Raw genomic sequence first — 138,567 nt, 5'->3', positions numbered from 1 at the left:
TTATAGCCAAGAGCTGCGCTGGCTCCAGACCCCATCTAACGTCTATGCTCTCGGACAAGTGGCCTCGGCTTTCTCAGATAGAAGGGGAAACTAGTACAACTCCACCACAGGTCATGAAGAGCAGTCATTGGTGATTAATCCTTGCTGAAGGGGTGGGAGGGGGCGTGCATGCGCAAAGCACTCACTGAAAGAGAACAAGGCTCAGAGGAGGAGCCTCCTCGGCTCTCTTTACACCCTGAGGCCCCGCTGACCCTGCTCCTTGCCAACACCCCCATCCACCCACTCACACACACAAGGATGACTTGGGGACGCAGACAAGTTGCAACCTGGTGAACTTATGGAGTTCAAATACTAATCCCCAGGGCACCTGATCTGTTATCAATAGAATCTACACAGCCGAGTTTTGTGATTATGAGGCCATGGTCCCTGGTGCCATGTAACTTGGGTATGTATGATCAGGGGTTCTCGGACTGTAAATGGGGACGGCAGCTCCTGAGTGGTAGGGGCTCTGCGGCTGCTAAGTGAGTTAATGTAGGTGAGATATTCCCATACCAGTGTCCTCCATGTAAGTGCTGTAAGGTGTTCTTACGCTCTACCGTTCCGTTCCTTAGCTATAAAAAGAGATTGAGCCGGGCAATGGTGGTGCACGCCTTTAATCCCAGCACTTGGGAGGCAGAGGCAGGCAGATTTCTGAGTTCAAGGCCAGCCTGGTTTACAGAGTGAGTTCCAGGATAGCCAGGTTACACCCTGTCTGGAAAAAACAAACAAAACAAACAAGCAAAAGAAATTTTAAAAAGTGTTTTGTTTTTTTTAAGACAGAGTCTTGTATGTCTAGGCCGGCCTCAGTTTGACAACAACCTTGACCTTCTGCTCCTCCCGCCTTTGCCTTCCTCGTGCTGGGATTACAGGTAGCCACACCACACCTGCTTTAATGCAGTGCCGGGGATCGAACCCGGGGCTTCATGCACCCAGACAGGCACTGTGCTAACTGCATTCCCAGCTCCACACTGTGGGTTTCAGACAGTGCCATCTCAGCCTGACACATAATCAGCACCCTAGCTGCATTGGCAACTGTCACTTTGAAGGAGCCCCAAAGAGAGAAGGCAGGACCAGGACGGTGGAGGGGAACATGCTACTCGATTCACAATAGTCATGTGGACCCAAGCCCCTTAGACTCTATCCCTGAGGATTAAGTGAGAATAGTTTCCATAGTTTCACACTATATGTGAATGCATAGTCCCCAGCAGGTAGAGCTGTCTGGGAAGGATTAGGAGGTGTGGCCTCATTGGAGAAAGTATGTCATTGGGGGCCAGCTTTGAGTTTTCAAAAGCCATTCCCAATCCTACACACACACACACACACATACCTATGCATCAAAATATGAGCCCTCAGCTGCTCCACCACCAATGCCTTTGCTCCACCTTCATGGTCTCTACCCCTCTGAAACCGTAAGTCCACAAAAGAAGAGTCTCTCAAGTGTGTGTGTGTGTGTGTGTGCATCTGCTCTCTGCCAGCATCCCTACCTCCCATCCCATGCTGGGTGCTATCACAGAACTGAGTACCAGTCACCTCTGCCATGCAATCCCCATCTTTTATGTCTGCTTTTATTTTCCCTGGACTGTTCCTTGTATCTTTGTTTACTGGACAAACTTGCATTTAGCCAATCACGTTCAGGCATAGAAAGATGCAGGGGTCCATTCACCGCGCCCCTACACCTTCCTTGGATCTGAGGAGCCTCCTTGTGCGTACTTGGCAGGGACTGCATTTTCCCAGAGCTTAACCAGGGCGTTGGCTGAGCGTTACCGTCCATAGACCAAAAACAAAACAGAAACCTAGACAAGCTACTTTGCAAAGGATTGCACAACTGAGTCATGGTGGAGCTAGAGCCCATTCCTGGTGATGGCCTGAGGTTTGGGTCCCATACCACAGCACGAGGAACTGAACCACTGGGGCTGGAGGTGGGGAGGGGAGAACAGAATCACCTCCAGAGCAGGTTCAAGAGAAACGCCATTATTCTAACCTCCAAACTCCAGCTCCTCCTGTCCACCCCCACCCCGCTCCATTCCCAGGTTGTCTGTAACCTTGTGGGACGGAGAGATGTTGCTTCCTGGACGCCCCTTGTCCCCAGAGTTTCCATTGGCTGTCCTGAAATAAGGCCAACAGCTAAAGGTGCCCCACTTCTGGAGGGATAGATTAAAGGGCAGTTATCATCTTGAGTCAGGACTAGAACGACAGAGGTAGGATGAATGGGGTGCAGGACTGGCATCGTCCTTTGGGGAAAGCCAAATAAAGAGTGCAGAATTGCTGGGTGCTGATGCTGCGGTGGTATGGGAGAGAAAGGGTCCCCGGGACAGGACAAAACTTAACTGTGAGAATGAGAGTCTGGGACAAAGCAGTGTTTATTTCACAGGCAATACTGTAGATCTGCGGCGCAGAACTTGGAGTCCCTCTGCCTTCCCAATACTCTAAATAAACATCCATGCATTCCGGGGCATCAGAGGACTCCTAGACCTGCTCCTGATTTCTTGTGGGGACTGGCATAATTGAAGAGGGAAAACATTCATGGGCCATCTCTGTGACCTTGGACCACCCCTCACCCTCTGGACTGCAGCTTCCGTATGCATAATGTCTGGGTGGCTATGGCGGTTGCCAGATGGTCTCTAAGAAAATTGCCAAGCCCGTTTCAGCCCAGGTCCTGCCTGGGACAGTAGGAAGGTTGCAGGGCCCCACTCCCTGTCTCCCAAGCCACTAGCAACATTGCATGCATGCCTGCAGACTCACCTCATGCCCGAAACGCCTATTCTGCAGTCTTTGCACAGAGCCAGATGCCTCAGCCTGAGCGGCTCGGTGTTAGCCAGTGGACTCAATCGCAGCTGCTGTCCCCAGAGACACTGCCATCTGTGGCCACTGTGGGAGCTAGAGGCAGAGAGCGACAGGCCACTGCTCCCACGGGAGATGGAGCTTGTCTGGTCTGGAGGCCTCTGAGTGGGCCAAGAGGTAGCAGTCTTGGGTTGGCTTGGCACCCTGGTACCTCTCCTTACTATCAAAGACCCTTCTCTCTGCGGCCCCCCACATTCAGGATAGCAGGAGGTGGGACCTGTCTCAGCCAATCAGCAAACAGACAGAACAAGGGCTTTATCCTCTGTTGCCCTGGCAACCAGCTTTCTTTTCTGGATCCCTCTACTGTACACGTGGTACGATGGATGACAGGGAGGGCAAAATTCAGGCAGGAGGACAGTCACCTAGCAGGGACTAGGTCCCAAGGATGGTAGGCAGAGGGGAGGAGACCCAGGGCTGAGTAGGGTGTCTGGCAGGTGCACAGGGATGTACCAACAGTAACAGACAGTGCTAATGAAGGTTCCATGTTATAAAGTGATGAGCCAGAACTGAGAACTGAGAGCCAGGATGCGCTGGCTCCGTGGATCTCTTGCTCTTGGTCAGACACTGTTTTCAGTCCTTCATTTCAATGAACCCACCGCCAAGGCAGGCAAGCTAGCCTGCTTCCGGGGATGCCTCTGACAGCTGCCCTCCTTCTGCCTTTATTTCTACAGATCCCCAGGCACAAGCATTACCACCTAGCCTTCCTACAGAGTGGATGTTGACCTACTTGACCACGAGTCAGCCCAGATCCAGGGAAGTGAAGCTGCTGAATTCAAAGTCAAGGGCAAGACTGGGCAGATGAGACTCAAGCTGTAACCAGGATTCTCCCCACATCCTGCCCCCTAGGGGCTGTAGATAGGCTTAGCTGGTAAGATGCCTCCTTCAGCTCGGATTCCATGGACACCGATGGCTTTCATCTCAAAAGGATAATACAGCCCTCAGGACCCAGGGGTGCAGAAGAGGCATTGAGGACCGGGTTCCCCAGGGTCTATTCCCAGGAACCCAAGGAGAGAAAAGGAGGCTCTGGGTGAGGTGGCTCTGGGACCCTCAGTCCCCTAAACATGCCACCATGCTACCTGCTCTGCAGGTGTAGTGGGTCCTTCCCGACCTATGTGGTTAAGGAGGAGTTGAGGATCCCTGGGATTTTTAACCTTCAAGTACACCAGGGACAAGAAGCCCATTACGCCTATAGGTCTTTTTGCAATTATTGCATTGTATGTTATCCCTCTATTATATCTGTGTACCATGCTGTGGAGGTCAGAGATCAACTTGCATGAATCGGTTCTCTCCACCATGTGGGTTCCAGGAAATGAACTGAGGTTATTAGGTTTCAGACAGCAGTACCCTGACCAGCTCATTGGACCAATTGATGCTAGGGACGGAACCCACCACCTCACACTCACTAAGTGTGGGCTCTGCATCACCACACCTGGCTTATGTAGCAGCTTCCTTTCAGTGATGCGATTTTGAAAACTTCACTATGTAGCTCTGCCCATCCCAGAACTCACTATGTAGCCCATACTGGCCTTGATCTACCTGCCTCTCTCTGTCTCTCAAGAGCTGGGTGATTGGTTTTTTTTTTCTCCGCCGGTGAACTGAGCCAATTCAAGCCAGATTAGAATATATTAAAGGCATGTTTGTTGGGAAGCTGCTCTCAGGCAAGTTCACTGGCCCCAAAGACTGAGGCCAGGGAAGTCACCATGGGGAAAGCAGAGGGGCAGTGGGGAGGGAGAGAGAGGAGGAGTGCCAGAAATTCCAACGTACCCAGATTACATAGGAAAGAGCCTCTGCTGGTGGGAGGGTGGGGGGGAAGCAGCCCAGCTGCTAAGCTGGAAAGTTCAGGATTGGGGGCAAGGTATGCCAGATGGGGACTGAGGGATGCTGGGAGAATCTGGAGGCCAGGTCTGCTTTGATATGTAAAATATGCACCCAGTCCCTTGTCCTTGCAGAGCCAAATGCTGACATTAAAGGCTTGCCCAGTGTGTATAGTAGCTTCATGTGTGTCAATGGTGTCTCAAAAAATCTGTAACATGTATGATAAATAGTCTGTAGGTATCATTTTAGCTGCTAATTCTTTTAGTCATAGGAAAACTTCATGGAGACCTCAATGTGTAACGATAGTTAAAGCCAGAGGGGGCTTCTATTAAGAGGTGAGATCTCTGGACCACAACACTCAAATTCCCCATCTTTCATAGACAGCCCACCAAAGCCTCATAGAAGCCAATCTTTTTTGTGTTTTGGTTTTTGTTTGTTTGTTTTTCGAGACAGGGTTTCTCTGTGTAGCCCTGGCTGTCCTGGAACTCACTCTGTAGACCAAGCTGACCTCGAACTCAGAAATCCGCCTGCCTCTTCCTCCCAGGTTCTGGGATTAAAGGCATGCGCCACCACTGCCCAACCATAGAAGCCAAAAATGGTAGCTGGGTAGTGGTGACGCACACATTTAATCCCAATGCATGGGAGGCAGAGGCAAGCGGGTCTCTGTGAGTTCGAGGCTAGCCTGGTCTACAGAGCTAGTTACAAGGCAGCCAAGGCTACCTACATAAAGAAACCCTGTCTCAAAAAAAAAAAAAAAAAAAAAAAAAAAAGGAAGAAAAAAAGTTGACTCAGAAGTCTTTTGAAAGTATTCATAAGATGAACCTTGAGGCCTCAAGGTTTGGCTCTGCAAGGACAAGGGACTGGGTGCATATTTTACATATCAAAGCAGACCTGGCCTCCAGATTCTCCCAGCATCCCTCAGTCCCCATCTGGCATACCTTGCCCCCAATCCTGAACTTTCCAGCTTAGCAGCTGGGCTGCTTCCCCCCCACCCTCCCACCAGCAGAGGCTCTTTCCTATGTAATCTGGGTACGTTGGAATTTCTGGCACTCCTCCTCTCTCTCCCTCCCCACTGCCCCTCTGCTTTCCCCATGGTGACTTCCCTGGCCTCAGTCTTTGGGGCCAGTGAACTTGCCTGAGAGCAGCTTCCCAACAAACATGCCTTTAATATATTCTAGCCTAGCCTCTTGCAGTCCGGATCCTGCCTCACAGTATAGCACCTATACATCCTCTATACCGCTGGCACCAATGACAAGCACCAACTGTCCTGCATGTGGGGTCCCAGGGGACATTGAATGCATGTTTATCTGTCACCCTCCCCTGTGGCTCCCTGGCTGCTTCCCTCATGACTCTCCACCTCAGCTGCTGTTTTGCTGATGATTGCATGAAGTTGATGATACCCCTGAGACCTGAGCCCCCCCATGCCCCCACTAGGCCTGCTTGCCAAGGCATCTGTTGATCCACTGGGTCTCAGTCTAGAACCTGCTAGAAAGCCCAGACCAAAGTCCAAAGTCTTTTCATGGCCTATGACTCTAAAAGAACCAAGGCATCTGTTGATCCACTGGGTCTCAGTCTAGAACCTGCTAGAAAGCCCAGACCAAAGTCCAAAGTCTTTTCATGGCCTATGACTCTAAAAGAACATCACTTGGCCCCCTCATCTCTTCCCCTCTCCCTCCCTCCACGTGCTCCAGACTCAGCAGTGCTCACTCTCAAAGGTGCTCACCACCGGGGCTCTCTGCATCTGTCATCCATCACTGCGGGGAGGGAGGGTGTGTCTCTGCATCTCAAGTCTCTCTGTGAAGCTTTTATCGTCCATTGGTTCCTCCCTCGGAGAGGCAGAAATGGGTCCCAGTATCTTCCCAGAGAAGCCTCCCTTGGCTCAAAGCAGCTTCTCTCCATCCATCACTCCCTCACCTACTCTATTTCTATCTTCACAGTACCTACATAATGTCTGATCTTCAGGGAACCTCTTGAGACACCGTGCATTAGACTCAAAGTGTGGGGACAGCAGCTCCGGAAAGCTATTTAGTTCCTTCTCTCTCTACGTGGGACAAGCTTAGTATACAGTGACGTTTGGACTGGTTAAGGGGTGTGACCTTGGCTCTCTCAGATACCACGATAAGCACAATGACATCACCCTTGTCTCCTCCCATTGCAGGCCTGACATAATGTCTGGTGTTTCTATCTGTATTCCCAAGCTCAGGCATTCAATCTGATATTTATGAATGATTGACTAGTGAGAATGAATGGATGGATGGATGTAAAGTAGTTCTTTCATTCAACAAGTATTTATTAGCAACTGCAATGCGCCACTTTTAGAGTGAGTGACAAAGTCCCTGAGCTCCTGTGTCTTTGTTGGACAGACAGACAATGGACAAGTAATTAAATTGTTAAGGAAACAATCTAGAGCTAGGGATGGAGGTGCATATCCTTAATCCCTGTACTTGGGAGGCAGAGGCAAGCAGATCTCTGTGAGTTCAAGTCCAGCCTGGTCTACATAGAGAGTTCTAGAACAACTGGGGATACATAGTGATACCCTGTATTGAAAAGCCAAAACCCAAACAAAACAAAAAGCAATATAGGGGGTGGAGAGACGGCTCAGTGGTTAAGAGCTCTTGCTTATTTTGCAAAGGACCCAGTTTCCATCCCCAGCACCTACAACACCACATACAACCAGCTATATCTCCAGTTCCATGGGAGTCTGGTTCCCTCTTCTGGCCAGCATAGGTATTGCATACATGCGGTACACTTAAAGGAAAACATTTTTTAAAACAAAATAAATTTTAAAAAAGATAAAAACATGAGAGAGAGAGAGAGAGAGAGAGAGAGAGAGAGAGAGAGCGAGCAACCTGTTATATACCCTGAACATTTCAGGATGTCTCTTGCTGGGTAGACCAAGAAAGCAAGATCCCAACAGCTCTGTACCCAGGCGTTTGCTCAGAGTTGCTTCTGCAGAAAAGGGATAAGGTCACATCGACTCCTGCGCAAAGGACAGACGTTGTTTACCAGCTGAGATAAAGCTGCCTATACTAGGAGGCCAGATAGTGGTGGCGCACGCTTTTAATTCCAAGACTCTGGAGGCAGAGGCAGGCAGATCTCCAAGCTTGAGGCCAGCCTGGTCTACAAACTGAGTTCTAGGATAGCTAGGGCTACACAGAGAAACCCTGTCTGAGGAGAGAACACAAAACAAAATAAAAACAAACAAAAACTATCCACTAGCCGCATGTGATGGTTTATATATGCTTGGTCCAGGGAGTGGCATTATTTGGAGGTGTGGCCTTGTTGGAGTGGGTGTGGCCTTGTTGGAGTGGGTGTGGCCTTGTTGGAGTGGGTGTGGCCTTGTTGGAATAGGCATGTCACTGTGGGAGTGGGCTTTAGTACCCTCCTTCTAGCAGCCTGGAGGTCAGTCTTCCACTAGCCGACTTCAGATGAAGACGTAGAACTCTCAGCTCTGTGCGAACCAGGCCTGCCTGGGACACTGCCATGCTCCCGCCTTGATAATGGGCTGAACCTCTGAACCTGTAAGCCAGACCCAATTAAATGTTTTCCTTATATGTTGCTTTGGCCATGGTGTCTGTTCACAGCAGTAAAACCCCAACTAAGCCACTGCACAACATTCACAATGAGCCATTGTGGAGTTCCCCAGACATGGGAGCGTATCACTAGCTACTACTTTTAATTTGATTTTATTTTAGAGACAAGGTCTCATTGTCCCAGGCTGTCCTCAAACTCACTATGTAGCTGAGGATTACATTGACCCTCTGACCCTCCTGCCTCTACTGTCCCACTGCTGGGATCATAGGTGTGTGGCCCACACTCTGTTTTTGTCATTCTGGGGACCAGACCCAGAGCTTTGCATGTCTGAGGCAAGCACCCTGCCAACTGAGTCACATCGCCAGCTCAGACCGTTTCCGTAAAGTAAATAAAACTGTGTGTCCTTTACCTCTTCCTGGAAGCTCTCGTCTTCTGGCAGCACCCAGCAGACAGGAATGAGCTAGATTATCGGTCTGTAAGTAGAACAGACTCTCAGATAATGAAGTTTGTGATGATGGCGTCAAGATTAGTGTCCTAGAGAAAGCAAAACAGAAAGAGGAAAGGAGCCTGGGAGGTGGAGGCTGGAAAAGGTGTTGTTTTAGGTAGGGCCATTAACAAAGATCCCACTAGGCTCTCAGAGACTGAATCACCAACCAAAGAGCATATATGGACTGGACCTAGCCGTCACCACACACACACACACACACACACACAATTGTAGCAGATGTGCAGCTTGTTCTTCATGCAAGTACCCCAACAACTGGAGTGGGGGGCTGCCCTTGGCTTTGTTGACTGCCCATGGATCCACTGACTGAGCCACCTTGTGTGGTCTCAGTGGGAGACGATGCGCCTGGTCCTGCAGCGATGACGTGCTAGGGTGGGTTGGTACCCAGAAGGGACCTCCCACTTCTCAGAGAAGAAGGAAAGGGTAGAGGGGAGGGGCTTTTTGAGGGGTGGACTGGGGGGGGGGGGGCACTGTGATCAGGATGTAAAGTGAATAAGCAAATTAATGAGAAAAAGAAAGAATGAAAGAAAAAAGAAAGGCCCTTCTGGGAACTACTTATGAGGAAGGAGGTTGCTAGGAATGGGAGGGGCCAAAATACTTATATACATTTATAAAAATGTCACGATGAAACCCATTATTACATGTAACTAATATATACTAAAAACAACAACAACAAAACATGTAAGCCGGGCAGTGGTGGCACACACCTTTAATCCCAGCACTCAGGAGACAGAGGCAGGGATTTCTGAGTTCGAGGCCAGCCTGGTCTACAGAGGAGTGAGTTCCAGGACAGCCAGGGCTACAAAGAGAAACCCTGTCTCATAAAAAACAAACAAACAAACAAAAAAAATCTAAAAAAAAAAAAAATGGGTCAGTGAGATAGCCTCATGGTTAAAGGTACTTACAGCCAGCCTTTGACAATCTGAGTTTAATACATGGGACCTACAGGGTGGAGGGGAAGAACCAACCTACCAATGGTTGTCCTCCGATCTCCACTCATGCACCATGGCATGCACATGCCCATATATACACCCAAGGTGAATAAGCAACGTGCAAAATAATTATAAAAGAAAGCCCTCTACCAGGGCATGGCAGCCCCTGCCTATAATCCCAGCATTTGAAAAGGCTGATTGCCCAGAGTTGGAGGCCAGCTGAACACTCAGTAAACCCATTATTACATGTAACTAATATATACTAAAAACAACAACAACAACAAAACATCTAAGCTGGGCAGTGGTGGCACACACCTTTAATCCCAGCACTCAGGAGGCAGAGGCAGGCGGATTTCTGAGTTCGAGGCCAGCCTGGTCTACAGAGGAGTGAGTTCCAGGACAGCCAGGGCTACAAAGAGAAAAACAAAAAACAAAAAAACAAAAAACAAAAATAAAAACCACACGAAGGAGAAAGGCCTCGTGCTAAGTTGGAATTGGAGCAGACATATGAGTGATCGGATGAATGGAGGAAACAAGTTCTAATTGGAATACTTCACTCCAAGGGAACAGGAGGGACCAACATCCTGGCCAAGGACAACCTAGTGGCCATTGTGCTGGAGGTGCTTTCAGAGGGAGTTTGTCAAGAGCCAGGACACATGGGGGCCATAACAAGTATTTGCAGCACAAGGAGTTGCCGCTCATAGGTTGGTTTGATCAAGGATGTCCTGTGTTCTGATGTCTGTCGCAAAAGGATCCTGACACTCTAAGGAGAATGGCTGGCTGCCCTAGGAAGTTTGATGAGAACAGGGAGCTGGTGAGACAGTTCAGATGACAGATGACAGCAGCAGTCCTAGTTAAGACTGACATAGTGGAATGTATCTTTAAAAAGAACACATGGGCTTGCTAACCCACTAGATGTGAATCCTAAAGCAGACTCAAGAGTGATCAAAGACCTGGGCTTGGTGTAGCACAGTCATAATTCCAGCATTCGAGAAGCAGAGGCAAGCCTGGGCTACATAATGAATTAAGGCCATCGGAGGTACACAGTGACATTTTTTTTCTTTTCTTTCTTTCTTTCTCTCTCTCTCTCTCTCTCTCTCTCTCTTCTTTCTTTCTTTCTTTTTTTTTAAGTCATGTTAAGTTTTATTCTGAACAACCTTAGGGATAGAGCTAGCTTTTGGGCAGGAATACCATGAATGAAGCAGTTAGCCTAAAGGCCTGTCTAGTTCTTTGTGTGTCTGGTGCCAAAGCCAAAATATCTCCTTAGAAAAGGGGTGGAGGCTGGAAAAATGACTTAGTAGGTAAGAGCATTTGCAGTGCAAGCGTGAAGACCTGTGTTCAAATCCCCAGCACCCAGGAAAAGTCCTATGCTTGCACCTGTGATCCCAGGTGCAAGGTCTAGTGCCCTATCGTATCATAGAACTATTTCAGCTAATGAATTTACCTGTTCATAGATGTAGGTCTATTTGGTTTGAACAGGTACCTTTCCTGGTATGCCAATAGGCATTATAGGTAGCCATTTTGTCCCCTATACCAGGTAATTTCCTTTTGACCTAATAATCCAGCCTTTAAAAAAAAAGATTTATTTTATGTATGTGAGTACACTGTAGTTTCAGACACACCAGAAGAGGACATCAGATCCCATTACAGATGGTTGTGAGCAACCTCTCCCGTTCCCCAATCCAGCCTTTTGTACAGGATAAGGGGCTATGTGCTTTCTTCCGTAACTACTTCTAACTGAAATTATGCAGGACAAGGATGTTACTGTGTGGCTTCAAGAAAAATCCTTGTTTCTGTGAAAACCATTAGAGAAAATTGTCAAGGATTAGATCTACTGACAGTAGGGAAAGAAGGGTGTTCTTCAAGTAGGAATGTTGCTTCTCTGTCAGCCAAGCATGCATAATAAAAGACAAAATCCAACAATGCAAGGACTCCAGACTGATCTCCAACAATGCAAGGAAATTGCGGATCCTTGACAGCCCAGTATGGAACAGGAGACAGTCCTCCTTCCTTTTCTGTTTCTGTTGTTTGTTTTCCAAGACAGGGTTTCTCTTTGGAGCCCTGGCTGTCCTGGAACTTGCTCTGTAGACCAGGCTGGCCTTGAACCCAGAGAATATTGGGTAAAAGGGCCCGGGAAAGAACACCCTGTCCCTGACTTGACCTGAAACTGCTCCAAGTCTTGGAAGTCCCCACCCCTGTGACTCAGCCTTCATGGCGAAACAATGTTTCCTACCCAGTGATACTTTCCCACAAAGTTCACCTTGCAACTTCAAAAGCCATGTAAGAAGCCTTCTGCTCTGTCTAGCCCACAGCTGTCTCTGTTTCCAGTCAGAGGCATCCTGTTTCTCTCCAGTAAATCTCTCACCTGAGGTTTATTGCTTGGTGTGACTGCGGAATTCCCAATTGCCAAGATACTTTGCATCAGAAAATCCTTGCAGTACCCAGCTGTCTCCCTCCTTTTCCTTCTTTTTTTTTTTTTTTTTTTTGGTTTTTCGAGCCTGGGTTTCTCTGTAGCCCTGGCTGTCCTGGAACTCACTTTATAGACCAGGCTGGCCTTGAACTCAGAAATCCACCTGCCTCTGCCTCCAAGTGCTGGGATTAAAGGCGTGCACCACCACTCCCAGCTCTTTTCCTTCATTAAAATGAAAATTTTACTTATTTTGATGTGCTCGGACACCCAAGAAGACACTGGGTATCTTGTTCCTTTATTGCCCTCTGCCTTATTCCTTTGAGGGAAAGTCTCTCACTGAGCTGAAATTAGGACCTCATTGTCATGGCCCAGGAAGGTTGGAATTCTCCTCAAAGACTTGGAGGAAGTTCAGGCAATGGAGCACTCATCAGAAGCCGCTGGTTCACTGACCCAGCTGAGGAGACAGGGAGCAATCACATTGGCTGGACTGGTTCACGTTAGCTTTCAGTAAGTGCAGGGCTCCCTGCCCTTTGTAATATGTCAGCTGAGTAGAAATCTTCTGAGACAGATATGGACTAGGGACAGAAGTTAAAGTTTAAGAATGTAAATGATATGAAAAGACTAGGCTGACTCCATGACAGGCTTCAAACTGACAGTTTAGGAGACTAGGCCTAAGAACTGGGCAAGTCCAGGCAAGCCCAGACAGGCTGGTTAATAGAAAAAACAAACAAACATAAAAAACAGGCTTTAGGCCGCTAGTTAGAAGCTCCCCCGCCAACCGGGTATGGTGGCGCACACCTTTAATCTCAGCACTCAGGCAGAGGCAGGCGGATTTCTGAGTTCGAGGCCAGCCTGGTCTACAGAGTGAGTTCCAGGACAGCCTGGAACTATAGGCTGGAACAGAGCTATACAGAGAAACCCTGTCTCAAAAAACAAAAAAACAAAACAAAACAAAAAACAAAAACAAAATAAATAAATAAATAAATAGAAGCTGCCCAGCCATCAGGAGCTGCCTAGCCACCTGGCCAGAGGCCAGGACAATGGATCAGCAACAGTTTCCAGATTTCCTCAGCTACTTCCTCAGCCACAGTTTCTAGACCTCACTTTCCAGCCCCATTCCCTGGTAATGGAATGACCGTGGAGATGGACCAAGATATAGGTTACCTACCTATATCTTGTGCTTTAAATCTCAGGCCTTCAAACTTACTTGGTTGTCTCTCTATTCTGGTAATGGGAGACCCCAGCATGCTAGACTTCTGCAGAATAAAACACTCTGTGTTTACATACTATTGAATCCCGGGTACCATTCTTCAGTGAATCCCGGACTCATACATTTGTACCTTTCAGGCCCCTAATCCTGGTACTTGCGGGAGGGGAGGAGTCCCAAGACCAAGGGAGAAAGAGATCACAGCCTTGGGAATAGACATGTGGGGAAACAGGCTGTACTTATCTGAACAACCAACCATTAAGAGTACTGGCTGCTCTTGGACCCAGGTTGGATTCAGAGTATCCACATGGCAGCTCACAACAGTCTGTAACTTGTTTCAAGGTTAACTGACAACCTCTTGGGGGGAGGGGGGGGGGCATTGTGCACATGGTGCACATGCAGGCAAGAACACCCGTACCCATAAAAGAAAAAAATTTTAAATTAAATTGAAAATCTTTTTTTTTAAATGCAATAAATCTTTTTGTAGAACGAAGATAGTAGAGGCTGACTGGAGAGATGGCTCAGCAATTAACATGGCACCTGAATTTGCTTCCAATGGGAACCAAATACCCATCATGTCAAGTGGTTCAGAACTGCCTCTAAATGCAGTTCCAGAGACTCTGACTCCCTCTTCTGAATTCTACAGCCGCCTCCACTCACATGAGTCCGCGTGCGCGCACACACACACATTTGCACGTAATTAAAAATAAATCTTGGGGGGCTGGCGAGATGGCGCAGAGGTTAAGAGCATTGACTGCTCTTCTGAAGGTCCTGAGTTCAAATCCCAGCAACCACATGGTGGCTCACAACCATCCGTAATGAGATCTGATACCCACTTCTGGTGTGTCTGAAGACAGCTACAGTGTACTTATATGTAATAAATAAATCTTTAAAAAAATAAATCTTGGGAGTGGGGAGTAGGGGCAGAGACAGAACAGGCTCTTTTAAGAGTGGCGGTTCCTGCCAGGCGTGGTGGCGCACGCCTTTAATCCCAGCAGGACAGCCAGAGCTATACAGAGAAATCATGTCTCGAAGGAAAAACAAACAAACAAACAAACAAAAAAGAGTGGCGGTTGCTTTTAAAAGTGGCGGCTCAGAAAGCCCCGCCCGGACATGCGTACCGCGCCCCGCCCACTAGAGAGGCGGGCCTTGCGACGGTTTGAAAGCGCCATGCGCTGAGCCGAGTGGCGCTGCTGCCGCTGAGATGTCGGTGCTGAGGTCGATGGACAAGCTGCCCGACCTGAACAGGGCTACCGTCTTGGTAGGTGCGGGCAGCGCCCCTGGACCGGCTTCCCCGCAGCCAAAGCCGGTGCCCTTCCTCAGCCTCAGCGCGCTCCGACAGCGGGGGGCGGGCGGACGGGCGCGTTACTCTGGACCAATCGGAGCGGCGGCTCGCGAGGCTGAGGGACGCCTCCACCAATAGGCGCGCGGCTGATTTTACCACCGGCTGAGTGGGCGTTCCAGTTCGAACGTGGCTTTCCCGCGTTTCGAGGAGGAGGCCGGGCGGTCCCCCTCCGTGGATGGCTCCTTAGGGCTCCTCTTCTGAGGAAATGGCTCCCTCCGAGCCGCCTCTAGCTGAGTGTGTACCCCCAGGAGGGATTCGGAGTGCGGGGCCCTCCAAAGGAGCCGCCCTGCTCGGATCTCCATCTGCCTGGTTCTCTCCCTTCGCAGCTGGTGAGCACCGAGGATGCGCTTCTGCAGCAGCTGGCGGAGTCGATGCTCAAAGATGACTGTGCGTCCGAGCTGAGGGTGTAAGTTGCTGAGATTGTAGCCTGAACTCTGGGCTAACATGAGGGACGGGAGCCTGCAGGAGAGAGGGTCCCGCTCCTAGCTGTCATCAGTCCTCCGTGATCCTGCCTATGGTTGCCGAGTTGGCTCCTTTACTGGTCTCTGCAAATGTTCATAGCTCATAACGCACGCCAAAAACACACTCACGGGTTGCGTATTTTCTCATTGACAAGGCTCAGAGTTTAGACGTCAGCATGTAAAAACAACGGGGGAGGTGTGTTTTGGTTTCCTTTCTTTCTCCTCTTGCTGTGATAAAATACCCCGACAAAAGCAGCTTCAGGGAGAAAGGACATGTTTGGCTCGCTCCTTGCTGCAGAAGTCATTGCTGCTGGAATTTGAAGCACTTGGTCACTGTATATCCACAGTCAAGAGGAAGCAACGAACAAGCACATGCTTGCAAGTTTTTATCTGGCTTTCTCCACACTGAAGACAACTCAGAATCCTTCCCTAGGGGATTGTGCCACTTGTAGTGGGCCTTCCTACCTCAGTCCAATTAAGAAATTACAAACGAAGGCTGGAGAGATGGTCAGCGGTTAAGAGCACTGTCTACTCTCACAGAAGTCCTGAGTTCAATTCCAGCAACTACATGGTGGCTCACAACCATCTGTAATGGGGTCCGTTGCCCTCTACAGGTGCATGCAGATAGAGTACTCACACATAAAATAAATATTTAAAAACATTACAAGGCATCTAGAAAGTTGAGACTCCCCAAGATGACTGACTCTAGGTTGTGTCCAATTGACAATTAAAAGTAACTATAACAAGGTGACCAGAACCCCAGGGGAGTAGAAAATAAACACCGTTTATCTCCAGGCCAACACAAGGACACATTTGTAACCACAGCTTTATAAGGCGAAGGCAGGAGGCTCCAGGCCATTCTCTGTTACATACCGAGTTCCAGGCCAGCCTGGGCTGCATAAGACAAACCAACACAATAAAAGAAGGCCTCTGATCCCCACCCCCAAACCACACACAATCGGCTTCTAAGGACAGAGATTTTGACTCTGGTTCACTGGTGAATCCTCGAGGCCTTAAGCAGTAACTAGCACAGAGGAGATGCTCTGTTAGTAACACTTGGGTTTAATCTGCTTAATTCATGATCCGAGAGATGCTGAAGATGTCTCAGGCTGGTACGAGTGTAAGGCAAGGATGTCTGAGGAAGGCTTAGTGAGCTAGCCCAGGGAAGTGACATAGAAAGTGGCAAGGCTCCGAAAGGTTCGCTGGTGGCAGGAGGGTCTGGCATGGGATACCTGCAGCAACATTCTGAGAATTCTTTTTTTTTTTTAAGATTTATTTATTTATTATTATATGTAAGTACACTGTAGCTGTCTTCAGACACACTAGAAGAGGGCATCAGATCTCATTACGGGTGGTTGTGAGCCACCATGTGGTTGCTGGGATTTGAACTTCGAACCTTCGGAAGAGCAGTCGGGTGCTCTTACCCACTGAGCCGTCTCACCAGCCCCCTGAGAATTCTTTAGTGCCCCCAAATGTGGAAGAACAGTAGTTGCTGTGTATTTTTCTAACCTCATCAAGCTTTTAGGCTTGAAAATATGGGATTCATTAACCCCAGCCCAATCTCATAACTCAGAAGTAGAACAGGATTTTTGAAAATTCATTTTTTTTCTTTTCTTTTCTTTTTTTTTTTTTTTTTTTCAGAGACAGGGTTTCTCTGTATAGCCCTGGCTGCCCTGGAACTCACTCTGTAGACCAGGCTGGCCTCGAACTCAGAAATCTGCCTGCCTCTGCCTCCCAAGTGCTGGGATTAAAGGCGTGCGCCACCACCGCCCGGCTTCATTTTTTTCTTGAACAGTGTGCTTGTAATTCTAGCTACCAAAGAAGCCAGAAGAGGGCAATGTATATTTTATGTAATTTTTTTTTTGTAGGCATGGTAGCACAAGCCTGTAATTCCAGCACAGGAGGTAGAGGCAAAAGGATCAGGGGTTCAAAGATTAACTTCAACTAAGAAAATAGAGGCCACACCAGGGCTGCATAATCCGTTTGGTATGAGGCACATATGGGCTCATGTCTAAAATATGTATCTTTGAAAAAGTATGACTTTTTAAAAAATGAATGTTATACTTTTGGTTGGTACTCCTTGAAATATAATCTAAGAGGGTGTTTTGGGTTTGGGGCAGGGGGAGGGCTGAGGGGGTTCTGTATTGCCCTGGCTGTCCTGGAACTCACTCTGTAGACCAGGCTGGCCTCAAACGCAGAAATCCACCTGCCTCTGCTTCTCAAGTGCTGGGATTAAAGACCTGCACTAGCACGGCCAGCAATAAATGTTTTTTTAAAAAGAAAAGAAATCAAAGGAGAATGCCATATATACAAAGAATGGGCAGCAGAATTCAAGAAAAGCCTTCAGGTGGGTGTTTGGTAACTAGAGAACAAGTCCAAATAAAATAAAGGCTTAGCTGAGGTCACACAGCCGGCTAATGAAAACAGGTGGGTGGAACCCATTTCTGCCTCAGCCAGCAGGGTTTGAGTCCTCTTAGCACAGTGGTCCCTAACAGCCCCTTCTGGCAGAAGGAATCAGTCCAGAGAGGTTTGGGCAGAACTGGCTCCATCCTGCTGGGCTCCATTCTGAGGCAGCTTCTTTCGCTATAAAGGACTATGTGTGGCCGGTCACTGTGAGCTGGGTCTGTGTGTCTAATCCTGCCATGTCTTGGTTTTCAGCCACTTGGCCAACTCCCTCCCTCTGCCCTCCAATGTGAACCGGCCCCGAATTGACCTGATTGTGTTTGTGATTAACCTGCACAGCAAATACAGGTGAGAGGCAGCACAAGGCTCTAGCTGGGGCGACCGCTAGAACAGTAACCTGGTGATGGGAAAGCAGGAGGCAGTGGGAGGCTGCCCAGGGCAAGGAGGGAGGACTTCGGAGTTTGAAAGACAAATCATGACAACATCACCCGTTCGTCTAGTTAATGTTCGCTGAGATGTACTGTATACACCTAACAACAGAGTAGAAAACACCTCTGCCCTTGGGGTCCTCCTAGCCCATGTATACCTGGGTACCACATGCAACCCTAGTTCCTGAGGGAGCTAAAAGAAAGCATCCTACCGGCTACAGCTGCAGTTACAGACAGTCGCCGTGAGCTGCCATGCGGGTTCTGGGACGCAAACTCAGGTCCTAGGAAGAGCAGCCAATGCTCTTAACCTTTGAGCCAGCCCAGATTCCTTCTCTCGTTTTAATTATTTTGGGTGTAGCACTGGTGATAGAACACAGGTCCTTGCGTCCTGCAGGCAAGTGCTCTCCTGAGGTTTTCATGGACACTGGGGATTAAATTTCATCACGTGACCTTGTAGATACACTAAACCATATCAAAACTACAACAGTCAGGAGTTGGACAGCATTTGAAAAAAAAATACTACTATTTTTAAACACACCACTGTATTTGCACATAAAAGAAAAGTCCACTAAGAATTACACCCCAGATTGACAACTGTTTTTTTCTGGAGAATTGGCAGCAGAGGGTGGTGCCGAGAGAAGGGTTCTTTTTTTTTTTTTTTTTTTTTATCTTTTTATCTTATGTGTGTGGGCATTTTGCCAGCGTGTAAGTCTGTGTACAGTATATGTGCAGGGCCCACTGAGGCCAGAAGTGGGCATTGGGTCTCCTGGAACTGGAGTTAGAGACAGTTGTGAGCTGCCATCATGGGCGTTGGGGATTAATCCTGGGTCCCCTGGAGGAATGGCAAGTGTTCTTAACCACTGAGCCACATCTCCAGCCCAAGAGAAGGGTTCTTATTACTTATATGTGTGTGTGTGTTCATATTTGCTGCTTGGTTATTTTATAAACATTCATGAACTTCTAAGTAAAGGTAAATTTTAAAATGGTATATGGAGCTGGACAAGTGGCTCCGTGGTTATGAAGTTTTGGTTCCCAGCATCCACAAGAGGTTCACAGCCTTCTGTAAGTCCAGCTCCAGGAGACCCAGTGCCTCTGGCCTCCAAGGGCACCTGTGTTGGTGTACCTAAATTCATGAACGCTCCTGCCTATGCGTACTGTAAAATAATAAAATAAAATGATAATAATACCTTTTGAAAAATAAAAGCGCAGGGAATCCTGGCATTTAGGATATAGAGACTGCGTCTTTCTGTCTTATGGTTGTTTTCTTGCCTGGCTTCTCCTGTCCCAGTCTCCAGAAAGTGGAGGAGTTTCTGCAGCACGTGGACAGCAGCTTCTTCCTGGGGAAAGTGTGCTTCCTTGTCACAGGGGGTAAGTTTGGCCCCTTCTTGTTACACCCCACCTAGCTAGAGTGGTCGTACTTATGGACCCTTGAGGAGGTAGCCTGCAGAGAGGTTCTCCTTACCTGACTACTGACTTTTTAAAAATTTAGTTTTGTTGGTTTTTTGGAGTGTTTTGTTTTGTTTTGTTTTTTGTAATTTTATGTACATGGGTTTTTTTGTTTTTTTGTTTGTTTTTTTTTGGTCTGAGGACACCAGAAAATGGTATGGGGTCCTCTAGAACTGTAGTTATAGACAGTTGCAGGTGGTTCTGAGCCACCATGGGTGCTGGGACTCAAACTCGGGTCCTCTGGAAGAACAGTAAGTGCTATTAACTGCTGAGCCATGTCTCCAGCCCCAGTTAAGAATGTACTTTTGAAGGTGGCCAGTGATGGTGCACACCCTTAATCGCAGCCCTTGGGAGACAGCTGCAGGTCGATCTCGGGCGGGTATAGCCTCAAGTGTGTGTGCCTGGCTTCTTTGCAGCGGGACAGGAAAGCCACTGCAGCGTCCACCAGAACACAGTTATAAAACTGGCCCACACCTACCGAAGCCCGCTGCTCCTCTGTGATTTACAGGTGAGAACCCTGCTCATTGAGGCCATGCTATAGTTCAGTACAAAGAAAGGGCGGTGAACAGACAGTGAGCATATCAGGACTGCTTCCTGAACGGTCCCCAAGTCTCCAATTGAGATGACACCTGATATGGAAGGAGCCATGTAATTGTGATTTGAGGCTTAGCTCAAGTCTTGTGGTGTGCTTGGAAGTCCCTGTTAATATCCCACTCTCCTGCTGGAAGGTAAGTTCTTAGGAGATACGGTGTTGTGTCTGTCTCATTAACCAGCGTATCCCGGTGTCTTCCCTGCAGTCAGAGTGCCTGACCTTGTCTATAGTGTCAGGTAGTGTCACAGGACAGGTCACACAGCAAGTAATAGGGGCGTTTGTTAGATGGGCAGTTATGTCGCTGGGTGTATTGCTTCCATTCTAATCCATTAAGCTTCTGTAAGTGTGCTCACCAGTGAGCCCTGGCTGGCCATAGAAGGCTGGTATGCGTTTTCTCTATATTGTCTTTTTCTACTCACTTTTTATCCCGCTCACTACCCCTCCTCCCAGTCACCCCCTCTCCCATTCTCTTTAATTTTTATTTTGTGTATGTGTTGTGAACACAGTGTAATGGATCATGTACCTGCTCATACCCAGAAGCCAGAGAAGGATATCGGGTGGCCTTTATCTCCATCTGCCTGGTTCCCTTGAGCAGGGTCGTCACTGAACATGGAGCTAGACTGATTGCGAGCAAGCCCCAGCAATCCTCCTGCCTGCCTCTGCTGCTCCCTTCCCTCCACAGCAGTAGAGTTACTGGCACGCACAGCCACACCCAGCATTTGACATGTGTGCTAGGGTCTGGATACATGCTTATACAGCAAGCACACTTACCCACGGAGCCCCAGAAGTGCACACTCCGCTGACACGTGTTGTTATCCTACAGGAGTTAATGTACACTCCCTGGGAGGATTACTGAAGGTTCTCTGGGCCTGAGCTGTCCTACCCACGGACCTGACTTCCTCAGTTGCTCCAAGGGATCTTTTTGTTGGTTTCAAGGTTTGAACAGTTAGATCCTGGATCTGGCACCTTTCCCCAAGGATAGAACTCCACACATTCTGTGCTCTGGAGTTTCCTGTTATGGGGTCTCTGGTCTGTGCCAGTGATGGCAGACTTCAGGTGATCCATAAACTTAGATGGGAAGTAGAACTTAGCCCCTCCCTGAAGCCAGTCTTAGCTACTTTGTGAGTTCTTTTCCTACCCTTTATTCTCCCATCAGTACATAGAAAGAAGGCTAGAGGGGAGAAAGGGGTATAGAGATCTCTGAATCCAATTTCTTTAACCAATCTCCCTTAACAACCGACACCACCCACCCCTGCTCCTCAGGCCTCTAGCATTTACATACCTTCTGAAAAGTTCCCAGAATTCCAAACGTCACACAATCTCAGAAACTGTCTGCAGCTGGCAAAACCACGCCTCTGGTAGAGCACAGGGAAATCACAGTCAGCTGCTGTGGACGCCCGCAGCAGTGCCACACCACTACACCTGGGATCAAGACAAAAACACATTCTTATAGTTCTATCCTTTCTTTCTTTCTCTTTCTTTCTTTCTTTCTTTCTTTCTTTCTTTCTTTCTTTCTTTCTTTCTTTCTTCCTTCCTTCCTTCCTTCCTTCCTTCCTTCCTTCCTTCCTTCCTTTCTTTCTTTCTTTCTTTTTTAAGAAACCCAAAACTCCAGAATTATCTCACACACACAGAGAACCATACTAACGTGTGACCTAAGTTGAGCTGAATTAGCCAAGGGAGTCGTAGGAAGAGCTAAGTCAGCAGTCACCAGCAGACAGTGCTGCTTGGGCGGGATGGTAGCTTACTGGTGGGGAGCGTTTGCTGTTCTTACAGAGGACCTGAGTTTGGTTTTCAGCATCACGTAACAGCTCACCATTGTCTACAACTCTAGATCTGATACGCTTTGCTTTTCTATCCTTCTCTGGAACCAGGCGCGCGCATGGTGCATGGATATACATGCAGGCAGAGCACCCGTACACATAAGGTACTGATGCCTTGGCTTGCAGTTAGGGCCAGCCTCATCACTACTGTGTTCTGGTTGCTACACTGCCCCCTACATCACCCTGATACCAAAGCACTGATCAAGGTTTATATTCCATTCATCTGTCTTACTCACAGTTGGTTTTAGAATCCCTGACTAGCTCCAAGCTCTGCTTTCAAAGGTGGCACCCAGTGATCCCAGCACACCGGAAGTGTCTCCCTTGCCAGGTTTTCCTCATAACAAAGCTCTGAGGAAACGCTCCAGGAAGACTCAGCTTGTTCAGTCACACCGCTGTAAGTTAGGCCAGCCCGTTAGTCTGCAGCCGTTTTCCCATTGTGGCCTGCTTTCTGTGAGCCACCTGGCACCCACTCCTCAGTAGTTTTATTTTTTTCTGAAGAGTCATCTTTGCTCCATAACCAAGGTGGTGGCTATGGCGTGCCTGCTAACCTGGATGACAGGTGCTGCTGCAGTTTCCCATATGGCCACAAGGTGGCAGGCCACACCAGCTTTTGAGTTTTCATGGGGCTCGAGGACTGGAATAGGGCAGAGATGTGGCTCAGCAGCTAAGGGCACTGCTCACAGCCTGAGTTCTGTCCCTGGGACCTGTATGAAGGAAGGAGAGAGTGGAGTCTTTGCAAGTTGTCCTTTGACCTTCGTGCGTGGGTGGGTTTCTCTGTATAGCTTTGGCTGTCCTGGAACTCACTCTGTAGACCAGGCTGTCTTCCAATTCAGAGGTCCTCCTGTCTCTGCTGGGGTTAAAGGTCACCACTGGCCAGCCTTTTCCCTCCCCTCCCTATTTAATGTAATTTTTAAAAGAAAGAAAGGAAATTCCTGGGCCGGGTGTGTAGAGGGGAGAAGAGACTCCTGTGTGTTTCTAGTTGGCAGCAGGGCTTCCGATCCCTGCGCAGAGGCAGGCCTCCATCCCTCAGATGAAGAGCCCATCTTTAGACCAGCGGTCCCTGCAGGCCTCTGAGGAGCCTTCTCAGGGCATACACTTTGTCTTACCAAGTTGGAACCTCTACATATTTGGAGGCCTTTGTGTAGCAAGAGTTGCTAGTTGTCTTTTGTAGGAGGGAAATACTCTAGGGCAGTGGTTCTCCACCTGTGTCTCCTGCCTACCTGATATTTATATTCTCATGTAGACAGTAGCAAAATTACAGTTATGAAGTAGCAGTGAAGTCAGTTTATGGTTGGGGGGGGGGGGTGGCAGCATTAGGATGGCTGGGACCCACTGCTCTAAAGAGGTGTGTGATTTCCCCAGTGTCAGTTGTCTACCAACAGGCCCTGTGCTACTGCTTGGCACACAAGTCCAGCAAACACTGGCCCAGTCTTGTCAGAATCTAGCCCGGCAGAGTATGTCTTCCCATATGACATGGGCAGTCCTGGCTGTTGTGGTCAGAATGGGCGGGGCATGTCTGCACGGGGCTTGAGTGACAGGAGGCAGCCGTGGCACTCAGGCTAAAGCAGCCGGAGGTTGAGGAGTCAGACGTTTGAAGAGGGTGACTGAAAATACCTCACCTGCACAGTGTGCCTCAGTACCCGCTGTAGGCATTAGAGGCACCGCACAGAACAAAACGGTATATACATATATACATCCTGACTGTGCTCTCGGCAGGAACACAAACAGGCCACTTGTGCTTGTTTGTTTGTAAAGTAAGAGAGAGTGACTCAGATGGGAGCTAAGGCTGTGGCTTCGTGGGCAGAATGGATACCAAGGCAGGAAAGAGCTCGTGTCTCGGCAGTGGACATGGTGCAGTCTGCAGAAGAGTGCTGTCAGGAGCAGAAAGTGCAGAGACCTAGAGCTTGCTGGTGTGTCTAGGGGCCTTTTGAGAGGCCGGGCAGGAGTAGCTGAGTTCTGGAGTGGGTTGTGGGGAGGGGGAGCAATGGAAAATGTTAGCAGTGATGGCCAGGTCCTGGAGTCGGTAAAGACTCTGGCTCTTACTTGGAATGAAACTGGAACTGCTGAAGTTTGGAGCCTAGGAGACATGTGGCTTTGCTCTGGCTGTGAGAGAGATGAAGAGAGAGAGAAGGGCAGAAACGACGACAAGGTTTAGAGATTTTTTTCTGGAAGGGTTGAGTGGCCTGGAGTCATTGGTGTCCAGGGGAGAGTGACACGGAGTGGCCCATAGTCCTTGCTGTTTCCTGGACATTGAACAGAAAGTGCTGGCGGACAGATGTGAGGTGACAGGAAGACGAGTAAGGGACAACTGAGGTTTCCGGCATGACAGCTGGTAGCTGGTAGCATGGCGCTGCCTGTAGAGATGAAGCAGGGTTGCAGGGAGTCAGTGACAGGCTGACAGTGCCCTGGGGCCGCTAATGGAGCGCCGTTTGCTTTTCCGAAAATGTCTGCAAGTGTCTCTTACTTGCCCAGAACTCACTGGTTCAGGGCCCGGACAGCTTCACCCCCAGCTACCCTGGGCCCTCCACCCCAATAAAGGGGTTACCTGTAGGTGACACATCCTGTCCATCCTCTTCTGTCCCTGTGGCTTCCTGCAGTGGCTGGAACTAGCAGTGGTTGAGGTCCAACCTGGGCAGTGACTTCTCTGTGACCCTGTGCTTGACAGTGTCCTTGGCCTTAGCAGTCTTGCTCGTCAAGTCCCCCATTTCCTCTTGATTGGGGCTCAGTGTCTCTGGGTTTGAAGAGTGAGGTAGGAAGCTGCCCGATGTGACCTTAAGGTACCCCTGCTTCTCGTCCTCCAGCTCCACCTGAGAAGCTTCTCAGAGTGTGTCCACCGGGCCAGCCACCCCCTCACTGCTGTTCTTTGCTCTTCCCTGAAGGTGGAAAGCTTTCGTGCAGCCATGGCGCGGCGTCTGGTGCGCATTCTGCAGATCTGCGCTGGCCATGTGCCAGGCGTCTCCGCGCTGAACCTGATGTCCTTGCTGCGGAGCCCCGAGAACCCCCCATCCAAGGAGCTGTGAGCATTACTGCCCTCCACACGTTTGCTGCCAGTTCCAAAAGCAGCCACTGTTGGTGAAGACCAGTCAGGGCCTGACAGGCCCAGAGGCAGCCTGCTCACTGCAGGACTGAGCTCCACCAGGGAGGTCTGCTGGGCAGGAGTCGGGAGAGAGCCCAGCGAGACCCCAGCAGCCTCCCGTTTCTCGTCTCACCCCACAGAGGTCCCATCTGCACCTGTCTAACATCATAATCCACCTAAGATTTTGGAACAAAGAGCCATGGCTTTAAAAAAAAAAAAAGAAAGGAAGGAAGGAAATGTGTTGTAGATGCAGAAACTGACTCAGTACAATTGCGGGGGCAAAGTGTGGCTTCCAGGAGCCCAGGGAAAATGTCAGGTCCAGGCCCTGCGTTTCTTACAGCCCGGCTGTTGTATTCTGGTGCCTGTTTTTCCTCGTGTAAGTGGAGCTGGTTCTACTCACATTGAGAGGGCTGAAGGAAATGGCAGGTGGCTTGCTGCCCAAGACCACATTGCTCCCTACAACTTGTTGGTCTCTCTTGTAGATCACACACAGTGTCATGCCTCACACTGTAACAGCAAGCTACCAATCACATTAAAAAAAAAAAAAAAAAAGCAATCCAGGCAGTGGTGGCGCACGCCTTTAATCCCAGCACTCGGGAGGCAGAGGCAGGCGGATTTCTGAGTTCGAGGCCAGCCTGGTCTACAGAGAGTTCCAGGACAGCCAGGGCTACACAGAGAGACCTTGTCTCGAAAAAAACAAAAACAAAACAAAACAGACTGAGCTATTGGGTTTCTCTGTGTAGCCCTGGCTGTCCTGGAACTCAGGCTGTAGACTAAGCTGGCCTCGAACTCAGAGATCCACCGACCATTGCCTCTCGAGTGCTGGGATCACAGGCATGTGCCACCCCTGCCCCGCAGTGACTGAGCTGATTTGTAAAGCCACTCTCACATCAGGAATGACAGCTGCAAGGTCGGAGTGTGAGAAGTGACAAGCTGACTGTGGCATTGCACACTGGATCCAAAGAGAAGGTTGTAAAAGAGCTGGGTTGGTCCTGTCAGCCCCGTCAAAGTCCCCAATTCTTCAGAAGGTGGCTTAACACACGGGACCTGGGGGTGCTGTTGAGGGAGCAGGGGAGCCAAGTCCTGAGCTCACCGCACTCGGATGACGCAAAGACCATAGCTCCTTCCAGAACATCCCAAGGCCCTGCCCTACTGTGAAGTTAGGGTCAGTCTTACCTCTCTGGGTTTGGGTTTGGTTTTGGTTTTTTCTTCAAGACAGGATTTCTCCATGTAGCCCTGACTCTCCTGGACCAGGCTGTCCTTGAACTCAAGAGATCCACCTGCCTCTACCTCTTGAGTGCTAGGACTAAAGGCATGCGCTACCACACCTAGCCTGAAGTACCTTTCTGTCTTGAAGGTAGCCCCCCCTGCATCCCAGTTTTGTAGGTTCCCTTGAGGCCACACACGTCACCTGACACTTGCAGAGTGCTTCACGCTTCACAGGGCTGTGCTCTCGCAGTGGCAGCTCCTGTCACCCTCCCAGCAGGCCTACAGGCTTCATGAGAGCCAAAGGTGTGCCCTTTGGGGCACAGCCTGCATTGCCCTGAGCTCTGTGTGGTCCAAGAGATGGAAACACAGGGGTTTATGCCTGAGGAAGCAGCAGTCCTGTGAGCTGAAAAACCTCCCTCACTGCAGACTGCCAAGGTGCTCTGTCAGTACCACAGGTCTGACTCAGGCGACCCTGACAAGACATTCAGTCATTGGGGAGTGGGAGGGGGGACAGCACAGGTGGATCCAGAAATAGGGGGAAGGCTGCAAGCAAATGAGAACATGTGCACTGTCCCTAGAGATGGACTGGAAGGCCAGCCTTCTCTTAGGGACTAACATTGTTCCCAGACCACAGTACCCTGGGTCCTAAAGTGGGGTCGGGAGAGGCGGTGCTGCTGGAGCAACATCTGAGCTAAAGAAAGCATGGGGACACTGTTATGTCACCTGCTGACAACAGGAAGCTGCTCTCCTCTTAACCCGCTCTGCTAGTGTGATGTGCACATCTCCGCCTCAGGTCCCTGTGCCACATTTTCTTTGCCACCTGGTGCCATTTAACAAGAGAAATGGCATCACATTCTCCAGCGAGGGCCTGGGAGCCTTCCAGGCGCTGGGGAGCTTCAGGCTGTCGCTGCTGCCAGCTCCCTGCCAAGCTTGGCAGGGACCGTGGAACTAGAGGCACCTCTCTGGGGTTTGGGCTGGCCTGCTGCTGATGCACAGCAGAGCTGAGTGACACTTAAATGGCAGGCAGGTGCCCTCAGACCTTACCAAAGACATCGGGGAGCAGTTGCTCCTGGCAGTATGTCTGACTAAGGACTTGACACTAGTGTACCCAGGACTGGGGCCTGCTGCTGAAGTGGAGTTGTTGGGTGACTCCGACCCAACTGACCCTAGAAGCTACCAGGTGCCTGCTACCTGTGTTAGGACTAAGATTCTCCCGAGAGAGCTTGATTTACATCACAGGTTCCCCGGGCTAGGCTACCTGCTATGAGCAGTTCTTAGACCCCTACAGGAAGCCCAGCTCTCTGCAGGAGGATGCAGAGACCCAAGAGTTCTGGCAGCTGTCCAGTGGGACTTCTTGTCCCTGCCTTAGTGATGGCTAGCCATTCCTATAGAGACAAGGGATCTGCAGGATGGCATATCCAGTAAGCTCCACCTGGCTGGGTGCGGTAGCCAGCAGATGTGAGAGGGACTAGTTTTTCAGGCCAGCCTGGGCTACAGCATAGAACCAGTTCATAAGACGGGGAAGGCTGATGGGACGGTTTGTAGGCTAGAAGCATTTGCTGTGTGAGTCTGTCTTCCACATAAAGGTAGGAAATAATGCATTGAAACTTGTCCTCTAGCCTCACATCATTCAATATGAATACATTTTGCAAGGGGTGGGGCCGTAGCTCAGTTGGTAAATGCCTGCCGTGTGTGTGTGTGTGTGTGTGTGTGTGTGTGTGTGTGTGTGTGTGTGTGTGTGTGTGTGTGTGTGAGTGAGAGAGAGGTTCAGGGTCATCGACAATGTAGTTCATTTGAGGCCAGTCAGGGCTGCATGAGACCCTATCTGATGTGTGTGTGTGTGTGTGTGTGTGTGTGAGAGAGAGAGAGAGAGAGAGAGAGAGGTTCAGGGTCATTGACGATGTAGTTCATTTGAGGCCAGTCAGGGCTGTATGAGACCCTATCTGATACAAACCAGGGCTGTCAAGGCAGGATGGCTCAGCTGGTAAGAGTGTTTGCTGCCAGGCCTGACGCCCTGAATTTCATTTCCAGAACTCACTCCTGCAAATTGTCCTTTGACCTCCCTGTGCGTGCACATGCCCACCACCCCACCAATGCCATTTATAAAAATACAATTCAGAGCAAAACACTTAACAGCCCGCATACACACACTTCAGCAGAGGCCGGAGCTGCGTAGTGAAGAGAGAGAGGACCGGGTCTGAGGGGCTGGCTCACCAGCAGGCTCCCGCGTGCTTGTGAGTACGGAGGTCAGCTTCAGTGTCTTCCTCTGCTGCCTTATTTTTGAGTCAGCCTCTCTCACAGAACTCGAAGTAATTATCCGAGATAGCATCACACCCCTGTCTTCTTCTTGTCCCTGCCTTAGTGATGGTGGTCACACCCCTTGTACCCTCCTTGAGTTTTCCTCCACAGCCCTTCTTACCCTCCACCTACTAGAATGGTTCCTTGCTGGAATTTGGCGCTATGGGCTGCCTGATGCTGCTTGCTGCTCCAGGACTTACTGGGTGTCTGGTGCATAGTTGGTACTTTCCAGATGGTGAAGTAGCCATCCATGGGGTCTCCAGAAGGCCCAGGGCCCAACCCCAGGTCATTCTGCAAGCTGGGGAAGCTCCCACTCCTCCTCCACAGCCTCACTGCGGGTACACAGCTGCCTATTGGGGCCCCTGGGTGGGACTTGACGCTGCAGCCAAGAGGCTGAAGGTCTGTGGTCTCTTGTCTAGTACTGAAGGCCCTGTGTCCCCACACCAAGGCCAGGCTTACAGAATGACAGAACTGGAACCCAGTGCACAGTGGGTGTGTAGGGAGAGGGGGCTGGGCGTGAGTAGGCCAGGCTGTGGAGAGTGAATGGGACATTGCTTCCTGGAAGGGCATGGCCTGCCATTGACTGGCCTGGGCTCAAAAGAGAAGAGACAGGGGCCTCCCTGACCACTGTTGTGCCCGGGGCTCCTGCTGCAGACTCTGTCCCGATCCCCCACCATTCCCATCCCTCTTCAGTGAACGGAAAGCCTGACATTGTCCTTCCCTCTGTCTCCACTGACGGGGACTTTCCAACATCATCCCCATTTCTCAGAACTAGATACAAGACGGGGAGGGCAAGGGAGCGTCTACTCTGAGAACTGGACACTGATAAACAGGGTGGGGCTGGAAGGATGCACGTGAAGATCCTGGGCACTGGGAAGGCCCCAGGGCAGTCCGTGTTATGACTCATGTCTCAAATGAACAAAAAGCCATCGAGTGTGTCCCCGGGGCTGTGCAGGGAGCACGGGCACTGGGGGACTGCCACCACTTCAAATCCAGAAACTCTGGTGTTGATGGGCTCTTAATGAGCGGCAGGTATTAAAGCTAAAACCGGCCTTGCCGCTTGAGAACACCCCAGGCAGGTCTCAGCAGTTTCATATGCGGATCTGGGAGGCTGGGCCTCTCTGTCCCCAGGGACTGCCTCCCCCACCCCCACCACACTGGGCTTGTCCCACAGACACAGAGTAGCCTTACTTCCCTGACCCTGTCTCTGAAGCATGAAGGACATGTAACAGGCTCTGCAGTCAGGTGGGTGCAGACCCCCATCAAGGCCTTTGTTCCTGCTGGTGCATCCTGTAAGAGCTCTCTGCCCCTGAAAGCCTGTGTCTTCCTCAGAAACTGGGTAGGTTTTCAGGGCAAGAATTCCAAACCCTACCCCCACCCCGAAATGAATTACCCTTGGGGAAGGAAAAGCCTGGTGTCAGGGACTTTAATCCCAACACTGAGACACGGGAGAGGCAGGTGGATCTCTGAGAGGCCTCGAATCTGGGCCTAGAATGCCCTTAGCTCTAGCACTTGGTGGAAAGGTCGGGAGTTCAAGAAGATCACCCTTGGCTAAATTGTGAGTTCAAAGCCAGCGCTTAGCAAATGAAAAGGTGGAGACCAGCAAGACAAAAATTTGATTAGGAAGCGGTTTCAGCGACAAAGTCCCTTTTTTTTTTTTTTTCTTTAATTTTTCAAGACAGGGTTTCTCTGTATAGCCCTGGCTGTCCTGGAACTCACTTTGTAAACCAGGCTGGCCTCGAACTCAGAAATCCACCTGCCTCTGCCTCCCGAGTGCTGGGATTAAGAGGTGTGCACCACCATGCCCGGCGTTTTTTTAAATTTTTATTTTTGGTTTGTCAAGATGGCTTCTCTGTAGCCCTGACTTTGGTGGAGCTCACTCTGTAGACCAGGCTGGCCCCCTAAGTGCTGGGATGGGAGGTGTGTGCCAGCACCACCAGGCTTAAAAATCCGTCATTTTATATTCAAGAATATGACATGAACAGGCTGTTAAGAGGTGCTCACTTCACGAGCCAGCCACCTGAGCGTGCCTCCGACAATTCTCGAGAGCTGCCCTCTGACATGGTATGCACCGGGACACACGTGTGCTTCGCTCACACATGTCATACACACAAATAATAATAAAATAAAATTTTGGTGTTTTGTGTAACCCAACCTGGCCTTGGACTCCTGATCCTCCTGCCCCACCCCCCCCCACCCCCCAAGGGCTGGCTCTCTGGATACCATCCTTAGCAGCATGGGAAGGAAAGAGAAGAATACGCTGAAGTTCTATCAAAAGTTTGAAGTAAAAATTGCACTTTTTGGTTTTTCTTAATGGGTGAAAGTTGGGCTGGTGGGATGTCCCTGTAGGCCCAGCTACAAAAGAGGTAGAGGTAGGAAGCTTGCTTGAGCCCTGAAGTCTGAGGCCAGCCTCGGCACCAAGGCAAGATCCTGTCCTAAACAGATATATAAATAACATTAAAAAAAAAAAAGCCAGGGGCTGGAGAGATGGCTCAGTGGTTAAGAGCACTGACTGTTCTTCCAGAGGTCCTGGGTTCAATTCCCAGCAACCACATGGTGGCTCACAACCATCTGTAATGGGATGCAATGCCCTCTTCTGGTGTGTCTGAAGACAGCCACAGTGTACTCACATACATTAAATAAATAAATAAATCTTTTTTTTTTTTTTTTTTTTTTTGGCTTTTTTCAAGACAGGGTTTCTCTGTATAGCCCTGGCTGTCCTGGAACTCACTTTGTAGACCAGGCTGGCCTTGAGCTCAGAAATCCGCCTGCCTCTGCCTCCCGAGTGCTGGGATTAAAGGCCTCTGCTACCATGCCCAGCAAATAAATAAATCTTTAAAAAAGAAAAAAAAGAAAAGAAAAGAAAAAAGAGCAAGACAAAATCCTGTTAAAAGGAAAATGTGTAAGCCCTACAGCGAATTTGAAACTAATTTCTTGAGGCTGGTGAGATGGCTTAGAGGGCAAGAGCACTGACTGCACTTCCGAAGGTACTGAGTTCAAATCCCAGCAACCACATGGTGGCTCACAACCATCTGTAATGAGATCTGATGCATCTGAAGACAGCTACAGTGTACTTATGTATAATAATAAATAAATCATTGGGCTGGAGCGAGCAGAGGTTCTAAATTCAATTCCCAACAACCACATGAAGGCTCACAACCATATCTGTACAGCTACCGTGTGTTCACATACATAAAACAAGAAAGAAACTAATTTCCTGATTATCTCATACTCAAAAGTGGCACAGAAGGGCTTCTGGCTTGAGAAGGTGGCTAGAGGGGACACAGAAGCCACGCCACCCCCAGACTAAGCCCTGTGCTGTTGTCTGTCACTTGTCTGAGTCAACTCCTTTTCAAGAAGCTGGTAGTAAATCCATGTGATGCAGAGGATGAGTTTAAAAGTGACTGAGCCTGCTGGGCGTGGTGGCGCACGCCTTTGATCCCAGCACTCGGGAGGCAGAGGCAGAGGCAGAGGCAGAGGCAGGCGGATTTCTGAGTTCAAGGCCAGCCTGGTCTACAGAGTGAGTTCCAGGACAGCCAGGGCTACACAGAGAAACTCTGTTTCGAGAAAAAAAAGAAAAAAGGAAAAGAAGAAAGAAAGAAAGAAAGAAAGAAAGAAAGAAAGAAAGAAAGAAAGAAAGAAAGGAAGAAAGAAAGGAAGAAAGAAAATACATTGAAGGTTTAGCCTAACATTTCCTGCATCCGTGAGCTCTTTCTCCCCATCCCCTTCTCTTCCCCTCCTGGTCTTGTTCTCTCTTGATCTCTGGGTCTTATGTAGGTCAGGATGGACTCCTCAAGCCCCTTATGCCGCCAAAGGATAGCCTTGAACTTCTGCCCCCCCCCCCCACCTCCCTAGGTTCCTAGCGCATGCAGTGCTGGGGCCAGAACCCAGAGCTTTGTGCATGCTAGACAAATGTTCTACCAACTGATAGCATTAGTCCCCAAATCTCTCTTCTTCCTTTGGGGGGGGGTTTCAAGACAGGGTTTAACCCAGGCTGGCCTCGCAAATCTCTCTTCTTAACCATGAGAGGAAACCATCCAAGCAGAGATTCAAGGACCACCACAACCTCTGCCCCACCCCCACTGCAGACAGAGGTTCAAGTGAAAATACCTAGCTGAGGTCAGGCACCTGGACACACCACAGACATGAATCCCACAGGCCTTTTGCTGTCCTGTCCCCACACACACACACACACACACACACACACACACACACGCACACACCCCACCCCACCCCCACCCCCGGCTTAGTCTGGCACCTGTCTCAATGGGACCCCTAGGAAATGCCTGACAGACAAATATTTGTGTCAAGTGACTAATTTTGCTTCTGTCCTTCCAGATGTCAAAACTCCCTCTCTGGCTGAGGTGAAGGGCTTTGTAATTGTGACTGGGAGTTCCAGCCCTCTTGCTTGATGCCCCGAGATGAGCCCTGTCTGCTGCAGGAGCTGGAGCAGCCAATGATCTTCATCCTGTAGGAAAGTAAGTCCTGCTTGCAGGCTGGCTTCTTTGGTGTGGTCCATGTGCATTATCCTAGCCCTGAATTCCTGTAAGCCTCAGTCTGCTCAGCTCCAGTGTCGGACACCAAAGCTAGGATGCCTGGCACATAAGCAAGGCTCCATGGCCCTAACAGTGATAAGTAACAGCGGCCCAGTAGTGATAGAGGTGGGTGAGGGCAGAAGGTTGCTGCAAAGTGTCTGGTCTTTACCTTCATGCCTCTGTCCTATGAGAAGGGCTGTCCCTGCCCTGGCTCCTCTCCATACCCTTTCCCTCCCCCCACATCCCCATACACCCACACTCACACCCACACCCACCCTCCCAGACCCACTTCTCCTTTGCAGCTACGCTGACGCCTACACCTTCCTGCTGTGGAGTTGCTGGTCCATAGGCAAGGGGGTGGACAGGCAATGGGCCAGAACCCCTAGAAGCCCATTTCTGTGGTGGTCCTCACTCAGCGTCTCCATCTCCTCTTAACAACTTTGATCCCCTCACTCCGTGGTCAGTCCTGCATCATCCCCAGAACTGGACTAAAGCACCAGCCTCCTTGCCTCTCCATCCAGTCTCCATCTGACATCCCACTAAAGCACAAGGCAGAGAGAGACACACACTCAAAACACAAGAGGTCTCCTCACCACCAGGCCTCCACTCCAGCTGGACCCCATCCATCTATCCCTAGCAACGCCGCTCTCACCTTTCTCTCAGCACTCCTCAAGCAGTGGCCACGTTGGTTGGTTTCCAGTATGTGTGGCCTGGAGGGCATGTTTCCCTGCCCCTTGCAGCTGCTAAAGATATCTCTAAGCCCCTAGCCCTGAGGGCTCAGAGGTCTATATGGCCCACCTTGAGGCCCACCAGGGAACTCCAGGCCCCAGCTCCTAGCTGGCAGCTCCCTCTGGCATTTCCCAGGCCATGACCCCTGGGGAGGGGGCTGCACATATCCCAAGACCCCCAGAGAGCTTGTTTGTGTGACTGTGACTGGGGCTGGGTCTGAGAGACGCTGATGAGAGAGACAAGTGGGAGAGAACATGGAGGTTTGGGGGGGGGGGGGCAGAGCCTGATACAACAGGCACAGATGTGAACAAGCTTATGATCTAAGAAAGGACCTGCAGGGACAGGGAGGTCCCTTGCTAATCCTCAGGTCTTCCCAGGGCTCTGCTTGCTGAAAGCTAGTGTGGCTCTCCAGCACCCTGCGACCAGAGTCCAAGTTTTCTGCTGGTCCAGCCTGCCCCACAGGTCTGAGCACAACTTAGCCTCCCCATTTAAGGCACCGGGCTTTTGCTCACGTTCTACCCTACACTGGCCACTAGTCTTTACCTCTCTACCAACACCATGTCATTTTCTCAATCGAACCTTCCTGTTATGGTTGGTGCTGACTGGCACTGGTGGACCTCAGGCCAGACCCCGTGCCTACCCACTCCCGTGGAGTCCAGGATGACTGGCAATCTGTCCCCATTACTCTCAAAGGGGACTCTGCCCAGGAGGTAGGGCAGGGCAGAGGGCATGGATATGGAAGATTAGAGAGGGCAGTGAGATTAGGAAGTCTTTTATTTATCGGTGTCCCTCCAGCACCCCTGTGGGCATTCCCATGGGCCACTCAAGATGATCTGATGTCTCAACCCTGGGAAGGGCAGAGCAGGAAGCAGGAGGGACTTGGAGGCAGATGGTTAGTGGAAACAATTGGTCTTGGTGAGGCACAGCAGCAGGGGGCTGGAAAAGGTAGGCGGCTACAGGGTCCCTCTGCTGTCCAAGAGCAGGCTCCAGTGTGACCCCCAGCGCAGATGATGCTCAGCTGTCTGTCGTCTGCGGTGACAGTTGAGTGGTTTAATGCAGGAACCACAGGTGAAAGAGGTCTGGGGTTCCAGGCGAGGTCGCAGCTCCACCCCAGTGGTCCCACCCCAGCAGGCAAGGGCGGGGCGGAGGATGCTGCGTCGCGGTTTCATTCTAGACTACAGGGCACACAGCCCAGACTCGGAACTGTCCCAGCTGCATGAGGCGGCGACATGGGCGCCAGGAGACTCCGGGTCCGAAGCCAGAGGAGCCGGGACAGCTCGGTGCCCACCCAGTGCAATCAGACCGAGTGCTTCGACCCTCTGGTGAGAAACTGCGTGTCCTGTGAGCTCTTCCACACGCCGGACACTGGACATAGTAAGCAAAGGCATGGGGATAGGCGCGACCTGCCTGAGGTATCCAGCCTACCAGCGCCGCATGCTCCTCTGCTGACCCTGGAGCCAATGGTCTCCCACATCCCTCACTGTTAGTCTCTCCCTCCCCCCTCCCCATCTCTCTTTCCCTCCTCCTCCCCCTCCCCCTCCCCCGTCCCTCTCCGTCTCCCCCTCCCCCATCCCTTTATCCCCCTCATCCCCACATCCCCTTATCCGCTCTGCCAACAGCAAGCAGCCTGGAGCCTGGGACAGCTCTGCAGCCTCAGGAGGGCTCCGCGCTGAGACCCGACGTGGCGCTGCTCGTCGGTGCCCCCGCACTCCTGGGACTGATACTGGCGCTGACCCTGGTGGGTCTAGTGAGTCTGGTGAGCTGGAGGTGGCGTCAACAGCTCAGGACGGCCTCCCCAGACACTTCAGAAGGAGTCCAGCAAGGTGAGAACTGCCGGGGCTAGGGGAGGTTGGGGGGGGGGTTGGGGGGGTTGGGGGGGGGACGACACAGGACTGAGGGAGACCTGGAGTTGACTCTGATGCTGTCATAAAGCAGGGAGGACAGTACAGCCCAAGCCTTAATCCAAGCAAGAAGACCCAGAGGCCAAAAAGAGATGTTTGGGACGGAGGTGTCTGCCCTGACATTTGGGAGCCCAAGGGCCTGATGCTAGGTTATGCCCTGTGGGCTGACCAGACACCCCTCTCCCTCACCTCATCTTATCAAGTCTCTGAACTCAGCACTTCCTGTGTTGAAGACCTGTCACGTGCTGTTCCCCGTCCTCCTCCTAGGGCCGTCCCAGAGGAGGCTTCTAGAACGGGCGTGGGGGGGGGGGGCTGTGATTCCGTCCTTCCTGCCTTATCTTACCTGCTCCCTCTCCCACCCCAGAGTCCCTGGAAAATGTCTTTGTACCCTCCTCAGAAACCCCTCATGCCTCAGCTCCTACCTGGCCTCCGCTCAAAGAAGATGCAGACAGCGCCCTGCCACGCCACAGCGTCCCGGTGCCCGCCACAGAACTGGGCTCCACCGAGCTGGTGACCACCAAGACAGCTGGCCCAGAGCAATAGCAGCAGTGGAGGCTGGAACCCAGGGATCTCTACTGGGCTTGTGGACTTCACCCAACAGCTTGGGAAAGAACTTGGCCCTTCAGTGACGGAGTCCTTTGCCTGGGGGGCGAACCCGGCAGAACCAGACACTACAGGCCACATGAGATTGCTTTTGTGTTAGCTCTTGACTTGAGAACGTTCCATTTCTGAGATGGTTTTTAAGCCTGTGTGCCTTCAGATGGTTGGATAGACTTGAGGGTTGCATATTTAATCTCTGTAGTGAGTCGGAGACTGGAAACTTAATCTCGTTCTAAAAATTTTGGATTACTGGGCTGGAGGTATGGCTCAGCAGTTCGGTTTGTGTGCTGTTCTAGCCGAGGACTCCAGTTGTTCAGCTTCCCGGAACTCAGATCTGGCAGCTTAAGACCACCTGTCACTCCAGCCCCTGGAACATCCTTGCCTCCAAAGGCACCAGCACTCATTTGCTCTAGAGCACACACACACACACACACACACACACACACACACACACACACATATGCATGCATGCACACTTAAAAATGTCAAAATTAGCGGCTGGAGAAATTCATGGTCAACAGCGCTTACTGTGATTCCAGAGGATGAGAGTTTGATTCCCAGAATGCACTGCGGGTGGCTCATTACTGAGCATAACTTTTGCTTCAGGGGACCTGATGCCTCTGGACTTCATGGGCATCTGTATTCACGTGCACATCCTACACACACACACACACACACACACAGACATACACACACACACACTCTTTTACAAATGATAAAATATAAGATGGGCATGGTGGTACACACCTTTAATCCCAACATTGGGGAAGCAAAGGCAGGCAGGTAACTGAGTTGGAGGCCATCCTGGTCTACATAGCAAGTTCCAGGCTAACCAGAGCTAAATGGTGAGACCAAGTCTCAAAATAATACTCCCCCCCCCAAAAAAAAAACTTTTAAATTTTGATTTTTTTCTTTTATTATTATTTTTTATATTAATTTCATGGTGTTTAGAAGTGGTATACTTAGATGGTGACTAAGAGGAGGTAAAGCCATCAGGACTGAGCCCCTAACATACAAGGAGAAAGCAGAGACAATGAACACGCCCCTCTCCTGCTGTGTGCCAGCTCTGGACCACCAGCCAGAGGGCAATCATCAGATGTGGGCCCTAGAACCTTCAGAGCCGAAAGCTAAATCAATCTCATTTCTTTGTAAAGCTATTTAGCCTTAGGTGTTTTGTTACGGTGATATAAAATGGACTAACACAGGCACTATGAGTAAGAAGCTTTTCTTTGAGCTGGGAAAGGTACTGTTAAACCAAAATTAATCTGAATAAAAAAAGGCTAAGGGGAAGACACTTACTCTGTGCCTGGGTGCTGTGTTTCTTTAACTCCTGCTGGGGGCGCTGTTCTGCTTTGAAGATGACTCAAGTGGCAGCAACAGCTGATGGTCTGGCTGTGGTATCTGGTACAAGCTTCTCTGTAATTTTATATTTCACCATATTGGGGACCGGACCCGCACTAAACGGCACTCTACAGTGAGCGTTGCCCTAACTGTAAGATCAGTTTTTAGAATAAGCAGGGACTAGGGGAGAGGCCTCGGTAGGGTAGTGATGAGTCTCGGTTGTCTGTAACCCAGGAAGAACCATGGATTTCTTTGACCCAGTCTGCTAGGACGTAAGATGCCATCTTCACCGTGATGGCTGTTTCTAGAGACCTGTGATTCATAGGCAGACGTCTGTAGTCTCAGGTTGGAGTCTAAATTTAAGCAGATGGAACATCCTGGTGGTAATCTCCCTCCGAGACCCGCTGGAGGCCGCACTCAGCAGTGTGGTGTGCTGAGCAGTGACCTGTACAGCACTCCTTCACAGAGAGGCCAAGGCAGGCCTGTGGCTCTGCAGCAAGCCGAGCTAAGATGGTCCTTTGTGTTCCCTCTGTGGACTGCTCTCCCCTTGAGCTGGGCTTTCTCAGCCAAGCTGGCCCCAGGCTCAACACCACCCTTGTGGAAGCTGTCCCCTGACAGTGGGGCTCTTTGTTCTGAAGCCACTGATCCTCTCTACCCAGTACCTGGGGTACATTGCACACTCAGAGGGAGCCATCATGTCTCCTGCCTGCCCTCCTGCTCCCGGGGAAGCTGCACTCTAGCATGTATGGGAAGGAGCACTGACCTGCGAGTCAGAGGTGGAGTCCTTCTGCAGAGTCTTGTCTGAGTTCTGACCCTGCCTTCCAGTCTCTTTGAACCCACAGCTGCCTGGCAGCACTTGGCTCTCCTGTGCAGTCCCTTCCTAGTTTAGAAAATGGTACCCAGTGGCAGTTTAGAGCGTCCAGAACCTGGACATTTATTTCCAAGATGTTCTTCTCTCCAGGGGTTGTGTGAGTAGGGTGAGATCCGATGACAACAGCAGGTGACAGGCATCAGCCAGGCCATTGCTGTCCACTAGTGCTAGCCTGGGGCTGGAGGAGTCTGAACTGACCCTGGCTACCTGTATTAGCTATAGCCAGGGTCTAGGCTCTGACGGCGAAAAAAAGCTAGTGAAACCCCCATGGGGTCATGGCATACAAACCTTTGGCACCCCTCCATCCCAGCTAAGCGGCTGGCTGGTACACAGTTTCCCTCAGTCTCAGTTTCTTTTGAGAAATGGGGGATGGGTACAAAGTTCTTTTTCGGGTCTCCCGGCTGAAAGGGACCTGAGAGAAGTCTCACACGCGTCCCCGTCTCACAGTGAGGAAACCGAAGCCTAGGCAGCCAGAGAACCTGGCATTATCATTTTTGTGAAGAAGAAGGGAGCAGGGCAGTGGTGGCGCACGCCTTTAATCTTAGCACTTGGGAAGCAGAGGCAGGTGGATTTCTGAGTTTGAGGCCAGCCTGCTGGTCTATTGAGTGAGTTCCAGGACAGCCAGGACTATACAGAGAAACCCTGTCTCAAAAAGTCTGGCTTGGAAAAAAAAAAAAAAAAAAAAAAAAAAAAAACCCCCGAAACAAAACTGAAAGAGAAGAAAAGGGAGCTCTTTGGGAAAGGCAGGAAAAGCAAGTGGAGGGGGGACAAGGAGCAGGAACACTACACTCCCCCCCCCCCACACACACACACAAGGGCTGCACCACCAGGCAGGCAGTGAAGTCGGCACCCCCTCCCTGTTTGTCATAGATGTTAGTTTCTGAGGATCTTTGTCCACCTTTCTTCACTTCATCTCCATGACAATGGCTGGAAGGTGGGGAGGGGGGGACTCATGTTTGGTTAAAACAATTATTAAATCTAAATCAAGACAGTCATTTTGCATATGAATGGGAAGGTGCATTGTGGCAGTCCTTACTGGAGGCTGAGGAGAGCTGACCATGGCCCAGAGGACCAGCCTCTGCGTGTGTAGTGTGTGCTGTCATCTATAATGTCAGCTATAACCGTCACATACTCAAAAGCCCTGTCTCCAGTCAAAGATGGCTCATGGACGGAGGAAAGGTGCTTGCTGCTGAGCCTGGAAACCCAAATGTGATCCTAGACCCTATGTGGTGGAAGGGGAGGACTGAATCCCGTAAGGTGACCCTTGACCTCCACTAGTGTGCCCTGTCCCCCACCCCCAACTTTTTCCTTTAAGTCCTATCTTGAACGTCACATACAGTAGGTTTCTGTCTTGAAACACTCCCAATTGGGCTTTTCGATGCTTGTCAAGTTTTCCATCTGAGCATCTGGTCCCTTGCAGGCTCTGCTGGTGTCACAGGCATAGAGCAAGCGCCTCCTTTCTGCAAAAAACCTGTGTGGTCTCTCTTGCCAGAAGGACCAAAGTGACAACGGCCTTGACCTTTCTAACGACCTCTGAGAGTCCGGATGGTCTCACATCTATCTGTAAGAGTGGATCAGAGACACAAATCACAATGAGTGATGGGCGGAGCTTAATGGAGGTTTCTGCCCCTACCTGGTATGCCTACCCAACCCAACGGGGTCGGGGTGGCGGGGAGGTCACCTATGCAAGCTGTGTCCTTTCCTTTGGATGGTCTGGTTTCCCCAAGGTCCCCAGGGACTAACAGGTGGGGGCAGAGGGCTGAAGTCTCAGTTCCTTTTGGTGCTTCCTGCAGGCCGTTTTCACTTCCTGCCTGGCAGCTCCAAGACTGGGGGCGCAAGGAGGAGGTGGGGGGCCCACTAGAGAAGCCAGAGGGGAAGCCCTGCTGACTCCCCCCACACGCATACACGCCCGCACGCACGCACGCACGCACGCACACGCACCAGACGGTACTGTCCTTAGAAGCTGATAGCATGTCTCAAGGCCTGCCTCTATATCAAGAGCTAGGGCTCGTGGCTGGGGATGTGGCTCGGTTGGTGGAGTCCTTGCTTAGATGCTTGAGGTTCTTAGTTCTGCCTCCAGCACAGTATAAAACTGGCACAGTGGCTCACACCTGTAATCCCAGCATTTGGAAGATGGATGCAGGAAGACGAGGACTTCAAGACCATACTCAGCTAAGTATCCAGTTCAGAGATCGTGTCTTACAAAAAAACAAAACCAAAAACAGCTCCTAAAGCCTACCCAGCTGGGCTGGAGAGATGGCTCAGTGGTTAAGAGCACTGACTGCTCTCCCAGAGGACCTGAGTTCAATTCCCAGCAACCACATGGTGGCTCACAGCCATCTGTAATCGGATCTGATGCCCTCTTCTGGTGTGTCTGAAGACAGCTACAGTGTTCTCATATAAATAAAATAAATAAATCTTTGTGTGCCCTCTGTGGACTGTTCTCCCCTTGAGCTGGGCTTTCTCAGCCAAGCTCGTTTTTGGCCCCAGGACTCTGCTGCAGGGGCGGGACAGGATGGATCCCTCAGTTTTAGAGAACCTGGGGAAAGCTCCAGATTCAGGTCCGCCAAGCATCTCTGCAGCGGGAGAAAGTCTGTCTGTGCAGGGCAGGAGGTCAGAGCCCGACTACTAGCTGTTAGGTCGGAAAGATGGGGCGGGGTGGGCTTGGGGCAGAGGCATGGAGAGGCGGGGCTGAGGGCTGGCCAGGTTGCCAAAGGGAGAGAGTGGCCAGAGGTCCAAGGATGCAGACTTACAAAAGGCTGGTCCGGTAGGAGAAATCTGTTCTTTGTTGTTGTTGTTTTGGTTTGAGTTTTGTTGTTGTTGTTGTTTTTGTTGTTGGTGGTTTTTTGTTTGTTTGTTTGTTTGTTTTTTTGAGACACGATCTCATGTAGTCCAGGCTAGGCTCGAACTCTCTGTGTAGCCCAAAATGACCTGAACTCCTGATCTGGTCTTCCCCTTACAAGTGATGGTGTTCGCTGCCACACCAGACTTTTTCTTTTCTTTTCTTTTCTTTTCTTTTCTTTTCTTTTCTTTCTTTCTTTCTTTCTTTCTTTCTTTCTTTCTTTCTTTCTTTCTTTCTTTTTTTTTTTTTTCCGAGACAGGGTTTCTCTGTATAGCCCTGGCTGTCCTGGAACTCAGACTTTTTCTTTTCGTGGTGTTGAGGATAGAATCCCTTGTGCACACTAGGCGAGCTCTCTACTGTTGAAGCTACAAACACCAGCTCCTCCTCGAGCTCTTTTCGCAGTCTTCCAGTGCCTTCAGGTAACTGCAGCTGGAGCAAGAGGGGCCTGGATGTGTGAAATCACACACTTCAGCATGTTGTACAAAAGAGAAGGGTCAGGCCACCCCAACAGCCCACGTTCTGAGCTGACTGGGAGTTACCCCCCAGACATGAGCTGATAAAACTTCCCTGACCTCCTGGCTGCCCTGTCTAACCTCCACCAGCCCTGCTGTCCCAGCTCTGGCCTCTGGGGGAATCCTGAAGGGGGACTAACACGGTGGGTGCAAACTAGGAGGGGAGTTACCTGAACGGGAAGGGCGAAGGCCAGGATACAGAATGACTGGGGCTAGCAGGTTGAGTCGCAGCGCCCAGCCCCCCAATCCTGCTGCTCCCTTGAGACCTCAGGAGCCTGGTCGCCCCCTCCCTCCCACAGGCAGCTGGAGCCTGAGTCACGAGCTGCCTCTCAGGAGACAAAGGCAGCCTAGGGCCCTCCCTCCAGACCCCCTCCTGGTGCCAGCATCTGCACTAGCAGGGAGTCTAACATCCCCCCAATCTCTGGAGGAAATGGAAGACAGTGAGTTTAGGAGTCACCTTCTCCCTTGAGTGGCACCCAATGTCACTATCTTCTCCCAGGTGGTTGCCTATACTGGCTGTTTCCAGTCGGGCCTTTCAGCTTCTCTTTGTAGCTCTGTGAAAGAACTGCTAGTCGTCCATCTTGCTGATGAGAAAATAAGGTCTAGAAAGATGAATCGGCCCTCATAGAGTAGGGATTGTAACAGGTCTACAGTGACACAGGGCATCATCGAGAGGGCAGGAAACAGGAGAAAGGAGAAGCAACAGTGGCTGAAGGGAGGCCTTCTGCACAGGCTGCCTGTGTGCAGGTCATGGGGGAAGAAGCACCTCCCTGGGATCCTGGGGGCTTCTAGCGCTGCAAAGGCGGGCTCAGGGCTCATAGCGTGGCTCCAGGCCAGACCCTGGTCCTGTCTGGCTGTGTGCCAGCCTTAACAAGCCACTTTCTTAGGTTTCTGTCTAGTAAATTCCAAACCTTCCTGTCCACAACCGTACAGAATGACAGACTGGTCACCTAACATTGAAGACACAGATGCGGAGACCCAGCACCTGCTTTTGCTAATGTCCATAGAGTTTCGGGGGGGCCCCCAGGCTCCCACAGCCAGAGTTAGGCAGGGAAATGCCCATGCAAACCCCGTAGTGCAGTGATGGCCCCTGAGAGCGTCACCCTTGCCCCCCCACATGCACTCCCTCACTCACAACCAGGAGCACACTCCGACACCGCCTGCACACTTGCACGCGCACACACACTCGGCTGCCAGCCCTGGGAGCTGGGGGCGGGGCGGGTGCCCTTCAGGCAGACACTCGGCTCCTCTTGCCCGCCCCGTGGGGCTCATTGCAGATGCCAGGGGTTATTTTAAGCCTGGATCAATGGACGATTTTTTGGTGACACAGGCTTGGGAGGGAAAGAGACAGGGGGCGGATGCCCTAGAGCTTTGCTGCGCTCAGAGGCCCTGGAGTCCAGGATAATGGGGTCTCACCTTCACTGGGCTGCATTATCTCTAGATGCCCCTAGCCCAGCTCATGGCCATGTACCCGAAGTGGGAGTATCAGCTGCGTGGAGAGTCAGACCCCAGAACAAAGACAAGCAGTGTCTTTTAAGTTACTCTTCCTCTGCTGCCCATCACCCCAAGACCATGTGTCCACACAGACAGGCATCTAGAGTTTGGCACAGACCCTATAGTTTTTGGCACCTGTGGTAGTTGGCTCACCGTAGAACCCACAGAATCAGGCTAAGCTGGGGAGAGACCTGGGGATGGGGTGAGGTTTGGAATCAGTCCCTGGACCAATGGAAACACCACATAGATTTGCAGGTCAACAAGAGGTCACCCGTGGAGCAAATGCCAAGACAATAGGGGGAAGAGAAGACCCCAGAAGAGACGCAGCCACGGGAGACTCTGTACATTGGGAGATGACACAGTTCCAAAGTACGGCTCAGAGATGGGGGTGGAGGGAGGCCACCCTCAGAATCTCCCCCCCCCCCTCAACAAACACCAACGTAGCTTGGCAGAGCGACAGGAACCTACTGCACACACAGCACAGTGGTAGCAGTTGTCCCATCCTCAGGAAAGCCAGGGAAGGAAGCAGAGAAGGATGCGTCAGAAAGCACAGCTATGAAGTTCTGATTGGAGCAACAACACCCCAACTGAAAACAAGTCATGACATAGTCTGTAATGTGATGCCCTGCAATGCGTTGTCCTGGTGGGTGATGGGATTAAAGCGCTTCCTTCGTGTCTCTGTCCATCTTGTCCATCACCTCCCTTTCTGAATGACAATGTAGAAAGTCTTTTTATGGGGATAGGGTCTCCAGGACTGGATTGGGAATCACATGGGTGTGTGTGCGTGTGTCCAGGGAGGGGAAGAGGTCCTCTTTCGCCAGGGTGAACGGAGACAGCCTGGGTGGGGGTAGTTACCCTCCTCCCAGCCTTAACACACTAATACCTGACATTCCTGTCAGCTCCTCATCTCACACAACAGGACTTGATCCTCCTTAAGATGCAGATCCTTTCTCTCCCTCTCTCATACCCTCCCCGTTCCTAAGCTGATTCCAGGCTCCAGAGGAGGAGAGGTGGGAAGGAGAAGAAAGGGCCCTAGAACAGCTAAATTCCCCATCAAACAGGAGTTAGAAGTATCATTTCACGGTTCCATTCAGCAGGTATTGACAGGCACCTGAGCTGAGCTGGGGACAGAGGGCTCGACTGGAACCCTAGCCCTTGCCCTCCTGGTGTCCCCATCTGGATAGTGAGAGGTAATCTCTACCTCCTGGAAGGAATGGATTATGAATCTGTCCTTCAGAGAAAGGTCTTGATTTATTTCACTGGTTTTTGGGGGGTGGGTTGTCTTTGTTTTGTTTTTTGAGAGAACATCTCATGTGGTTCGAGCTGGTCTTGAACTCCTAATCCTCAAGTCTACAGGTATGCACGACCAGAACCAAATTGCCAGCTTTCCTTCCCTTCTTCTTCTTCCTTCCCTTCCCTTCCCTTCCCTTCCCTTCCCTTCCCTTCCCTTCCCTTCCCTTCCCTTCCCTTCCCTTCCCTTCCCTTCCCTTCATTCCTTTCTTTTTCTTTTTTTCTTTTTCTTTTTCTTCTTTTTTTGTTTTTTGTTTTTTTTTCCAAGACAGGGTTTCTCTGTGTAGCCCTGGCTGTCCTGGAACTCACACTGTAGACCAGGCTGGCCTCGAACTCAGAAATCTGCCTGCCTCTGCCTCCCAAGTGCTGGGATTAAAGGTGTTCTTTCTTTTCTTGAAACAGAATTTTCCAATAAAGACTGGGCTAGCCTGGAACTCACCGTGTAGACCTGTGGTTCTCAACCTAGGGGTTGGGTGTCGAATATCCTACATATCAGATATTTACACTACGATTCATGACAGTAGCAAGATTACAGTTATAAAGGAGCAATTAAACAATTTTATGGTGGGGGTCACCATGAGGAACTATGTCACAGGGTTGCAGCATCAGGAAGGTTGAGGACCTCTGATTTAGATTAATTTTGCCTCAAGGAATCCCCCTGCTTTGTCCTTAGTGTGTGAAAGGACACTATTTTGTTCTGTTTGCTTTTTGAGACAGGGTCTCAGCACATTGCCCTGGCTGGTCAAAGTTGTGAGCCCAAGTGGTCCTCCTTCTTCAACCTCTCCGCAAGCCTTCAGTACTGCTATGCCATTGCTGGCACCAAGAAGACCTTTTTGTTGTTGTTGGTTTTTTTTTTTTTTTTGTTTTTTTGTTTTTTTTTTTTTTCTCGAGACAGGGTTTCTCTGTATAGCCTTGGCTGTCCTGGAACTCACTTTGTAGACCAGGCTGGCCTCGAACTCAGAAATCCATCTGCCTCTGCCTCCCAAGTGCTGGGATTAAAGGTGAGTGCCACCACTGCCTGGCTCCAAGAAGACCTTTTGACCTTAACCATAGCAACTGAGGCAGGGAGAGGCAATGACTGGCATCAGGGTCATATTCTCCTTAGCAGCTCAGCGGGGGAGTGGTGGAATGGGGCATTGAGCCATGCCTCCTCATTCTTTCCCTAAGCTTGTGAAAGGACCTGGGAGTCCCAGGGAGTGAGAGTTGAGGACAGACAGGGGAGTACAACTGGCCTGGTCCCCAGGACCTGCTCAGCCTTCTATAGCAGAGGCCGCGGAGGGGAGCCGACCACTTGAGGGCTCTGGCCAGACTGTTTCCAGAACTGGGACATCCTAGGACCCCAGCCAAATGTCCAGGTTTTAGAATCAGGGCACATGCTCTGGGGCAGACCAGAGAGGGGTTGATCAAAGCTTGATTCTGCCATTTTTGTGTTGGGGGTCCTTATTGTGCCTTCCTCATTCATGTCAGGACCAGACACAGGAATGGAACATTGGGGCGTGTGTGTGTGTGTGTGTGTGTGTGTGTGTGTGTGTGTGTGTGTGTGTTTGTGAGTCCCTTCCCAGTGAATTCCAGGCTGCTTTGATCTCTATGCCTCTGTCCCCTTACTTAAAAAAGCAGGGAATCGCTCATCCAAGGTTGCCAAGATCCGAATCCCCAGATCTTAAGCTGAGCCCCCTCGAGGGCCCAATTCCGACAACAGTTTGAGGGAGGTCTTGGAGAGGGTCCCTGGTCGGGCGCGCTTGCTGCACTGACCTTACAGAACCCCTCCCTCCCGGCGCAGCGGCCGCGCTCCTCCCCCGGTTCTGCCTCCCTCCCGCCCTCCTCCCCTCGCTCCCTCCCGCCCGCCCGAGCCCGCGCCGAGCCCGCGCCGGAGCCGGAGCCGGAGCCAGAGCGCGGGCACCGCGGAGCGGGCGGCGGGAAGACAGAGGTGTCCGGCGACCCGCCGCCCGGCGCAGTCTCCAAAAGACCCAGGCCCCGCACGCCCTCCCGGGTCAGAGGGAGCTGGGGACTGTGCAGGCGAGCACTCGCCGCCCGCCTCCACCGTGCGCAGTCCGAGGTGAGCCCCGGAGGAAAACGCGCCCACCGGAGATCCAGCCCCGCGTACTCTACACCGAGCTCACTTGTGTCTGGAACCGCAGACGCACCAGGAGGCGTCGGCGGGGAGACTGCGCGGGCAGCTGGGCGACCGAGCGACCGGTCCCGGAGGGCTGGGGGAGCCTGGCAGAGCGGCCACGCGCCGAGCCATGCGCCGGGCGCAATAGCAGAAGGAGCGGGCTGCATGGAGCGCGCTGGGGCGCGGGGACAGCGCTGTGGCCGGCGCTCGCATGGGCTCCCGCTCGCACTCCGACTGGCGCTGCTGCTGGCAGGGTCGCCGTCGGGCCGCGCGGGGGCTCCCGAGGAGCAGGAGATCGCAGGGTCCGGTACCGTGGCACCGGCGGGAGGCGACCGCTGCCGCGGCTATTACGACGTGATGGGCCAGTGGGACCCGCCCTTCAACTGCAGCTCGGGCGTCTACAGCTTCTGCTGCGGCACGTGCGGCTACCGCTTCTGTTGCCACGACGGCCCGCGCCGCCTGGACCAGAGCCGCTGCTCCAACTACGACACACCGGCCTGGGTGCAGACTGGCCGGCCGCCCGCCCGCGCCCGTGACACCGCCGCCCCGCGCGACCCGGCCCGGGAGCGCAGCCACACTGCGGTCTACGCGGTGTGCGGTGTCGCCGCTCTACTCGTGCTGGTCGGCATCGGGGCGCGCCTGGGCCTGGAGAGAGCGCACAGCCCCCGCGCTCGGCGCACGGTGACCAGGTGAGTGCGCCCGCTTGCCTGCCCGCCCGTCCTGTCTTCACTGTCCCTAGCTGGCTCCAAATTTCACTGCAACTGCATCCTTCTGGACCCTCTAAATCTTTGGCCTCTCCGCAGTCCCTTTCTCTTTTTGTTTTGTTTTGTTCTTTTGGACCTCTCTCCCCCGTCTCTGCTTCACAGAGGGAGATAGATACCTGATAGCTCTCTCTCCCCTTGACCTTCCCTGCCTGTACTGGGCTCTGGATCCTCCTTGTGGCTCTAACCTCCTCTGCGGAAGACAAAAAGTCGCTGTCCAAGGAATGAGGCACGGACGATGGTCAGGAAAGCCACTGGACTGGGGCAGTTTTAAGGTGGTCGTGGGCTTAGCGAAGGGAGAGGATGCTTGCCGGGTTCCCTTGCTGCATCTCCCTCTCCCGCCCTCCTCCCACCTCCATCCATTTCCCCAACCCAGTGTGACTCAAACCTGACCTTCATTCCTTGGAATTTCAGAAGCATCCCCTCCCCAGTAAAACCCCGCCCCCCCGCAAAGGTTCCCCCCCCCCCCGCAAAGGTCTGGCTTTCCAGCTGCTCAGAATGGGAGTGTGGAGGGATGTAGACCTGTGTTTTAGAGACCTGCCAGATGCTGGCTAAGTTTTGAGTTTATTTTGACTTGTCAGCCGAATGGGAACGCTGGGAGCTGAAATTCTGTCCTGACCATGGCTGGATCTCTTCCACTTAGGCCCCCCAGCAAATCCCCTGCCCTGTTTGTGCTCTCCCTTCCTTTCCACCCAGGTCCCAGCCCCACTGGGCATGTAGACTGTTGGCACCACATGCAACAGGCAGCAAGTGGGAGTTATAATAAAGAGCTGCCCCTTCTCCCCCTCCCCCACCATACACATGTGGTGGACCAGATGTGCACAGGGGCAGATCATGAGAGTAGTTGCCCCCAGACCACTTAGCCCATCCCTTCCAGACACCTGGAGGGCAGAGAGGGTGATGAGCTGTCCCCATAGACAACCCAGCCGTCAGCCCAGCTGCCTGCAGTACCCAGGACCCATGATTTTCTCCCACTTGGCCTGACCCTCCTGGTGGGGCTGAGTTATGGCTGATTAACGAAGAGGCACACTGAAAGACACCTGAGGTGGCCAAGGATCAGCTGCAAGGCGTCTGCAGGTTGCCTAAGATGACCTCGCCTTTCCCACTCCTCAGCCGCTTGTGCCAATTATCCCACCACCTATCCCACCACCAGGCACTTTGTGTTTCTTTGAAGCCACTGGATTGCAGCGGGAATTAGCAGGGGCTTCTGAATGCTGCAGGGGCAGAAACTCAGCCTCTGAATGTGGGAATCTCTCTTCCAGGACAAAGGTGGACAGTGGGGAGGCCAGAGAGATAGTGGGAGCCAGAGACCCACTGTAGTATAGGGGTGGCTGGGCCAGTCTATAGCTGACTTGTTCATCTGCAAAGCTCCACCTGCAAGCCCAGGTTTGGTTGTGTGCTCACAACCATGTGCTTTGACTCTCTTCTCTGGGCTCCTGGGCAGTGTGTTCTGAATCCCCTGCCCACGTTTCTCTCTCATTCAGCCATGCTGATTCTGACAGCTAGGGAAGGATGGCTAGAGGGGTTGGAGCGGACTGGAGTCGGGCCTTGGAGAATCCGTGCAAAGGCCCAGAGGCTCGAGGCTCCTTCCTTTCCTACACAGAACTGACTTATCAGTGCTAGCCCAGTGGTGGGATAATTGGCACGAGCGGCTGAGGAGTGGGAAAGGCGAGGTCATCTTAGGCAGCCTGCAGACACCTTGCAGCTGATCCTTGGCCACCTCAGGTGTCTTTCAGTGTGCCTCTTCGTTAATCAGCCGTAACTCAGCCCCAGAAGGAGGGTCAGGCCGAGTGGGAGAAAATCATGGGTTCTGGGTTCTGCAGGCAGCTGGGCTGAAGGCTGGGTTATCTACGGGGATGGCTCAGTCAGACACTGTCACAGCTGGTGGGGGCTGGGTATTCTGGATACCCAGGGAGGCAGCTGCCCAAGGTCATACAGCCTTTGGGTGTTGGGCTGCCACAGAGGGATCTCCATGGCTCCCCTCTTTTCCTTGTTGTCTGCCTTCTTTGTCCGTATGCCAGCGAGGCCCCAGGCCTGGCAGAAGCCCACACAGCGGGAGTATAGGTAAGGGAGATCTTGGAGGAGGGACTCCAGCAGCATTTGAAGAATAAGAAGATGGGATAAGGAAGAGGAGGAAAAAGAGGAGGAGGAGGAGGACGAGGAGGACAAAGAGGAGGAGGAAGGGGAGGACGTGGAGGAGGAGGAAGGGGAGGAGGAGGAGCTGGGACAGGAGGCTCAATGGGGAGGGTCTTGGAGAGTGAACTCCAGGAAGGAGCCTCAGGAACAGGAGGTGGCCCTAGTTACGTATGACCTCATTAGTTTCCTGACCTGCTTTGGGAGATGGCCATCTTGGGCCGTAAGTGAGGCAGGCCATGCCTGGTAGGAGGACTGAGCTATCTGAGGTCACTAGAAAGAACAGAAGGGAGGACTGAGAGGTTGAAAGAACTATCCAGAGATACAAAGCGAGACCACTGGGAACTGGAGAGAGGACATAGCGGTTAAGAATACTAGCAGCGCCGGGCAGTGGTGGCGCACACCTTTAATCCCAGCACTCGGGAGGCAGAGGCAGGCGGATTTCTGAGTTCGAGGCCAGCCTGGTGTACAAAGTGAGCTCCAGGACAGCCAGGGCTATACAGAGAAACCCTGTTTCGAAAAACAAAAACAAAAACAAAACAAAACAAAAAAAAAGAATACTAGCTGCTCTTGCAGAGGACCCAAGTTCAATTCCCAACAACCACATGTTGGCTTATGATAGCGGTTCTCAACCTGTGGGTCATGAGTCCTGGAGATGGGGAGAGTCAAGCGATCCCTTCACAGACTGTTGGAAAATACAGATTTATTATAGAACATTACGATTCATAACAGTAGCAAAATTACAATTATGAAGTAGCAGTGAAGATAATCTTATAGTCCGGGGTCACCACAACATGAGGAACTGTATTAGATTGTTGCAGCATTAGGAAGGTTGAGAATTACTGGCTTATGAGCATCTGTAACCCCATTCTAAGACTCTTATGTCCTCATCTGGCCTCCGAGGGCACCAGGCACACATGCAGTATGAAGATGTACATGCAGGCAAAATACCCATATACACAAAATAATAAAAAATAATAAAACAGGTGAGGCCATGGTGGCAACGGCCAGCCTTTGATGAGATTAGGTCCTGGCTGATGGAGAGGCACAAGCTGCAAGCCCCCTCAACATCTCTCTGTCTCCACAGGACACTGACAGAACTTCTCAAGCAGCCAGGTCCCCAAGAACCACTGCCTCCGCCTCTGGGTCCACCCTTGGGTAACTGCGTCCAGGTACAAATGGGTGACGGTGTTCTCCGGGGTTCCCCCCACAACAGCACAGGTGAGTGTTAGGTGAGCATTGGCTCACCTACACCAAGGCGGAGGAGGAGGAGGTGGGAGAGTTGGCTAGCTGGAGGAGAGTGGAACAGCTACATTTCATATATAAATGAGTGGCTGCCCGTGCAGAGGTGTGATTGGGGTCTGGACAAGCCCTCGGTGGAGAGGAACCATCGTGTCTCCTGGGCAACGAAGCTGTGAGAAAGACTCGAGATTCAAGATATACTAGCTAGGGCTGCTAGGTTGAAGCTCTGGCTTGTAGATCTGGAACCCGCCTCTGTGTCTTGCGTAGTAGTTCCCCCACCTGCTACATGCAGGCTTCTAGGGTTCAGTGCCCCTCCATCTCCATGGTGCAGGATTTAGCGTCTTGCTAGCTAGGGAGCCATCCATTAGGGGGCCTCGGGACTTGCTGCCATTGTTCATGTTTTCCTGAGTCGAGCCAGGATGTTCTGGAGAGCCATCCATCCCCCAAGTAGCCTGGGACTATAGTGGGGGAGGGCAGGGAGTTGAAAAGTAGTGGCTTCTGGCAAGCTCGGCTTTTTTCCTTTACACTCCACTTTCCCCTCCAGACAAGAAACGCCTCAATAATGCGCCTCTGGGGTCCGCCACACCGGGACCCCCGCGCGGCCCGAGGCTGCAGGGTGGTGGCAGCCTGACGTTGCAGCCTGACTATGCCAAGTTCGCTACCCTCAAAGCAGCTGCGCTCAAGGCTACAGGTGAGGCGCGTGTTGCTGCGGCCAGTTCCCTAGGGATAATGCTACCTTCTTCACCTCAAAAGGGAGCCCGCTTGACCAATCCGGGTTCAGGACGTCCCCAAGCAGCCAATCGGCTCCCTCCCCAGCCCGCTGACCCGCACCCCACTATTACCTAAAGCAGGTGCTGAGCAGCCTGACTCTCCTTCGCCCTGTTCCCCACGCAGAGGTTGCACCCCAGGACTTCTATCAACGTTTTCCCTCTACGGAGACGGGCCCGCGGACCCTCCCTGCGCGGGTCCCGCGGCCTCCGGAGGACTTGCCTGCGTTGCTCGACGCCTGTCCCTGGGCCCCTCCGGGTTACGTACCTCCGGCCGGTCCTGTCTCGTCGGTCCCTTATGCCGCCTGGACCGCGGGCCGCCCCGCGAGGCCGCTCCCCCGTAGCCACTTGGTGGCTCAGGTCTCCCCAGCTCCCCGGCGGCCCAACCACGCGCCACGGCGCCAGTTCAGCGTGGAGAAGCTGCCCGAGGCCTTCAGCGCGCAGCAGGCGAGCTTTTACAGCAGCGCGGGCAGAGGACCCCGGCACCTGAGCACCAACAGCAAAGCCGAGGTCACGGTCTAGAATGGAACCATTGGAGCCTTCTGCAGGGTCCTGGGCCCCAGGTCGTGAAATTGCACTGCAGGCTTGAATCCAAGCAGGAACAAGGACATTCAGAGCCTGTGGCTAAAGGGCCAAAAGGGTAGGGCCAGGTGTTCTGTCCTTGGGAATGTAGGGCTATCCTTACCTGTGTAAATAAACCCTCTAATGTGGTTCCTGTCCCAAGGGGATCGATCATCAGTCATTGACTGGGCAGACAGCAGTGCAAACTGGAGAGAAGTGGCCAGAGAGGATGGCTGGGTCGAATGCCAACCAATGCTCAGGGCAGATGGAGCCACTGTCATCCAAAGGTCTGGGTTCTGGGGAGAGCGGGCTTGTTACCCCTGTGGGGGTTCCTGGGCTCCACCAGAGCCTAGCCCCTCCCCAGCCCGCAGCTGATCTCTCACTCAACAGTTTTGAGTTAGCCCAGCCTGGCTGATCGTCATTGACACAGTCTGGCCCTGGGCCGGCTCCTGGCTTGCAGGCTGCTTGGCCAGATTGGCCCAGGGCCACCCCCCTAATGGGTGTGGGCCACATGGACATCTGGTGCTCAGGATAGAAGAGGCTCCTCCCAGGAGCTGCTCTGGGTTAAGGGGGATGGAGATGTTGGAATGGGAGCCTAGCAATGCCCCTCCCTTGGGGTGCTCCCATGCACAGGCTTGGCCCCCGCCAGCTCTCTCCCTCTTCCTGCCAGAGGCTCCCAGTACCTGGCTGAGGCCCAGGGTACTGTCGGCGCCTGATTGCAAGGTCCTCAGTTCCATGTTCTGGTGTGTGTGGGGACAGCCTGGCTAAGCCAGGTGAGGTATACGACCTCAGCGAAACCACTCCCTGTGTTCCCCAGGGATGGCACTGTCCCCCAGGGATGGCACGCTGTCTGAACAACAGCTACCTTATGTTACTGTTTCTTATTTAACGGGAAGAGACCTACAGGGCTGTCTGCAGATAAAGAAATGAAGGTTTGGGGACCTGAGTTCCTTGTCTGAGATCCGCACTGGGGCTAGGCTGAGGCAGAAGGCAGGGGCCAGCACTGCAATGCCGACTCTAGTGAACATGGTGCCAGCAGACCTAGCTGTGCTGACCTCTGGGCAGTGCAGTCTGCAGTTGATGCCTTTTAGGAAAGGCTGTGATTCGGAGCTGTTTGTTGGCCTGATGATCGGGATTCAGCCCCAGGCTTATCTTGGATGGATCCTTCTTCCATTCTACTTCTAAAGGCCCAAATACTCTACCAGGCTCACAGAGCACTTACTGCACCCTGGTACTTCTTGTATGTCACATTGCTATCACCTGAACAATAAGCCTGATGCTGAGGTCAAAGGCTTGTTCTAGTCTGCATATATGCAAGTGGTGAGGGGCCAGTTCACCAAAGTGACTCAGCTGGGAAATACAACAACATACGTGGTATGTGTCCAGAAGCCGGTGAATTGCTGAGGGCCGCACCTACAGGAAGTGGAAATGAAGCAAGGGCTCACCTGACGGAGGAGTGACTTAACACCTCAAGTTCCAAAAAAACGACTACTACCAACCAGCCAGTCAGAGAGCTGAATGGCCAGGCAAGGAGCTGGAATCTGGATAAAGCCCTTTTATCCCAGACTCTCACCCATCCCTAGAGTGTGTCAGGTACACCTGTGGGCAAGAAAGGGCCACCGGAAAGCAGCCATCAGGCTGCCCACAAAGGCCCTAGCTCAGTATTGGCCAAGAAATGCTGCCATCTGGTTAAATCAGCGTAATGGTCATACTACAGACTCACACAGCCTTGTGTTAGGTGGTACCAATCTGTGTTTATTGAAAACCTACGTCCAGCACATGGTGAATGTTTCAACACTGATGAAGACATAGGCATATCCCCTGTTCAGTGAAAAACCAACCCCTCCCACCCCTCGACAAGGAGAAAAGGCACAGTATATACACAGACACAAGGGCTAGGCTGCCCCACGGCGGGGGCCATAAATTACAGTGATGGTTGGGGAGAGGTGGAAGGCAGAGTAGGTGGGGTTGAAGCACCTCGGGGCCCCGCCCCTGCCTACTCTCTTCAACCAGCTTGAAGGGATGAGGAGAAGCATGAGGGAGGAGGGACAGTTCCTCTCAAGTCTCTCAGGAAGCCCTGAGCCAAGCAGTCTGCAGAAACAGGACCAGACCACTCTTCTTCCTAGGACTCCCCCCATCTCAAGGCAAGAGACCCGGGTCTCTGCTGCCTGCCCTGAAAATGAGAGGCTGGTTGCTGGGTGAGGTTTGGGACCAGCGTCTGCCACCCTGGCTTACTCAGACAGGAACTAGGGATAAGAATACACTTCTATGGGAGGTAGGAGTGAGGGTGGGGGAGGGAGAGCAAACAAGTCATGCTGGAGACCCCTGGCCCTCAGGCCCAATGGTGACCTCATCCTGTCCAGCCCCATGGGCCCACCCTGAGCTCAGGCGGCCGTCTGGGGGAGGGGGGGAAGGAGTGGGAAGGAACAGGACAATTAAATAAGATACCATTTATTTTTTAAAAAATTAAAAAACAATGCCGACATTATTTTTCACCCATCCCTAGACCTGCCCCTGCCTCCCTCCCACCCACCTCCCCAGGGCTGGGCTCCTTTCCTCCTTGGCTGGCTGTCCCTTGTAAGGATGAAAGAACAATGAACAAGGCTTAGTCAGGCACAGGGGAGGGAGTGCAGACCCAGGGAGAGGAACAAAGATGCCACAGCAACTTTGCCCTGCATCTCGGCAGGCCTGAGCACACACATATAAAAACATCTGTATAAAAAGGGGTGCGTCTATCAAGTCCAGAATGCAAAATGCTCTCTGGTGCAAAGACCTAGTTCCCAGAGAAAGCCTGATTAAAAACAAAAACTGGAATGAAACGTAACAACAACAAAGAGAACCAGAGGCAGAAAGGAGACAGTCTCTAGAGGACTGGGAGGGGCTCGCAGCGCCCCACATTGCTTCCAACTGAGGAGAGCTCCGTTCCTGCTCAGGCCATCTCTCTTCTCAGCCCGCCTGGGCTTGGACCGTGGATTTACCACAGCAGTGTTAAGGAGCTCTGCCCATGGTCCTACTGGCCCGAAATGATCCAAAAGCCTTGGCAGGTAACAGCTCAGAACAATCAGTCTTGCCTTCATCCTCACAGCTCTGGGAGGAGGGAGAGAAACAGATGGGAGACAGTCTGGGAGACAGAGGGAAGATCCTGGGAGAAAGAGACAAAAAGGTGGAAAGAAGTGGACCAGGCCCCAGACGGTGGTCAGGAGGCAGCGATGGCAGTGCCACCGCCCAGCTTGACAATCATCTGCTGGCAGTCACTGCAGGAACGGCGGTCACCCACCTTCTCCAGGGTGCGGGCAGCTTCAGCCAGCAGCACTGCCCGCTGGCCCGGGGAAGACAGGAAAGAGAGGGGAAGATGGCGGCAGGCCAGCAGGATGGCAGTAGCTCGCTCTCGTTGGCCAGGCCAGGTGTCTACCTCTCCTGTGGGAATGACATTTACATAAGCACTGTCCCAAGGAGTTTGTGCGGCCTCGATTGTTGAACACACCCCCTCATCCTGTGGAGGTGTCTTCGGCCCTCTTCCCTGTCCTTCTCAAAGGGCAGAAGAAGATGAACTTGGCAGTTGGTGGGCTGAGATAGTCAAACCCAGGCAACTTCTACCTTGCTGCTGCACTGGGAGGACATCCGAAGTTTTTAGAGCCGTGTGCTGATTCCTCAGCTAACAAGGTTTTGCTGCCTCCCTTTTGTCCCCACCTCACTAAGCAGCTAAGAGAGTCACGCAGTGTGTGGAAACACCCTGTCCGATACCTGGGCTCCACCCTCTCTGCTCCCCAAGTGTAAGGCTACAGCGGGCCTCTGGCCAGGCAGCTGCTGGACTTACCATGCTTGGTGTTCTGAGTGGGGCGCCGCCGTAGGCTATGCTCCAGCAGCTGGTGTGTACGGGTAGGGCTGGCTCCTGCCATCAGGCGCACAGTGGCTTCATGCAGGAACACCTGGGAGGTACAGGGGGCACCAATCACACTCTGGGTCTGACCTGTCTAATCGCTGTGTCCCTATCTTATCCTCAAGCCAACCTAGGAACCTATGTCAACAGTGAGAAAGGGACAGAGCACAGGCCAGCTGTGGGCAGGAGCAATAGGAGCTAGAGGCAACGTCCCTGCTGTTGCAAAGCCCCGAGGTACCCTCTAGGGTTTGGGTGACGCCTTGTCCTTGAGGGCTGTGTCTCAGTCGGACAAAAGGACAGAGGAGGAGAGAGAGGGATGAGGGGCAATAGCTAGGACAGTATCGAGTGCAATATCTTATTTCTTCAGAAAGGAATGGAGTCTAGACTGGAAGTCTTCTTCAGCCCTTTGACACTGTAACCCAACACTGTCCTTTATAAGGGACATGCTGAAGGACTCTGCAATACAGCCAATCCTCCCTACCTCTGTACATTGGGGATCACACACACACACACTCACACACACACACACACACACACACACACACACACACACACACGAGAAATCTCAAGATTTAAGTGTATGGTTTTGTGTTGCTCTCTTGCTCACACGTGGGCTGCAGATTGATTGGTCAGACTGGGTACATGTTTCCAAGGACCAGTCTCTGGTTTTGAGACAGGGTCACACTGTGTAGTCCTGGATGGCCTAGAAATCCCTATATAGACCAGGCAGATTTCAAATGTACAGTGATCCACCTGCCTCTGTCACCAGAGTGCTAGGATTAAAGGTATGGTTACCATGCCAACTCAGAAAAACAGGATTTATTTTGTGTGTTTGAGTATGTGTGTGTGGAGGGTAAGTGCATGTGGAGGTCTGAGGACAGTTTGTGGGAGGGAGCCGGTTCCCTTCTGCCACCACGTGGGTGCTGTGGATTGGACGCAGGCCATCAAGCTTAATAGCCAGTGCCTTTACCTGCTGAGCCATCTCATTGGCCTAAATCGGCCGCTTGTGTAAAAACAGAAACCACTGGTGGGTGGAGGCCCAGGTCTAGGTCTCTAACTTCTTTGTCTTTCTCCAGTCTTAGAGAGAGAAACTAGGGCCTTACCCATGCCTGGCAAGCTCTCCACACTGGGCGACATCCTCAGCCTTTCCGACTTTGAGACAAGGTCTTACTAAGTTGCCCAGGCTGGCCTTGAATTTACAATAGTCCTGTTTCAGCCTTTTGAGTAGCTCGTGATGCTGGGTGGGGGCACTGAAGCCTCCTGAGTGAGGACGGGCAGGAAGGAGGGCATTTTAGGGGAGGCGTTTGGTCCCAGCCAGTCTGTGAGCAGACCAGAGGTCTAACCTGAATGGGTTCCAAAAGGGAGGTGCAGCCCAAACCATGGGGCACACATCTGTCTGTCTGTCTGTCTTCTTGAGGAAGTCTTTTTTTTTTTTAAAGATTTATTTATTATATTTAAGTACACTGTAGCTGACTTGAGACAGCCCAGAAGAGAGCATCAGATCTCATTACAGATAGTTGTGAGACACCATGTGGTTGCTGGGGATTGAACTCAGGACCCTCGGAAGAGCAGTCAGTGCTCTTAACCGCTGAGCCATCTCTCCAGCCCTTGAGGAACATTCTTATGTAGCCTGTGCTGGCCTCAAATTTACTATGTGGCCAAGGATGAACTGGGTTCCTGATCCTTGTGCCTTTATGTCCCAAATGCTAGGATTACAAGTGTATGCCATCACACTTGAGACTTCTTTGGTGCTGGGGCTGACAGAGGGCTTTATGCATTGTAGGTAGGCACACTACCAAGTAGCCCCTTTGCCTGTGCTCTGATGACCGGATCTCTCCCAGGCCAGTTGTCTTGGTATCCTGCAGTGTTCAGTACGACCCTGAGGCTGTACTTCCGGCTGAGGGATTTCTTCCCCAACAATAGCCTTGGCCTCCAGCGCTGCTTCTAGCCCAGCTTTCTCCTTTCCTTGCCACTTATGATACCGTGTCCTCTTCTGCTCTCATAGAATAATTCAGGCTCCAGCATGTGGATCCTTACACAATAACAACAGGGTGAGGTGAAGGGGGGGGGGGGGGAAGCAGGGCCGAGCAACATGGGCCTCCAGGCACAAAGCACTGCACTTGAGTTCAGACGCTACACTTCTCCTCGTAAGATCTGCACAAGACTGGGCTCTCCAACTTCCTGTCACAGAGTGAGGTGAGCTCATGAGTTCTCAGGCCTCTTGTGAGCATCTATATGCAGTTACGGATTGCTGGGAGATAGAGGGACATTATCATCAGTGGTGTGGCTATCGGCAAGGCCCCACATGCCTATGAACAAGCCTGATGAAACTCACTGGGTCATTACAAAATGAAACAAAAAAGCATGTGAGTAGAAAGGGGACTGATGGGAGGAGGAGAGGAGAGGCAGCACTGGGAAGGACAGGCTGACGGGACTGAAAGGAGCCCAGCACACACACATACATATGTAACATTATATACATATGTATGCTTGTGTGGGAATGTTACAATGAAATCCATCAATTATTGTAGTTATTGTAAATAAGTATGCTAATCAGGACAAAAGTGAAAGATATGCCAATTATAATTACATGTCATATACTATCTTGTAATATACTTATTATATATAACTTGTAATATGTATGTATGATTATTATGATTATTATGTGTCAAATAAAAATTTAAGTACATTTTTAAGCTGGGCATGATGGTACACACCTTTAACCCTAGCATCTGGGAGGCAGCGTCAACTAGATCTCAGTGAGTTTGAGGCTCGCCTGGCTGTCATAACAAGTTCTAGCCACTCCCCTAATGTTTAGTACAATCTATGCCTCTCCCCTTACTGCTGCCTCCGACTGCCACACACGTCAGGAGGTGTGTGCCTGACTCCACACATAAGGTGCTCAAGTAGACTCAAGGCCAAGCCTAGGGAATATATTGAGACTCTGCTTGAAACAAACTCCACCTGCTCACTGCATTACACTGATGAGCACTGTAAACAATGAAGGGATGACTTGAATGTAAAGAAGCACAGATGTGCATCTTTCCTCAGAGCTTAACTCAGATGCTGCAGCCAGAGGCAGGGGTGCTGCGGAGAGAAGGCAGCACAGCTGAAAAGTTCCCAAGTGGCTTACAAAATAAACTACAGTGAAGGTCCATTTCCATGTGGCTCTTGGGCAAGGCTGCCATCTGACAGTAGTTACAACTATTGAGCGCCCTTGTGGCCAGGACTGGGGAGGGAGCTGCTTAGCCTCTCCTCTGTCCTCTGACCTCTCTTGCAGGTCTGGTTGGTGACACATGACTCTGGGCCGGGTGCACAGCAGTGTGCAAAGGAACCCATGGTCCTCATCTTAGTGCTGGACCCGAGACCTACCCCCGCTAGCCTGCACATCCCACCAGACTGCTGGGCCTCACCTTGCGGTAGGCTGGGCGGAAGCTATGGGCCAGCCTTCGAAGGCTGCCCAGGTCCCGCTGGAAGCCGGCCAGCTCAGTGCCGGATGCATGGTAGGTCTCACCCAGGAGCTGGCTGGCACTGGCCTGCTTTTGCCAGAGTGCTGTCCTCAGCGACAGTAGCAGGTCACAGGTGAACAGCTGGATCACCTAGGGATAAACCGCAGGGAGAGACTGTGACTCGCCCACACCTAATTCAGGGACCCCAGCCCCTTGCCAGACCCTCAGCCCAACAGGTAGCAGCCCCTGGCCTGAACCCAGGCGGAAAACTCAGGGGCAGGGATTGAGAAGAGTATCTGCCGGGAGCATTAACCCTGTACTGCCCACCCCCAAGCTGGGTGTGGCCTGTTCTCATCACTCTGCAGGTAAGAAAACCAAAGCTTTAAAAGGGACACATCACGGTGGCTGGGAGGGGCAGGAGAAGATCCTCTCTGAGGAAGCAGCGTGGGGAGAGGTGCACATTTTCCGTCTCCCATGATGGGCCTGGAGGGTAAGTCACCCAGAGGTCCCCAGGCTTTTCTCCTCTAGAGGAACCAAGGGGCTGACTAAGGCAGCAGCGGAGCCTGGGGCAGAGGGCAGTGGGAGGAGGGAAGAGAAGGAGGTGGGCCACCAGGAAGGCAGAGGCACATGGTATTCTCACGTTTGTCTTGGCAGCTACAGAACCCTGGCATGTGACTTAATCTAAGCCTTACTTTCCTCATCTGTGAAATGGGAATGGCAGCTTAGCTGTTATGAGCCTTTTACAAGGCAGCCCTCTGCGCATGCACCGCAGAAACTGCGCGTTGTGTGTAACCCCTGATGAGTCCAGGCTACCTCCTTGATGCCCAATAAGCCATCAGTAGCATGTGCGGCCCTAAGGGGAGAGGGGCTCTACATGCACCATTTAGATTCCCTGACGGCCACTTCTCATCTCGCCTAGGTGGTTCCTGCAGGCATTGGACTTGGGGTACCATGCTGCCCAGACCTCTTCTGCCCCATGCCTGCACAAGGTGCCAACTCTGGGCCATACTATCCTGTGGTTGATGATAGCCTCAGGGGACACAGATGAGAAACTCTCCCTCCAGGCAAAGCTGGCATTTCTAAGTTGTGGGTGTAGGAGCAGCATCTTCATGCGTGGGACAGGAGCCTGGACTGGGTCTTGCACTCTGAGCATGCTCTCCCAGGCCCATTCTCCCGCCCTGAACCACAGCGCCAAGGGTGCCCCTTAAAAACCTTTCTAGTTCCTCAAATATGACTGACAATGGTTTCCTTGGGAGGAAACACACCAAGGGAGACCAACAGGAAGCCCAACAATGGCTTGCCACCAAGCCTGTGATCGACACAACGGCTCTCCCTGAAGGGCTGACAAGCTGTCCTGACTTACATAAAGCACCCAAGTGGTGGTCCGCTGACAGCCGCTACCATGACATTCCAGACAAAACCCCAGGAAGCAGCTAGTTCTAACCTCCCAAAAAGTTCCCTGTTCCTCCTGTCTGATGTTTCCTAGGGGACCAGGGGTGACACTGTCCTTATTCCCCACGATGGTTAGGTAGGCCCTCAGCGGTGCCCTTAGATCCTCTTTGGCCACGGCACCGTGGGCAGTCAGGGCAGGCCTCCGTGATGCACTGTGGAAACATTGCACAGGTATTGCCAGAACATGCAATGCAACTACAATGCACCACAGCTGCCCGCCAGGAGGTGTGCAGCCGGCCAGAGGCACCAGGGCTGTCAGTGGGCCCAGGCCCAAGGGAGCAGCGGACTACCTGGAGCAAACGCAGAGCCCTGGCCCGTTCACTTGGGACTTAGAGGAAGCTGCCAGCTAGCAGGACCTGAGAGTAAGAGAGCTCGGGAGAAGAAAAGGTGCAAACACATTTGCCCGGGGAAACAAAAGGCACATTGCCCGAGTAGGCTTCATCTGTGCATCTGGCCTCTGTGTCTCAGAGAGCCCAGCAGGCTGTGTAAGCTTGGGCGGAACTGTTCATACAGACCACACCGAACCCTCCAGGGGCTCCCACTCACATGGTTAAGTGAAGGATCAGAAGTAGTGCCGCTGACGTTGAGACTGCTCCACAGGTGACCACTGGCCCTCTCACAGTGACAGAAGGAGTTCTGCTGCCCGTCAGCTTTCCCAGAGAGGGAGGCATGCATGGCTCTACAGGTATAGAAGACGGCCTTCACCAAGGGACTCCTAGAGCAGTGAGTAGGAGAAGGCAAGCAGGTGAGCACAGGTCAGCTGTGCCAGCGTCGTCACACCCTCCTTGCTGTGGCATCTGCTGGCACTGCGATACTGCCACTGTGGTCTCCTTGAGCCAGCCCCAGACAGGAAACGCTGGCTTTGAGCCGAGTCAAGCCTTTTTCTGTTCAGTCCTTAACTGGTCCTGGAGGTGACTGGAGACTCAGATTCAGTGTTACAAGTCTCTGGCCTGGGGACAGGATGTTGGGTTGTGAAGGGCGGAGGAGCAAGAAGAACCCAAGCAGGGATGCCCGCCAGGCAGCTTTGCCGTCCATTGTGGCTCTGAGGCTCAGTGGCACAGTAACTTGAGGTAACCTACTTGTTGAGCCTCGGCATCTTCACCTGAGTCAGAGGCAGACACACTCAGGTAGGAGTGCTATTGTAGGGCTGGGTATTTACCAGATAGGGGCTTGAAATCTGGCCTGCCCCAATGAAACAGACAGCTCAAGCCGCCCCCTCCCACTCCTCAGCCTGTTGGTGCTCTGCGTAGAATTGTTCTTGGCAAGAGTGTGCCTTGGCTTTTAGGACAGGACCCCAGGGGACTCTCTGCCTCACTGCATGTGCGTGTTGTAATGTTACCAAGAGCACCCACATCTAACCAACGCCATGCAGGGTACCAGCAGGCAGGCTTGCTCATCTTTAAATACTGCACACCTCCAAGGTTCAGGCACGTGTTGAAAAGAATGTCAAAATCTTTCTTTATGCATCTTGCCCAGGTGACAGAGAGATGGCTCAGCACTTAAAGGGGTTTGCCATCAAGTTGATGGACTTCTGGTCCCTAGAACCTACAAGGTGGAAGGAAAGAGCCCATTCCTGTAGGCTGTCCTCTGACTTCTCCATGTGTACCATGACTCACACACACACACACACACACACACACACGCACAGAGCCAACAGGGCTGATGGGGAGTAGCGAACAGCAGTAAGGAAACGGGAACTGGAGCTCACATAAGCTCCAGGACTGCCTTGCAGTGGCCGCACTACATACATCACATTGCTGATTCTGGCTCTGCCAGGGCTGTGCCGTTTCCATTTCCTCTATACAGTGTGGCGTCACGGAGGCAGAGGGAAGGGGCATCCTAAGCAACCGTGCTAAGCAAGGGCGCCTGGAGAGCTCTGTGCAGAACACACACCGAGGGTTCCTCTGGCCCTCCCCCAGCTCCCATCTGTCACACAGTTCTGACCCCAGATCAACATGGCTATCTGGACCTGCTCCCTTCTGCTACCTCACTAAGATCCCCTTGGCGAAAAGTACATAAACGACCAAGGAGCTTACGCACTCGGTCACTTCCAGGGCCTTGGGGACCCGCTCTACTTCAGTAAAACGAGAGCGCACAGCTGCATCGTCTCCCTGGAGCCAGCTGATGGCCATGGTGACTGCGGACGTCCACCACCGGCAGATGACATCGGGGCCTGCATGGGAACAGCAGCAGGAATCACCCATTAGCACCCACAGGAACCAAGTCTAAGGGGCACTCAGTGCATGTGGCATCTCTCGGCTGTGGTGATGGACAAGGAATCTTCAGGTCACTCTCCCTCAGGATCTGGTAGTGTGTATGTAGCAAGGACTTGAACACGCTCATCCTTATGCCCCAGTAACCCCATTTGGTACTCTTATCACTAGGAAACTGGTCGGAATAGAAGTTTAACAAAAAAGTTCACTTTAATGCTAGATTTTTTTTTTTTTTTTTTTTGAGACAGGGTTGCTCTGTGTATAGACCTGGCTGTCCTGGAACTCACTCTGTAGACCAGGCTGGTTTTGAATGCAGAGATCTGCCTGCCTCTGCCTCCCGAGTGCTGGAACTAAAGGTGGGCACCACCACTGCCTGGCAAAGCACGTTTGTGTTTTTATTGCTGTAGTTTCCCTTCTGAGTCTCAGGTTTCTCAACTGTTAAAACTATGTTACAAGGGATCCTGTGAGACCAGCGAGGGACAGCCCGGTGACAGAAAAGGAGTAAGAACACGTATTCTTCTAACCCCCCAAGTCAATATGAACCACGCTACCATAGCTGCTTTCCTGGGACCCTTCTCTCCCTAGGATGAGAGCATCCTTCCAAGGTAGCCTGGCATCCCATACCCCCAGGTACTTCAGAGGCTGAGAGGTGGCAGTCGACGGGCTGTCATTCTGAGGGCAGTTTAGAGGGAGAAGCAAATAAAACCATAGCTCTGTAGTCAGCAGGGGAGACTGTAGCCGAGGCAGTGGGGAGCTGGATGGTAAGAAGGGAACCTTCCCAGCGGGAGTGTTAGAAGCTAGCTCCAGGGCCTTCTGTAGCTAAGGTGAACACCAGCTAGCCTCAGGCACTCAGGCCCTTTGTGGCTTGTATGTGCATATGGAAAGGGTCCTGACCTAAGCTACCCAGCCAGGGCCTCAGTGTGGTAATGACCCACTTGCTGTTCCATTATACAAGGACCAATATTCTCTGCTCAGAGAATGTTGCTCATGAGGGACAACTATGGGCTGGGGCATCCTTGCGGACGCAGATGCAAACCGAGGACAAGGGAAGATGCTTTGAGATGGACTCCTGATTCTAGAGGGGTTGATACTCACCAAGGGCCGACCTGAGCACGGAACTGCTGGAGAATGGTGAGGTCACAAATCCCACAGAGTCCACAAAAGAATGAAGTAATTTCAAATACTCTAGAGCACTGGAAAATTCACTAAAAAAAAAAAAAGGTGCCATGTTTATGACCTATAGAAAGACTACACCTATGTACGGTATGGCCTGACATACCCACATGTGTGCTTACACCTATAAGCTTGGCTGCTTAGAGATCCAATTCTAAGACTGAACGGCCCTCTCTGGCTCCCTTTTCCCATATCCCCGGGCAGATCAAGTTCTGCCCATGCGCATGATAGATGTGCTTCACAGCCAGCCTTCCGCAGATGTTCTTCCCTGTGCCAGCAAAGACCCCAGGCTCGGCCTTCCTCCCTCTGTGGACAACCCTGACTATTCCTCCAGACTAGACTCCAAAGCCACACTCTTCCAGAGATTTCCTACTGCTTAGGTAGGACTGCCCCGCCCTCACTCCTCAATGCACTCCAGGATGGTGGGACTTTGATATCCTTTGGTTTATCGGGCATTAATCTGCGACAGAGAAGCCATGTTCACTGCGAGCTGGGTTTCAAACTCTCTGGGCCAGCTGTGCCTGCCTGGTGAGCTCTCCGTATCTCACTCCATCTCTCTCAACAGTTCACTGCTCTCTGTCCCCAAAAGCAAAGCAAACTCATCCATTTCTAACTTGCTCTGACAACTAGCCCCAGTTGGTGGAGGGCTATAAACAGTGAAAAAAAAAAGGGCATTGTGGGGTCTGAGCCAGACCACTGAGCTGAAAAGCTGGCCACTGGTCTGGTGAGGAATGTTGCCTGAGGGCACTGGCCCCAGGGCAGATTCAAGGCCTGGGGACCTTACCAGCTCTCTTCTTCCTGGTCGCCTGCCTTCTTCTTGGCCTGAGGTTTCACCAAGGACTCCACCGCTCTTTCTAGCAGGTTTTTGCAGAACGCCTGGTGTACCTGGGCAATGGGGTCAGCTGAAGAGAAAGAAGCGTAAGGGTCTTACTCATGAGCCCTTCTGGGGCTGAGGGGACATCTCAGTGACAACAGGCACCTGTGACACTTTAGATTCCAGTCTTGTTCGGTAAGGAAAAAAATAAAATAAAAGACTTTTTACAGTGTAAAAAGGCAGGGAAAGAGACTTAAAGAGATGGCTGTGCCTGTAACAGGGACCAAATCTTTCTTAACCAAAGCCAGGATTACCCTTTAGGGGCTGGCGAGATATGGCAGTGAGTAAGCGTGCCTGCCACCAAGCTTGATGACAGAGTTCAACCCGGCAGCTAGCACAGTAGGGGAGAACCGGCTCATACAAACAGCCCTGACCTGAGCACTGCGGCACCTGCCCCTACCCGACACAAACAAAATGAACAAATTAAAAAAAAAAAAAAAAAAAGGAAGGAAGGAAAAATAAGAATTAGCCCATGAGAGTGCCAAGGCAGCCCAGGCCTTTGTGTGGTTCTAAACTACCCCTGTAGGGCACGTGTGTCCACGCAGGCACACACCATACTGGCGCCGGGTTCAGAAGTTCCAAGTCAGAGGTGTAAAGGAATGGCTGTACAGCCTTAGCAAGAAAAAGAGAATGTAACGTTGAGAGACTGTCTGTCTTTGTGAGAACTGATGGCCAAGAAGGACAAGAGGATAGTGGGCTACAGCACTCCTGACTGTGGAGAAGCCCAAGTCTCCGGGGATCAGCCACGCGCGCCCTAAGATGGCTAGACAGGGGTGCTGCAAAGCACATGATGGCTGACGAGTCCCTTTTCTGATAGGCCCTGATTAGAGAGTCACTCGTCCATTCCATTCCGTTCTCAGCCCCAGTTTGGCCAAGAGGAGGGGGGATGTTTCTGGACACTTTCTCTGTGAGAAGGCTTGGCCCCGGGAAGTGCAGGAGGACCAGCAGGTCTGTGGAAGGTCTGCCCTGTGGACAAAACTGTCAGACGGGCTGGGGTTCCTTTGCCTTTCTTTCTCTTCAATCTTTGGTGCCACACATAATCCTGATACTGCACAAAAACCAGATCCAAGCTTCCCGCTCCCCATGGCTGACATCCACCCTGTACTCACAGAGCCTGACTCTCCACTCGGCAGAGAGACCATGGCAGACAAACACTCCAGTGTTCCTTCCCTGTGTGAGTCTACCCTGCCAGCCTCTGCACGCTAGGCCCGGGCAAGTCCACTCCAATCACCATCAAATGCCAGAGACAGAAAGCCTGCATCTCCTTCCAGTGCCTGGAGCCCTGTCCCTGTCACCATTCTGAGCACTGGTGACTGCCTGCCGCTGCCTATTGTTCCCTAACTGCTCTGTGTACAGCTCTCTGCCCTCCCAGTGGGGCCAGAAGGCCCCGAGGCCACGGAACAGCACACCCCATACCTTTGACGTCTCCAAAGTGTCTAGAACAAGGGCTAAGAATATAGCTGGTGCTTATCACAACTTATCATGTGTGGCCCTGTCATGTAGTGACCATAGGCAACACAGCAGAGCTGCAAACCGAGCTAAGTCACAGATAGGCTCTGACCTCAAGAAAGTTACTTATCCTTTATGAGACTCAAAAAAAAGGAAAAGGAAAAAAAAAATAAGGTGGAGACATCTGAGTGTCTAGTCTCCTGTGACGCGCCTGTCACCAGCTCTGTGCAGTGGAGAAAGCACCCTCACCTGGGCTCCTCTGGGCGCAGTACAGGCTCTCCTTGGCTGCTGACTTGATCGACCAGCTTCGCTCCATGAAAAACTTCTGGCCCAAGGGATGGCATAGCCAGCGCAGGGAGTCGGGGACAGTGCTATGCTCTGGGCCACACAGACTCTGGGCACGATTTAAGAAGTAGCTCTATGAAAGAAAAGGAGCAGGTGTGACATCAAGGTAGCAGAACGATGGGGAAGGGGATCAATGGAAGACAGGCCCTGAGTGGGTCCCAAAGGGATCCCACCACAGAAACAAGAGAAAGTCGCTATGTTCTATGAAACTTCTCAGGCTTGACAGTTAAGTCCCGCCACGGAGCGGGGCACATGCAGTGGGCTTCTTGCTATACCCCGTCCTGCCAAGACTATCTAAAGCCCTCTGGGACATGCTTCTCTTTCACCTCTGGCTTCCAGTTATTTATTTAGGAAGGGGCCTCAGAAGTCCCCAACTTTATCTGTGACACTGTGAGTGCCTAGCCAAGTAGCCCCCTCAATCCTAGGATTTCTCGGGTCATTAAAACTGTCTATCTTTTAGAGTATTATTTAGGCAAATTGTTTTTTGATTACTTTTTTCAGCTCTCTTACAAAGAGTTTACAGAGAAATGCACACCCAGAGCCAGCGTTCGGCACCACACTAGGCGGTACCACACTGGGCGGTATGTAAGAGACCATGGCATGTTTGTGTGTATGTGGGACCCTGACAGAAAACTTCAACAGAAAGTCTCAGGCCTTCCTTGCATGAGCCCCAACCTGGAAGAAAGATCACAAAGGGACTTCTTTTCCCCTGCACAAACTTAAATGGTAATTAATATAAGCATTTTTTTCGTATATGTGCACCGCATGTGTACCCTTAAGACCAGAAGAGGTTGATGTGTTCTGTGAAGCCAAGGATGTGCTTTGTAGAGCGCGGTACGGGGTGGTGGCGGGCCCGTGCTGAGGCATCTCCCCGTGAGGAGAGCCACTCCACACAGGTCTAGTATAAAACAGAGTTTGTTTGGGGACAGGGAATGGGGATGGGAAGGAAGTAGAGGCAAAGAAAGAGAGGGGGCACAGAAGGACAGAGAAAGAGAAGGAAGGGAGGGGAGAGAGGGAGAGAGGGAGAGAGGGCTCAGAGAGACTAGTCAGTCCCTTTCAGAGCAAGCCAGGCCTACCTGCGGGGTGGAGCCTGGGAGGAATGCTAGCAGCGTCACCGGGAGTTACAGGTGGTGTGAGCCACTGGGTTTGGGAGCTGGGGACCAGATTCGGTCCTCCAAGAACAGCAACTACTCTTACAGCAGCTCGCTCTCCAGCCTCTTTTTAAATTCACGTGAAAAGGATTAGGTTTCATCGTAGCATTTCCAAACAAAATCTGTTTGTGTTGATTCTCCTCCATTTCTCCTCCCTCCCCCACCCTATACCTGTTCACTCCCAGTGCCCCCCTCCCCCCACGATTTCTCTCTGTACCCTTGGATGGCCTAGAACTTGCTCTATAGGCCTCCAGAGTGGTGAGATTAAGGGCATGTCCCCCTTTTTGTTTTCAAGTCACGTGCTCTAGTGTGCACAAGCCCTGTCCTTCCACCTCCACGACTTGCCCTCTGCCCCCTCCCACACACAACCAGGATGTGAACGAAAGTAGGATTCATCTTTCTGAGGCTGCTTGACTTTAATTTCCAGATCCATCCACTATTTTTTCAAATTTCATAATTTTGTTTTCCTTTATAGCTGAAAACACACACGCACGCACACACACACACACACACACACACACACACACCCCTCTTCATCCCTTCATTACTCTACCAACGTCTGTCGAGAGATCTCTCTAGTTCTCTAAAAAAGGACACTGGGTATATACCTTTCTTTAATATATACCAGTATATATACCAGTATATACTGGGCATATACCTTTCTTTAATCCCAGTACTCAGGAGGCAGGGCAGGTGGATCCCTACCAGATCAGCTTGGTCTACAGAGTGGGTTCCAAGACAGGCTCAGCTACATAGTTGTCTCAAACCTTGTCTCAAAACCAAACCAAACCAAACCAAACCAAACCAAACCAAACCAAAGGGATGTTAAAAGTGTCTGGAAATGAAACCACCAGTGCATAGCCAGGACAACACTGTTTCTGGGGCCCCAGTGTAAGACAAACGCAAGAACATCGCTGTCTGTTGGTTATTAGAAATTCTTTTCTCCCCAACCCTGGCCCCAATTCCGTCTTTTTTGAGTGATAATATCTCCACTCTATAGCTCACGATTTCTGATCTATAAACCTACTCAATCGGAACAGGGGGCCGAGCAGAGGTGGACGGGAAGGAAGACACATAGCTGGAGCCCCAGGAGTCCGCCACAGGGGCTGCTGGTCTGGGAACTTCCTTCTCCAGCGTAGGCACTGCCTCTAATGAGGGCATCTATCTCGGGGTCTGGGAGGCTGATGGTTCTGACCTTTAATAGACTTTAAGCAGCAATCAGCTAATGTAACAGTTTCAGAAAACTTGAATGCCAGAGTCAGAAATAGCACAGCCACTCGAGGATGCGCTGGGGAGGCTCTGAAGGGGACCACGGGGACAGCCGCCTGACGGGAGAAAGCTGACTGGCCTATAGACACACTCACTGGCAGTGTCATGGCAGCCTATAGGACCAGGACAGCATTTCACTTAGATTCACAGAAACAGTGACAGTCTCCTATTTACCACCCAGCCTTGGGAACAGGGTACTGTGATACCCAATACCTAAGAACCTGTGACCTGCTATGACCTTCAAAGTGCTCACCGAGCTCCTCGGCGGTGGGACAACACAGGCTGTGTGTGTGTGTGTGTGTGTGTGTGTGTGTGTGTGTGTATACATGTGTAATTCCAGGGCTTCGTGTACCCAGAATCTTCTAATAATTGAGTCCAACCCTCTCCAGGTCATAGGCCTGGTTAGCAAGGAAATATGGTGACTGTTCCAAGGAAAAATAAGGAGTGCTGGCCTCTGTAGGGATCCAAGGGTGATACAGAGAGGTACAAAGGAAGCCTTTCAGGTCCTATGGCAAGAACCCACTGAAGCCATTTAGGAAATTATTAGGTTAAAATATATTTTTAACCTGAGCTCTTTTATTTCAAACATTGAAATCATGGTCTAGACATTAAGAACAACAACAACAAGAGCAACAACAAAAAACCCCTTGGAGACAGCATCTCATTTTGTAGCTCTAGCTGTCCTTGAACTCAGAGATCCAACTGCTCCTGCCTCCTGAATCCTGGGATTAAAAGCATGGCCTCCATGCCTGGTCTGACATTAAATTAAAACATTCTGTGTGTTTGTGCACCATGAATGCAGTACCCACAGAGCCCAGAAGAGGGTGTCAAGAGTCCCTGGAGTCTAAACTTTAAGAAGCATTAGCTGACATGAAGTCTCCCCTTAATGGTTTGAACTAATAAGAAACATAAATCCAAGACAGGCAGCACAACTATAAAGGCTTCTGTATAGGAAACTGAGAATAATTTTTATTGCTCTTTTAATTTTCTTGGCTTTATACTCCAATTATAATACTCCCAGTTTAAAGAAAAAAATACTTTCCCTCTAAATTTTGGAGACACCAGACCTCTCTGAGCTACAGGAGCCTCTCCTGTAGCTCATCTGCTAACTGCCTGGCATGAGAGGCGAGGCAGCTGCCCAGGACTGCTTAGCTCTCGAGAGCTGCCCAGTGTGCCTGGACTGGCTCCAGCCCTCCGTTACAGCTGGCGACTGTGTGCCACGAACCCTAAGTGGCACAGGGAACGCTCACGGGAGCCAAGTGGTACCTGCAATTCCTGCTCTAAGCATGGATACCGGACATCATGTAGACAGATGAAACACAACAGACCGAGGTGCTTCGAGATGCAAAAGCCAGACTACATTACCTTCCTTTAAATAACATTGTATTTTGTGTAAAGCTAATAAGTTTTAGGAAGCTATTTTTTTTGACTGTTTTGTCTTGTTCTAAAAAGCAATTAGCATGTGGAAACCAGCGTGAAACAGGGAATGGGGTGCTGTGTCCAGTTTGAGTCTAAGCCATGGTGGTACATGTCTATGACAGCTACACTTAAGAGGTGGAGGCAAGGTGAGTGTGGTGGCCCACCCCTTTAATCCCAGCACTTGGGAAGCAGAGGCAGGTGGGTGGGTCTCTGTGAGTTTGAGGTGAGCCTGATGTAGGTAGTGAATTCAAGGACCATCAAGGCTAGCTAGAGAGATGCTGTGTGAAAACCAGACCAAACCAGATCAAACCAAACCAGACCAAACCAAAAAGCTAAGGCCAAGGGCTGGAGATGACTCAGCAGTCAAAAGCACTGGGTGATGCTCTTTCAGAGGATGCAAAAGGAGGCTCACAGGCTTGTATGTGGTGCAGCATCTATGCCGACAGAGCACCCAGACACACAAACAAAAGTAAATCTTAAAAATCTGCCTCAAAGGCCTAAAAAAATAAAAGCATTGTCTCCTCTTTCAAACTGCATGTCTGATCGCTCCACAAGCTACTAAACTAATTAAGACATAAATACTTCGTAGGTTACTGGAACCACTAACAACTAAACAAACAGAACCAAAACGCCAGCTCTTTGCCTCTTTTTTTTTTCCTTTCCTTTCCCCCCACACGCCCCCCTCCCCCCAAGGTTTCTCTGTGTAGTACTGGCTATCCTGAAGCTCGCTCTATAGATCAGGCTGGCCTTGAATTCAGAGACCCACCTGCCTCCCTGGCCTGTCTGCAACTCTTTTTTTTCTTTTTCAATTTTTATTTAAATGTATGAGTGCTCTGCTGCATATACATCCACAGGCCAGAAGAGGGCGTCAGGCCCCATTACAGATGGTTGTGAGTCACCATGTGGGTGCTGGGAATTGAACTCAGGATCTCTGGGAGAGCAGACAGGGTTCGTAACTGCTGAGCCATCTCTCCAGCCCCTTGTCTGCAACTCTTAACCCAGCTGCTCCAAAAGGGAGTGGACAGAAAGGGGCAGGCACAACAGATGCCCGCCACTGTTTGCCACCTTACTGGCAGTGCACACTGGGCAACCCTGCTAAAGTCTCAGGTGTTTACCCCTTTGCCCCAGCAGAGCCATCACTAGACACTTAGAATGAGGGTGTGTTCACAGCGGTGGGTGACAATTAAAAACATTTCCTTTCTGCAGTGGTTTGTAGCAAATACAGGAAGTGCTCCTAACAGCCTCACGTGAGTGCCAGCCACCTCTGCAAAACAAGATGCCCAAGATCTCTCGCTAGGTTAAAAAACTGAAGGGAAAACCAAGGTTTAAGGTCTAAGCAGCCACCTGGAGTGGATGAGGCATCTGTCCTATGTGCTGGAGGACTGCCAGGGAACTACATATGAAACTGCTGAGTATAGATGAGGCACACAACGCCTTCGGGGGGAGCTGCAGGCAAGGGTGATTTTCTTTCCTTCCTGCTTTGTGATAAGGTCTGCCATGTTGCCCAGATTAGCTTTGGACTTACTTCTAGGCACAAGGGATCTTCCTGCTGCAACCTCCCAAATTCAACAAGGTGTGCCCCAGTCACCAGCTTTTAGAGCCACCTCAGTGGAGCCATCTCCCTGAACCTCAGCCCGTGTGCTGAAGTCAGGCTGAGAGCTCTTCTGTAAGGCAGCTGCATCTCAGCAATGATGGCGCCTAATGAAGCTAAGTGGGGCTTTGGGGTGACACAATGGTCCTGTCTTTGAGCTTACCCACATGTCTTTCTGCAAGCCTGAACCCGCCTGGGTGTCCTGCCAGTTAACACATTTTTCTCTACTATCTGCTCCGGAGTGCCTGGTCCAGAACAGGAGTAAAATAAAATATGCTGGATAAGTCAACCGATGCATGTCTCATTTATTTATAAAAGCGGAGGGGAGAGTTAGTTTCCTTACGCCCTGTCACGTAGACTACCATGATACACTTGTGGCAAAAGATCAGCGTTACCACACACATGTTCTCCGTCTGTTCTCAGAGTATCACCTCCATTACCAAGTGGTGACAGGCAGAGATAAAATATTCCAGTGTGTTCAGTTATCTATGCAAAGTGGGGCACTGAGGGAAATGTGGCTCTCTCTGCTGGAGTAAGAGAAAGCCCGAGGTCAGCAGATGTTGTGAACCAGCGATAGTGAGGGTTGGGAATTAGCCAGCTGTGAACAACCAGCGCAGGCCCCGTCCTGTGCCAGGCGACGAGGGAAGCACTCCCTAACTTCCCACCTCGCAGCTGCCCTGCGAGCTCTGCAGAGCGCTGCTCTTTGTTATTTGTGGATCTATAGTCCCGAGATCAATCAATACAAGGTATTCCCTCAAAACAGTCTGTAGATAAACAGACAGGAGATGTAATAAGACTCTGAAAATGAGTTACACATGAATCCCACGGGGGTGGGGGGGTGGAGAGACAGATAGACAGACAGACATGCTGTGTATTTCTATGAACTGAGGCTTTTACTTCAGTGCACCAGAATGTCCCCGTAAGGCTCTCTGCCTGAAAAGCCCAGCAAGGGGGACATCTTGCTGCATTTTCTTCATCACTCTTTGCCTTTGTGGAAGAACAAGTGACCCCCCCCCCCAAATCCTTCAAGTGGCAGGGTGCATTCTGCTTTTAGGCCCAGGATGGGAAAGCACTCAGGGAAACATTATGGCCTGACTGCAAAATGTCACCCATAGGCTCGTGTGTCTGAATACTTGGTCCCCAGCTGGTGGTCCCCAATTTGGGGAGCTGTGGAACTTTTTGGCCATGGTATAATTGGGAATTATATAGGGATACAGAGGTCACTATGAGGGGTGTAGGCTGGCCCCTGTTCCTGGTTTATCTGATTCCTAACTGCTACTGCAGTGTAATTAGGCATGGCCTGTCGCTGCTGCCACACCCTCTCTGCCTTGATGGACCATACCCTTTCCAAAAGCTACTTTACCACAGGGACGGGGGAAAGTAAGCCAATAATACAGGAACTGAACAGTACTCACAGCCAAGAAGCCCAGCTTGCCTCCACAGCGGGTCTTGAGCCCCATGGCCGCTGTCAGGTGGATCTCAATCAGTGTGCTTGGTAGGATTTTCTCCTCCGCACACTCGGCCAGGTTCACAGCACACAGAGCCATGTGCACATCTGAACAGGCAGATCCCGCCGGAAGCTTCCCTAGGGCGGGCAGAAACAGACACTCATGTCAACAGTCTCCAAGACGACAGTCTCATTGCCTCTCCAGTACAATCATTAACAGCGATTGTAAACCGTCACCTACAGACTCAGGGGTTTTAGCACGGGGTCTGCACTTGGTGGCACTCCCCACCTGGGCAGACTGTGTTGCCTTTATAAGGTGGGCCTAGGTGACAGATGGGAGCTATTGGGGCGGGCCTTTGAGGACTACCGCACACCTCCAGATCCAGGCTGACTCCGCATTCTCTCTGTGGCTGAAAGCTGCCTTTGGCCACGAAGGACTATACTCTGCAAACCGAGAACCAAAGCAAACATCTCCTCTTATTTGTGTCAAAGAGGTGCCAGAGGAGACGAGAAGTGGCCTTTGTGCTCAGAAAGGTGCAAAGGTGCGGACGGGATGCAGGCTCAGCAAGTTACTAGCTATGTGGCTCCCTGCCTCTCCTACCGACTGGAACTTGGCTTGTGGTTACTGTTAGGATTAGCTGCTAGGAGTGCTGGTCACTGGACAGAAGTCAGGTGTGTGGTGCAATCCTTCCCAAAGCCCTGTCACTAGCACGGCCACATTCTGTTGGTAAAGGGCTAAATTTCCAAATATTTGAAGGGAGACAATGAAAACAACACAAAACCCAAGTGGCTCTTGGTTTCCTTACCCTCCTCCTACATACTTCACAGAAGGGAAACAGAGCGAGACAATGCTAGTCACACACTGGTTGGATCAGCAGGGAGATAGTTTATACCGTGAGGTCAGGGGACAGACAAGGTGCCCCTGGCACAGGCCCAAGGCCCCATTGTAGCTGTCCTGAGCTTTCACAGAGTTGCAGCCTTCTGACCTCAGGGCCTCCATGGCCTCTTGTCCTCACCAGCTGAGGGGGCCTCGTAACCAGCTGCGTCCTTATGATAAGCAGGAGGCGCTCCTAGTGCCTGAGGTCACTCTGTATTAGTGTGGGCTATCTGCTTTCCCCACAAAACTCTAAGCTTTCTCCTTCAGAGAGGACAGAGCACAGTACGAGAGCCACGCTGGGGTCAGCCCTGTCCCTTCAGAGGCCCCTAGGTCCTGGGGGGAGGGAATGGTCAGCGAGTGTAGACACGGGCTGATGGAAACCGTTCTAGTTGGAACTCTAAAACTGAGCAGCTTAGTCTCGTGGTCGGAGATCGGGCATGGAGTCTGTTCTCAGGGCGCCATGAGGGGGCAAAACCCAAGAACAAAAGCAGTGCTGCAGGACAGAGCTGAGGAGCAGGACAAAGCTGAAGGTGGGGATTTCCTGGCAAAGCCGCAAGCTCACCTCAGGCTGCTCCCCTCTGGCTAAAGCTCAAAGCAGCAGGTAGCTCTGGACTTCACCTACTGCTCATGGGTACAGCAGCAGCAATCGTCTCTTCAATCGTTTGTCCTTACCCTGTCCCTCTTACCCAAGGGCCAAACACCTCTGACCTTTGACAAACTCTCCTCTGACCTTTGACTGACATCCCTCTCGGGCAGGGTCTGTTTGTTTTTCTGAGACATCATGTGCCGTTGGTTGACCTGAAACACTCTGTAGACCAGGCTGGTCTCAAACTCGGAGTCGTACCCGCCTCTGCCTCCCCAGTGCTGGGATTAAAGGATGTGCCACGATGTCTAGTTACACAGTTCCCGTCTTGACTACACTGCCCCACCCGTCCTCTGCATGAGAGGTCCCTTTCATGGGCTCCCTTGAAGGCCCAGGGCCCATCAGTTGGGCCGCAGACTCCACAGGTCCAACGTCTACCAGGTATTTCTCCTCCATGTCTCACGGCAACTGTCCAGCACAGGGCAGCACAGCCTGGCTTGGCAAATGGCCTTTCCTCCCGTTTCTCTCAGTTCTGTCAACAAACCAAACTCCTGAGCAGGAAACCAAGAGCCATCATAATCCGCACTTTTAATTTTAAACACTTATTATTTTATGTGTCTGCGTGTACCATGGACGTGTGTAAGTCCAAGCACGTCGTGGGGGACTTAGTTGGCTCCTGCCACTGAGTCACTGGGGTTGATTCAGGTCATTATGCTCGGTGGCAAGGGCCTTACTGACTGAGCCACCTTGCTAGTCCTATCTCTTCTTCTTCCTTTTTTTTTTTGAGACAAGGTCTCATGTAGCCCAGGTTGGCCCAGGACGATCCTGCACTCCTGAGCCTTCCTGGTGCTGGGATTGTAGTATGTGTATCCGGCCATGCTTAAGTGTGGAGAGACAGTACTGTGAATAATGTTCATCTTAGAAAAGGGGTTTTTGCCGTGCGGTGGTGGCACATTCTTTAATCCCAGTACTTTGGAAGCAGAGACAGGCGGATTTCTGAGTTCGAGGACAGCCTGGTCTACAAAGTGAGTTCTAGGACAGCCATGGCTATACAGAGAAACCCTGTCTCAAACAAAACAAAACAAAACAAAACAAAACAAAACAAAAAAAAAGGGGGGGGGCTTGTTCTGTTTTGTTTTGTTCTTTGTGACAGGGTTTCTCTGTGTAATCCTGGCTGTCCTGGAACTCACTCTGTAGACCAGACTGGCCTCGAACTCAGAAATCTACCCACCTGTCTCTGAGAGCTGGGATTAAAGGCATGTGCATCTACACCCAAGTCCATCTTCGAAATAGTTAAGCTCAAGGCTGGAGAGATAGCCCAGTGGTTAAGAACACTTGCTGCTCTTCCAGAGGACCCAGGTTCAATTCTCAGCACCCACATGGCTGCTCACAACCACAGGCACCTCCAGTTCCAGGGGATCTGGCGCCCTCTTCTGGCCTCCACTAGGCATTGCCCCCACACGTGGTACACATCTATACACATAAAATCAATACATTTTTTTAAAAAAAGGAAGGAAGTGAGGGAGGAAGGGAGGGTAAAATACAGCTATAGAGAGTGTAGGTTGGTGGCTGGTTTAAAGCCATGTAAGCTGGCTTCAGTCAAGGTGGAGCGCTTGCAAAACAACCCAAGGAAGAGGCGCTCGGAACCAACCGTGCAGCACGCCTGGCCGCCCTCCCTTCTCACCTGTGATGTGCAGCTGGTGCAGCCTGTGGTAGGCCAGTGCCGCATCCCTTGCGCTGCTCTTAGCCTCATCCTCAAAGCCAGCTGCAGTGGCGGGAGTAGCCCGCCAGCGCTGGAAGACCTTCTTGAGTAACCAGCGTACCAGGCGCAGCTTCTGCAGGCTGTAGCGGATCACATTCCAGGAGAGGCTGCAGGCCAAGTCCAGGCGGGAGGTGGGCAGCGCCCGGCCCAGCACGGATAAGCAGGTTTGTAGGTTGGCAGCAGCAGCTGCGAAATCACCCTATAAGGCAGCAAGTGGGAATAATGGTCACTGGCCTTACCTCTGCCTTTTGGGTTTAACACACATCTACCTTACCACGTTGTTATCAGAATAAAGCATGCCTGTTAGCAGAATAAAACATAATTTCCATTGAAGAACATCTGAGAAATGCTGGAGCGCTACAAAAACATGAAAAGCGGCCACCTGTAACCTCATCCCACAATCACTGTGGAGTCTGAGGAATTCCTTGGCCTTTTTATTAAATTAAGTTGTACTGTGTTCTGTCTTTCAGCAAGTCCTAGAGTTTCCCAGAGCAGCTTCTTGTTTGTTTTTTGAGACAGGGTTTCTCTGGGCAGATGAGGCTGGCTTTGAAGTCAGAGTGCTCCGGGTGCTGGGATTTGAGGTGAGCGCCCCCATCGCCCTGGTGTTGAGCAGCTTTTATAAATAAGTACTGGTTTTTAGATAAAGAGCGTGCTTAGGTTCGGGAAGTTTGCTGTGCCCGACACCTCAGGGTTGCTTAGTCACAGCTCTGGGATTGTAGCCTGTGATTCAGTGGCCCATGGAGGCCCAAGAACCACAGCTTTAAGGCAAACTCACAGCTAAATTGCTGAACTCCCTCAATTTGGGATCTCTGCCAAGCTGAGGGTCTAATGGGGTGTACGGCACCCTGCTGACATTGATAACTGAGAGAGGTTATCAATGGCAACCAAAGGATGGCAGGCATCCTTTCCTGGCTGTTTTCCAGGCTGTCTTTGCCTCCTCAATCAGTCCAACTCTTTTCCCAGCAAGAATGCGGCTTCCCTTAGCACCGGCTCTACCCAGCCCTGTGAGTGCTGCCTCTTGGCCACTGCTCACTACTCAAGGCATCAGAGCATTTCCAGGCAACAGCCTAGAAAGAGTCCTCTGTACCATCCAGCTTCTTCCACCTTTGAGTTAACATCATTGCTAATTAATTTATATCTCAAAATATTTATTCAATTCTACCTTCTTGTTTCTCTCTTATTCTACCCATTCTAAGAGCCTCCTAGCTTGTTTCTGTATCTTTCACTGTCTCCTTTCGCTAACCTATTCTTCCCAAGGCCACCAGGATGAGTTTCAAACACCCTTAAATCTGCCTCTAGGATATTCCTATGAACTGCTGTCCTGCACTGCGCTTGTACTTTAGGACCCCAGGGCTTCGGGTGGGCACTGACCAGGGGTGGGAGGACTCAGGTGTGGCAGCCTGCAGAGGGAGAGTAAGCTCTGGGTTTGCTATGCTCAGGGATGATCTGAGTCACATGATTCCACAGTGTACATGGGTAGCCTCTTCAATGTCATCAGGTGACACAGAACCCACCCCATAATCTCTCCTTACAGTGATTCCAAATAAAAACTTTCAACTAATTTTCTTGTTCTAAAATCTTCCCTGATTCCCCAGAGAACTAGAAATAACCTAATGCAGAGGGCTGGAGAGATAGCTCAGAAGGTAAGAACACTCGATGCTCTTCTGGAGGGATCAAAGTTCGGTTCCCAGCATCCATGCCAAGAGGCTCATCACCAGCTGTAACTCCAGCTCCAGGGAATCTGACGCCCTCTTCTGGCCTCCAAGGGCACCTGCACTCATGTGCATATACCTTCACACAGACAGACAGACAGACAGACAGACAGACAGACAGACAGACAGAAATAAAAAAATAAACCTAATTATAAGTTAAAACTCTGTGCACGCAGCAACTAGCTACAGTGCCAGCCTTCACTGGCTTCTTCCTTCGACACAGACACATAGCCTCAAATGGTCTACTTGTCTGTAGTCTGTCTACCTGACCGTAGTCTGACTGTGAATGTCCCCACAGGCTCATGGATTCCAACATGTGGTCCCCAGCCATGGCACTGCCGCAGCTGGCTGTGGAACCTCGGGGCCCAAGGCCTGGCTGACATAAATGGATTGCAAGCAGCAGGTCTTGTGAGTGATCTCTCCCTGTCGCTCTGGTGCCTCCTGGTCTGCCAAGACATGAGATACCACGCCACAAGCTCCTGTCCCACGGCCACCAGCCTTTCCCGCGTGGGGCTGAAACTATGAACTCAAATAATATCCCTTAAATTGCTTCTGCTGGGTATTTGGTTACAGTAAGGAGACAAGTGGCTGATACAGTTCTCAGGACACTTTCGCCTGAAAGGCCCTGCCACGTCTGCCTGCCCATCCTCTTGTCCAGGGTAGCCCTGCTTACGCCTCAAGACTCACAGCATTCGTATGTCCCACTGCAGAGATCATTTTGTGTGCACAGCATGATCTACACACAGGGGTACCCTCCTTCACTGCCCTGTGGCTGTTCTAGATACGGGGGGGGGGTGGGGGGTGGTTCTTCTCTTTCCTCAGTCACCCAGCACCTGCCACAGGGCTTGATTCACACTGGGGACTCAACAACATTCCCTGAGCATAGAGAAAGGTGAAGAAAGGCGGATGACGGAACTCACTTTGGCGAGGTCTAGGTCTGCCTGCTTCCGGTGTCTCCAGAAGGTGACTGAGGGGCGTGAGTGTGGGCGAATCACCGGCTCCCCGTGGACCAACAGCTTCACAAAGACGCTCAAGACAATCACACCATTTACCAGCCACAGGAGGAGAGTTGGAACCATCCAGTCAAACCAGCCCCCAGCACCTAGAGAGGGGCACTCGGCTGAGACTACCAGAGGAGCCTTGCGGGACAGCCAGGCACCTGACGGACTCCAGGGTGCAAGATCAAAGTGTGAGCCTTCTGTGACAGTTTCAGAGGAAATTGTACACACTTCCGCAGCCTAAACAAGAGTCCTTTTATACCCTGGCACCATGGTGCTGAGTGCCACAAAACCCCCAGTTAAGAGGAAATTAGGACACCGGTCTCACTTCTGACATACGGCCCCTCAAACAAGCACCTCCCCATCTCTCCCACCCAGTCCCTTCCAAAAGCAGGTGCCAGACTGGTTTTGCTTGTCCCAACAAACTCATGCTTGTCTTATTATATCTAACTCAGGCTGGGCCCCGTCAGCAGCAAGCAGGTGGGAAGCCCATTTTTGCACAGGGTCCTTTTGCCACAGCAGGCCACCCAACCCAAGCCAGCATTAGGGGACCCACCTACCTGACTCCAGTGACAGTACACTGCGGCCCGAGCCTGAGTATGGGTGCTGGTCAGTGTTGTGGGCCCCTCCCCACTGCAGCAAGGAAGTCAAGGGGTTAAAGGAGAGGCCCAGGAAGGTGAGGACACATAAGAGGATTCGAGAGCGGTCCACCATGCCCAGTGCCACAGGAGGAGAGTCCGGTTCATCCTTGACCTTCAGAAAAGCAGCTCCGAGTCAGAACAGCCATGATTTGTAATTGTTATTGTTTAAAATCATTTATCTTATGCGCAGTGGTGTTTTGCCTGTGTGAGGGTGTTGGCCCCCCTGGAACTCACATTACAGTTATGAGCTGCTCTGTAAGTTTGAGGCCAACCTGGTCTACATAGAGATCAGAGCGAGTTCCAGCCCACCAGCTAGGACTGTATAGTGAGACCTTGTCTTGAAAGAAAAAAGAATGTATTTAGCACGGACAAGGCCAAATGGCTCCCCAGTACCACACACATCAAAGGCACTGGCAATGCCTGCAATCCTGGCACTTCGCAGGTAGAGACAGGAAGACCAGGAGGCCGACAGAGTTCATTCTAATTTCATAGCAGGTTCTAGGCCAGCCAGAGCAACATGGTAACCCTCACATGAACAAACTAGATACTAACGAACCACATGTTTCTGGAGTCAGAAAGACTCCAGTTGCAAGACGCAGGACAGGATTCAGTGTTTCCAAAGGTTCTGGGAAATCACTGTGCTCAGGGCCTCTGCAAACTAATTCCATTAAAACTTCAATTGCCAAGGGCTCTTTTGTTCAGGGACCATTTAAGAGCCCTCAGTTGGTGGAATGCTAACTGTTAGATTGCAAATTGTAGTTGTTTCCGGAAAGAGCACCAAGAGGCGGCCTTGCTCTAATCGAGCAGAGCAGCCTAGAAAGTGGTCTTGCCAGGCCCATTAGTGGCAGGCAGGGAGAGTAATGGAGTGCGTCCAGGGGCTCCCAGAGCCCACCCGCATGACAGCTGCTCTGTGTCCTCATTCCCTGTCTGACTTGCTAAGTCTGAGGGTCTGAGGGTCTGTGGCTTCTTCATCCAGAGGCCCTTTTCTAGGGGGATGGGGGTGGGGTGGGGGGAGGGTGGTCTTCCTCAGCTTGCTTGGAACTCAAGATCCTCTGCCAGGCTGGGTTACAGGCATGGACCATACTGAGCAGCTCCCACCTCACAGACAGCTAACGGCACAGGGCATTCAGCCCCCTGTACCTTACACCATTTAGACCGCTGGTTGGGTCAGCGCTCTGTGGCCACTATTCCTTTACAGAAAATGAGAGATTCTGAGGGTGAGACATTTCAGAAGCACATACCTTTGCGTCATCCAGCAGAGGGCTGCCCGGCTCAGAGTCAATGGAATAGGGAGAGAAGCCGGCCTGGGACCCGGAGTCGGAGGCCGGCGGAGACATCAGAAGGACATTCTGGTTAAAGTCATCAATTTTCAAGTCCACATCACTGTCCACCAGACTGCCCAGGTCGATGCCCTTCAGGAGCTCTGCAAAGACAAGTCCCTCCATTTTTATAAAGTCCCACATGAGAGGGGCCTCACACACATGTGCGTCCCACCTCTCAGTGCCTGCCACAGGACTTCCCCTGTGAGGTCTGCTGGCCCTCCGGCAGGCAGACTTACTGTTTTTCTGATTGGCCAGCTTCAGCACCATGTTCTCCTGGCGCAGCTTGTGATTGACCTGCTGCAGATATTTGATGTAATCAATGGCCTTCCTCAGAACGCCAGACTTGTGCATCTGGAAGGAAGGCAGACGAAACACAGTTACGGCCGTGCGTGTGGAGCTGAGAGAGCAGAGCCCCACAGTCCACGCGTGGGAAGCACAGCTGCGAGGTGCCAGGGCCCGGCTCATGGCTGGCTGGTGGACACAGAGCTCGCCCTAACTCTGGACCTCTTCTTTCTTTCCTTTCTTTTTTTTTGGTTGGTGGGGTGGTGATAGTACCAGGTGCTGGGTTTCAGACTCAGGACAAGCGTTGAGATGCATATTTAACATATCAAAGTGGGCCTGGCCTCTAGGTTCTCCCAGCAGCTCTTGGTCCCTACCCGTTACAGGGCACGGCTGCTATACCCCTTACCCAGAGGTTTTTCCCTATATAACAGAGACATTTTTGTCTCCTTCTCTCTGCCGCTCTCTGCATTTTCTCTCTCCCTGTATGTGTGTTCAAGCTTCTCCCGTCCCCACCCCTAACCCCTTGGCCTTGCCAACTTTCCTGGCTTTATTACTTGGGATCAGTGAACCCACTGGAGAGCTGGTTCCCATTAAACCCGCCTTTGTATACGCTAATCTGGCCTGAGTTGGCTCATTTCACTGGCCAAGACTAACACATCACTAGGGACTGGACCTAGGCAACGGACCCAAGGTCTGGCCCATTCTAGCTCTATCATGAGCTAAATCCTCACTTCTCCTAATCCTTAACATGTGAATAATGGCAGGATCTAAGCCATAGGCTGGTAGTAAGGTCTTCATGAGACAATACATGTTAAGAGTTTATAGCCTGGAACCTGGCATAAAACTGACATACAATAATTATTTGACTATAATAATCCACATAATAATCTAGCATAAAAACAAACTTTAAGGAAATCAAGTGGCAAACAAACAAGAAAAAAAATAGCACCTCCCACTTCCCAGGAGACACATTCATTAAAAAAAAAAAAAAAGATATATGCAAAAAAAATTAATTTCCTCTGCTTTGCTCTTGTGCAGAGTTGATCTGCACTCTTGCTTCTGTCCTGAAAGGGAGCACTATAAAATATGTCAAGAGCCAGGCGGTGATGGCGCTTGCCTTTAATCCCAGCACTCGGGAGGCAGAGGCAGGCGGATTTCTGAGTCCAAGGCCAGCCTGGTCTACAGAGTGAGTTCCAGGACAGCCAGGGCTACACAGACAAACCCTGTCTCAAAAAAACCCAAAAAAGTCAAGAATGTCCTAAGTTACCTCCAAGGTACACATAGTCCTATACCTGTCAACAAGGTAGGATGCGCTATCTCCCTCTTTCACCGCATGTCACACAGCACAGGTGACAGAGTAAATGTACTAGGCGTCATCGCATCACCAACCTTCAACACTCCATTTATGCTAGATAATTACTCATTAAAGATTAATTTATCTTTATTTTATGAGTATTTTGCCTGCCTGTCATGCCTGCCTGGTGCCTGAGACACACAGAGGACACGGGACCTCAGAACTAGGATTACAGCCACTGTAAACAACCACGTGGGTGCTAGGACAGAACCCAGGTCTTCTGAAGAGTGTCACCTGCTCTTCTGCTGACCCGCCTCTGAAAGCCTCCTCATTCATTCATTCATTCATTCATTCACTCACGGAACTGACTTTTAGTCCTGACTGGCCTAGAACTTGTAATCTTCCTGCCTTGTCTCCCGAATGCCAGGATAATAAACATATGCCACCATATCTGGGCAGTATTCTACAATCCTGTTAAACACCAGGATTATTCAACAAAAATCCGTCTCTAACTTCCTTTTGTGTCCACTCATTAAGGCTGCACCTTCCCTAACTGCATGACAGAGACCAAGGCGACACTGGGCCTGAGTCAGTGCTCTTCCTGGCTCTTACCTTGGCATCTGTCCCCATGACTAAGTCCTTCAACTCTATGATTTTGTCGTTGATGGAGGACCGGTAGCGCTTTTCAATGATATTGTGTGTTGTCCGCCTCTCTCCTTCTTTGGGAGGATCCAGCTGCTTCACGCCGCCAGGCACTTGCTTGATAGGAACTTTCTCTTGCCCCATCATCACAGGCATTGTGGTCAGAATGGTCCCGTTGCTGCCCACCAGGGTCTAGAACATGAGCAGAATTTCCTTTTGTTAGTTTAAATACAGTAACCTCACAACACGAAGTGGGCTGCTCCTGCATATGGGGTATCACCCAGGAGTGCTTCACGTTGTCTGATACCCTCTTGGGCTAAGGAGGTCAGGTCCTGAGAGGCCCAGAGCTGTGCACATCCACTCCCATCTTCCTCTCAAGATCACTATTAATAAACAGCACCACCAAAAGATTAGCTGGGCCTTAACTTCTGGCCTGGGGCGGGGGCGGGGATGGGGGTGGGGGCGGGGTGGGATTGCTAGGAAAATGCTGTATGGTTTTGCTGTCAAACTGTCAGTAACCTCTGAACACACATACAGGAGCATTAGCTGGACCCAGAGAAAACTTTCTCCTAGTCTGTGACATAGTTTTTCCTCTTCTCAATGACAAGCAAATGCTGGCATTTCTTCCGGCCACCAGAGCGTGCAGGATAACACCTATACTTTCCTTCAGAGCTGCTCTCTCAATTTGTCAGAGCTCCCACAGAGCTTCCCGCCCCTCGTTTCTATGTGTACTAAGTTTTGTTCTCCCTCAATGAATGGTTTCAATATCCAAATGGTTAAGGAGGAGACAGAAACCTGCTTTACTTAATCAGAATTAGAAATAATTTACTGGGCCGGCCTGGTGGCGCACACCTTTAATCCCAGCATTTGAGAAGAGGAGGCAGGTGGATCTTTGTGAGATCTAAGCCAGAGGGCTACATAGAAGAGTCTGTCTCAAAAAAATAAAAACAAACAAATAAACAAAACAACCCATCAATCAGGCAAGGTGGCCTATAACCCCAGCCCTCAGGGGCTTGGACAGGGAGATTTTGAGTTTGAGTTCTGGGCTATACTGAGGAACCCTATGTAAAAACAAACAAAATAAACAAAAGAAAAGAATAATTTACATATAACAAGTATCATTTTTAGAACTTTCGAAGTTTTGCATATGCATGCAACTTGTAGCATCCAAGACAAAAACCCTTTGCTATATAGAATGTCCCTTAAATCCTGCCCCATAACCCCTTACCATACAGAATGTCCCCTAAGTCCTGACCTATAACACTTTGCCATATAGAATGTCCCTTAAGTCCTGCCCTATAACCCCTTACCATACAGAATGTCCCTTAAGTCCTGCCCTATAACCCTGCTCTGTCACACAGCACAGTCACACTTCAACTCTTTTTTTTTTTTTTTTAAAGATTTATTTATTGTTATATGTAGGTACACTGTAGCTGTCTTCAGACACACCAGAAGAGGGCATCGGAGCATCGGATATCATTGCAGATGGTTGTGAGCCACCATGTGGTTGCTGGGATTTGAACTCAGGGCCTTTGGAAGAGCAGTCAGTGCTCTTACCCGCTGAGCCATCTCACCAGCCCACGCTTCAACTCTTGACCGTCTTACTACTGGGATTACTAGTGTGACCGTCTGGGTCGGGCTTCTTTTCTTTCCTATCACTGTTGGGAATACTTTTATTTTACAGGTGTATTGTGAGTTGTTTCTCTCCCATGGACGGACATTTGAATAGTTTCTAGTTCTTAGCAGTTTCTATTTTGTTTTAAGACAAGGTCTCACATAGCCCAGGCTGGCCCCTATGTAGCTGAGGATGACCTTGAACTTTTGCACCTTCTGCCTGCATCTCCCGAGTTCGGGGATTCCAGTCCCGTCCACCACACCCTGTTTATGAGTTGCTGGGGACTGAACCCAGAGCCTTGAGTGTGCTAAGCAAGCGCTCTTATCCACTGCCTACCTCTCCAACTCTAGCTCTCAGATTTTATGAATAATGTTAATGCTTCCAAAATGTAAATAACCTTTACTCAAAGTGGCTGGGATCCTGTAACTGAAGGATGGTGCTTTCCTTGTCTGTCTTCTTCATACCTCTCCCTGTCTGGTGGCCCTAGGGTCCTTTAGCAGTCAAACCCCACGGCAACAATGGTAAAAAAAGATGACGGCTCTGTGAGGAGCTGCCGTCCAGCAGCAGGGCTCATCTAGGGTTCTGTTCCACTCCCTTACAAGCTCCCAAGACTTAATACAGCACAACTCCACAACACTGCTTCAAGGGAAGAAACAAACTAAAAGTGGGGTGATGTTTCCAATCTGATGGACACATTCTACTAAGCTCCCCACATGTACTCAGCAGCGGGCTTTAGAAACTCTGAGCCCAGAGGAAGCAGAGCCCGACCCTTACTGGCACTTGAAGGGCGGCTGTCTGGATGGGGGCAGTGAGGGCCGTGAGGGCCGGGTTCTGGACTGCAGCCATGACAGGGCTGCCATCTGTCTTCAGCGTGGTCAACACAAGGGAATCTGTCTTAATGATCTGAGGTTGCACCAGGACCTAGAAGGAGGAGGACAAAAAAGAGCATGATTATTATTTTGTTTTTGTTTCTTCCTTGCTGCGTAGACTAATCACGAAAACATAAGAGAACATTTTCTTGAAACTGGAAACAAACAAACAAACAAACAAACAAGGAAATCCCTTACAGACAATTCCCAAAGTTGGCTATTTTGTGCAGCTTGCATCCTGTGTGGAAGGGGAGGGAGGAAGGGGACAGCTAAGGAGAACGGTAAGGCTTTAAGGCTTTCAGGCTGAGAGAGCTGGCCTTGGCTAGGGTCGGGAGAGCCAGGGGCACGGGTAGGAAGGAAGAATGGCAAGCTCAGGTTGTCTGTTTCTGTTTGTTTTTTTAAGATAGGTTAGTTTGGGGCCATTGAGAAGGTTCATCAGTGGAGGTGCCAGCTACCATGCTTAATGACCTGAGTCTGAGCCCCAGGACTTACAAGGTGGAAGGAGAGAACTGACCCCTGAATCTGCCCTCCGACTGCCACATGTGTGCACCCGCCCACAGATACGTGCACACAGAATAAAAATGTTCGTTTGTTAGTAAGAAAGTCTAAGTAAGTTCATATATACTTTACGTGTGTGCTGACCACACACGTGTGCAAACATGCCTAGCTGAGTGCATACAGGTCAGAGCAGGACCGAAGCTCGCCTTATTGCCTCGAAAGCACTCTTAATCAACTAGAAGCTTCTTCTATTTTGGCTATCACCCTGACAGATATAGCAGGGCATGCCTTTAATCCCAGCACTTGGGAGGCAGAGGCAGGTGGATCTCTGTGAGTTTGAGGCCAGTCTGGTCTACAGAGTGATTTCTAGGACAGCCAGACTACAAAGAGAGATCTTGTCTCAAACCAATGAAGCAAGCAAGCAAGCAAGCAAGCAAATAAACAAACAAGCAAGCAAGCAAACTTACCCACTGAGCCATCTCCCCAGCCCCCTAAAACGCTGTTTTTTGTTTTTAAAAAGATTTATTTATTATTATATGTAAGTACACTGTAGTTGTCTTCAGACACACCAGAAGAGGGCATCAGATTTCATTATGGATGGTTGTGAGCCACCATGTGGTTGCTAGGATTTGAACTCAGGACCTCTGGAAGAGCAGTCAGTGCTCTTAACGGCTGAGCCATCTCTCCATCCCGTTTGTTCTCTAAATGCACACTTGGTACATCTGTTGTGGGAGGGCAGCTTGTAAGAGCTGGTTTTTCCTTCCACGGTGTGAACTGAACCCAGGTTTCCAGGCCTGGTAACAAGTGCCTGTCCGCTGAGCCCTTCTTCCCAGCTGTATATACCCATCGTATGTGTCAACAGTCACTGCATGCCAGAGGCGAGGCTCAGTCAGATCTCTGCAATGGTACTCAGAGGTTCCTTTCTTAGCCCTCCTCCTCCTCCCTGGTCTGTGTATGCTCTCGATAGCAGGCTCAGCAGGTTTTAACCAAGGACTAATTCAGACTCCTTTCCAAGCCACCTACCGGGACCTGCTGCACCTGTGGCGCAGCGACCGTCTGTACCGTGGCGGGGGCAAGGGTCTGCAGTGTGCCATTGGCTGTCTGCGTCAACACCCGCTGGGCCTGTACCGTCTGCACCTGCTGCTGGATGGTGACGGGCTGCACCTGCGGGGACGTCACGAGGCTTTGCACTTGAGGCTGCAGGACTTTGGGAAGAAGAGAGCAAAGTTACATGGGCAAGGAACGCACAATGTCACCACAGCTGCAGTGTGACTTGGGGACGGGGTGTCTTGTAATGACTTCGGCTTCCCACCTGCTGCTGAAGAAGATGCGCACAGCCATTTACAAGCTGGTTTAGAGAATAGGAATGTCCCATAAGGACTGCATCAATATCTGATGGAATGAGTACAAATTGTTTTATGACTCCGGGTGCTGGAGCGAATGTAAGGGAAGCTACGTGGCAAATGGCTGCGCCTGCAATCGAGTTAATAGACGCCGAGAGTCAACAACCCCCCGGGGCCTCATTGCTTCCCATCCGTTCTAGATGGGAAATCTGCTTTGAGATCATGGTCTCTGCTTTCTGTTTTTTATCTTCTCCTCCAGAGTCTCCAAACCCACCAGAAAATTATGTCTTCAAACTGAGAGCAATACCGAGCCTACCCGGGGCTCCCCATTGTCATGGGACACAGCACATCACAGCAAGCACAAGCACTTCAGCTGCGCATTCCATCAACATGAACCGCGTGCCCGCCGTGACGGCTGCTATTTAGAGATGCAGCACCTATTTTAAAAATGGAATTTATCTCCACAGTGCTAGCTTAGGAGTTATCTGCCGAGGGACCAGTTCTCATCTGTGGATGCTCAGATCTGATGGCCAAGTAAGTTTCAGACCTAATTTTATTCAGAACTCCACCTCTAGTTATCAGGACAACCTGGCCTTTCCCAGGTTTGGACTTGGAAGTAGGTCTAAGAGACATTAAAGCCTTTGAGAAAGGAGATACATCCCTGCACCATTCTGCCAATGATCACAAACTTGTCCAGACAGGACCAGACTAAAGTCTTCTCCCGCTCAGGGAGGCTAGGTCTGCAGTGTCTGTCTGCACACTGGCACGGAGGCTCCGGAAGCCACCAAGTGCCCTGACTTCTGCGTCACCTTGAAAGCTGGTCGCTGCGTTCTGGTATATCAAAGGCTGCTGGATGATCCTCGTCTGCGGAGCGGTGCTGAACGTCGGGGTGATCATCACCGTCTGCTGCTGCAGCTGAGCTGGAGGTTGGGGCTGGGGCTGGGGTCGCGGCTGGAGAACAGGGGTTGCCCTTGGTGGGGTAGGAGAGACTTTGACCTGCAGGGCCGGAGCCTGAGGGGAGGCAGCTGAGGGAGAGAAGGTAGATAATGGGACCTGGCTGAATGACCGCTGTACTGCAGGGTCTGTGGCTCCACCATTGTTGCCTCTGCCACTGCTGTTGTTGCCACTGCCACCATTGCTGCCACCTCCAGGGAAGGAGCTACAAAGTTGCTCTGAAAACAAATCAGGGAACTCTCCCACTTGATTGCTGACAAACTGTAGCATCTCTGTGAACAACAAAAAAAAAAAAAAAAAAGAAAGAAAGAAAAAAGGAGTCATTCTTTTGCTACCCAAAATAGAAACATTTTGGTTTTGTCTTTTTGACACAGGGTTTTGTTATGTAGACTGGGTTGACCTGGTACTTAAAACAATCCTCCTAAAAAAAACAAAAAACAATCCTCCTGAGCCAGGCATGGTGGTGCCTGCCTTTGATCCCAGTTCTCCGGAGGCAGAGGCAGGTGTCTCTGTGTGAGTTCGAGGCCAGCCTGGTCTACAAGGCATAGGACAGCTCAGCTCTACAGAAAAACCCTGTCTCAAAACAAAACATACAGCAAACCTCCTGTTTCAGTCTCCTAAGCTCTGGGATTGTGTCTACTACAGTAGACCAAGGAACACAGGCATCTTTATTTGGTACTCCTCCCACCCCCAATGTTTCCCATGGAGTTGTATGTAATCTGTGGGCACAGAGAAGTAATCCTATGCCTAGAGTCTAGCCAGTATCCTTGACTAGCCAACAACTGAACTGAGAGCTAACTTCTCTCATTTGGCTCTTTAATAACCTCAACTTCAGGTTACTAATTTCTTGGTGATTTCTTTTGAGGTGCTGTGAAATTGAACTCGGGGCCTGACACATGCTAGGCATGTGTTCTCTATCACAGGGCTCCATTCTCAGCTCACAAATGTTAACTTTTAAACTTGATGAAGAAATTGATGCACTAGAGTTGGGAGTGACACAGTATTTATGGAAATGCACAGGGCTCTGGGCTCCACTCTAGGCACCATAAGCAATATTACCCAAAATAGGAAAATAGAGTGTATGACCATCCAATGTCTTGTCTTGTCTGAGACAGGTCTTACTAGATAGCCTTAGCTGACCCACAACTTGCATCAATCCTCCTGCCTCTGCCACCTGAGTGCTGAGATTACAGGTATAAGCCACCATGTCCAGCTTGCCAATGCTAAGACCATAGCAGAAATGGATCAGGATGGGTCTACACAACCCACAGGAAGCAGAGGGTGGGCTGTCACTGCCGGAAAGCTTTGGAGCGCAGTAACCTTGGCCACGAAGCAACCTCCACTCTCAGCCCTGCTCTCTGTGGCAGTGCCCCAACTCTGCTGGGCTGTAGCTGCACCAAACGTTAGTTCTTCCTAGCCCCTTTCATCCTCAATAGACACACTCTGGTCATCTCCTTCAACCAATCTGGGTATTCAATCAACATATCTCGGTATTGTGGGTGACCTGGGAAGCCCAGGGCATGGTGGCACATGCCTGTAATTCCAGCACTCGGGAGGCCGAGGCAGGAGCTCAGCTCCTGAGTTTGAGGCCAGCATAGAGTACACTCAGCAGTTCAGCTGTCAAGAACCTTTAGAGAAGAAAGGACGGAAAGTCCTGGAAAGAGCTAGAACACAGTGACACACACTGCCAGCACATAGCCCGGTTTAGATCCATTTTTCTGCCATACCATTTCGTTCACCTTCATTACCACAGAGCCCCGTTTGAAGGCAGAGGCAGAGAGATGTTGGTCCTGCACCAGGTTCCATGCTTTTCAGGGCCCTTGTGGATCTCTGGCTGTGTCTTTTCCCCACTGGGAAAGAAGTCTGTGGGGCCCCCTTGGAAACTATGCTCTCCTTTCTAGATCATATTCCAAGTGTCTGTAACCCCTGAATCCCTCTTCCCCTGAAGCCTCAAGCCTGGGAAGGCTTCCATACGCTCCACTAACTCCAGACACTCTTGTTTCTCATGACCGCTTCCTGTTCCTGGGGCGTACGTGTAAGATACTCTAAAAGGAAAGACGTGAACGCGTACCCATGAAATGAGTGATTATTCTTGAAAAGTGGTCGGGAATTCCAGAGGCTCTCTTAGCCTCTGATGCTCTCATTCAGACACCAAACAAACCACTGTGGCAAGAACAGCCCCCATGCCTGGCACAATGGCTCAGTGGGAAAAGACACTGGGCATGGCCTGACGACCTGAGTCTGAACCCCAGAAGCCACATGGAGGAAGGAAAGAACTGACTCTCACAAGGTGTCCTCTCACGTCCACACATGTGCCATGGAGTATGCACCCAACACAAAGTAAATAATATAAATAATAAGAATAAAGAGAGACCAGCCTTCCAAACCAAAAAGCACCGTCTCCATTCCTTCCCCCAAGTCCTCTTCCTCTGCCCCAGAAAGTCCCTTCCAAGTCTCTGAAAGTAGGGGAGGTGTCTGAGGAAGCCGAGTCGTATGTGGGGCAAGCAGCATGTTACTGGAGATTCCTAGTGCGGTCCAAACGGAGCAACTGGAGCTTAGCAATTCAATCGCCGTTCAACCAGCCAGGCATGTCAGCTCCACTTACAAACACCTCACTGCTCCAGTCTGATGTACGTACGTGGGAGGGCACAAGTCACAGACATGGCAAAGGTCAACTAAGGGCAAGTCCTTCTCCACACTTTAACTAAGAGCTGTCCTGAGTCTCAGAAGAAAACACAAATGAAACGCACACCTGGCGCACGAGCATAATACGAGATTATGGGAAACTTTAAGATGATTAGGAGAAATCTAGCAATTCTCCAGCCCTTCCCAAGTGCCATAAAACCAAAGGAAAGGGCAGTCCGAGGGAGGGCGCACAGGCTTGGGTTTGGTGCTGTTTGGGCCTGGGTCTCAGGAAGGCAGCTCCAGGAGCCGTGAGGACAGATTACTTCTCTCTCACCACAAAAGGCTGGCTGGGACATAAATACACACTTGATTCTTTGCTCTGAGGTGAAATAAGATAATTTATGCAAAACGCCAGCAAGGGGCGGGCCCTCAGGAAGCCCCTTGAGCACCCACTGCACACGCACTTGGGCCTGCTTAAAGTTTACTCCACCAAGCGCTCGCTCTCAAAGCTCTCAAAGCTCCCTTTGCTGGGGGGGGGGTGCAATACCGGCTGGTGTGCAAAGGTCACAGGGTTTTAGTTCACAAAGCAGGTTAAGAGCGTGTAGGCAGATGGAATGGAACGGCCGCTGCTTCTTTTTTTCTTTTCTTCTTAAAGTAAAATGCCTTTCAACGCTTACATAGAAAGTATCAGTGAAGCCAACTTCAGAAAGCTGAGCAGCAGGCCCTAACCAAGTGGTAAGGCAAGATGAGCGACTGTGGGAAGGAGCGCCATGCAGAGACACGCAGGGAGCTGAGGTGCAGGCTCCAGGAACAGTCATGCTCTGACTCCACCCTCCACCGCGTGAGAGCACAGAATGGCTCCCCACTCCGAGTTTTGTGTCAGGCAGTTACACGGGCTCTCATTTCCACAGAGAGCCATGAAGCCAGGGAAAGCAAGGCCTGGGAAAAGGTTTTATGAAGCTTTGAAAATGGAGTTTGTGTTCCAGCTGCAGTTCACAGAGCACGGGGGCAAAGAGGCTCCCCGGAAGTGGCCGGCACACCCAAGCACACCTCACTTCCTTCTCCACCGTTTCCCCAGCCTTAGCAGTCTCTAAAAGTTGAGGCTAAGTTGCTTGGGGCACCAAGAATCTACATTTGGGTTCTGCTTCTTTAAAAAAAAAGCAAAGAAACAAAACTAGAGGGAGGTTTTTAGCACCTGTGCATTTCAAATAGCTTCATGCCTCACAGAAACAGAAGTTCATGTATAGTCTACGGAGCTTATGACCTAGAGACGACAACATATCTTGGCTGCCTTAGCCAGGCAGCCTCTAGTGCACATCAAAGTATGATCAGAGCAAATTTGCATTGTTTTAATCTATGCCATTGAGTTTTTGCCGGCATACTTGTCTATCTCTATGTATGCAGGTGATACCAGAAACCCTGAACTAGAGTTACAGATTGTGTGGTTGGCTGAGAATTGAACCTGGGTCCTTTGGAAGTACGGCCAGGGCTCTCTGCCACTAATCCATCACTTCAGGCTCCTGATCAGATTAATTTTGATTAGGAGTACATCCAAAGCGCCCCAGATGGAGTAACAATGTGTTCAAATGACACAGTCAGCTAATAGTCCTATGGGTATTTGTTGTCTAGCCCAGAGAGGTAAGAGAAGAACTGGTTTACAGAGGTCATTACTCTGTTTAGGGGAGTGAGGGTGGGGTAGGATGAAGAGTTTAGCCAGGGTCTTACTGTATAACTTACCACATAACTCAGGGTTTACCATACTGCCAAAGCTGGTCTCCTCAGACCTTAGACTACAGTGAGTGACTGCACAGAGCAAAGGTCACTTATTCTTATTGTATGGGGGTTTTCCCTGAATGTGTCTGAGCACCACGTACATGCAGTACCCACAGAGGACAGAAGAGGGCGCTGGATCCCCTGGAGTTACAGACTGTTTTACTAGCTGCCATGTGGCTGGGGTGTCCTCTGCAAGCCCCACTACTTATTTTTTCAATACATATTTTATTAATTCGTTGAGACATTAGTACAATGTTATTCTTACACTTTATATTTATTATGAATGTTGTTAGATAATATGTTTTATTTTTGAGTTATATTTATTTACGGGGCAGGGGGAGCTTGTGTATACCAAGGCACATGTATAAAGAGGTAGGGGTGAGTCAGTTTTCTCTTCCCGCCGTGTGTGCTCTAGTGATGGGACGCGGGCCATCAGCCTTGGTGACAAGTGCCTTTACCTGCTAAGGCATCTTGCCAGCTCTAGACAATTTTTAAAATCATGAAAGGAATAATATATTTATTATAAACAAATTTAGAAAATAGACCGGATGGTGGTGGTGCACACCTTTAATCCCAGTGCTTAGGAAGCAGAGGCCAGCCTGATCCGCAGTTTCACCATAGCCAGAGCTAGACAGAGAAACCCTGTCTTGAAAAAACAAGAGGAGGAGGAGGAGAAGGAGGAAGAAGATGATAAGGAGGAGGAAGATGAGGAGATAGAAGAGGAGGAGAAGGAGAAGGAGGCGGTGGCCTGGTTCAGTGTGTAAGAGTGTTTGCTCTGTGAATATGAGAACCTGAGTTCAAATCCCCAGCACTCATACAAAAAGCCGGGCGTGGCTGAGTGTGCTTATGACTCACAGCTGACCCCCAGTTCAGTAAGTTACTCTATAACTTACCATATAACTTGGCGTTTACCATGCCGCCAAGGCTACATGCTTTGCTCTGGCTTCCACTATCAGCACATTCACATGCCTACACCCCACCCCCAAGAGAAAAAGCACACAAGAAACCTAGAGCAACTCAATGTGGCCTCCTAGTTCTCTCTGTCCGGCTCTCTCCTCCTTTCCCAGGCACCCAGAAGGCACCTCTGCAGTTCGGGGTGGGAGGGGTGGGGAGGGGGGGTGGGGAGGGAATGAAGTACTGACTTCTCCAGTCTCCATAGCCCAAGGCTGGAGCCCGTTCAACTGTCTCACCCAGAAGAGCTATTTTCAATAGGACTTTCCACAGGTTTTCTTCTCTGCCACAGGTTCACCCTAAGACTGACTGTTTCAAAGCTTCTCTCTATGGCACCTTATCACTCCACCCCACACCCTGTTTTCAATTCAACTAGTCTTCTGTCAGACACCAATCACCATCTGACCTGCACAGCCATTGTTCAAACAAGACGCCTGGAACTAGAGTTACAAATGGTTGTGCGCTGCCTCCTAGTGCAGGCCACTGAACGCAGGCCCTCTACAGACCAGCAAGTGCTCTGAACTGCTGAGCCACCTGCCAGCTACAAACCACATTTCAGCCCTTCTTGCAAATTGTTCTCTCTTTATTTAAGAAGCGTGAACATCTGTCTGTCCAGCTTATGTGGGTGCTCCAGGGGACCAGTTAGATTCCCCCTTGAGCTCAAGTTAGTTACAGATGGTTGTAGGTGCTTGGAACTGAATTTTGGTCCTCTGAGCCATTTCTCGGCCCTGCCCAGTCCTGAGCCCTCCAACACCCACAGCTTTCTTTCACTTCCCACTCACCTAGCCTTCAAAGATACCCACTTCTCTTTCTGCACCAGTTTGGGGTTGGTGAGTCATTCTCAGAGTAAGACCACCATGTCCTTTCTGCTAAGATCACCTTTATTCTTTCTCTATGCTGGCTCACCATCCTACTTAAAGGCTTTCGCCAAGGACTCGACACCTCTCGTCCAGCTATCTGAGAGCTCCTGAACACAAGGTTCCATTTAGAAGAACCTAGGCTGGAGATAGCTTAGCGGTATAGCAGCTGACTAACACCCAGAGTCCCAGGTTCCACAAGCAGAAGACATCAGAGCCAGCTGTGATGACCCATGTGCACCATTCCGGCATTCAAGAGGCTGAGGCACACAGCAGCAACCAACGAGGGCTGGAGAGATGCCTCAGTGGCTGAGCACACAGGCTGCTTGCTCTTTCAAAGGATGTTTCCTGGGTCTGATTCGCAGCACCTACATGGTGGCTCATAACCTGCAACTCCAGTCTCAAGATGTACCCGCCTCTGTGGGTAACAGGTATGGACACGGTGCACACACATACATGCAGTGCACTTATATGCAGGAAAAACACTCATACCCATAAAATAAATCTCTTGTTTAAAAGTTAAAGGAATAAAGGAGGGCCAGCAAGATGGCCTGGTGAATGAGGAAGTCTGTCACAAAGCCTGGTGACCTGAGCTGATCCTTGGAATGCCTGTGGTGGAGGGGAGAACTGACCCGTGTCCCCCCACATACAGAAATCATTTAAATAATTTTTAAAAAGCCATTACACTATTCATGTCTAAAAGAAAATTGTATTTTCTATTTAGAAATCATATGTATGCTTTATTTAAATTTATAGAAGGTGATTACAACTGGCCCTGTTAATTTATATTACTTTTATGTGGCTAACATAACAGTAACATGTGACACCCCCGTTCTTGGTGTGTGTAGGGTACTGAGATCCAGTCTCATGGACCCCAGGCTCTTTCTGAACTCCTTATGGAGCTGAAGAGGACCCTGAAGGCTCCCGTCCCACCTCCTGAGTACAAACATTACACACATGTGTCACCACGCCTGGCTTCTAGCCATTTATTTTCTGTTTGTTTGTTTGGTTGGTTTTATCTGTTTTCTTTTTTTGAGATAGGGTGTCTCTGTTACTGTATCTGGCTGTCCTAGAACCTACTCCGTAGACCAGGCTGGCCTCAAACTCAGAGTTCCTCCTGCCTCTGCTTCCTGGGTGCTGGGATTAAAGGTGTGTACTACCACCGCTGATTTCCAAACATGTCTTTATTTTGCATTTATATAAATCACAACTTGGGAGAAAAATACCATACAGACCCGGAGTGACAGTAAAGGCGAAATGAAAGTGTGTTAGAAGGGATTTGGAAAATCGGCCACACACTGCTTTCAGTGTCAGTGGACGAGATCTGGGCACGGAGCTCAGTAAGCTCTAAGGTTCTGTCTTCACCACCATAAAAGCAACCACCAACCCCTCCCCAAAGCTAACTGAACAGTAAGCACGTAACTAACTCATCAAGGGACACAGGGAAGAGAGACTAGCTCTTTGTAGTTCATAGGCATACTTTCCTATCCAAATTCTTATTCTATAACAGATCTCCGTCCAAAGACAACTCTTCTTAGCCCCTTCTGCTCTAATAGAGAACACGGCAATAAAGACACGCATGGAATAAACACTGACTGCCACCCTATTACATGTCACACAGCAGTAAAAGCCTGCAAGAGGCAGGTTCTGAGGGTTGTCAGACACCTGTGCAACATCTGTCAGGCCAGGCACACAGCACACAACTGTAAAATTGTCCGTATACAGCTGCTTCTTTACTTATGCTTGTGAGCAAACTTGTATACTATTATTAGCGAAGTATAAACACGAGTTTTGTTGTTTGTTTGTTTGTTTTGTTTTGTTTTTCTGGAAAATACCTTCTTTAGTGTTACCACTGTTATTTTGCTCCTAATGCCTGGTTAGGCATTTCCCACACATTGTTACAGAATTTTCAAACCCACCCCATGAGGTGACCTGTTTCAAGCACTCATATGTAAGGCATTTTGCATGCTGCCTCAGTCTTATGTGCTTAAATGTGGAGCTGTTTGTGCCTAAGAAACAACTTAAGTCCCTAAGAGGAGTTTTGCACGGTCTTAGGCATATAAGTGAGAAACAGAAATGGGGGCCTTTCTTGGGGAAGCCCTGTGGCCCCCAAACCCCATCCACACACAGAGGCACCCCAATGCAGACGTTATCCCCATAAACATACACATTGTGGTGTCCTTGAAGAACTCCACCCCCATTTCACAGCAGCTGGATTCTGGAATGTTCCATGGGAATCCACACCCATGCAGGCACCATACACAAGCATGCTAGTTCTTTCCTAAGGCTGGCCAGAGATACCAGTCTCTTAGCCCCCCATGTTTCAAAAGCACACTCCATGATGCTCCATTTGCTATTTTTAAAAGTCTGCACTCTGAGTACAACAGTCAAGAAGTGGCCCAGAGTTGATTAGTAACAGAAGTAATACAAACGGCACATGACAGACAGCACTCCATTAAACACTTGATACCTTTCCTCGTGTAACCTCTACAAGCCTGAGGCGAGTGCTATCTATCATCATCCACCTCTCAAACAAGAAATCAAGGCAAGGAGATGAAGTAACTGGGCCAGGGGTCACACATCAGCTATCTACACTACGATTCCTAACAGCAGCGAAAGTACAGTTATGAAGTAGCTAACACCTAATGTAACATGGCCAGCACCCACAACGCCCAAGGGAGTGGAGCTGGGATTTGCAATCAAGCTCACAGTCACTGAATGCTTTGGTGCCAGTATCACTCGGCTGTCACTGAACCAAGCCCAGGAGCAGGTGGGCACGGTGGACATTCAGTGAGTGCTTCCCTGGGGAGTGAGCAGGGGTGAACACCCAAGCTCAGGGAGGAAAGGATGTGTCATCTCAGGCTTTTCCTGTCTTTCCTCGCTCATTACCTGCCCCCACCCTAGGGTTACATGAGTTACGTGGCTCTTTTTTTTTCCCACTCTTGAAAGAGCAGTCTAAAAGTTGAGCAAGCTGCTCAAGGGACTGATCCTACATGATCCTGTGCTTCAAGAGGGCCTTGGGTTTCACAACGACAGATAACCCACACACTGTCAACAAAGTCAGGCACAAACCACCCCACCTGGATTGTGCTCTTAGGGACGGAGTCCGCAAAGCAAGGGACCTCAACCCTTATTAGTACCAAGACTATTAGGTAAAAAATGTCAGACCTCAAGAATCGGCCATTCACCATCACACTCTCAAACCTCCATAAACAAAGACCAAACCCACAGTACAGTAGGTTCTTGAATGCTACACCACCATCCACTTGGCACTTGTCTGTGATGCTCACTCTGTGTCTGACAGCTCGGATGGCCTTCCGTGCCTCGTGGGACCCTACAGAGCAAGGAAAAAAGCACTCAGCTGGACATGGCGTCCAGGACACAATCCCAACACAGGATGAGGCTGGGTGAGACCTGGAGACTAGCCGAGGCTACAAAAAGATGGCGTACCCAAGAAGAGATAAAAATAAAGAAAAGAAAAAGGAGAGAAAGGCAGAAAAGAGAGAGGCAGGGAAGGAAAAAAGAAGGATTGAATGAATTGTTTTGCACGGGGGGTAGGGGGACAGCTCAATGATGGGGTGCTTGTCCGACATGTGTTAAGGCCCTGGGTTTTTAATCCCTAGCATTTGGGAGACTGAAGCAAGAGGACTGAATCTGAGGTGGGCCTGCTGCACTGAGACTGTGCCTAAAAGTGGGGGGTGAGGGGGGAGGCACACTGGGATGCAGCCTAGTGGTACTCGTGGTAGAATGCTTGTCTAACATATTCAAGAGAATCCCAGAGAGGACAGAGACCCAACCAGTTCCACCAGCTTCGCCATAAGGGAGTCAGATGCCTCAAACATGTAAGGCTGTAAGGAGGAAAGGACCACTCTGGGCGACTGAAAGCTGAACCCTGGATAAAAGGGGTTCTAAGAGCTAAAGGGATGGAAGCGCATTCAAGGAAAAAGGAACAGTTTGAGGGAAAACAGCAACAAAACAGCACCAGGAGATGCCCTGCAAATTGACAATGCAGAGATCCTGGAACGCGAGAGGGATGGATGGATGGAGCTGCCTTAGGTGAAGGCCGTAATGACATCATCACCAGAGAGGAGCAGCAATGGACAGCTGTCATTTCGTTTCATCACGCACACGCACACACACCATGAGCATCCCACTGGTCCTCTGGAGAATGCCCACCAGGCATGTCTTGACAAGGCTGCCTACAAGTCAACTCTGATTAAGGCCTGCTCCTACTCAGGAAAGGACCCAACAGGTCGTCAGGAAGGCGGGGTCCTGAGCAGGCTGCTGTTTATCCTAACCCTGGCTGGGCTCTGGCACCGCTGAGCCTCTCTGGATTCAAACCCATTTTCCAAGCCCAGCTTTCTAGATTGTCAATCAATACATGTACTCCCCTCCCTCAAGTAAACCCTTGCTTTTAACTCAAGCTTGTCAGATAGAGAATACACTGAAGCATAGAAGGGCCTGATTAAAAGGGGTTGAGAAGGTAACAGTTTATCAAGAACGGTTCTGCTAGGGGCTGGAGAGATGGCTCAGCAGAAAAGTGTACTTGCTGACCGCTCTTCTAGAGGACCCAGGCCCAATTCCCAGCCCCCACATGGCAGCTCACAACTGTAACTCCAAAATCTGACTGCCTCACACAGACGTGCACCCAAGCAAAACACCAATGTACATAAAATACAAATAAATAATTTTACAAACACGCATCTGCTCACCCACCCTTCATTTACAACTTAGCCAAAGTCCTTGTGAAGACTTCCCCAAGTCCTTCTTTAGTGCCTCAAACATCTGGAATTCTTCCTGTGATGGCTCCAGCTACATTTTTTCCTTGCGAACACTGGGATGTAAGCTTGTACTCTGAGTACAGCAATCAAAAAGAAAAAGCGCCCTGAAAACAGGGACTGTTGCATTCATTTCAAACATGTTCTAGCACTGGGCTATGAACATATGGTATCCATTCATTACAACTTCTGACCAGAGAAAAGGCTCCTTGACAACCCGGCTCCCTCCACCAGGGCATCTCCGCCTCGTTCCCACAGGCAAGGATGAGCGGCACGCTCTGCTCAGCATAGAAAGTCCTGCATGGGTCGGTCATTTCCTGTCTCTTCTGCAGAGCCCTTATGAATGTCCATGAAAAATGCACACAGAAACAGAGCGCGGATCTCACAGCACCGTTAGGCAGACAAATGCTACCAGGTCGACTTTAGCAAAGGTTGAGGCCCACAGGAATGTTTAGTGCCCAGGAAACGACGCAGTTTCCCTGCAGTTGTGGGATGGCTGGAGCCAGGGCTAGGCAGAAGTCAGTGCAACAAAGCAGCTGCAAACCTGGTTCAGCAACTCTGAGTTTCATCACCACCCCGAACCCAATAGACCTGTTCCCAGGCCAGATGAAAGAGTAAGATTGTGAGGGGACTGGCGACTCCCAAGGCTAGAGAGACACAGGAGTCCTTCAGCATCTGGAGGCCAGTTTCTAAGCAGGAGTTCTCCAGGGGCTTCACATCGAGGGCCAGGCTACTCTTCTGCTAGCCTCTAAAAAAATTCCATCACATCAAAAAGTTTTTTAATCCTTTGAGTCTTGTGCAGGAAAAACGGAACAAACCCATCACACTCCGACTATTCCTGTGACCCGCCCACTGTGCTTACAAGAGCCATTTAAAAACGGGGAAAATCAACACTCTGAAACTGTTCTTAAAAAACTCATCAACGCAAATTGAAGTTCATTCAATTCCCTTCTTGATAGTGGGAAGAAAAAAAAAAAAAAAAAAGACTGTTAGGTCCTGCCCGCTCCGACTGTCTGGCTCAGCTCACCTCATCAAGTACTGGAGATATCCCAACCCCTACCCTACACACGGAAGGGATGCACAGAAGAGTCAGGGTACCCAGGGGAAGTCACTTCCAGGGCCCAGGGACTAGGCACATGCTCACTGACGGTGAAATCATTAGAGAATCTAACATCTCTCAAGTTTTGAATTCCATTTCTACCTTGGACCCACAGTTCAGACACCTGCTTATTAAATCGGCAAGGAATTTGGCACGGACCAGAGGAGATGCCCACAGATTTCAGAACGTCACACATCTGGAATAAGGTCACCAACATACCACTTACTAATTGTGTAGCATGGGCCTCAGATCCTAAGTACCTGGAGAACTGGAGAAAAGACTAAAAACCAACCAGCTTTATTAGATGAAAACAGTCTTACAGAGTGGACAGTGCCTGGATTCTGGTTTCCTTTGATAGCAGCTCAGCCCAGGTCCCAGCTCAGACCTCTGTAAAGGTCTGAGCAGATGCAGTGCTGAGCACACGGGGATGCTGCTTACCTATGACTTCAAAAGCTAAAGATGCTGGGCAGTGGCGCACACCTTCAATCCCAGCACTCAGGAGGCAGAGGCAGGCAGATCTGTGGGAGTTTGAGGCCAACCTGGTTTACAGAGCAAGTTCAGGGACAGCCAACTCTACAAGAGAAACCTTGTCTGGAAAAACCCAAAAAAGGAGAAGGAAAAGAAAGGAAGGAAGGAAGGGAGGGAGGGAGGGAGGGAGGGAGGGAGGGAGGGAAGGAGGGAGGGAGGAAACCGTAAAGCAGCTGCGACCCCAGGGACGGCGTGCTGGTTAGTTGGCTTTCTGATAACTTGATATATACTACAGTCATCTGGGAAAAGGGAACCTCAGGTGACAAAGTGCCTCTATCACATCAGGCTGCCTGTAAGCAAGTCTGTGTGCATTTCCTTCCTGAATGTGACCGACTGTAATAACGTAATGATTACTGCGAGGACTCAGCCGACTGAGGGCCGGACCACCCTGGGCTGGCAGGCCTGGACTGTGTAATATAGCAGATTGATCAAGCCTTGAGAGCAAGTCAGTGAGCTGCGTTCTTTCATGGTCACTGCTTCAGTTCCTGCCTCCTGGTTCCTGCCCTGCCCTCCCCCAGGGATGGACTGTGATCCAGATGTGTAAGCAAAATAAGTCCTTTCCTCTTCAAGTTGCTTTGGGTTCTGGGGTTTTATCACAGCAATAGAAAAGTCAAGTAGCCAGGTGTGGTGGCACACGCCTTTGATCCTAGCACTCGGGAGGCAGAGGCAGGCAGATTTCTGAGTTCAAGGCCAGCCTGATCTACAGAGTGAGTTCCAGGACAGCCAGGGCTGCACAGAGAAACCCTGTCTCGAAAAAAAAGAAAAGAAAAGCAAAGCCAAGTAAGGAAGATGCTAATGACTAACTAGTCACATTTCCTCAGTATCTACAAACAAGAGCAAAAGGTCCTAGGTCAGCAAGACAGCTCAGTGGGTAACTCGATCGCTATCAAGGCTTTAGATCCAAGTTGGTTAGCCACATGGCCGAACCACAGAAACAACTGTGGAAGACAAAAACAACCTCTGTAAGTTATCCTCTGATCCTCACACACCGTGGCACATACGATCCCTCCAACTAAATATACAAATGCAATAATCTTTTACACATGTATATGTAATTTTATGTGTGTATATATGCAGACACAAAAAATTAACACCATGGGAAAAATTACCACAAGTTGTGGCCCAACCCTGCCCAAGAAATAAAGAGAAAGCTTGCTAGCTCAGGAAAACTCCCAAGGCTGATTACTTTTTACTCAGGGTCTCACTATATAACCCTGGCTGTCCTAGAACCCACTATGTACACCAGGCTGGCCTCAAACTCAGATACCCACCTGCTTCTGCCTCCCAGGTGCTGGGATTAAGGGTATGTACTAGCACGCCCAACTTCAAGGCTGATCAAAACTATTAAAAAAATACTTTAATTTTATATAAGTGTATCTGTATATGATGAACATGAGTGCTGCAGGTTCCCCTCAGAGGCCAGAAGAGGACACTGGCCCCCCTCAAACTCCCAGGACTGAAATTACCAGTAGTTGACTGTCCGCTGTAGATGCCAAGAACCAACTCAAGTCTACTATAAGAGCAGTACAGACCCTTAACTGCCGCGCCATCTCTCCAGTCCAACGTTTCTTGGCCTTCCTAATGCTGGGACCTTTTTAATACAGTTCCTCATGGTGTGGTGACCCCCCCAGCCATAAAATTATTCCATTGCTACTTCATAACTGTGATTTTGCTCCTGTTATGGACTGTAATATAAATATCTGATATGTGACCCCAAAGGGGCCAGGACCTACAGGTTGAAAACCATGGCTCTAGTCCTTCAAGAGAGATGTTTTTTCTTAAAAGACATGACTTGTAACCAAAGGATATTTCCTACGTTATGTGGAGATAGAGGCTGGTGCAAAGTGGTCATGAGCAAATTAAGAGTGAAAAGAAGCAACTTTGCAACACCATTTACAATGGTGGAACAGAATTTTTCAGGGGAAGATGTACCTAAAGTTTGGGGCGGCAAGGTGTGATGCCCTAAAAATACAGGGGGAGACCACAGACCTTCCACAACAGTCTTACGGAATTTAGGAAACTTTCCCAAGACCCTCAGAGCACAGACGGAAAGCTAGGACCCACTGAACCTCAAGGAGCGTGTTAAAAGTCAAGTGCTTCTGCATAAGCGAAGCACCAGGGAGGGGCTTCAGCTGGGAGCCTGACAGGAGTGTGGCAGAAGTGGACAAAAAAGAAAGGGATTAGAATCCCTGCCGGTTCCCCTGGTGGGCATTAAAGTGGTACCTCTGACATGAGCAGGGTGAGTGCTAACTTCTCACCCAACAGGTTGGGCTGCCCTTGAACTCAGAGACCTGCCTGCCTTTTCCTCCTGAGTGCTACGGTGCGTGTGTGCATGTGTGTGTGTGCACGCGTGTGGAGGACAGCTTGCTGGAGTCGGTTCTCTCCTATTACCCTGGGGTTTCCGTGGATTAAAATCAGGTCCTCAGGCAGCAAGTGCCTTCCCTGCTAGGTCATCTCACCGGCCTTTGCTTCTACTTATAACAAGTTTAGCAGGAGGTAAAAGAAACTAAAAAAAAATTGGGGCTGGGGGTTATTTGTATTGTTTGAATGGATGTCTGGCCTGCATGTATGTCTGTGCACCATATGTGTGCAGTGACCTCACAGGCCAGAAGAGGACACTGGATCTCCTGGGACTGCAGTTACAGATGCTTTTAGCAATGTGGTTGCTGGAAATGGAACCTGGGACCTCTGGAAGAGCAGTCAGTGCTCTTTACCACTGAGCCATCTCTCCAGCCTAAGCCTGATTATCTTTGAGAAGGTGTAATTTGGGGAGATAGGTAGAGAGAGCAAGAATGTTCACGGTCCTATTTTACACATGTACAAACTTCTGATCCATGTAAATGCAGTACTTCCCTAACCCCAATAAGCAAGGGTAACCATTGTAATTTGGAGCAATGGGAAAATGTGACAAGTGAAAAGGACACAGCTGGCAATGTGGGCTCCAAAGCGACTTTTCCTGAGTTGCTCAAAGCAACTCTACTTAATCTAAGAGACTACCATGATGAAAATGTTCAACAGAGCCAAAGAGATGCAAACTGTCTATCTGGCTGGATTATACTGCATTACAGGACCCATTACACCGCAATTATTGCCACGTATAGCAATCTGTATGCGAAAATATCACAAGTGTGTATATACTTTAAAAGTTTTGGCTAGCCAGGTATGGTGACGCACTCCTGTAATCCCAGCACTTGGGAGGCCGAGGCAGATGGGATCTCTCTGAGTTCGAGGCCAGCCTGGTCTACAGAGTGAGTTCTAGGACAGCCAGGGCTACACAGAGAAACCCTGCTCGAGATGGAAACAAGAACACCCTTTTTAAAATAAATGCAGGATATTGAGCAGAGTATGAGAACCGCAAATTTTAAAGACTTCAATGGTCAGGAATATTATTAGCCCAATGGCTTGGATGTGATCACAGAATGTTTAACAAGGGCGAGGCCAAACAGACAGAGAAAGGAAAACTCAATAATACACTGGTCTGCTCTGAGAAACCCCAGAAAATGTAAGCAGATGAGGCCAAGAGCTTACAGCATGTGGAAAAGAACAAGCTGTGGGCAACAGCAAGTGCTCGATAGCTTTCATAGGAAAAATACAAAGGATCCGAGTGCTGGGGCTGGGGTTGTGGCTCAGGGCAGCCCAGTGGGCACAAGGCCCTCAAGTCAGTTCCCAGCACAGCAAAATGGCAATACGGGGATGGCGCGGATGCCTGTAATACCTGCACTGCAGCAGGGGGAGGCGGAGGCAGGGGGATGGGAGGGCAGCGTGGGATCAACATTTTCAAGTACCAGGAGCTGAAACTCAAGCTGCTTCTTCAAATTTCTACTACAAACTCTGTCCTACCCATTAAACCAGGCTCCACAGTACACATTTGTAACCGTAGCACTAGGATGGCCTAGCCAAGAATACCACAAGCCCAGCCTGGGGTCGCACAAGCAGGACCTGGTCTCAAAACATGTTACTTTCAGATGGGAGTTGTGGTCCCATCTGAATCCCAGCACTCCCCTCTCCCACATTGAGTTCCAGGTTTACACAGTAAAAGACCTTGTTGTTTAAAAAAAAGAAAAAAACTGTCTAAAACTATAAACTCATTAAGTCAGTGTGAGCTGACTATGTATTTAGAAACAGGGCAATCCTCAACATTTTACTTCCAAACTATGTCTGTCATTCCCGAACTTTAAAAGTCAGTCTTGGTGCATGCGCACATACACTTTGAGGCCAAACCAGCATCAAACAACAACAAATTACCTCTAGAAGTTGAATGTGTTTCATAAAAAACAAGGAAGCAAACACTACCACCCCAAAATCAAGAACCAGGGACCAGGAACCTCAACACCACCCTGTAGGTCTTTAAGGGCGGTTGACTTAACCAGAGATGGGCAAACAGAGTGAGGGCTGCAAGAAGCAAAAGAACTGACCAGGGACAGGAAGACAGTGGACGAATGGACAAGCAAACACCAAGTACAGGTGATCTACCTGAGAAAAACGACCATGCATGTCCACAGAAAACCAAACTTCTCAGTTGCTTCTTTCCAAACAGCCAAAAGGGAGAAAGAGCCCCAAAGTCTGGCAGCTGACAGGTGAGTTAACAAAAGGAGCCAGGCTGAAACACTACATTGCAACATGGATGAACTGGAACGTGTGCTAAGGGGAAGAAGCCATGGGCTCCGGGTCCATTAAAGCATCACATTTAGAACAGGCAACTCCTAAAGAGGAAAGGAGAGCTGGTAGCGACAGGCTGAGACACGCCAGTCTGAGCAACTTTATGAGCCCATGTTTCAAAATAAAATGTAGAAACACGGGAGTTGGGAATGCAGCTCAGTGGTAGAGAGGTTGCTTCACATGCACAAGGCCCAAGGTGAGGTTTCAGAAGCTCACCCTTCCCCAAGGAGAAGCGCTGCCCCTGCTTGCACCTCCCTCACGGACTTCTGAGTGCTGTTTGGTTCATCTAGTTCTGGATCCTTCCCTTGCCACTCGACCCTTCAACGAAGGCTGACCTCCTGTGTGGTCTCCTTGCATGGCCTGAGCATCCCCGCAGCACTCGGTAGCACCATCCTCCGTTCTTTTCTTTCACTTCAATCTCCCTCGTCATTAGCTTCTGAACAGGTTTCCCATCCCGACTGTGACTACGCCCCTGCACAAGCCCACATAAGCCTACACACCATCATCTCCTCGGCAAGCTTCCCTAGCACAGCTTCCTCAATGCCCCGGGACGCCCCGTGCTCAAGGTCTCACTAGAATCCTACAGTTCCCTCTATGCGGCCTTCACAGAGGTCACACCCCTACATCTTAGCAACACAGTTGGCATTTCTTAACCCATGACTAGTTATTTCTACTTTGAAATGTTCACCAACTCCCTTCCTAATATTCAAAAAAAAAAAAAAAAAAAAAGCCAATCTATCTAGAGCACAATTCATTTTCATTTCACCTCTTGGATCTCATATACCATTTTCTTACACATAATGTTAATTACAAAAAAAACCTCTTTAGCAGCCCTTTTTTCCTTCAGTTAGCTTGGTTATTCCTTCATATGCTTATCAGTGCTGCTCTTGATACCTATTTTAATTGATTAATTAGTTAGTGTTTATGTGTATGGGTGCGCTTTGCCTGTGTGTATCTCTATGAACCATGAGGATGTTGGGTCTCCTAGAACTAAGTTACAGACAGCTGGGAACCACTACGTGGGTGCTGGTAGTTGAACTCAGGTCCTCTGGAAGAGCAGCCAGTGCTCTTAACTGCTGAGCCATCTCTGCAGCCCCTGACACCTATTTCTTTTGTGCCTAGCAAAAAAAAGGTTCTTGACTCTGTGTTTTCTGATGCCAGAAGAAGATACTATCTTTCTATAAAAGACATGGCTGCTGTCAACAAGGTTATCTTCAGAGACCCTACTCTGAAATACAAGCCAGGTGGGAGGCCAAGGTGAAGACTGAGGAGAGATACAAAATGGGCCAGAACAAGTGGCTCTTTCAGAAGGTTTGGTTTTAGGTGTTTGCTTCTCTATTGCTAAAAAGGAAAGAGGAACAAGACGGAATTTGTGACACATGCCTTTAACCTTGGGACCTGAAAGGCCTTCGTGTGATTCAGCCCCACCTGATCGACAATGGACACAGCAGGTCCTACTATGTGCACACGGGAAGCACTAATTGGCCTAGTGAGTTGTTGTTATTATTATTATTATTATTATTATTATTATTATTATTATTTTTAGAAAGGAAAGAGTACAGGTAAGCCAGAAGGGAAATGTGAGGGGAGGTCTTGAAAGAGGTGAGCGGGTGGATATGATCAAAACAAATGGTATACACATATGGAATTCTCAAGAAATAAAACTTTTAAGAGGACTGGTGGGCCAATAAGATGGCTCAGTGGGTAAAGAGGCATGCTGGCTGCTAAGCTTGGTGATTTGACTCTGATCCCCAGAACCCACATGGTAGAAGGAGAGAACTAACTCTAAAAGTTGCCATTTGACGCCTTCATTTGACACACAGGCAAACGCATATCCATAAACTGAATAAATGTAAAAAAAAAGTTAAGGTCTGGGGAGAAGGCTCAGTGGATAAACTACCTGTTGCACAAGTGTGAGTCCCCGAGTTCTAATCCCCAGAGCCCACAGGAGGCTGAGCGTGGAAGGCAGGTCTGTAAGCCCAGTGCCCCTTGTTGGCCAGGATGGAAGGCAGACAGGGGAATCCTTGGAAGGTCAGAGGCCCAAGAGCCCGAGAGAAGATGCTGTGTCAAACAACAGGAGAGACACTGCTGCAAAGAAGATGAAAGCCAAAACCTGACGCCTGAAGTCATACTGTAAGGGCAAAACAGACACCAACGCACACCTATGCCCACAATCAGAGGCACACACACACAAACCAAAAAAAGATAATGAAGCCAACAGTTAAAAAAATAAATAAAACTCCAGACTCTGGCATTGCTTCAGAGAGAATGACATTGATATTCTTCCAAAGGGCTTCATTCCATCACCTAATTTATCTAGGTTATCTCAGTCCCCATTATAAGAAAGTCCTTTCTTATTTATATAGTGTCCTGCTGAAATTGTTTATTTATTCTATTTTTTTTTTTTTTGGGCAGTATTGGGAATTGAACCTAGGACCTCAACATATGTTAAGCAAGAGTTCTACTGTTGAGCTGCCCCTCCCCCCTCCAGCATTCTTTTTTAGTTTGAGATGAGGGTCTCACTAAGTTGTTTGGGCTGGTCTTAGAACATGAGGTGACCCCTCTGCCTCAGCTTCTGAAAGCTGAGATGGCTTATGCTCCACTGTGCTCAATTGCATTGTCTTTGTGGTAGTAGGTATCAAACTCATAAATTTATGAATTCCAGGCAAGCACCCTGCCATGGAACTATATTTCCAGGTCAGTGACCATTTATTTTACCCCAAAGAAATAAGAACTTAGGGCTGGTGAGATGGCTCAGTGGGTAAGAGTACCCGACTGCTCTTCCGAAGGTCTGGAGTTCAAATCCCAGCAACCACATGGTGGCTCACAACCATCTGTAACAAGATCTGACTCCCTCTTCTGGATTGTCTGAAGTCAGCTACAGTGTACTTAAACATAATAAATAGATAAATCTTTAAAAAAAAAAAAAAAAAAAAGAAAGAAGAACTTAAAGAACGTAAAGCTCTCCGACTAAGAAGAGACCCTGTTGGTCTTGGACTCACAGCTCCTTGAGCTCCTGAAGGCAGCCATGAGACTTTTAGGCTTCCAGTTACAAAAGTGCATTCATATCACCTCTCCTCTTCCTCCTCTTGGATGCACATGGGCTGCTCACCCTGATCCAATCATGGAAACTATACCTAATACCGTTTAGTATCCTGTCCCAGGTACTCATACAGACATTCCATAAACAGTGAGCATTCTCACTGTCCCAAGGGCTGTTCTCGGTGCAAAGAACAGAGGGAAGAAAAAGAAAGGTGGTTTGTCCCCTTGTCCCGTCGTACCACGCCCCCCGCCCCTCCAGTAACCTGCTCAGGAGAACAGAGGGTTCAGGGGACACTTCCAACTAGCCCGGTGTCCTTAGCTTTGTTCAACTGGTTCTTCTTGTCTTTTAAGGTCAATGGCTATCTCCTTGGTGTGATCTTTCTGGTAAACTAGCCTTCAAGGAAGCTTTCCCACCTCTGACTTGCACTTGCTGCCCTAGGCACATACAAAACCCCAGGTGGTCCTAAAATTTTCCGTGAGACTTAGCAATCTATAAGGTTAATATTAACCGCTAAGATGATTTAATAGACTGAAAACGCAGACAAATAAAGATCATTATAAAATGTAAGTACAAAAAAAAAAAAAAAAAAAAAAAGACCAAGATGAATTTTCTCTTGTACCTGCTGGCAGGCAGTTTTAGACATCCTTACTGACTAGGGAACCCTGGGTATGCTAATGAACAGCGCTGGGCTTCAGTCCCAACAACGGTGAGGGGAGATGGCCAGTCTGACATCCATCTTTATCTGACAGGGCTGTGATAAGTATTGGGAACCTGTGTGAGTGCTTAACACTTTTATCTTGTACCTGGGTGCTCAAAACACTTTAGCCACTCCCACGTTCCAAGGAGTAACCCCTCCCATTCGTTAACCTATCTTAGTGTTTAGCGATCCTTGGTGGAAGAATCTGTGGTTAAAAGTGGAACTTCCAATACACGGGCTTGTCACACTGTCTGGATGACCAAAATGAGAAGTAAGGGCGAACCCTAAGGGAAAAATGCTACAAAATGCTACAAAAGCAAAACAGGCACCTGGCCAACACCTTCTTTAAACAACTGTTGTCACTCCTTTCTCCACGAGAGAACCTTCTACCTGCTTCTTCGCCTGCGAAGCGAGGATGTGGCCATCACATCTGCCTGCAAGGTTCTAGATTCTAGGTGTAGTAACATTCCATAAACTGAGTCACTGCCTAGGAGTTCTGGACTCTCTAAAGTAAGTGACCTTAAACGACACCTCCGGCAAAACTGAGCGATACCCAATTCAGCGGGATTGAATAAATGAACTAACGCAAAGTATTTGGGACTGAGAACTTCAGAAGAGCCCTGACTACTGAGAATGACTTAATTACTAGCCTATTTTTCTTAAAGGTGGAGTGGAAAGAAACTAATAGTGGCTCAGAAACAGAAAGAACTGGGCTTTGTTAACCAGCATGATGACCGCGGGCAAGTCTGGGACCCTCTCCAAACCTTCCTTCCCGTGGCTGAAAAGTGAGAGAATTTTAAGAGAGGTTCCCTGGGCTCCTACCAGTTCTTCCACTTCGCTGTTAAGGCCGCCGAAACAAAGGCCACCAGCTCCCTAGTCTGTACCCGAGGGGCCACAACTCAAAATTCTTGCTGCTCAACTCCCTTTGCAGTGCGACAGCAGGAGCGCCCGGGTCTCCATCCAAGGCCGCCGCACTCTGCGGTCTCTGTCCACTCCATCAGTAACTTGCTTTTTGCAGCTGTTGCCCAAAGTTTTCCAGAGCGCCCGCAGACCCGGCTGTCAGTCAATCCCGAAAAGAGCGGGGGCGTGGGGGAGCCGAGCCCGGGAGCGCAGTCCGGGAAATCCCGAAGCCGCTCCAGTGGCCAGGCAGGGAGTGACAGGTGCGACGCGGGACGCCGGCGAAGACCGGACAAACCAGAGCGCGTGTGGGCGCGCGAGGGAGGCAGCCGCCTCGCTTTCTCCTCTGGCGGCACTCGCGACGCCCCCAGCCCCGCTTCGGGCCCCGCGGCGCCCACGACTCCTCAGCCACCGGGAGCCCTGCGTCACGACCCGGGCTCAGACTCTGGAGCCAGAAGAACTGGGAACCTCCCGGGCAGCCCGGCCCCCGCGGGTTCCTTCCCGCGCACGCCGGGGCGATCGCGGGGTGGGCGCACGCGCACCCGCGAGCGCCGCCGTAACCCCTTCCTCCCCGCGCGCCCCCCGCACTCCCACCCAGCCGCCGCCACTCACCGTCGATGTCCCCGAGAGTCAGCTCATCGCCCAGCTCCGTGAGGGTCTCCATGGTCTCCAGAACGCCCAGCTCGCTGCTCTCATCCATCGCCCAGCTTGGCGCAGAGTCCCCCGTGAGGTCCAGCTCAGGGAGACGCGGAGGCGGTACCGCCGCCACCGCCCATGACACCCGACAGCCCCCACCTGGTACCGCCTCACCGCCCCGTGCCAACCGCCGCCATGTTTGAGCTGCGCCCCGACTCCACGGAAGGGGCGGGGCAGAATTCCCCCGCCCCGGGCCGCGCCCACTGCAGCCCCGCCCCGAGCCTCCGCACCCCCAAGTTTGTTGTCAATGGGACCAGGCTTGCATTAGCCAATCGGCGCGCGAAGCGGCTCATGGGGTGATGGTGCGTCATCGATCAGCAGCTCAGATTTGCATAGCGGGACTCCGCCCCTCACGGCATCCAAGCGCCAGCGGAGAGTAGCCGCCGGGTCCTCGTCCCAGCCTTCTTCTGGCTTAAAGGAGCCGCTACTTTTCCGTTGGATCAGCTCCAGGAGCAACTTTGTCGAGAGCCCGGAAATAGAAGGGTTAACGCACCGCTGTCCGGCGCTACCTTCTACCACCGCCCCCTTTACTCTAGGAGCACATTACGTCATCTCCCCAGTTGCCTCTTCCCTCCCCCTAGCTCTGGGTAGAATCATAGTACCCTAACATTCTGGGATAGGCTATCCAGACCCTAAGTCACACTTATCCCATCCGAGACTTAACAGGGTCTTGAGATCACCTGAGTATTGTGAACATTTTACAACTGGCCCTCAATTTTGGGAAACCTCGATCATTCTAAGGCCTTCAGACAAGGTCATTTGTTCAATGGTCTCTCCAGGTGAGGCCCCACTCCTGCAGTCACCTCACTGCATCATCTTACAGGTAGTCGGTCACACTGCACACAAAGGTGCACGCTTCCAAGAACTTATCCGAAGAAACAAAAAGATTAGTGTTCCGAGGAATGCTATTAAGTACATGTATTCAAAGACATTCATCACAAAGTTCTCTAACGGGAAAACAGTAACACAGTAAGGCATCAGGTACATAAATTACCTCCAAACAGTAGAATATCAGGGCATCGTTAAAAAAAAGAAATGCTGGAATGGACATCTGAGAAAGGACCTAAGTGTATACTGAGAGGAAGAAGGTTTTCATGGCATACATAGGAAGAGCTTCTTGTGAGTCTGAGGCAGTTGTTCTTAGGGGGTCAGAGCTGAAGGCTCTGTGGGGAGACCTGCATATCCAATAAGCCACTTCCTGCTCCTGGGCTGGCTAAGCAACTGTTTGCTGATAAGCCTGGTTTGTCATCTTTAAAACAGCACAAGACCACAGTTGTCATTGTCACATTTATTTGATTTCCGTGGCAAGCAAACAGCTCTTAACTTCTGGGATGAAGTGTTCCAGCAGGCTCTGAGGGGGAAAGGGTCTCCAGTGAAGGTATTGCAGCTCTGAGAGGGAAAAAGATCCTGGCAATCAGGCGCCTGGGAATACCCACAAAGTCACATCACAACAAGTCTCACAGGAGAGATTTACTGGGAGAGGCGCCTCTGCTGGGGGACAAGAAATAGCAAAGAACTGAGCAAGAGACAGGGTTTCTAGGTGGGGTTGGGGAAGCTGTCCAGAGTGGCCTGAATTTTTTTTGTGTGTGTGAAACCTTGCCTCAAAAAAACAAAACAAAATCAAATCACTAAACAACAAAAACAAAACAAAACACACACACACACACACACAAGACAGACTAGCCAAGGAAAAGTAAAGATAAGATGAGACTAACAAGGGGCTGGATATCACGACTCTGGCCTGGGGCCAGCAAGATGGTTCAGTGCGGTGCTTTTGGCTAAGCCTGCTGACCTGAAATCAACCCCTGGGACTCACATAGGTGGAGAGACCTGATTCTCAGAAGTTCTCTGACCTTCATGTGTGTGCTTAGCAACTGGCCTGGGAAAGGACAAAAGGAGGCTCATTAGAAATGGTAAGGTGGGTGGGGGGAGGTGCTAGAGAGATGGCTCAGTTGGTTAAGCACTGACTGCTCTTCTAGAGGTCCTGAGTTCAATTCCCACCAACCACATGGTGGCTCACAACCATCTGTAACAGGATCTGATGCCCTCTTCTGGTGTGTCTGAAGACAGCTACAGTGTACTCATATAAATAAAATAAGTATATCTTTAAAAAAAAAAGAAATTGTAACAGGATGGCCACCACACTGGTCCCACACCTCAGCAAAAAAGACATCTCCCTCCAGCTTTGTCCACATAACTGAATGTCCCTTCAGCTGGCACCTAGCTCCCACTGGGATGACAGCTTGTCACACTGTACAAGCTACTCCTCAGGAGCTAGGTTGTTATTCGAAGAGACTGTGCTAAGTGACTGTTACATCCAGATACCTACCATGGATTGGTACATCGTAGAAATATTTCTCATTGACTTCCTCTGAGAGCTTTGCCTTCAGGCGTCCTCCACCATCTTTCAGATGTTACTGCCTCTAGGAGGCTCTCCAGTTGGACTAATCAAGAGTTTAGCTGGAACGAGCTGAAACAGACATAATGATGGCTGCCGGTTGGTAGTAGGGCAGATGCTAAAATCTAGAGAGTTTGATTGTCCAAGAAGAAATGCCCAGAAAAGGGAAGCTAGGTCAAAATACCTATTCATCTAAAGAAGAGAAGAAAAAGTCTAAAAGAGAGGATAAACCCCATGAGGCTCACCCTTAGAAGTCCTCGACATATCTCTGGAGGGCAGAGGAGAATGGAGGACTGCCAACCTGAGAGACATCTAGTAATGGTTAGAGACATTTTTAGCTGTCCTAGCTGGGGGACTGCTCCTGGCATCTAACAGGTGGGGACCAGGGATACTTATTAAATATCCTACACCACTCTGGATAGCCTCCTCACACAACAGCTCAGAGGTCCAAAATGTCATCAGCGCCACTTTTAAGAAGCCTTCCCTGCCTTAAGAGGTAACTAGGGGTTTCCCAGATTCCCCACAGTGCCACAGACTGGACTTGGAAGTTTAGGAGACTGGAACATCCTAGACTACACTATCGCAGATGCCATCGTGAGCACCCCTAGCAATGGCCCCTGGCCAGGACACTAGGAAACAGACAGGCTAGTTACCTAGGTCACTGCCACTACAATAAACATGCAGTTGTTACACAACTGAATTCCTGCTGCTGAGTAAGCTAGAGAAGCAAGCGCCTTCCATCAGGTGTTGTGTGTTTCTGTCTTCTAAAGCAAGCTGCCCGTCCACCACCTTTTTTGAAAGAGTGCCTCCATGTGTGGCTGGCCTGGAGCTTGCTATGTAGACCAGGCCAGCTTCAAACTCACAGATTGGCCTGCATCCTGAGTGCTTGGGCTGCTGTGTGCCTGCATAAGGCTCAAAGGTGGAGTTCCCAGAACAAATGACCACAGCAATCAACACTGACAGCGCACTCAAGGACAGAAGAGGCAAGCAAGACAGCTGCTTATTTCTTTGACGTTCCAGATGGAAATCCTCGGGCACTTTTGAGGAAAGAATAGAATCTATCAAGTTAGGCACTGAGATCAGAGAGGGGAAAGCCCAAGAAAAAGGCACCAGATGGACTGGACATAAAAGGAAAGAGAGACCCGGGTCCTTCTCTTACCCTGAACACAAGGGGCACTCCACAAATCAGTGAGATTAAAAAAAAAAAAAGAAAAAAGAAATTCAGAAAAGGCAAACTGCCACCAAAATTCCAGGCATTGCCTGCCTGCAGGGCCTTTTCATAAATACTTATTCTCTCTAACATCTGAGTATTCTGGGATGGAGAACCCAAGAAGGGCGCAATCCTGATGACATTAGTGATAGAGGCACAGCCTAGGCTAGTCCCAAATTGGCCTTCCCAGCACATGCGACTGCGTCCTTTAACACTTTTTTTTTTTTTTTTTTTTTTTTTTAAGATTTATTTATTTTTATTGTATATAAGTACACTGAGCTGTCTTCAGACACTCCAGAAGAGGGAGTCAGATCTCATTACGGATGGTTGTGAGCCACCATGTGGTTGCTGGGATTTGAACTTCGGACCTTCGGAAGAGCAGTCGGGTGCTCTTACCCACTGAGCCATCTCACCAGCCCCCTTAACACTTTTTTAAATTAAAAAATTTATTCTTGCCAGGACAGCCAGGGCTACACAGAGAAACCCTGTCTCGAAAAACCAAAAAAAAAAAAAAAAAATTATTCTTGGACTGGAGAGATTGCTCAGCTGTTAAAGGCTAGGCATACAACCCAAAATATATGAATATTATTTGTATGAATGGTTTCCCTTCATGTATATGCCCAGTGCCCAAGGTCAGAAAAGGGCATCAGGTCCCCTGGAACTGGAGTTAGGGATGGCTGTAAGCTACCATATGGATGCTGGGAACAGATCAGAACCCAGGTCCTCTGCAAGAACAAGCGCTTCCTAACTCCTGGGCCACCTCTCCGGCCTCTTACTCATCACTTTTACAGTTCTCTAGCTCTGCCTCAAATTATAACAATTCCAGGGCTCAGTTGTTAAAGTTTAATTAAGCTCATAATCGAAACATCAAAAGTCCCGATGATGGCCAGGTGTGGTGCTGTCTCAGGAAATGGAGGTAGATAAAATCCGGCTGATGGCCGAGCACAAAGAAATTACTCCATAACCAAAGCTATAGCCACAGCCACACTGCTTGACACATCCTGTTAGCCTCCACACCTCTTCTAAGAAAGACAGGTAGAGTGGGCATGCTAGCACACTCGTTTAATCTCAGAACTAGGGAGGCAAAGGCAGGCAGATCTCTTGAGTTTGAGGCCAGCCTGGTCTACAGGGTGAGTTCTGGGACAGCCAGGAGAAACTCTGTCTCAAAAAAACAGAAAAAAAAAAAAAGACAAGCCCACAGCGGGGCTGGCTCTAGCCCCTAGTCCCATAAGCACTAAGACAGGTTCAACAGATGACAGGGTAGATCCCATCCTTTTCGTGGGCCAAGTCACAAACTCTAGCGTTGTTACCTCATATAAACCGCACGGGAATCAGCTAGGTCACACAGCTGGGAAGGGACCAGGATGGGAATGCAGCCTAGATGTCCTGGGCCAGCTGTCTATCTCTTCTGCCCGACAGGGAGACAAAGCATTTTAACTGGAAAACTTGTCCAGCCCTCCTCCCAACTACTTCTTACCCCCTTACTTCTCCTGGATGGCTGTTGGGAAGCAGGTTATTCCAGGACTTCCATGGAGCCTCCCCAATACCTGGCTTCCCTTTTTTAGCCTGAGCAGGAAAAGAAGCCAAAGACATAGTTTAGAGCTTGTCAGAGGATTCAGACACCATCAAATTTATTTTACCAATGAAGGCACAGCACAGGGAAGAGAAAGAACAGGACAGGTCAGGCTAAGACTCAGGTCTCAATTGAGCACTGTTAGCAACACCTGCACTTGAAGGTAGAGGTCGGGCTGGGGTGTCTCCACTCCTATAAGCGATACATTTTGGCTTGGCAAGATCAAAGAGGTGGAGCTGTAATTTCAATAGAACCAAGGCAGCCACCTGCCTTGAGACTCATAGAAACCAGGCTGCCTTCTGAAGGCCTAACTCCTTGCATAGCTTCCTGCTCTGTAGCCTCCTGCTCTGTGGCCACGGGACTCTGAGCCACTGTCTAGTCAATCCAGCTACAGTATCCCATCACAAAGCACAGCCTCCTGCAACCTGTCCCCCATAGACAGGATCTTTTAGCAGCAGAGAGAACAAGTTGATTGTCCCCTGAACCAGCTCAATGACTGTCCCCAGTTATCTGAGAATAGAGATCATGTTCTTTTAAGGTCTCCTTGAAATAAACACCCTCTCAGGACACTTCTGAGTCCCCTCTGGAAACTGGCCTGTCATGAAGGGCAGCAGTGAGTGAGAGAGAGAGAGAGAGAGACCTAAGCCTAGCTCTTGCTTCTCTGCACTGCAGAGCCAGGGACTCCCTCTTTCCGAGGCAGAAACGTTCTCCAGGCTGGTCCTGACATCTGCAGCAGTTCCTGCTGCCCCTTACATTCTCCTCACCAGCCTGGGGGAGGCCAGTGGATTTGCTAGCTTTTAGTACTGTTCTGCAGAGAGCTGGACCAGTGACAGGCAGCCCAGGAACACAGTGAGACTGGCTGCAAGCATAGCACCTTCACTTGTAACTCAGAGCCTGGTTCTGTTGCTTCCTTATCAAGGGCGGCAGTGGCCTGCAGCCTGCCCTCACCAAGGGGATCCAGGCCAGAAGTTCCTTCAGCCAGCCTCCTCCCGCAGCTTCCCTGCATGATCCTGTCTGCCGAGCAGTGTCCTTTCTGTGGTGTGCTGCAAGACCCTGGAAGCTCAGTCTTTTTGGCCAGAGCTCAACCCTGGCTTCTGAGGGCGCAGCAAACAGTTCCCATCAGGAAGTGGCTGGTGCTCAGCAAGGTGCTTGCTGGGCCTATTCCACAGCCACACAGTTGCTGCCTCTTCTGACTGGCCATTGCTGATTCCTTAGGCCCCTAGCTGGTCCAGGGCTACAACTCAGACTGGGATCTTGAAATCCTCGGGCCTTTCCGGATCTCCTTCCGCCTCTCCTCCTTCTTGCGGCGTTTTTCTTCTTCCCTCAAAGCCTTCTGGAAAGGGTCGGTGCTAGGAATAAACTAGGACAGACAGAGTAATGGGATTTAGTCTAGGGGTAGCAAAAGGTTTCCTCCAAGCTAAATCACAGAATGTAAGATAAAAGAATTCCTGGAGCAGGCCCTGCCCTCAGGGAACCCAAACAAGGAATCAGATGAAAGGGCTCAGGAAAGCCACTGACTGGACCATGAGATAATCAGGAGCCTGACTAGCAGAACATGAGATAGGAGATTCCAGGCTGGCAGACAGGAGCCAGCCAAGGTGTGAACCTGAAAACAAGCACACTCTTCCAGGAAGAGGGAGCGGTGTGGTTCTTGGAAGACTTGTCTGACATACCCTTCAGGAGGAAGCAAGCTAGGAGTCCTAGACAACAGGTGCTGCCTGCCCTAGTAACAAGGCGCAGTCACCAGGAGAGGGAGCACACAGAGCAGAGTGGGTCACAGTCACTCTTGCAGAGCAAGAGCGAGAAGTTGAGAGACTCTGATGCTGGCAAGAAGAGATGGGCAGAGGATGTGGGTGACTTCAGCCTCAAACCTTTCTCCAGCTACCCTTTGCTCCTGTTGGTCTGCCTTTACAGCCAATAAACGATCAAACCTGCATCTGTGTCTATTTGTCTCTATGAGTGATGAGACCCATGGCCACACTCTTGCAGGCCTCTGCCCGTGCTTTGTCCCAGACCCAGAATGCCCCTTCCAGGCCTGTCTGTGGGTCTCATCTGCTCTGCTACAGCTGCCTCCTCTGTGGCATCTGCCCCCTCACTGGTACCCTCTTTAAAATTCTGTACTAACTTATTCTCATGCTTCTCTTCCTTTCTTCACCTACTTTGTGCCTGACATCTATGACAGCATGTTTCATGAAGATGGAGGAATGTTGGTATTGGGTGTTGTGTCCCACTATATCCCAAGCACAGAATCCCACATGGGTCTCAACAGCATTCAGTGGACATTTTGGACAAAATGGCTTACTAGAATATATAAAACACAAAGTATTCAAAACTCAGGTGTAAACTATGACCTTTTAAATATTCTTAGGACAAAATTGGCAAATGTGGGGGCTGGAGAGATGGCTCAGCGAGTAAGAGCACTGACTGCTCTTCCAGAGGTCCTGAGTTCAAATCCCAGCAACAACATGGTAGCTCACAACCATCTGTAATGGGATCCAATGCCCTCTTCTGTGTGTCTGAAGACAGCTACATTGTACTACTTATATACATAAAACAAATAAATAATTTTTTTTTTTTTTTTGGTTTTTCGAGACAGGGTTTCTCTGCAGCCCTGGCTGTCCTGGAACTCACTCTGTAGACCAGGCTGGCCTCGAACTCCAGAAATCTGCCTGCCTCTGCCTCCCAAGTGCTGGGATTAAAGGTGTGAGCCACCATGTCTGGCTAAATAAATAAATCTTTAAAAAAAAAAATTGACAAATGTGGAATCAAGGTAAAAGCAAACTAAGAGTGCCATCTTGTGGCCTAACCTACCCGCTGAGTAAGTAGTCCACACCTATGGGAAAGGGAGGAAGTCCCTAGAGTGGTCCAGAGACAGAAGTGACTCAGGTCAGACAGCTAGTGGGATGCCCAACTAACTAGGACGGATTCAACCAGACATCCACTCACCTCCCAGATATCTACCACTCTGATCTCAAGAAGAAAAGAATCTTCACCCGGGCGGTGGCGGCGCATGCCTTTAGTCCCAGCACGCGGGAGGCAGAGGCAGGTGGATTTCTGAGTTCGAGGCCAGCCTGGTCTACAGAGCAAGTTCCAGGACAGCCAGAGATACACAGAGAAACCCTGTTTTGAAAAGAAAGAGAGAGAGGAAGAGGGAGAGAGAGAAAGGGGGAAGGAAGGAAGGAAGGGTAGAGAGAATCTTCTGAGGCTGCTGTAAGTAGAGAGGTCCATGTTGAATATAAAAAGTGGGCAGGCTGGGAACCATTTGTATATTATCTGTGAAGCCCTGGGTTCAAGTCCCACTATAGGGGAGTACACTAGCAGGGTCATCCCCATCCAAAGAGAAGGAAATCATGTTCTGATGGTCACGTTCAAGAGCATATTCTGATAACATTACACTTCTGACTCAACCCCCTGTGTTGCAGAGGCATGTATGATGATCGCAGGGTGAGAAAAGCCCACATGCAGAAACTAAGCATCTCCTTGGTGCCCCCTTGTGGAGAGAACAACCTCTGCAAGGCCCTGAGTGCCTCTTCGCACTGACTGGGTCAACCCGGTTCAAGGTCTTGCCCAGGGATAATTCTCAGAATTATGATTACAGCAAGCAGTCTTGGGGTGGACCATTTGGAAGCAGCAGCCACTACTTTGATGGGGAAAACTATATCCTTGCTGCATAAAACAGACACTGGCTCAACAGGAACCTCGGAGGTTCTGGTAGATATCAACAGTCAGGCACAGTCCACTACGGTACCACTAGGATAAAAACAAGGTGCTGAACAGAAATTAGTTAGTATTGCAGCTGTGGCCATGCGTGGTGGTGGGATATGCTTGTAGTTCGGGAACTTCGGAGGTAAATGCAAGAGGACCAGGAGTTGAGGCTAGCCTGGGCTACATGAGACCCTGTCTTAAAACAAACAAGGAAACACTAATAAAACCCAGGGAAAGAGTTGTAGGTCTGCCTGGTTGCTTTCTTTTAAAACCCATGTGTCTAAAAGTTGGGCCTTGACTAGCAGCTGCAAACCACAGACTTAATCAGGACGAGTGGTTTACTGTTCTCTACTGTCTGTGAAATCGACATGTGGTGCGTTTCCTTCCAGCAGCCTGGAGTTTGGGTACTAGTTAGATGCAGGGGAATCGTGTAACCAGCTCCCAGTAAAACGTGAGGCGAGAAAGGAAGCTCCCACTACGGGGGAATTAAATACATCTTCTGTGACTACTGGGAGAGAAGGCTGGAGCTGGTTCTCCTGGATTTTGTTGCAGGTGTCAAATTCCGGGGCTCAAGGGAGCTTCTCCTGCAACCTCCCAACTGCTGGATTACATGTGTGTGCTAGCTATCACAACCGGCTCCACTGGGCAGTGGTGGCGCACGCCTTTAATCCCAGCACTTGGGAGGCAGAGGAAGGTGGATTTCTGAGTTCGAGGCCAGCTTGGTCTACAGCATGAGTTTCAGGACAGCCAGGGCTGCACAGAGAAACCCTGTCTCGAAAAAAAAAAACAAAAAAAATAAAACAAAAAAAATAAAACAAAAGAAAAACAAAAACAAAAAAACAAAACGACTGGCTCTAGAGCCAGGTAAAAATTCCACTCATCTGAACCTTCTGAAAGAAAGTCTAGGTGAACGAGGGAAGTAACTAGAGAACAGTTAAAGTATAGGTATCAGGAGGGACACATGAATAATTCAGCAAGAATCAAGCCCCTGGGGATGCCGTAAGACTCTAAAAGGCACAATCCAGGGGCAGGTACCACTAACTATTACTGGGTGTGTAATTCTCATCCACATGATGGGAAAACCCACACAGACACAGTCAACAATGAACTACTGTCCTGTGTTCCACACCATCCAAGGTAGCTATCTCCTCAGAGTAGCTATACATCACAGGATAGCACAACCTTGTTTTACTCTCCCAGATAAACTATCGTTTATTCTTAATGTCTGAGCAGCCTTAGTTATACCACACAAGGCAACAGAGGCTAAAATTCTGCACTTAAATATTGTCAGGGTTTGGCCATTAAGCATAAAGTGGGAGAAAAAGGCATTGACCCGTGGTGGATAACAGTTGCTTTGGGCCCATCTTTTGCTTCCTATAATTATTAACAAATACATTTAGTAAAACTGGCAGGTAAAAATCTAAACTTTAGGTGGATGTAATAGATAATACATTGATTTTTAGATGATATTCTAATGGTTCTTGAGATATCCTAGTCCCAAGATTTAAGTAACCCCTGTTTGAGTCAAGGACCCTGAAGACCACGGTAACTCAGACCTGCAGCTGGCCTCATCCTCACCCTCAGAACAAGGCTGTGGTAGCTTTAGCCTGTAATTCCAGCACTTGGAAGGAAGGCTAAGGCAGGAATGTGGATAGTTTAAGGTCAACCTGGGTTATTAAGTGTACTGGTTTTGTGTGTTGGAGTTATCACAGAGAAAAGGGCTTCAGTTGGGGAAGTGGCTCTATGAGATCCAGCTGTGGGGCATGCTCTTAGTTGGTGATCAATCAGGGAGGGCCCCTTGTGGGTGGTGCCATCCCTGGGCTGGTAGTCCTGGGTTCTATAAGAAAGCAAGCTGAGCAAGCCAGGGGAAGTAAGCCAGTAAGTAACATCCCTCCATGGCCTCTGCATCAGCTCCTGCTTCCTCACCTGCTTGAGTTCCAGTCCTGACTTCCTTGGTGATGAACAGCAGTGTGGAAGTGTAAGCTGAATAAACCCTTTCCTCCCCAACTTGCTTCTTGGTCATGACGTTTGTGCAGGAATAGAAACCCTGACTAAGACACAGGGTAAGACTCTGTCTCAAAACTCCAATCAACAAACCCAAAACAACGCATTTGACTGCAGCCTCAGTAAGTGACATAAGACAAACTGAATGAACCCGGTCACTGCCTCTCAGTCAGATTAGCCAGGCAGAGGCTATGCAGCAAGTAATTTCCAGTGCTGCTGGGCACCTTTCTACGTTCTTACTGAGTACCTAATAATAATAAATCTGGTATAGTCTCTTGTTTGGCTGATTTTATTTTTTCTTTGTTTTAAGGCAGTTTTAGTCCAGGCTAGCCTCAAATTCACTACATAGACAGGTGGCCTCTTGCTCCAGCCTCCTGAGCTGTGGGGTTATAGGTAAGCCCCACCACATCTCCCTTCTAGCAACTCTTTATCCAGATTATTTTTTCAGGATTATTATTATTTTTATTTTTATTTTATTTTATTTTTTTGCAGAGAGTAATCTTGGAAGGATGAGGTATCTTTTCCTTGACAAAGCACCAATCTGTTTAATTCACTATGAGGATGTCAAATTTCACAAGCACAGTGGTCTGTAGGTATAATGCAAACCTACTGCATGCACAACACCTGCCTGGCCCTTCCATGTAAAGACCTGGAAGAACAAGGGGACCCAAGACAACAAGCCTAACAGTCTAGCTACTGCTTTTGCTGCACTGAAAACTGCCTATGACCGGCTGACATCTATACAACAGCAGGCTACTGTGTCAGCCTGCAAGCTGGTAGAATCTCAAGCCTGTCACAAACTCAACACCTGTCTCTAAACAGGCGTGAGCTGTGATCTGAAGAGTCTCAGCTTCTCACCCATAAGAGGAGCCTTTCTTTCCTTCCTGTCCTCCTTGGCCTGCCCTGCTCCATCTGATCCCTTCCCCCTGTGTGTCACCATCTGTCTTCTCAGGCTGCAGCTGTTAGCACCCTGAGCCAAGTTTAGAACTCTGGAGTACAGGCGTGTGTAGGCGTGAGAGCAGAAGCCACAGTGCACCAGTACCAGAGGCTCAGAGCAGGGGAGGGCGTGACCTGACTTCACCTGGTCACTCTGACACTTGTAACCTGTACATAGTGTGCAATGAGATGAGGATATTCTTAGCCTCAGGGATCCCCCCAATCTCCATCGACCCCCAGCTTTGGTGTACAACATTCGGAGAGAAACAGTGACTTGCCAAAACCGTCAATAACTTGGGTAATGGCTTCTGATCCCAGACTCATTGGATTGTCTGGTTCCAAGTCTAAAGCTCACACTGCATACCCTAGACCTTAGTCCCTGCAGGCCCCACCTCCCGTGCCCACCAGACGCCAACAGTTACAGGCCCCAGCAGCTCACCTCTGTCTGGTCTGTTTTAAACGGGTTCCGGAAGTCAGAATCTTTCTCAGTGATCCCCAGCTCCTGGGCCATCTGTGGATGAGAACACTAGTCATCCTCTTCTGCCTTCTGCTCTCTCATTACTAGAGCCATTCCACCATGCAGGGTCTTAAGCCTCAGAGCCTAGACAGATATGGGCCAGAAACAATCCCTAGGGACCCTCCAAAAGTTAGCACAGAAGTTAGGCCCCTTGAAGTTAGGCCTCTATGACCCAAAGTGCTCTGATACTTATAGAACACACTAAGTACCTAGGATAACTGACAGGGCCAACCACAGATAGACAGATTCGAGGCTCCCAGCTTACCACCCGACAGGGATCCCAGCCCTCCCCAGTCCTTACCAGGCTGAGGATGGGTGAGTGGGGCCCCTGGTCAAAGACGCCTGTCTGGTTGCAGAAGCTGATGCCCCAGCGGATCAGGAGGTTCCAGTTGGAATTATGGTCAAAGTAGTGGTGGACAATCTTTGGGAAGCGCAGCACGACGTCACCAAAAAAGGCTGTGTTCTCCACCACGTGCGAGAAAGCTGGCGAGAGGGTTGTAGTGAGTCGTCAGAGTAGTTGCTCTTTTCCTCTTGTCCACCTGGCTGACCCCAGACCTCCTCCAGGGACGGAGGCATCTATAAACCCACCAATCAGAGAAGGGCACGGCAGCCACTGACCACAGACTGCTCACTGCATATGCACTAGGGCCTTATATCCCATTAATGGGCTTTCTTACAGGGAGAGGTGGCTGCTGTTCCTACTTTACAGGTTGTGTTTGTTGTTGGGTTTTTACTTTTCAACTTGGCATAAAGGAGAGTCATCTGGGAAGGGAACGTCACTCGGGGAGTTGCTTCCATCACACTGGTCTGCGGCCACATCTATATCCATTTTCTTGATAGATTAATGTAGGAGGACCCAAACTACTGTGGAATGGGCCACCCTGAGCTTATACAAGAAAGCAGGCTGAGCAAACCACGTGGTTTACCATAAGCCAGTAAGCAGCCCTCCTCCATGGTCTCCATGTCAGTTGCTGCCTTGGCTTCCCTCAATGATGGGCTCTAATCTCTAAGCAACAACAACAACAACCACCCAACCTTTCCTTCCCTAGTTGGTCAAAGTGTTTAAGCACAGAACAGGAACCACACCAGGACACAGCAGCGACTGAGTATCAAACGCAGCCTGCCCACCGAGGGTATCAGTTCATCCTCACGGCTCGGGAGCGCAGAGGGCTCATCTCCAGGACTGAGGCACAGTAGTGCACAGGACGGCACAAAGCCAGGGTCAGGAGTACAAGGCCATCCTCAGCTACACTACAGAGTTAAGGAGCCAGACCGGGCTCCATAAATCCCTAGGTATTCCCTTGTTTTGAAAAAAGATTAATTCCCTTTGAGATTCAGAGATGGGCATTGTTCTGTACAGAGGTAAACTACCCAGGTGCGGAGCCAGATGTCTGGAGCTGTATCTTAGTGTTAGCTGCGCAAGGTCAGTTGTCGCGATGGCTAGAAGGATCAGAATCGTAGTGTTTCTGTCTAAAGTGTTATTTCTAGCCAAGTCGTGGTGGCACACAACTTTAATTCCAGGATTCAGGAGGCAGAGGCAGATGGATTTCTGAGTTCAAGAACAGCTTGGTGTGTGTGTGCAAGCATCCACGCACACATGTATGTGTATATGTAAATATATACATATTTTCCATTTAATTTTATTTCGTTTTGCTTGACAGAGGGTCTCATGCAGCCCAAGTGAGGCTGATACTTACATGGAACCCAGGATCGCCGTGAACTCCTGATCTTGCTTCTATGTCCCAAGTGCTGGGATTACAGGTGCGTGGCACCACAACCAGCTTTACTTTTGTTAAGCGTTGTTCTCTCTTTTCAGTAGTCTTGACGAGGCCACAGGCTAGCCTCAAACTCAGTATGCAGCTCAAGCTGGCCTCGAGTTCTTTTTTCTAAAAGCTAGGATTATAAGTGTGTGGCCCCACTGCTGGCTTATTTTGAAATCATCTAGATGTATTTGCTACAACATAAAACTTTCTCACCCTGCTCCCTCTAACACCACACTCTTACACCAGTATATCTAAACCAGGAAATTAACAGCAGTACATTAGCTTACCTACAGCTATTCAGCATTTTGTGTCAGTTTTCCCTCTTCTAATGAGGTCAACAGGTCAGTTTGCACTGGAGTTAGCGTGTTCACTCTAGTGACAAGTCCCCTAGACCCAGGTAAGAATGAAGAGTAGCTATATCTGCACTCCTAGAGCAGAGAGGACCCAGACAGCCCAGGGAGGCAAGCAAAAGCCAAAGATCTGCCAGGCTGGTATGTGGGCGATGGAGCTCTGGGCTTCAGAATAATCCCGACGCTCAGAGAACTTAAGAATCAGTTCGTTTGAGAAACAAGAGCCAAGGCAGATAATGTGTTCTCTTCCATCAGGCATGAGAAAGCATCACTATTCACACACAAGCTCTCCCTCTGGTCCCTCCTCTCAGTGACTCTAAGAACTACTATTGCTAAACCATGATCGGTTAGGTCAGGCCTTTAATCCCAGCACTTGGAAGCAGAGGCAGGCAGGTCTCAATGCATGAGGCCACCCTGGTCTACATATCAAGTTCTAGGACAGGTTACATAGTGAGAAAAAACAAAACTGTGATCCATTCGTAGGCACGAAGAGGCACCGAGATGGAGCTCTTGCAGGTAGTACGGGAGGGCCATGCCCTTCACCTTACCTGTCTTTCTCGCCTTGTCTGAAAAGGGATTTAAGGAGTTTGGGATCTTTACTAAAGTAGCAAACAGTGCTGGTAATCACACTCTGCCTCAGCTATTTGATCGGCCCTGGTCACTTCTCCTTCAGATGGGAACAATCCCCATTTGCCTTCCTAAAAAGTGACTAGCAGGCTCTGCCCTGTGCCCTGGAGTGGTAGCAGGCGGAGACTCTTCTTCTCTAGTTCCCCTGCCCAAGCACAGGACAGCATAAAGAAATACCTGCTGCCGAGGCCAGCCTGGTCTACAAAGTGAGTTCCAGGACAGCCAGGGCTACACAGAGAAACCCTGTCTCAAAAAACCAAAAAAAGAAAGAAAAAACCCAAAAATAAAAGAAAGGAATACCTGCTAAGGACAGAGAAACTGGTTCTGAAACCTAGAAATGATTAGAGAGCCACGCTGGGCCCTTATCCACGCCGGGCCCATGACTCAGGTATCACACAAGAATATGCCGAGGGGATGAGTGATGAGAACATAGAAGGAGCAGCTAGAGAATAGCAGGGAGTAGGGAGCCAAGGGCGGTGTTGGGGAGACCATACCATCCTTCAGCTTCTCATCCTGGGGGACCGGCCCGTCTGGAAGCACATCGGCAGCAATGAGCACTGTGCGGGAGTCCTCCAGCACCTGAAGGAACCCCATCTTGGCTAAGTGGCTGTGTGGAGATCTTCACAACTTAGTTCCGGCCCCCGTTACCTGAATCCCACTCCAACCCTTCTACATATGGGTCACTCCCTCGATGAACACTGTCCCCTTTAGAGAACCCTTCCTCTGTGCTCCAACTGAAGCCCTGTCCTGCTGCGAGCTGCCCTGCTTCCTGACACACCTTGAAGAGTCCCTTAAGCATGACATCCAGGATCTTGTACTGCTGGTGGATGTCATTCAGCTGCGCCAGGTTCTTCAGTGCCAACAGCTGCTCTCGCCGCTTCACCTCAAACATCTTCTTGTCTTAGCAGCTGTAAGTTAAGGGGCTAGCACAAAAGCCAGTACAATGGTCCTGTCTCCGAGGGCCCACACATTCCTAACCTATGCCTCCAAAGCATTGGAGGGTCATGGCTGGGGCATACGTAGGTCCTGTAATGTACCATTTCTCTAGATCTCAAAGACTCTACACACAGAAAAGAGAACAAGCCCAACACTCCAAAACCAGGCACCTGCCCTATCTCCCTCTATCTCCCTGTCATCTTCCACAATCACTCACTGCTCCAGAACCTCCAGCAACCTGTTTCAACTGTAGCGTCGGCCAGACATGCCCCCACCATTCTCCTGGAGTTTCAGTTCTCGAGACCTTGCTCAGTAGGTGCATATCCCAAGACTCCTGTATCCATCAGAGCCTCTGAGCAGAGGAACAAAGGCCATCTGTGTGGATGCTGTGGTGTATTTAAATGTTTCATTCCCAGATGCATCAGGAAGCAGGGCAGCTCACAGCAGGACGGGGCTTCAGCATGGGAAGATGGGTAGAGGTTCTCTAAAGGGGACAGTGTTCAGTGAGGGAGCGACAGGGTTAGGAGGTGTGGCTTTGTTAGTGGTGTGAGACTGGGCGGGGGAGGGCTTTGAGGTTTCAGAACCCACACCAGGCCCAGTCTCTCTCTGACTACCCCTCACCCCCCCTTTACAGATCTGGATGTAATCTCTCAGCTGCTGCTCCAGCGCTAACGCTGCCTTCCTGCTGCCACGCTTCCCACCACAATGATCAAGAACCAACCCTCTGGAGCTACCAGCAAGCCCCCAACCAAAGGCTTTCTTTTTATAAGCGACCTTGGTCATGGTTTCTTTCTCTTCAAAGCAACAAAACAGTAACTAATACACATACTTTTTGGTTCTATAGATGCCTCAAAACCAGAGATGGTCTTGTCTCATCTTTGGGTCACCAAGGCCCAGAGGACCAGACAAGATAAGCTAGCAACCCAAAGTTCTGGAGGTCCTGTGTGAGGTCTTAGCCAGGTACCACACACATACAGTCTTAAGCCTTCGCAGATCTGAGAAATGGGTCTAAATGTCAGTTAACATGGGGAGCAGGCTCGGGAGAAAGCCGACATGCTCAGTATGGGCAGAGTGTGTTTCCTCCTTCCTCCTATTCTTACTAACTCCGTCTGCTCAGCCCTGGAAGCCCTGCAAGGAGTTATGGACACCGAGGGACCTCGTTCACCAGCCCTTCGGAGACAGTGAATTCACATCCCACCAAAGCCCCGAAGAGATACAAATCTTGAGGCTCGGGTCCAGAGTGCTCTTCAGGGCGCCTGTGACTTCCGTGCCAGGCCACAGGAGGACAGAGAAGGCTGCCAGGAACTGAAGAAGGTCCATATCTGAGATTCTGGAGCTAGAGGAATAACCCAAAGATAGGGGCAGGGGGTGAGTTCAGGGAAAACATACCTCCCCAGACATGGCCCAGCCTCCAAATACCAAGCATCCAGCTCTAGGGAGCCCTGAAGATCTAGCCAGGACTAATGACTAGCAGGCACACTAGACAGGCTTATAGGATTGCAGAAGAAAGGAAGAGACACTTTAGCCAGTCTTACAACACTGGATAGGGACTGAGGCTAAAGCTCTAGGTTAGAGTCCTGACTACATCTGCCTTGTTCCTGGGCAAGCACTCCAGTTCTCTAAGCCAGGGAAGGTCTTATAGCTTAATATAGCTTCCTATAAAATCGGGCATAGGAGGTCCCCTTCCTGATGCAGAGCGACAGGTCTGAACAATGTACTATGTCTGGAGAACGGGGCTGACTGGGCATTAAGGTTCTTTTCAAATCCCTGTCCTAGCCTTCTAAGAGGGTATCAGCCAAGGAGTCTCAGGCAGTGAGAAGGTATGTAAGGCTTGTATGGCTTCCCTCCTCCTCCAACTTCTTCTGACATCAGAAAGAAGGGACACAGCATGAGAAGGGAAGCAGGGAAGACTTGGAGACTGTACCCATTCACCCGGGAACTACATGTGCAGCATCTGTCCCTAATTCCAACAACAGCCCAACCATTACTGCTCAAGCAATGTTCCACGCAGTTCTAGAGCTGAGAACACATACCCAGGAAGTATGGCAAACCAAACTCCCTGAACTTGTACCTTATCGCTTGAATGGGTACGAGACAATCAACCAACATACAAGCATAAAAGGATTCGGTTGGTGAAGTTCGAACCAGGGCCCGAGTCTGATCCCCAGTATCATGAGTAAGCTGGGTGCAACGCATGCTTGTGCTCCTAGATCTGAGGAGTTGGGGACTCAACTATTCCTGGAGCTTGCTGGCCAGCTAGTCCAGCTGAATCTAGGAGCTCCAGGTTCAGTAAAAGGTCCTGTCTCAACGAATAGGGAAGAGAACAATTAAAGATACCTGGTATTGATCTCTGTCCTCTGCATACACATACTGAGGTGTACATGGAACACACACACACACACACACACAGTTGGCTCTGTTTTTTTTTTTTTTTTTAAGGATAAGAAGAATTTGGTCAAGTGAAACATTAATATGTGGGGGCTGGGAGTAGTGGCTCATAACTTTAATCCCACCACTTGGGAGGTTGAGGCTGGAGAATGTCCTTAAGTTTGAGAGTAATCTAGGCCTTGTCTAAAATTCCAAAATGGATAGACTAGGGTGGAAAATGACAGTCAACAGAGGCCTCATACTCAGATGAAAGATACCCTGTTTTACTAATGTGGAAACTGGGGGACAAAAAAAAAAAAGTTACTATTCAGAGTCTTACAGCTGTTCCTAGGCTGAGCCAGGAGTCTTACTCTCAGTTCAGTGCACTGTGTCTTGTCTCTAAATAAGCACAGGGCATCTCATATCAAAGCTGGCCACACCCCCACCCAGAATTTGAGATGCTCTGGGAGAGATCCTTAGGAGAACCCCTGCCCCCACGGAGCCGGGACAGCAGAAATCTACAGAACAAAGATTATCCAGGACCGTCCACCTTCCGTCTCATGTTCCAGAACCCAAGCGAACTTGAACCAGGCCACAGCAAAACTTAGGGAAACAAATTTACCAGACAACCTAGGATAACTCAAGCAGGACAAACGTGGGAAAGCAAAGTAGCGGACCGCGGGGGACAGGTCTGGTTTTCATGACTGATACTCTACTCTTCGGCCTCTAAATCTCGCTTCTGTCCCAAGCGTCCCCAGCGCTCTTTCAGACTCGGCAAGCGACTCCGAACTCGTCTTGTAGAGCCTGTGGTAGTGGCCGGGCGGGGGTTTTGGTTCCGCGCCTTGGAGCTTCGGAGGGGCAAGCGAGCCTTTCTAGGTGTCCGAGTCCCGAACCCGTACGCAGTGCGGGGGGCTCCGCACTCCCCTCCCAAGAAGCCTACAGTACAGTCCGGCACCCCCACCACTACCTACCCCGGCCGGCGGTGCAGGGAGAAGGGAGCAGCCCCTTGGCGAGCAGCCGGAAGCACCCAACTCTGGCAAGGCGCGGAACTCTACAGCAACCGGCCAGCAGTGCTAGGAGACCGACAAGCGGCCGGCCCACCTACTGCGCTGCTCCTGACCAATGAGACCGGGCCGCGAACGCCGCGCTCCGCTGACCTCACTTCCGGCCCCGCCCCGCTGTGCTCTGGCGCGTGTCGCTGCAGCTGTCAGCCACGGCGTGGTCCTGGGAGAAGCCGTCGCCCGGCACGCTGATGATCTCGGTTCTGGTGGAGTTGGAGGAAGTTAAGCTACGATGGGGCCCTTACCCTGCTGAAAGCGCGTCAGCAAACCGCGGCCCGAAACCCTTGCTGCCCGGCGCTTTTAGCGTAGTGCCTGATGTCTCATCTGAGTCTATTTTAAACCTCAGCTCGCAAGATCCAAAGAACTTTTTAAGGAACCAGCATAACCTATGGTAGTGCGGAGCACGGGCAACCCCGACTTGTCCATCCAGTTCACTGATTTCTAAACCAGAGTTCTTCCTCTGTTCGTAGACATTCTGTTTTGCTCCGGGGTAGGGATTGAGGGTGTCAGGACAGCTAGATCCGGGGAAGACCGGCGGAGTGGCCAGTTAGGACGCAAAGCCCAGGCTGGGCTGATATACAAACAGGTGCGGGCAGAGTTTTCTGCCAGTAGCCGGCGATGGTAGACGTTAAATGACCATTGCCCACGTGAGTATAGAAAAGGCTTGAGCCAGAGAGGCTGAAGTGGGTTTGATTTTATTCCCCCCTGAGATTTGTACCTCTTCCCATGTCCACTTGAGGTGAAGTGCTTCTCCAAAGTCCAACCACAAGGCTTGGGGCCCTTGATGTTGGGGCCTTCCCAGCTCAGGGGTTCTTCATGTTCTCTATGTACAACTATGAAGCACTTTGCACATGCTCAGGCCCCAACCCTTGGTTTTCTGAGACAGGGTTTCTCTGTATAGCCCTGGCTGTCCTGGAACTCACTCTGTAGACCAGGCTGGCCTTGAACTCAGAAATCCGCCTGCCTCTGCCTCCCAAGTTCTGGGATTAAAGGCGTGTGCCACTACTGCCTGGTGCACATGCTCCTTAAATGCTCTCACTCTCCAGTCTGTCTCCATCATTTGCGGAAACAAGCCAGTGTCCAGCTGTGTAGCTGAGGAACAAGTTCCAGGAAGATGAGCTCAGAGTGAAAGTGCACACAGGAATGTTAATGCATTATTTTATTTCCCAATTCCATTTCCACTGTGGTGTAAAATAGCTCCAGAGAGAGGCTTGATATTGTTTTCCCCCTCAACCATTATGCCCGGAATTTGTCTGCAGGTCTCATTGTTTTCTGTTTCTGGGCCTTTATGTCCTGAGGCTCAGCCTCTGATGTGAGCCTGGGAAACAGACACACCTCCGAGGCAGCTGGCGTGAATCATGAGAGGAGAATAAAAGAGAAACAGAGCTGAAGGGGGAGGGGAGGGATATCACAGAACCCCAGAAGGGTAGCAATGGTCAGAGAAGAGTATGAATACTTCTAATATTGGTGGCACGGACTCCAAAACTGGGACCAGCAGTTGGCATATAACAGAGAACTGTTCCATGAAAAGAGAAGATAGCCAGGGGAGTAGCCAGTAGGGCTAAGAAGTTCTCCTCTGGGGCCGGAGAGATGGCTCAGCAGTTAAGAGCACTGACTGCTCTTCCAAAAGTCCTGAGTTCAAATCCCACAACCACATGGTGGCTCACAACCATTCGTAATGAGATCTGATGCCCTCTTCTGGTGCATCTGAAGACAGCTACAGTGTACTTAGATAATAAATAAATCTTGAGGCTGGAGCAAGCCAGGCCCACCAGAGTGGGCAACCTTCATTCCCAGCCACCACATGATGGCTCACAACCATCAATACAGCTACAGTGTACTCATGTACATAAAAATAATAAAATCTTTTTAAAAAGGAAGTTCTTGGGCTGGAGAGATGGCTCAGTGGTTAAGAGCACTGACAGCTCTTCCAGAGGTCCTGAGTTCAAATCCCACAGCCACATGGTGGCTCACAACCATCCATAATGAGATCTGACACCCTCTTCTGGGGTGTCTGAAGACAGCTACAGTATACTTACATATAATAAATAATAAATAAATAAATAAACTAGGATTGAAAAAAAAAGGAAGTTCTCCTACACACACACACACACACACACCAGCACTATAATATTCTCAGCTTCCTAAGTGCTGGGATATACAGACATGTGCTGTCATGACTGGTCTCAACCTAGGCCTTTTTAGGGACTTACCAACCACTACTGCTCCTTACTTGGGCTGAGTACTGGCTGATTTTTTGTGTCAACTTGATACACCTGGAGTTATCACAGAGAAAGGAGCTTCAGGTGAGGAAATGCCTCCATGAGATCCAGCAATAAGGCTGAGAAGTGATCAAGGGGGGAGGGCCCATTTTGGGTGGTGCCTGCCATTCCTGGGCCGGCAATCTTCTATAAGATGGGTTCTATAAGAGAGCAAGCTGAGCAAGCCAGTAAGTAACATCCCTCCATGGCCTCTGCATCAGCTCCTGCTTCCTGACCTGCTTGAGTTCCTGTCCTGACTTCCTTTGGTGGTGAACAGCAGTATGGAAGCTGAATAAACCCTTTCCTCCCCAACTTGCTTCTTGGTCATGATGTTTGTGCAGGAATAGAAACCTGACTAAGACAATACTGCTACATATCTCTGTGGCTTTGGTGATGTTGCCCAGGCCAAAGGCCCCAGGGCAAGAAAGGATACAGCATGTCTTGAAAGAGTGGCTGGGCTGGGAAGGTGCGGGAGCAAAGGCCTTCCAAAGATGATTGCAAGGTCTGGGTCATGTGTTGGTCATTTAGGAGACCCATGCTCTGGACCTGAAGAAGAAGGGACAGGAAAGTTATGCCCTTTCTAACTGTCCCTCACCTCCCATATTCTTTTGATTTCCCAGTGGCTTCAGTGGCCAGAGCTTCCACCTTCTGCAGAGAAGATGGTCCTGAGGGCCTGGCCTCATACAGCTAGCTACACAGTACCCTCTTTCCACTCACCTGCAGGAGGAAGCCATGCAGGGCCTGGAGTGTATCGTTTGAGAGAGCTGACAGGTCAACCAAAGCTGCACCTTGCAAAATAAGACCCACCTCTTCACGTGAGAGGACACAGCTGCTCCGGTACTGCACAAACTAGCACGGAAATAAAAGCCCCAAAAGCCCACAATTAGAGGAGACACCATTTCCTGTGGACTGCTGTAGCCAGCAGTGAGATGGAAACACTATTCTAAAGCCCAGAGTCTTGCTTTTAAGCTCTGCACCGGTGAGAGTGGGTGAGGTTGTCTCACAGGAGAAAAGGGCAGATAATGTAGACTGAGCTCATGAGAGAGCTGGCCTTAGGGACCGCGTCAGGCTCCCTCCTCCCCCAGCCTTGCTCTGCAAACTCATGGCCGAGATGAACTGTGTGTGGTCCTTGTAACTCCTCTGTGTGCTCTTGGCTCTACTACTCTCCCTTTACCTCTGTAACACTGTCTCCTTCTGCCTATTAACCCTTCAAGCCTCAAGACGGAGCGGTCCCTACACTTCACACCAACCTCTGATTTAATAGTGGGTGAGCTTTAATGTCACCCATGAGCCTGTTCTTGTGTTCCGTATCCAACAAGAATTATTATGTGCCAAATACTCTATCATTCAAGACATCACATTTAACTCTTCGTTTACCTGTCCTTCTAGAGTAAGGGACCTTAGGAGGCAAAGCATGGGGTTCATCAGCATCCTCAGCACCTAGACCTGTCTGTCACATTACCACAGTCCCTGGTCATTGTTTCATGACAGAAAGAAGAGAAAATGTGTCCTAAGGATAGATGCAGCTATTCACAGGAAATCCCTGGGCAGGTCTCCTGTAGGGGGTGAGGGTCACACAACCCCTCTGCTCTTTGAAAATGAGGGTCACCTGAAATACCGTCATGCTTTGGACCACCTCAGCAACACCCTGCTGATTTATCTTCCAGCCACAGACCTATCCTTTCTGCACTTACCAAGGTCATAAGTCTCAGTATCTCAGGTCTGAGGAAGGAATTCTCTCCAGCATCCAAGAGGGTGAACAGCAGAAACCGATTCCAGGGCTGGGAGGCCACATGGAGCGCTGCAAGAGACATCAGTCCTAAGCTGGTTAGTGCTGGTCTCCCAGAGAACCCAGGAGTGCGCCTAAGAAGAGCTTTTCCTATTGGCTTAAAAAAAAAATGGAAAGACTGGGTTCGTGAGGTCTCTTGCCTGGACTTCAAACCACCCATATGGACTCCCAGGGAGAGTCTATCACATGACTGTAGGTCGTGGAAGTGGGCAACCAGAAGGTCTCTGCTACTTAAAAGCAGGGTGACCAGCGTAGGTCACTTGAACACCCTGCTCCTCAGTGTCCACATCTGACGACAGACATGGCAGTGTCCTCTGCAGTGTTGTCAAATCACTGGGACGGTAAGATAACGGGCCAATTCCCTCTGATCTTGATCATGGGAGGATGAGAAAATAGAGGTTTCTACCAATGTCTGGGCTCCTGGCATGCAAGTAATCTAGCAAGGCTTCCAGACAGCCAATACAGGCTTGAGATAACAGAGGGTCTTTCTGGAATAAAACAAAACAGAACAGAATTAGGGTCAGGATTTTTTTTTTTTAATTTTTCTGAGACATGTAGTCCAGGCTAGCCTCAAAGTCTATCATCATCATCATCATCCACACACACATACTCACACATTTTTAGTTTTAACAAAGACATAACTTGTTTTTCAGTTATTTAGGTTTCGGTTTTTCAGATATGGAATATAGTCCTGTAGGTAATATTAAATGCTTGTTAGAGTCATCGGTCATGAACAGAGCACAATGCTTATATTAAGTAACATACTTTGTGCAGCATATTTATTTTTCTTGAAACAGGTATCATATACCTGGCTGATGGAGATTCTACTGTGTAGATCAGGTTGGCCCCAAGCTGTGGCAACCCTCCTTCTTCTGCGTCCCAAGTGCTAAATTAGGGAGCCAAAGTGACACGTAGCTGTAACAAACTTTTTTTTCTCTAGTCTAGTTACATTTACCTTGTTGTTGTTAGGTTGGTTTTTGTTTTTCCAAGACAGAGTTTCTCAGTGTTACAGAGCCATGGCTATCCTGGACTTGACTTGTGGACCTGGCTGGCCTCCAACTCAGAGAGATCCGCCTGCCTCTGCCTTTCAAGGGCTGGGATTAAAGGGTGTGTGCCCCACGCCTAGCACATTTGCCTTTTCAAAAAAAATTGTTTACTTCACATCCTAACCTGTCCTCCCAGTCCCTTCCCCCACACCCCCTCCGCTGTCCTGCATCCTTTAGGAATGGGGAGTCCTCCCATGGATATCAACCAGCCTTGGTATATCAAGTTGCAGTAAGACCTGGCTTATCTACTGAGACTAGAAGAGGCAGTCCAGTCGTGGGAAAAAGTTCCAAAGGCAGGCAACAGAGTCAGAGACAGTCCCGCTCCTGCTGTTAGGAGTCCCGTGTAAAAGACCAAGCCGCACAACTGTGTAACAAACTTTTAAAAAAAGATTTTTTTACTTCCACTTTTATATGCATAAGTGTTCTGCCCATATGTATGTCTATGCACTACATGTGTGCCCAGGGTCCTCAGAGCCTAGAAGTGGGTGTTATAGCCCATAGAAGTGGAGTTATAAATGGTGTAGCTGCTGGTCCTCTGCAAAAGTAGCCAGTGATCTTAACCACTGAGTCCTCTCTCTAGCCCCCAAGGATACATATATGTGTGTGTGTGTGTATGTATATATGTGTATGTATATATATGTATGTATGTATGTATGAGAGCATACCATGTGCATGCAGTAGTACCCACAGAGACCAGAAAAGGGTGTTGTATCTCTGAGAACTGGAGTTACAGATGGTTGTCAGTAGCCATGTGAGTTCTGGAAACCGAACCCAGGTCCTCGGCAAGGGGAGGGAGCGCCCTGAAGCACTGATGTCTCTCTAATCCCCTAACTTGCCCTTCTTGAAAGAGTTCTCTCTCAGAAAAGGAAACGGACCTTAGGACCGACTAAAAGATTCATCAATTAGACACCAGAAGATGTCACAGTGTGTCTAAACCAGCAGGTATCAATTATTTTTTTTTTGAACATCAGAATCTTTTATCAAATGAGGTTTTAAACTCTAACAAAGCACACTCCAGATGGAGAGCTGGCTCAGCAGTGAGGGTCACTCACTGGCTGTTGTTCTAGAAGACCCGGGTTCGATTCCCAGCACCCACACGACAGCTCACAACTGTCTGTAACTCCAGTTTCAGGGGATATGTTACTCTCACATATACATACAAGCAGACAAAACACCATGTACATAAAATAAAAATAAATCATTTAAAATAAAGCACACACACACACACACAAAAATCACTATGACCAGTCAGTAGGGAGACGCTGTTCACACAAGTAACCGGTAAGCAGGACTCGCCGAGAGCCGAGAGTAAGAAGACCGCGCTCCTGTGAACCTTTCGGAAGCTCTCGCCGCTCAACGAGGGAACTGGCAGAAGAATCGGAATGACTTAAGGTGTGAGGCTCATGTGCCGTTGTGGGATTAAGAATGGAGGAACCGGGACTTGATCCTGCCTGCTCTGAGCAGTGGCCAGCGGTGCCCAGGCACCGACAGTGGAGAGGCAGGATGTGGTACGACAGATAATAGTGTAGTGAGAAGACAGATCAGTGTTTGTGAAGGATCATGGAGGGGACATGAGTGACACTGGGGAGGCAGAGGCGGGTAGATAGATCTCTGTGAGTTCCAGGCCAGCCTGGTCTACAGAGTGAGTTCAAGGATAGCCAGGGCTACACAGAGAAACCTTATCTCAAAAAGCCAAATGACCAAACAACCAAATACAAAAGGCATATATATGTTAAAACCCATACAGTTGTACAGTTACAATTGGTGAACTTTAGAATTGAGAGTTGAATCTGAATAATGATAATTTTTGTTCTTTTTTTTTTTTTTTTTGGCTTTTTGGTGACAGATTTGTTCTGTGTAGCCCAGGTTGATCTCAATTTTCAATCTTCCTGCTATGGAATGAGATTACACACTCAATTAAAACTGTTTTGTCATGAAATGGGGTCTTGCACACAGCTAGGCTGTCCTGGCGATTGATGACTAAGCAGCTGAGCGTGCCCTTGAACTTCTGAACCTCCTGCTGCCTGCACCGGGATTACAGATGTTCTACCACACCTAGTTTATGGCTTTATATACATGAGCCAAGCACTGGGACAACTATGCCATTTCCCAGAGAAGGCTTAGTTTTAAAAATTACTTCCTTTATTTGGAGGAAAGGTGCGTGCATGTCACAAAGTACCTGTGATGGTCAGAGTACAACTTGCTGGAGTCAGTTCTCTCCTTCCACCACGAACTCAGGTTATCAGACTCGGTGGCAAGAGCTC

At 50.2% G+C, this 138,567-nt stretch overlaps 6 protein-coding genes, 1 long non-coding RNA gene and 1 other non-coding gene across 28 annotated transcripts in view; 3 read left to right on the top strand and 5 right to left on the bottom strand.

Annotated features, from left to right (window-relative positions):
• The window catches only part of 1500009C09Rik (RIKEN cDNA 1500009C09 gene), an 8,275-nt gene extending 1,580 nt beyond the window's left edge, over nt 1-6,695 (bottom strand). Inside the window, exon 1 of one of the 2 annotated variants that reach the window (NR_037697.2) lies at nt 6,419-6,695. This is a non-coding gene — a long non-coding RNA (RIKEN cDNA 1500009C09 gene). Of the gene's footprint in view, nt 1-2,781; nt 3,046-6,418 lie in introns of those variants that run through there. The other variant, NR_037698.2, reaches the window with a different exon arrangement.
• A 7,698-nt stretch (nt 6,696-14,393) lies between these two features.
• Cenpm (centromere protein M) lies at nt 14,394-25,405 on the top strand. Of its 7 annotated transcripts, none has more exons than XM_011245710.3 (6): nt 14,394-14,544; nt 14,955-15,034; nt 17,748-17,840; nt 19,209-19,288; nt 19,783-19,874; nt 21,830-22,275. In XM_011245710.3, exons 1-6 carry the CDS (start codon nt 14,488-14,490, stop codon nt 21,887-21,889), a joined length of 462 nt encoding a protein of 153 aa, XP_011244012.1. In that variant the 5' UTR covers nt 14,394-14,487; the 3' UTR covers nt 21,890-22,275. The 7 variants fall into 7 exon arrangements, with proteins under 7 accessions (XP_011244012.1, XP_017172211.1, XP_030104557.1 ...); NM_025639.4 differs by lacking the exon at nt 21,830-22,275 and adding an exon at nt 24,658-25,405 and having other exon boundaries at nt 14,420-14,544; XM_006521260.4 differs by lacking the exons at nt 14,394-14,544; nt 21,830-22,275 and adding exons at nt 14,751-14,862; nt 24,658-25,091.
• A 9,381-nt stretch (nt 25,406-34,786) lies between these two features.
• Nucleotides 34,787-37,425, top strand: Tnfrsf13c (tumor necrosis factor receptor superfamily, member 13c). 2 transcript variants are annotated; one of them, NM_001357758.1, is made up of 3 exons: nt 34,787-34,999; nt 35,245-35,448; nt 35,924-37,425. In NM_001357758.1, exons 1-3 carry the CDS (start codon nt 34,855-34,857, stop codon nt 36,067-36,069), a joined length of 495 nt encoding a protein of 164 aa, NP_001344687.1. In that variant the 5' UTR covers nt 34,787-34,854; the 3' UTR covers nt 36,070-37,425. The 2 variants fall into 2 exon arrangements, with proteins under 2 accessions (NP_001344687.1, NP_082351.1); NM_028075.3 differs by having other exon boundaries at nt 35,891-37,425.
• Nucleotides 37,426-46,318: 8,893 nt separating this feature from the next.
• Shisa8 (shisa family member 8) lies at nt 46,319-52,994 on the top strand. Of its 3 annotated transcripts, none has more exons than XM_030248639.1 (4): nt 46,319-47,278; nt 50,571-50,704; nt 51,270-51,416; nt 51,577-52,994. In XM_030248639.1, exons 1-4 carry the CDS (start codon nt 46,755-46,757, stop codon nt 51,834-51,836), a joined length of 1,065 nt encoding a protein of 354 aa, XP_030104499.1. In that variant the 5' UTR covers nt 46,319-46,754; the 3' UTR covers nt 51,837-52,994. The 3 variants fall into 3 exon arrangements, with proteins under 3 accessions (XP_030104499.1, XP_030104498.1, NP_001193950.1); XM_030248638.1 differs by having other exon boundaries at nt 51,574-52,994; NM_001207021.1 differs by having other exon boundaries at nt 46,352-47,278; nt 51,620-52,215.
• A 793-nt stretch (nt 52,995-53,787) lies between these two features.
• Srebf2 (sterol regulatory element binding factor 2) lies at nt 53,788-111,898 on the bottom strand. Of its 2 annotated transcripts, none has more exons than XM_006520685.2 (19): nt 110,990-111,617; nt 89,013-89,429; nt 87,884-88,065; nt 86,268-86,414; nt 83,849-84,070; nt 81,897-82,011; nt 81,580-81,761; nt 80,258-80,450; nt 79,620-79,801; nt 76,910-77,186; nt 73,734-73,903; nt 66,793-66,961; nt 65,005-65,122; nt 64,143-64,252; nt 62,875-63,007; nt 61,381-61,549; nt 59,347-59,532; nt 55,871-55,982; nt 53,788-55,470 (listed from the first exon to the last, which is right to left on the bottom strand). In XM_006520685.2, exons 2-19 carry the CDS (start codon nt 89,425-89,427, stop codon nt 55,250-55,252), a joined length of 3,303 nt encoding a protein of 1,100 aa, XP_006520748.1. In that variant the 5' UTR covers nt 89,428-89,429; nt 110,990-111,617; the 3' UTR covers nt 53,788-55,249. The 2 variants fall into 2 exon arrangements, with proteins under 2 accessions (XP_006520748.1, NP_150087.1); NM_033218.1 differs by lacking the exon at nt 110,990-111,617 and adding an exon at nt 111,677-111,898 and having other exon boundaries at nt 54,207-55,470.
• Mir33 (microRNA 33) lies at nt 60,977-61,045 on the bottom strand. Its single transcript, NR_029804.1, has one exon. It is a non-coding gene; the product is annotated as a microRNA 33 (primary transcript).
• Nucleotides 111,899-116,963: 5,065 nt separating the features above from the next.
• Ccdc134 (coiled-coil domain containing 134) lies at nt 116,964-131,269 on the bottom strand. 5 transcript variants are annotated; one of them, XR_001781575.2, is made up of 7 exons: nt 131,118-131,269; nt 128,997-129,115; nt 127,622-127,743; nt 125,801-127,422; nt 124,405-124,586; nt 124,026-124,097; nt 116,964-118,301 (listed from the first exon to the last, which is right to left on the bottom strand). XR_001781575.2 is itself a non-coding variant. In NM_001326588.1 (7 exons), the coding sequence occupies exons 3-7, from the start codon at nt 127,733-127,735 to the stop codon at nt 118,176-118,178; spliced, it is 579 nt and encodes a 192-aa protein (NP_001313517.1). In that variant the 5' UTR covers nt 127,736-127,751; nt 128,997-129,115; nt 131,118-131,245; the 3' UTR covers nt 116,964-118,175. The 5 variants fall into 5 exon arrangements, 3 of the variants coding, with proteins under 3 accessions (NP_001313517.1, NP_766016.2, XP_006521589.1); NM_001326588.1 differs by having other exon boundaries at nt 127,338-127,422; nt 127,622-127,751; nt 131,118-131,245; NM_172428.2 differs by having other exon boundaries at nt 127,338-127,422; nt 131,118-131,245.
• A 1,080-nt stretch (nt 131,270-132,349) lies between these two features.
• Mei1 (meiotic double-stranded break formation protein 1) overlaps nt 132,350-138,567 on the bottom strand; it is a 56,744-nt gene continuing 50,526 nt past the window's right edge. For 4 of the 6 annotated variants that reach the window (XM_006521494.4, XM_006521495.4, XM_006521496.4 and 1 more), the window contains 5 exons: nt 135,664-135,745; nt 135,163-135,269; nt 134,186-134,317; nt 133,902-134,014; nt 132,350-132,553 (listed from right to left, as the gene is read on the bottom strand). In XM_006521494.4, coding sequence (XP_006521557.1) covers nt 132,508-132,553; nt 133,902-134,014; nt 134,186-134,317; nt 135,163-135,269; nt 135,664-135,745 — 480 coding nt within the window. In that variant the 3' untranslated portion in view covers nt 132,350-132,507. The remainder of the gene's footprint in view (nt 132,554-133,901; nt 134,015-134,185; nt 134,318-135,162; nt 135,270-135,663; nt 135,746-138,567) is intronic. The other 2 variants (NM_028897.3, NM_001310435.1) reach the window with 2 other exon arrangements.

Source organism: Mus musculus, chromosome 15 (genome assembly GCF_000001635.26).
Source record: "Mus musculus strain C57BL/6J chromosome 15, GRCm38.p6 C57BL/6J".
Classification (NCBI taxonomy): domain Eukaryota; kingdom Metazoa; phylum Chordata; class Mammalia; order Rodentia; family Muridae; genus Mus; species Mus musculus.
Note: the sequence above shows the minus strand (reverse complement) of the source record. Positions and strands in the feature narration are given on the sequence as shown.

Bases quoted from the DNA above. Each gene is read 5' to 3' on its own strand.
- Srebf2 (NM_033218.1), bottom strand. From the start codon at position 111,764: ATGGATGAGAGCAGCGAGCTGGGCGTTCTGGAGACCATGGAGACCCTC. The intron at 89,430-111,676 runs GTGAGTGGCGGC...TGTTGTTCACAG, and splicing joins GACTCTCGGGGACATCGACG to AGATGCTACAGTTTGTCAGC. The intron at 88,066-89,012 runs GTGACGCAGAAG...TTCTTCCCAAAG, and splicing joins CGCAGCGACCAGCTTTCAAG to TCCTGCAGCCTCAAGTGCAA.
- Shisa8 (NM_001207021.1), top strand. From the start codon at position 46,755: ATGGAGCGCGCTGGGGCGCGGGGACAGCGCTGTGGCCGGCGCTCGCAT. The intron at 47,279-50,570 runs GTGAGTGCGCCC...CTGTCTCCACAG, and splicing joins GCTCGGCGCACGGTGACCAG to GACACTGACAGAACTTCTCA. The intron at 50,705-51,269 runs GTGAGTGTTAGG...TTTCCCCTCCAG, and splicing joins TTCCCCCCACAACAGCACAG to ACAAGAAACGCCTCAATAAT.
- Ccdc134 (NM_172428.2), bottom strand. From the start codon at position 129,099: ATGGACCTTCTTCAGTTCCTGGCAGCCTTCTCTGTCCTCCTGTGGCCT. The intron at 124,587-127,337 runs GTATGGTCTCCC...CCCTCTCGCCAG, and splicing joins GGATGAGAAGCTGAAGGATG to CTTTCTCGCACGTGGTGGAG. The intron at 124,098-124,404 runs GTAAGGACTGGG...TCTCATCCACAG, and splicing joins ACTCACCCATCCTCAGCCTG to ATGGCCCAGGAGCTGGGGAT.
- Tnfrsf13c (NM_028075.3), top strand. From the start codon at position 34,855: ATGGGCGCCAGGAGACTCCGGGTCCGAAGCCAGAGGAGCCGGGACAGC. The intron at 35,000-35,244 runs GTAAGCAAAGGC...CTCTGCCAACAG, and splicing joins CACGCCGGACACTGGACATA to CAAGCAGCCTGGAGCCTGGG. The intron at 35,449-35,890 runs GTGAGAACTGCC...CTCCCACCCCAG, and splicing joins TTCAGAAGGAGTCCAGCAAG to AGTCCCTGGAAAATGTCTTT.
- Cenpm (NM_025639.4), top strand. From the start codon at position 14,488: ATGTCGGTGCTGAGGTCGATGGACAAGCTGCCCGACCTGAACAGGGCT. The intron at 17,841-19,208 runs GTGAGAGGCAGC...CTCCTGTCCCAG, and splicing joins AACCTGCACAGCAAATACAG to TCTCCAGAAAGTGGAGGAGT. The intron at 19,289-19,782 runs GTAAGTTTGGCC...GCTTCTTTGCAG, and splicing joins GTGCTTCCTTGTCACAGGGG to CGGGACAGGAAAGCCACTGC.